This window comes from Rhinichthys klamathensis, unplaced genomic scaffold (genome assembly GCF_029890125.1).
Source record: "Rhinichthys klamathensis goyatoka isolate OS25496 unplaced genomic scaffold, OSU_Roscu_1.1 h1tg000680l_1, whole genome shotgun sequence".
Classification (NCBI taxonomy): Eukaryota; Metazoa; Chordata; class Actinopteri; order Cypriniformes; family Leuciscidae; genus Rhinichthys; species Rhinichthys klamathensis.
Window position 1 is genome coordinate 120434 of NW_026607112.1, and position 122067 is coordinate 242500.

Genomic DNA, 122067 nt, shown 5'->3' on the forward strand with positions numbered 1-122067 from the left:
GATCGCACTTGTTTTTTGTTTTGTTTTTGTAAAACATTGTGAATTTGATATCGTCAGTTTTGGAGACACTTTATCTGAAGAGCCGTAGAGGGTGACGTTGTTCAGGCGTAATAATCTCTTCATTCGATACATAAACTCGTTAGACAATCCTCAGTCATCATTCATATTGCTCTCTCTGCTCGACTATGAGAGGTTTGTGATTCGCGTATGCGTATGCTATGAATGTTTCTCTTCTATGAGATATGTTTGACTCTGCAGGTAAAGTGTCACCAGTGATTTTTCAAAATCTGTGATTTGTTTTTAATTTTTTGGTTTTTTATTTTTATTATTCCTTGCGTCAGGTTGATCTGACTCTGTTCTGCCTTCACATGCCGGACCTCTACACGAGAGTCGGACGAATTATTTCTACTGTAGACACACACGTTCAGGAAGAATATTTGCATTCCATGTACATTTCATAATCCCTGATCTAGACTTGCCTTTAGAAAACCTTCTTACACTCTCAACATGACTGGTTGATGTTTTTGGTTCTGTGTTTTTTGTATTTGATTTGAGCATGAATAAGTTAATTTATTAAAATGTACTTTTAGTACTGTGTTCCGAGTCATTTAATTCATAAAAATAAAAAAAGATCCATTCAAATTAGAGATGCACCGATACTTAATTTAACTTGAAATAATGTCAGTCCTTATTTGTTAAATAATACTTGAAAATTATGTTTAAAATAAAACATTCCATAATATTGTGATATCCAGGAAGTGACATCATCATGGAGGGTTTCTTTAGCATGATGGAACGACAAGTAAATAATTTCATTTCACTTCCTAAATTTGTTGACTAAATTAAAGATAAACCATTAAACCCTGTTACCCAAATATATGTACACTCAGCTAAAGTATTATTAGGACCACCTGTTCAATTTCTCATTAATGCAATTATCTAATCAACCAATCACATGGCAGTTGCTTCAATGCATTTAGGGGTGTGGTCCTGGTCAAGACAATCTCCTGAACTCCAAACTGAATGTCAGAATGGGAAAGAAAGGTGATTTAAGCAATTTTGAGCGTGGCATGGTTGTTGGTGCCAGACGGGTCGGTCTGAGTATTTCACAATCTGCTCAGTTACTCGGATTTTCACGCACAACCATTTCTAGGGTTTACAAAGAATGGTGTGAAAAGGGAAAAACATCCAGTATGCGGCAGTCCTGTGGGCGAAAATGCCTTGTTGATGCTAGAGGTCAGAGGAGAATTGGCCGACTGATTCAAGCTGATAGAAGAGCAACTTTGACTGAAATAACCACTCGTTACAACCGAGGTATGCAGCAAAGCATTTGTGAAGCCACAACACGCACAACCTTGAGGCGGATGGGCTACAACAGCAGAAGACCCCACCGGGTACCACTCATCTCCACTACAAATAGGAAAAAGAGGCTACAATTTGCAAGAGCTCGCCAAAATTGGACAGTTGAAGACTGGAAAAATGTTGCCTGGTCTGATGAGTCTCGATTTCTGTTGAGACATTCAGATGGTAGAGTCAGAATTTGGCGTAAACAGAATGAGAACATGGATCCATCATGCCTTGTTACCACTGTGCAGGCTGGTGGTGGTGGTGTAATGGTGTGGGGGATGTTTTCTTGGCACACTTTAGGCCCCTTAGTGCCAATTGGGCATCGTTTAAATAACACGGCCTACCTGAGCATTGTTTCTGACCATGTCCATCCCTTTATGGCCACCATGTACCCATCCTCTGATGGCTACTTCCAGCAGGATAATGCACCATGTCACAAAGCTCGAATCATTTCAAATTGGTTTCTTGAACATGACAATGAGTTCACTGTACTAAAATGGCCCCCACAGTCACCAGATCTCGACCCAATAGAGCATCTTTGGGATGTGGTGGAACGGGAGCTTCGTGCCCTGGATGTGCATCCCACAAATCTCCATCAACTACAAGATGCTATCCTATCAATATGGGCCAACATTTCTAAAGAATGCTTTCAGCACCTTGTTGAATCAATGCCACGAGTTAAGGCAGTTGTGTCCCAGTGATTATTGTGTCCCCTAGTCTGGACAGTGCTGCATAGTTTGAGAATAATTATAAAGTGCATTGTGTTTTGCACTCACAGCACATGACCTTGATAAAGCAGGGCTTCTGTGTGTAATGTCTCGAGTGACAGCTGACTTGAAGACCCGCAGCCCTCCAGGTCAGTCTCAATCACGCTGATGTGTTTGGAGAGGAACGCAGACCTCAGGGGTCCCGCGGCGGCCCCCCCTCACATTTACGGACATGTTTTAATTGCTGTACGTGCATAAAGCTCCAGAGGAGATTTACATAGCACTGAATGTCTTCAGAATCACGTCCTCCTTCATTAGCATCAGCAGGCTGTGTGTTACTGAGTCTCGACCCTCAGAACCTTCATTTTCCCATCAAATCCCATTCAATTATCTCCCGTTCTATCCACTGGTAACGGTTGCACTCATAAACCCCATGAAGCGTGATGATGAGCCAGGGTTTCAGATCGTGTGACCTTTTGCTGTTTATTATCCCTCGTTGTTGTCATGGTGAACTAAAGAATGTAAAAATACAAATTCTTCAGTCAACAATATCGTTCAGAGATATTGGGTCAGTCCTGTTTATTTGAGTTGCTTATATTTTAAAAAATATAAAAAAAAATTATTGAGCAAGGATGCATTAAACTGGAAAAAGTGACTAAAGGCATTATTGCAACAAAAAAAAAAAGAGAAATTCAAATATATATTGAACTTTCTATTCATTAAAGAATCCTTATAAAAATGTATCCACAAAAATATGAGGCAGCACAATGCTTTCAACATTAATAATAATCATAAATGTTTCTTGAGCAGTAAATCATAATATTAGAATGATTTCTGAAGGATCATGTGACTGCAAGACTGATGCTGAAAATTCAGCTTTGATCACAGGAAAAAATTACATTTTAACATATATTCACATAGAAAACAGTTATTTTAAATTGCAATAATATTTCACAATATTACTGTGTGTTTTTAAATCAAATAAATGCAGCTTTACTGAGCATGAGACTTCTTTCAAAAAAGCCCAGCCAACCCCAAACATTTTCAATGTTACGAAACCAAATCGCTCCAGAATCAGTTGACAACAATTGATTCCCTGGCATTTCGGTATTTATCACAGATCCAAATGTAGGATGTGTTCTTTAAGTTGAGTCCCACACACTCCTATCGTGAAATATCCTGTCAGACTGTCTGTCTGTCTGTGCCCCTTTATAACAAACTGACTAGCCTACATCATTTTCCATACATAGATTATTTTCACAGTTGTGATTCACACCACTGACTTTAAATAAAATGGACCAACACAGTATAATTTATGGCGAGAATTATTTTCTAAATGAATAATCCATCTCCATTAGTGAAGAGTCAGTCTCCTGAATAAAAAGCAGATTGGCTGCTGTGAAGGTAAAGTCATAACGCTTGAATTACACACGCGTCACATGACATCTGCAGCCCCATAATACATCACAATTTGAATGAATATGTATGTATTTGTGTTTGTGTGGGATCCATGAGGTGAGTAACCTTTCGCTGTGGGCCGATTGACGTTGATTCAGACTTTCCACACACTCGCTCGCTGAAATGGCAAATGCTAACACTGAATATTGAAATATAACCTGAGGTGTTATAGTGACCTTAAATGGTCAGATGTCATGTGACTCTTGGACATGCAGTACATGAGTTTAGTTACTGTAGTTAGTTAGTTACCAACCAACCACCGGACACCTTCAGGATTTGTATGTTACCATATATGGTATGTATGTTCGTAATTCATATTTCAAATTCAAATATGCTTGATGAGTAAAGTCTTGTCATATCACTGTTTCTGTGTGCTTGCTTAATTACACGTTGACATCTTTCTCTAAAATAAAACGCTGTTGCCAATACTTTTACAATCCTGTTCATGGGTCAGATGGCTAATAGATCATTATGGCAAATACTGTATCATTACTCCACTTTATTCACAATCAATATCATAGTCAATGTGTTTGTTTTTCCAGTAACACTTTACAAAAAGGTTTCATTTGTTAATGTTAATTGATGGATTAGCTAACGTGAACTGACAGTGAGCAATATATGTTGTAAAGCGTTTATTAATCTTCGTTAATGTCAGTAAAAAATATATATAGTTCATGGTTTGTTCATGTTAGTTCACAGTGCATTGACGTGTCAACAAATAGGCCTACAACGTTTGATTTTAATAATGTATTAACAAATGTTGAAATTAACTAAAATTAGTAAATGCTGTAGAAGTAAATTATTGTAAAGTATTAGAGTTTTTGCCCATAGAATATTACAATTATATAAACATGTTTTCCCTTTTAAATTATAATTTAATAATATATATTAATAGTATTAATAATAATATAATTTAATATTAAAAATGAAAAACAGATTTCCTCTGCTAGAGAAAAATCATGTGGTAAAAAAGACTTATGATGCTACTTTTAAGCTATAACCTTTTTTTCAGAAAATGCATCATTTTGGAAAAATAAAAATAAAATATCAATAAAAGACACATTTAAGACAAAATCCTTTTTAAGTGGAGACATGCAGATTAATTTAATAATAATTATCATCATTTAATAAATAAATAAAAAATTCATTTTCATTTTATATTATTTTTAAGGGTTTTAAATCAGTACTAAGCCATGGAGAGAATTGTCCAGTATGCATAATGCACATATTGTTATATCATATATTGCATAAGCCCATGGTGTACTTTGGTATTAAATTTGGTACTTGATCTATTAATGTGTATGTGTGTGTATATATAATGTTCCCAGTGGTAGGTAGGCTTTCTAATGCATGTCTTTGTTGACAGTGGAACACACAATAATGAAAAATATCCAATTACACTCTAATTCCCAGAGTAAAGTATAATCGCGCCTGAGTCTGACGCTTGCAGGACAGGACAGCACGCAGGGGTGAGTTCAGGCTCTCCCAGCACGACTAACAGATGTTCAGCCCGGGCCCCGTGTTCAGACTGAGCTTCTACAAGGCCGCTAATCAAATGTAAAAAGCACATTAAGAAAAGGGCAGGCTGGGACGCGGGGCTCTGGTGCTGTGCTTCTGCGTTTGACTCCTCTGTTCTCGGTCAAGGTCGAATCGGCTTTAATATCTGCCCGGGACACGTGTGGGGGCTGGAACAGGGTGTTGAAGGGCGGGTGGACCACTGATCTCTCTTAATTCAGAGGTTGCCAAATGTGACGTCCGGGTCTAAGTAAGATGAATGAAGCGTGGTATTGAGTGTGTCCTGTGAAGGGGAGGAATGGGGAAAGCTCGTCCCATCAGCAGCTCTGCGGGATGGGGGAGGATTCCAGGCTCTCAGGGGTGGGGGTCATTCTTTCATGCTGGAGATTTGGGGTTTGGCAGGTAAAACGCAATAGATTTAAGTTGTTGGTGGTTGGCAGTGCATTTATTGGGACCATCAGCCGGGGATATAGTGGATTTGGAGGGTGTAGGGGCAAGGGCAGGTTGTGTTGAATCTGTTGGAGGCGGGCGGCGTTGAAATGGATGTCAGACTCGGCTATCTGGAGAACGAAAATCTAAATCACTCCAGTCAATCACCTTTGCGAGGTAATGGAATAGGACATACAATTTTCCAGCCGTGTGTGTGTGTGTGTGTGTGTGTGTGCACGCATTTACATGCCAAACACGCCCATTCAAATAAATGTATTCACACACAAAGAACCCTTTCAATGGCAAAGACAAAACCCTTACCAAATGTGCTGTAGTGGTCCCGGGGTATGAGTGTGTGTCATGGTATTGTATCATTCATGCCATAGTATTTATATGTGACCCCTGCTGAACTATCCAGAACGGTATACATTCAAATCCAGGTTAGTTTATGATGGTTATTGGAGTCTGGTTGGTTGACTAAAACGTAGTCTTGCTGGTTAAACTGGTGGATCAGCTCTAGTAACATGCTAGTAACAACATAGTACTTCAGCAAATATGTTTCTTCTTCTTCTTTTTTTAAAAAGCTTCGTCATATGGCATCATGAGCGAGAGTGTTGTTCCGGTTATCAGCAGGGAAGATGCAAACATAGGTCTGATATTCATACTAACTGCTGTCAGTTGAACACATTGTTTGGGTGAATAATTCAACGACTTATGGCGCTTTTCCATTACCAGTACCAGCTCGCCTCGACTCGACTCGCCTTGGCTCGACTCGACTCGGCTCGCTTTTCGCTCCGTTTTCCATTGCAGAAAGTACCGCCACAAATAGTACCCGGTCGTCATAGCAACGCCTTTCGTTCCTCGTTGCCCCATCAAGCTCTCGCTGGATCCTCTCTTCGGCAACCAAACAAAGGAATGTCTGCACCTCCTCGTTTGACCACGGCGTATTCTTCCGAGTTGCCATAATAATAGTAGTAAGTTTAGTAACTATCTCTGGCCAAACTATTTAAAAATGGCGGGGTTATTCTGGATACTCCATCTGGCGCGTGCAATGATGACGCAGATTCTCTGTGACCAATCAGCAGTCGGCATTGTTTTCACGTCACATTTTAGTATCGGCTTAGCTCGCCTCAGCTCGCTTAGAACCTCGCCGGAGGTGGTACGAAAAAAAGTACCCGAAAGCAGGTACAGGTACAACTTTTACACAGTGGAAAACCAAACAAAGGCGAGTCGAGTCGAGCCGAGCCGAGCCGAGCCGAGCCGAGCCGAGGCGAGCTGGTACTGTGTAGTGGAAAAGCGCCATTAGAAACATAATGATTTGGTTCATTCCTAAATGGATCAGCAGTTTTGAACAAATCAGTTGAGTGAATATTTCAATGACTCACTCACAATGATTTGCTTCATTCCTAAATGGATCAACATTTTGGAGTTTGACTCATTCCCTAAGACAGTGGCGATATCTGAAATGGCATACTGCTATATATAGGTGAAAAAGTGTACAATTCACAAACAGATGACTTACCCGGTGAGATTCTGAAGTGCACATTCGACGGACACTTTACTATCCCAAGAGACCGCAGGAGAGGATTACTGGAAGTGAAGCAGGAACCTAGGTGTTATTGTATACGTCTGGATTACATTCATACTACACACATTCATACTATATTAAACCTACTTTTGTTAATGGTCACAAAGTCATTACTTATTAAAGAGAAGCCAGTCACTTGTTTTATTCCTAAATGAATCATCAGTTTTGGACGAATCAGTTGAGTGAATGATTCAATGACTCACTGGTGTATTAATGTAAACTGCAGAAAGTCAATGAAATAAATGTAGTATTCCCTATCATCTATCTATGACAAACTCAAGCATCTATCTATCTATTCATCATCTCTCTCTATCTATCTATCTATCTATCTATCTATCTATCTATCTATCTATCTATCTATCTATCTATCTATCCATCTATCTATCTATCTCCATCCATCTATCTATCTATATATTTATCTATCTATCTATGACAAACTCAAGCATCCATCTATCTATCCATCATCTCTCTCTCTCTATCTATCTATCTATCTCCATCCATCCATCCATCTATCTATCTGTCCGTCCGTCCATCCATCTATCTCCATCCATCCATCTATCATCCGTCCGTCCGTCCGTCTGTCTGTCTATCTATCTATCTATCTATGACAAACTCAAGCATCTATCTATCTATCTATCCATCATCTCTATCTATCTATCTCCATCCATCCATCTATCTCTCTGTCTGTCCGTCCGTCCGTCCGTCCGTCCGTCTGTCTATCTATCTCCATCCATCCATCATGTGCTTTTATTTATATTATGTCACAGAGGCCTGTGACGGTGTGAGTGTGTAAATGTAAGTTGTGATCTGTGAGCACTAAGTGATTCAAACACTTTTGAATCAGAACAGAAACAGAACAGAAACTCTTTTAGCAATCCTATAAACACTCTGAAAGTGAATAATTGATTCCGAGTCCAAAACAGTGTTTGTTGTTTGCTGTGATCAGAGGATCTTGCGGTCGTCTTCAGCAGTGATAGGATGTGGATCCCTGCGGTCGGTGGAACACTTTAGATGTGATAATGTGAATAAAAATGATTCTGTGGTGAAGTAAATGCTACAGAACATAAAAACAAATGTAATTTCTACATAAATAAGTTAGTTCAGACAAGAATAATAAAAAAGAAGTACGTTTTATATTAGTACTCAATTAAAGCGTGTTGAAATTAAAGCATAAATATCAACGATATATTAAAACCTACTCAACTCTTCCGATTCTGGTGTTCCCATCATGCACTGGGGCATGAATAATTAAAAAGGTTGATTTTTTGTGTGTGCTGTTTTCCAGCTGAGTTTACACTGTTTTATCATTGCTTTTGTTGTTGGGTTTAGTAACTAGTAACATCTGGAATTCAATTTCTACTCAAAATGACACATTCATACTCAAAAACTATCTATCATTGTGTGTTGATGTACCAAAAATGTGTTAGTGCAAATTGTAGTGAGGATTTTATCAAGTAAATCCTGTAAGTTATTGTTGTTCAGTGCAGGAGTGTCTGCTGACTTGATTTTGTTCAGTAAATGCATCAGAGATTAGACGCCAAACTAGCTTGAGCTTCGTCTCATAGCGTCAGCTCTGTTCGGTGTGTGTATGGGACTGGAAGACATAACCGAGGTCTTTCCATCATCAGTATGCACACACACACAGACACACAGTCACACACGCTCAGGGCTTTTCTCTCTGACGACGGGTCCTGTGCATGCGAGGCCTGGTTGGCTGGCAGGGGTTGCAGTGAAGCTGGTGTGTTAAGCAGACTGTCTCTGTGTGTGTTTACATCCGCCTCAGTTTGACTCCATTCTGCTTTTCATCCTGTCTCTTCTACTATATACACTTCCTTATTCTATTCTTATCGAAAAGGCTACAGTGCTGTACACTATAATGCTTTGTTAGTTAACAAAGTATGCAAAATAGTATTCAGTTTAAAGTGTTGTTAGTCATTTTGCATTTTAATCCAATTTTGCGAGTCAAGAAAATATGTTAAATCAAGTTTAAAGGTAAAACAAAACCGAGAGCATTGCAGTGTGGGATACAGGATAACATGCAGAGATGATTTGCATACTGCGCACAGTAAATTAAGCAATGTTTAGTACCGTGTTTTGTTGCCAACAACACTCAGCAGTGATAATATCTCACTCAGTGCTGCCACCTGCCGTTTGAACACTGAACATGGGGTTTGTGCATGGCGTAAGGATATCAGAAGGGTTCTGCTTTAAACAATATTGTGCCATGAGTGCTTTTAACCTAAAAAAATACTCCAGGATTGTAAGTGTAAAAGTAACACTGTCAGGTAAACATAATGACTATGACTGTAAAGATTCCTGTACATTCTTCTTTTTTGGTATAGATATGGCTGCCAGAAAAACAAAAGACTTGATTGGGCAAGTGCTGAAGTTTGCCCCACACAGACGGTAACCTGAAATTATTTTATGTGATGTTCACAATAATCAAAGAAATGGAAAAACTATCAAGATTTGTGATCATAAAAAAACGTATATGATTTATAAGCCGTTTTACAAAAAAGGAAAAAAAGGAAAGAAAGAAAATCCCCACAAGGACAAGATTTTCGTATATTGCCACTTATACAAAAATCTTGTCCCCACAAAGATGGCAATTTCCGAAATCCTTGTACTTGTGGGTATTTTTAATTTTTTTTTTTGAAAACAGCTTATAAATCATACTAAGTGACGTGTTTGAAAACGCAGAAAGCTATCTGAGCAGTCATCCCCCCCCCTCCCTCACAATTGCGAGTTTACATCTCGCAATTTTCAGAATTGCATGATATAAAGTCAGAATTGCATGATATAAAGTCAGAATTGCATGATATAAAGTCAGAATTGCATGATATAAAGTCAGAATTGCATGATATAAAGTCGCAATTGTGTTATAAAGTCAGAATGGCATGATATAAACTTACAATTCTGAGAAAAAAAAAGTCATAAATTTTTTCCTTACAATTGGACTTTATAACTCGCAATAGCTTTTTTTCCGCCACAGAATAAAACATGTTAAAAGATAATTGCGAAATTTTATCTCAGAATTGCAAGTTTATATCTCGCATTTCTGACTTTATATCTCTCAAAACTGATTTATTCTGTGGCGGAAACAAGCTTCTATAGGTAGGCTATCTTACAATATAGGCCTACATTTTTGCACTTATAACTAGGCCTATACTATAGCCTATATATATATATATATATAAAATACTGGAGGCTACCTGCATGTAATTGCAGCTGTAATTAATTACATCAATAATGACACTGTTGACCTTCCCTTAAACCTTAAACCTGAAAATGTTATGTCTTATGTAAGTAGGCTACACAGGCACCCCATACTGTAAAATGAATTTGACTTTTCTTTTAAGAGAATTTCAGTAGGCTATGTAACAAGTTTAAACACGTGTGTTTGTGTTTACTGTAAATAGAAGAAGCTCTACATTTGGATGGCTATAGCAGGTAGCCTACATTGCAGTTGTATAATGGTTAAATATTATACAATAGCCTAGGCCTACCATATACATAGCCTATTATACAAAGGACAGTATTACATTAGGTTACTATAACAGGCCTAGTGTATAGTGTGTCATAAAATTAAACATCACCTGCCTGTCTCCTAGGAATGATATACGTATACGTGATGACATGATATATACGGGCTGTTGAATGCTTGATTCTGATTGGTTGACGAGTTCTAATGTGTGCAGTTGTTTTCAGAGAAACGCACGGCTAAAGTAGTTCCAGGCAGGTCTTGACCGCATTACAGTTCCATATCACTTCGCCAAATGATTTCAGATATTTCAAAGGGTTTTAAAGCCGACAACAGCAAAAGAACCAATAGGGAACAATAGGATTTCCATGTTTTTTTGCCAAAAAATAGGTTTTAGGCTATTATTTACGAAAAAATACGTATCTCTCTTCCGCTCTCGCACAGAAACGTGTTGTCAGGAGGACTGCTCTGATGATTTTATCAGTAAAATATCTTACTCACTCACTCAAGGGCGTAGGTTTGGTTTTGAGATTGGCGGGGACATTCCCAGAAGCTGAGGAATCAGGAAATGAATAGGATTAATAAGATAATATTAAGGTTTTTAGTCTATATTGACCTTAACAATACATTAATGAATTCTGTAATGTTATGGTAACTGTTAAAGAAAAGAAGGGAGTTTAACAGAGACTCAACTTTACTCGGTTCATAGTGCAATACGGCCTTGTTCCTTGCTTTTTGAAGAAGCCAAACACATGTCTGCATCTGTCATTAAAGAGACAGTTAAGGGGATTGTTCACCCAAAAATAAAAATACTGTCATCATTTACTCTCCCACAAGTTGTTTCAAACCTGTATGAATTTCCTTCTTCTACTGAACACAAAGGAAGATATTTTGAAGAATGTTGGTAACCATACAGTTGTTGGACCCCATTGACTTCCATAGTAAGAAAGAAAATACTATGGAAGTCAAATCAACTGTCTGGTTACCAACATTCTTCAAAATATCTTCCTTTGTGGTCAGCAGAAGAAAGAAACTGGTTTGAAACAACTTAATGATGACAGAATTTTCATTTAAGGAAACTATCCCGTTAACAGAAATGAACTTTTGGCATATTTGTTTCACGTCAATACTGTCCAGTTTGTCCTGTTGGACATGACACACAGCAACTTGTGCCATTGTTCTGAGCCATGTTTTCAGTGTCCTAAGAGCAATGAAACTTATTTCAGCCTCAGACGATGAGACTGGGATGACAAGGGTTTCAACTTGATCAAACAGACCTCTCATTTCAACAGACCAAGCAATTTTGTGTTTTCATGTTTAATGTGGACTTTCCATAGTCATAATGATTTTTATACTGTACAAACTGTGTATTCTATCCCCCCTACACACTAACCCTAGGCTATCACAGATAGCTTTCTGCGTTTTCAAACACGTCACTTAGTATGATTTATAAGCTGTTTTCAAAAAAAAAAATTAAAAATACCCACAAGTACAAGGATTTCGGAAATTGCCATCTTTGTGGGGACAAGATTTTTGTATAAGTGGCAATATACGAAAATCTTGTCCTTGTGGGGATTTTCTTTCTTTCCTTTTTTTCCTTTTTTGTAAAACGGCTTATAAATCATATACGTTTTTTTATGATCACAAATCTTGATAGTTTTTCCATTTCTTTGATTATTGTGAACATCACATAAAATAATTTCAGGTTACCGTCTGTGTGGGGCAAACTTCAGCACTTGCCCAATCAAGTCTTTTGTTTTTCTGGCAGCCCGGTAGAGTAAAAGGCAAAAAGTTACAAGTCAAATTACAACCTCCAAGCTAAGCATAATACTGATGTGAACAATAAAATAACACCTGCCTGTTATGCAGATTGTCAGGTCCTGGAAGGCCTTCTTTGCCTTTCTGCCCCGCAGACCGTCATTGGTTGGCACTCGCCGTAGCATGCGACGGATGGCAGCACCTCTGGTCGAACCTCCAAGGGTTGTCAGGAAAAGTAGCTGTAAAACATATAGAAATACAAATTATACATGTAGGACAAAGTGGAGAGCTTGTACAATCTCATTTTGTTCAGTTATAATGATATTTGAAGTTATGCAATTATAGTGTTTGTCGTAGGGCAGGACTATGGCCACTTAATTACCATGTTGTCCCTCGTCTCCTGAACTCCTCCAGCTCTGTGACTGTTGAGCGGGGCGACTGCAAAGTGTCGTCGACTGGAGCAGAGGGAGGTGACTCGTGAGCAGCTCATCCATCTTCTCAGGGCCGGCTCTAGCCCTTTGGTTGCCCTAGGCGAGATTGAGTTTTCAATCCCCACAGTTGCATTGTACAAATACATTTTATCTGACCATGTAACTTGTAGTAGATAAATTACAATTTCTACCACCATTATTACTAATCTAATGGGCTGCTACAAGGCTAAGGGGGTTTAAGAAAATGTTGTGCATTTTAATTTTCTCTCTGTTAAATTTGCACACTGAATATGGGTTGGAGCTTTTAATTTTGAACTCTCAAAGTGCACCAGATTGATGAATTTAACACCAAAAGTTATGAAAGACATCGTTAAAATAGTCCGAGTGACTACAGTGGCTCAATCTCTTTCATAACTTTTGGGCCGGCCAGTTTCGATCCCTTAAGAAGCCTATGGAGGAGTGATCCAGCTCTCAGATTTAATCAAAAATATCTTAATTTGTGTTCCAAAGATGAACGAAAGTCTTACAGGGTTGGAACAACATGAGGGCGAGTAGTTACTGACCGAATTTTCATTTTTGGGTGAACTAACCCTTTAAGTGAGTCTTCTTACCTCTCATTTCCGTCTCCATGGCTGAGCCACCTCTCTCTGTGTGATGAGTTCTGCTGTTTACTACAACACAAAAGTCAAGTTACTCTCAAGTTCCTTGTCATGAAATTGTATTTAATTGGAAATGGAAAATTCAAAGCCATTGTACCTTCAGGCCGAGCTTGCGTCACAATAGAGACATCCAATATACCGTATACATGATATATATATATACCTACACACATTACAGTTCAAACGCTTGGGGTCAGAACGGATTTGAAAAAGAAAATAAATAAAGACTTATATTCAGCAAAGAAGCATAAAACGGATCAAAATTACAGTAAGTTTCTATTTTAAATAAATGCTGCATGTGATAATAATCAGAAGTATTTATTGACTTCAAATCATCATATTAGAATAATTTCCTAAGGGTCATGTGACACTGAAGACTGAAAATTCAGCTTCAATCACAGGAATAAATTACGTGTTAAAATGTATTAATGAATAGCCTATAGACCTTATGCACCAGAGAAACGAGGCCGCCGCCATCTTTAGAATATTGTCTTTGAACTTCCGGTTTTGCGGTCGCTCTGTATTAAGCTGGTGAAGGTGATTTACTTATTGTAGAGTTAACGAAAATTATCATGAGCATTGTAATGTTTATGATAAGCATTGTAAAGCATATGTCTTAACAAATGGACCTTGGGAATTTTTTTAACGAGCCATTCATTCTACGCAAGTTCGCTGTGAAAATACAGACCGGAATGAGCTCAGTGCTGAAAAGGGGAGGGGCTACATAAGGTCTATAAGAGGCAAAAACAAAACAAACCAAAAAAAAAAAAATAATCACCAACCCCAAACCTTTGAACGGTCCTATATTGATGTGATTCTCTACACCTGTGGTTATATTCCCCTAGATAGGACACCTGTGTGAACTTGAGAACTGCTCACTGTAATATCATAGAGATATAGCAAAAATAGAAGAAACTTGACACCAGCTGATTAAAAGTCAGTGAGCAAAAATAACTCAGAAAAGTGAAGTCAGTTCTGAGAAAAGCACTGAAATGTTGACTGAAGTAGGCTACAAGCTCAGTGAGACCAGCAGTGTCAGATCTATTTTCTCCAAATTAGTCATTTATAGTTCCTGTTTCTGTTAATGCTCTCAGCCATTGGAGTTCATAACAGCCCTCGACTGGCTAATCTCACTCTGACACAGACGTTGTGAATAGGAAATGCATGTGGTCACATTAGTTTGCATGCTGTGATCCTCAGCTCGTTCTGTTGCATGAAAAGCTCTCACTGCAAACTCTCTCCTGTGCACTCGCAGATAGGAAGTGCAGCGCAACATTCAACCAAACTTTGGATCTGGAGGCTCCAAATGCTCAGGCACAGGTGAGTGTGTCTGTAAGTGTGGGAATGATGGGAGGGAAGCTTGTGCGGGAGTGATGAAGTGTCCTGGTGAAGGCTAGTGAGCATCTCTGATGAAAGATAGTGTTTCTTTAGTTTTCTCTGACTGCTCAACCACAGAGGAAACTCGGCGGAGGAAATGTAACTCGCTCGCTGGGGTTTCACACAGCTTCTGAACAAGACCGTGTAAACTGTTGACATGTTGTGTTATCTTACATTTCTCCGCATAAAAACTGAATTTTCAATGCAAATCATGATGTAATGTCAGTTATAACTGTTCTTCTTTGACGGCTAACAAACTGGAGAACAGGATACATTTGAATTTGAACGCAAATATTTAAAATAAAAGGAAAGTCTTAACAAATTAAGCAAATATTTTGAATATTGTAGCGCACTTGTTCGTACAGAGCAATGTAGAAAATATCTCAAAGTTTGGGGTCAGTGGAATTAATTTTTTTTTTTTAAAGAAATTTATACTTTTATTCAGCAAGAATGCAGTAAATTGATACAAAGTAACAGCAAAGACTGAAAAATTGTACATTTCTAATTTAAATATCGTGTTCCTTTTGAACTTTCTCTTCATTAAAATATCCAGATTTTTTTATTGCGGTTTCACACAAATATAAAGCAGCACAACTGTTTTCAACATTGATAAAAGTCATAAATGTTTCTTGAGCATCAAATCATAATATCTGAATGATTTCTGAAGGATTATGTGACACTGAAGACTGGAGTAATGATGCTGGAAATGCAGCTTAGATCACAGGTTATACATTACATTTTAAAGTATTTTACTATAGAAACAAATATTTCAAACAGTAATAATATTTCACAATATTACTGAGTTTACTGTGCATTTTTTATTTTCACAGAACCCACATTTTTGAATGTTATGCTCAGATAGAAAGGACTCAGTATTTCAGAAAATGGTTATGTACAACATCTGAGTGTTTCATTTGTGAAAAGGTTGAGCATTTTTCTCTCACTCCTGATTAATATTGCCACAAATGTGCCTCTGAAGAGATGCATGCGATACTGTAAAGAGCAACAGATCAGATCTGTTACTGTAAAATGAGCATTTTCCCCTTCTTAAAAAAAGCTTGAGCGTGTAAAATGTTGAGTGTTTATTTCTGCTGGTGTCAGGAAGTCATTGGTCTCCGTGTGATGATCACTTGAGAAGCAGATAAGAGCTTATGACAGTCGACGCAGGTTAGATACAGGATTTGCCTCCGGAAACAAATCACACAGATATTAAGAAGGCAAGTTGTTACATTCCTGAAGATGAACATGTGAGTTGTGTTTGCTCATACAAATCTATTGGTCACACGTTGGCAACTTTCCCAGTATTTGCTGTGCTCTTGCTAGTGGACTGAGAGACTGGTAGGAGGTTGTGTTTAGGTTTCTCGTGGTGTTTTTTCAGTAGCACTTCAGCTGTTGCAAGGAAACGGTGCCAGCATCTGTCCGCAGCCACTCTGAGTTTAAAAGACAGAAGCGACACGTCATGATTTTACTGCCTGTGCGAAACACACACACAGTGATGCACACGAGTAATCAGGTCACAGCTGTACAACATCAGTCAAACACACCTCGGTCTTATCGTTCATGAAAATGCATATCGGGTCAAACTGGAGCTTGGTTTGAGTGAAAGCTCATGTGCGAGATCTTTGTAGCGTAACATCTCTTTTGTTATTTTGATAGTGAACACCTGCTGTTTTGTTACTTTCAAATGGCTACCCTTGTGGAAAAGAAGTAGCATACTTTTAAAAAGCGCACTTATTATGAAAGTAATGTACTTTAAAATAATTTACGGTAACACTTTCTATGTTTATAATGAATTATAGCCCCATTTATACTTATTTATAAGTATTGCTAATCTATAAATATTTTTATAAAGACTCGTTAAGACCTACACTGCATTATAAGAACAGTTATAGTCACATTTATATTATTTTTTATAATTATAAGTCATGCATTTGCTTTTTCAGTGTGCATGCTCATAATTATACACTGCTTTATAAACGATCAAATGTAAAATAGATACAGAGACACTTGTTTGCTGTACTTGATTATCAAGTATGTCTTTAATGGTTAATGTTTGCATTAGAATGGTAAAAATATATTGTTGCAGTGTTTTGCTAGTATGTAACATTAAAAAAAGATTAAAAAAAATAAACTGTTTATATTAATGATGGAATATGGTTAAAGTCGAATGTACTGACAAGCGTTTACAGTGAACTAAAATATACTTTAATGCAATTTCTGTTGAAACTTGTGTCATGTATTTAAATAGATTTGTAATTACACATTTGTAACGATGAAGTTACAATTATATTTATTATTCATTTAAAACGTTGTTTTTTTAATAACACACTGCAGTTAAAATTATGATCAAGTACTTGTTAGTAACACATCAAAATAAGATTTTCTTTTATAAGAATTTTTAAAACAATGATTTAAAATGTACTTTAAAGCAAAACTTTGTCATTACTTCAAAATGCATTTTTTTACACTTAAATGGCCCTTTCATTTCATTAATATCTGCAAGTACAGCTTTTAAAAAATAGACTTTTTGTAATACACTACAAGTGAACTTTCAAAACACTTCTTTTCATAAGGGTATTTAAACTACAAAATGGTAAGTTTGAGGTATCAATATGTGTGTGTGTGTGTGTGTGTGTGTGTGTGTGTGTGTGTGTGTGTGTGTGTGTGTGTGTGTGTGTGAATATGTGTTACTTTGTGACTTAACGGAAGTTGGAACAAAAACCATTGAGGATGAGCTATGTGTCTTCAGAAGATGTGACACTTCCTCTACTTACTCATCAGCTTGGTTGTTGTTGAATAATTGTAACTAATGTGTTTTTGTGTTTTTTGTTTTCTCAGTCTTTCAGGTTAAAAGAGACACAAAACACGACGTAAGAGAAACTATGCCTGGACCTCCACCACCCCCTGGTCCCCCTCCAACCTTTTCATTGGTATGAGACCATTGTTCAGATCTACATATGTTGATAAGTATCTTAATATAGTATTTAAAGGCCTGGTTTCACAGACAGGTTTTAGATTAAGCCAGGATTTAGTTCAATAGGTCATTTAACCCTCGTGCACTGTTCGATTTCTGGTACGGCCTTGTTGGAGCGGGTCATATTGACCCTAATTGGATTCAATACAATTCCCCAAAAATCGCCCTATGAAAAAAATAAAATAAAATACAATCAGGTTCAATATCAATATTTTTCACACATTACAAAGAATAAATATCTGAATTTATGATTTATAAAAATGTTTTTAACCACTGTTTTTAAGACAGTTGGCGATTACACATCTATTACAATAATATCTAAGTAATCTTTAAAAGAAGCTTTCAGACTCTAGTTTTCATATTTGGCCCCTTGTTTTCATTAAGAAATGCCAGAGCAATAGATAAATAGCCATAGATTCTTTATTTGCGACACAATTTATTTGTTATTAAAATCAAATAAGATTAAAAACTACTTCCGAATAGGATATATCTACTTCATAAATATTTAGAAAATTATGGAAATATATAGTTCAGATCACTCAAACCATATGGAAATCGAAGACTCATAGTGGAAAAATTTGGTACTGCGGCCAAAAAATCTTACCGAAAGCTCATTTATTGAGATATCAACCTAACAGTTGACACAGGACTTGTTCAGATGTATGGCTTTGATTTTCTTAGATTTAGAAAATCAAACATACTTTGTAAATTATATATATATATATTTAAAAAATATATATATATATTTTACATGTTCATAAACTGGTAACGCTTCCTTTTACAGTACAGTACTTACGTGTACTTACAGTGTACTTACCTAGAAAGTACTGGCTAATATAAGGTAAGTACATGGGTTAGGGGTAGGTTCAGGGTTAGTACCTAGTTATTACCCAGTAATTGTAATTACTATAATAAGTACCTAGTATGTACATGGGTAACAGGACTGTAAAAGGAAGCGTTACCGATAAACTTAAACTTCTATAACTTTTTTAAACATGACTCTATTATAACTGTTTTTATAACTTCTACAATAATCTGTGACATTTCGCCTTTAAAAAGATACCAAATTGGAGTCTTTGCTCGGAAGTATTCAAGATTTATAACAATTTAAGTTGGAAAAGTCATTTTCATGTGAGTGCTCAAAAAATGGGGACTGACAAGTTAAACAGTTTTGTTTTCACAAACTTTCAACAATAAAAAGTTGTTAAACTCAGCAAGACACTTCTACTTCTGGATGATTAAAATCGTATAAAAATGTTACAAGCCCTACACCTCGGCATGTTGAAACTTTGCATGCATGTTCATGACCCTAAATGAGAAAAGTCACAAAATGTCAAGAAAAGAAAAAACAAGTTAACCGGTATTTCTGCCAACTCAAAAATCGAAATGGGTTAAATTGACCCGACATAACACGAGGGTTAACAGCTTTTATGAATGTGCCCCAGAAGAAAATACATACTGGTGTGCATGAGACAAAACAATGGCACTGACATATTTTAAGATATTTCAGTAAAAGTTAAAACGGCATGCATTTTAGTCTTAAGCCTTGTCTGTGAAATCCCCAGTATAGTATATTAGTATAATAATATAGATGACCAAATTCAAGTATTTTCATGATGATTATGTTAATAGTTCATTTGTTTGAAATAGAACAGGATCTCACATAAACCAAATGTTGAAGTGATCAGATATTGGAGTCAGATAGAAGATAGTGTACAGGTTGATCATTTGTAAGGGTCATTTTCTAGGAACAGTGTCATTTGTGCAGTAATATTGAAGGTTTTTAAATCATCTCATTTGACAAAGTTACTGCTGAAGATACTGTATTTTGCCTCCTCAAAGTCCCAGAGCCATAACTACCACATGCTGGACCAAACGTACGAGGACGTTTAGAGATCAGTGGTCAACAGATATGGGCTTTTCAAGGTCTTAAACTGTTCCCTCCCATCTTAAATATGTGGTTATTGAGCGCTGCAGTGATGACGTATTTGTGTTGGCCAACCCGTCAGTTGGATAGATGGATGACTCTATCCGTATAAGCACTCATTGTCACAGTTGTAAACATGACAGCTTTCTTTTTTCCATGAGGGGGTTTGGCATCACGACGGCTTTGTTTCCAGGCAGAACGTGACACACACGTCTCCCGGAAACCCTGTAGAATTCAACCAATCAGAGATGACGACATTGAGGCGCACACCTCTCTGTATTTGGTTGATCATCACTGTGTGGGATCGTTTAAAGGGATAGTTCACCCAAAAATGAAGATTTTGTCATCACACTTCCAAACCTGTATGAATTTCTCACTATAGATTACTATGGAAGTCAATGGCCACTTTAAAAATATCTTCTTTTGTTTTCAATGGAAGAAACTTATACAGTTTTTGAAGAACCTAAGGGTAAGTAAATGATGACAGTATTTCCATTTTTGGGTGAACTATATCCCGTTAAGTTTCTCTTTAGTTCCCGTTTATTGTCCGGTATTGTTTGTGCTGTTTGTGTATGGCACACTGTTTCGTTTGTGTCCTTTGATATTACATTGAGTTTACTTTATATTAATAAATCACGTTTATATTTGGATCTACTTCGTCTACCTTCTTCCTCCTTGGATTAGACTACAATTCCAAAAGTAAGTTTGATTTATATCATTTAAATTGGCACTGGAGAAAGTTTTAAATTGATCAAAATTCTGGATTTATTGTTTATTGTTCAACCGTTGAACATTATAGCTAACAAATAACATTGTATACACTTTTTATGCCAAGAAAAAATAAGCGTGCCAGTTTTTTTTTCCATAAATAAGTTGAAATATTTAGCCTGGTGACGTCAATAGTGAAACAGCAATTAAATACTGATGAAAGATTGTACTTTCTTGTTTCTGTTTAACCATGTGATCACAAATACCCACATGTAATACGGCATTATGTAATTGTGTAGCATACACTGTCTATTCAAAGTTGTAGGTATTCAAGGCTCAATATCTATTTTGAGTTGATGACAATGTGTGTTGTTTATGTAACATCTCTAATTTACATTTACTTTCACTAGGCGAACACAGAAAAGCCGAATCTGAACAGAAATGAGCAGCATGGGAGAAATGCTTTACTATCAGATATCGGCAAGGGGGCTCGCCTGAAGAAAACAACCACCAATGATCGGAGCGGCCCAATTCTGGACAGTGAGTTCAACTTGTTTTGTGCAATATGTTTTGTAATATATATATATTACACTCTTTAAAATCGATTGTTCCATGGAGAACTTTTAAAATCCATGGAACCAACCTTTATTTTAATCAGAATTGGCGATAGACTTTTCTTCCCTTTTGTGATGTATATATGAGTGAAACAGCTTCTCAAACAAGAACAAATGTAGAGCGGGGCTTGATTTTGAGTATAATCTGTGATTCTGAATGCCAGTATCCACACCGGCGCTGCGACTGACAGCCACACACTCTCCTCAAAACATTGTGTTTTGAGGCCGTGCCGAGGTACAACTCACGTAAAGTTGATAATTCCGCGAATAACTGCAATTGCAGATTTCGAACAGAGATGGCGACAAAGAGGAAAAACTGCGGACTGCAGCTTTAAAATCGATGGTTCCATGAAGAACTTTTAAAATCCATGGAACCTTCCATTGCACAAAAAGTTCTTCAAACTAAGAAAAGCAGTTCCTTTAAAGGGATACAACACTTTTTTTGGAAATAGGCTCCTTTTACAACTCCCCCAGCAAGTTAAACTGTTGAGTTTTACCGTTTTTGAATCCATTCAGCCGATCTCCGGTTCTGACGGTACCACTTTTAGCATAGCTTAGCATACATCATTGAAGTGGACAAGACCATTAGCAGTTCTCAAACAAAAATCACCAAAGAGTTTCGATATTTTTCCTATTTAAAACTTGACTCTTCTGTAGTTACATCGTGCACTAAGACCGACGGAAAATGTAAAGTTACGATTTTCTAGGCTGATATGGCTAGGAACTATACTCTCATTCCTGCGTAATAATCAAGAAACTTTACTGCCGTACCATGAGTGCAGCAGGCGTAATGATATGACCTGCGCCTGAAAATAGGCTACCTTCCTACCTAGGAAAAATATCGAAACTCTTTGGTCATTTTTGTTTGAGAAATGCTAATGGTCTTGTCCACTTCAATGATGTATGCTAAGCTATGCTAAAAGTGGTACCGCTAGAACCGGAGATCGGCTGAATGGATTCAAAAACGGTAAAACTCAACAGTTTAACTCTGGGGGAGTTGTAAAATGAGCCTATTTCCAAAAAAAGTGGAGTATCCCTTTAAGAACTGTTCATGGAAAGGTTCTTCAGGGAACCAAAAATGATTCTTTTGTGAAAACCCCTTTTTGGAAGCTTTATTTTTGCGATAGACTTTTCTTCCCTTTTGTGATGTTTATCTGAGTGAAACAGCTTCTCGAACAAGAACAAATGTAGAGCGGGGCTTGATTTTGTCCGTGTGGAATTGATTGGAGGGTTGTGGTTTGCTATTGGTGGGTCTCATGTGAGTGTCAGGTTGGCTTAAACGTCCCAACAACACTCGTCCAGTCAATGTTGTTTATTGATAATGTTTCTAGATATTACTCTCTTGGCCATAGACTATAATACTGATCCAACACTTTCTAAGTGCATGTAGCTGTGGGCTTGCATTGGGGTGATTAGAGACTCCAATTATGAGCAAAACGACGGTTTGGTGCAGAGGGTCTTTGAGGATCGAAAACACTAGGCCAACGCCTGGCCCAGACTTAGGGATCCTTCGAAGGCGTTTAGCTCAGCATCCTCTTGTCAGAACTTATAATATTCTCCTTTTCCCAACTGTGTTCTTAAACAGTGATCTTTTAAAGTGTGAAGATGTCAATCCCTCAAGAGGTTAATGAGCTAATACGAAAGTTCACTTTTGAAGGCAAAGTTGTCATCTAGCAGGGTGTTTTGCATATGAAACTTGATTGGGAAGAGAAAAAGTTGCAAGGTGACCAGTGCCTGTTCTGCATCTGGGTGTTAGTAGCAGTTTGGGGGTAGTTCCACAGAAACGGTTTGCGTGTTGGATGAGGGTTATTGTGGATTATGTATTTCTTTGTTTCTGATCTGTCTCAGGCACTACAGAGGGCACTTGAATTAAAAACAATTATACTGCGGGGCTGTTGAATACTAAAATCTGATTGTGATGCAGTTATTTTCAGGGAAACGCACGGCTAAAGTAGTTCCAGGCAGGTCTTGACCGCATTAAGGCCCCGATATACTCACGGCGTTCTTCGTTTAAGGGAAAAACGACGTTCGAAATACTTGAACAGCAACACACTGTTACCGAACATCTGACGCCGATCACACTGCTGAGAGCGACGCTTAGATGAATATGTTAATACGTTAATAATTTTGATTTCATGATGACTTTAAGAGTGTAGAGCCAAAGACATTCTAACGAATAAATGGATATTTTTAAGTAAATAAAAACAATTAATTTATTTGTAAGTATTATAAGTATTAATTGATATTTTTTATTTACACAGAGCCCAAAGGAGGAGGAGGAGGAGGAGGAGGAGGAGGAGGAGGAGGGGGAGGTGGAGGTGGGGGTGGGGGAGGGGGTGGAGGAGCACTGGGTGGGCTGTTTCAGGGGGGAATGCCAAGACTGAGATCACCAGGAAACAACAACGGTAATCATCTAAAATAAATAATTTTTATTATTATTTAATACTACATTCAAGCCTTAAATTAAACGGTTAAAAATCTAAAAATAAATATAAATATTACATAATAATCCTATTTTTAATTTAATACAAATACTATTATTAATAATACAATTATAATTATTATTTAATAATAATAATATCCTATTTATATTTGATCCTATAATTTTTTGCATTGTGGCAAAATGAAATCAAAATGTTTATACTATACTATATGTATAATATAATAATTATCTTAATAGTCCTATATTTTTTTCCATTGACATAAACTGAAATCAAAATGTTTATACTATACTATACTATACTATACTATACTATACTTTATGTTTATAAAATAGTAATAATCCTAATTTAGTCATTTTATTTTTTTTCCATTGACATAAACTGAAATCAAAATGTTTATACTATACTATACTATACTATACTATACTATACTATACTATACTATACTATACTATACTTGTGTAATATAATAATATTCCTAAATAAGTCCTAATTATTTTTTCCATTGACAAAAACTGAAATCAAAATGTGCTGTACTTAAAACTTGTCTTCATATACTTTGTTTTTTGGTGCTGTTAAAACAGTAAGAGGACCAATGCCTCCCACAACTGGGAGATTCCCAGCGCCCAGCAGCCCAGCAGGAAGCAGACCCCCATTCCCAGTCTCCGGACGACCTTCCCCTGGGAGGGCCGGACCCCCACCTGTACCACCATCGGGACGGTCATCCCAGCACAGCTCTCCCAGCGGCCCGCCACCTCTACCTGGAAACCGGCCGTCAGGTTCCTCACCTTCTGTACAAGCCCCAGGCCAGCCGAGCAGACGTCCAAGCCTTCCTCCCGCCCCGAAGGAGTCCCAGTCTTCTTTCCCTCCACCACCAATGCCTGGATCCGCCCGGCCGCCATTACCCACGATCCCTAGCAGGCCCTTAGATGACCTCCCTCCCCCTCCACCACCCACTGGAGGAAGAAGAGCGTCATTTTCTAGAGATGGCGCACTACCACCGCCACCACCATCAACTGAGTGTAAACCAATGAGTTCTCAGAGGCCTATGGGTAATCCGCCTCCATCCTTACCTCCAGGAAGAGGAGGGGCACCACCCATCCCACCATCCCCGAGGGAGGAGCCCAACACTCGAGGCGGTCAGAGAAACAGCCTTCCGCCGCCTCCTCCACCTGGACGCTCCAGCCCACTGCCTCCACCGCCCAATGAGCGGCCACCTCCATCGGGACGGAGCCCGTCCATACGCGCAGGTATGTGGAAGGTCTTTTCTGTTTCGTAGTTCATTTTTTACCATCACAATATTGAGTCAAATTTCAGGTCAAATGTATTTTATATTTATAAAACGGTTAGTTCCAGTTCTTGATTCTGATTTATCAATAGCTGTGTTTTATTCACGGTAGAACACGGCTATGACCGCCTCACCAAACGGTTTTATGTATCACTACACAACACCACTCTTAGTTACTTAATCATATGTATGTTCTTATTGATATTTTTCATTGAAGCTTATAGAGTAGTAACATTAGAGATCGAATAACCGGGTTTTACAGTAGATATGGCATTTTCCTTCAGGTCAGTCCTATATTCGTAATAAAAAATCTGTTTGAATGTCCGCTGCTATCTGGTCCTTTTAACATTTGGGGTTTTCCCGTGCCCTGACACGCTAGTCATTTCAATATAAGAGTCTTCTCTACTGACTGACTCACTCATAAAGACACTCATGCCACCATCTAATGGCGAATTAGTGTAACTTCTGTTGCTGTTCACGGTCAGGGACTATTTTTTCCAGCGGAAGGAAGGCTTTTAGTGATTTTACTTCGTGAAAGTTGCATTGATACATATTTTTTGGCTTTAATATTTGTATTATGTGTTGGTAACCGTTTTATAAAAGCTCCGCTTCGCCCCCTTCAGCCGTGACTTATTTACGATACAGCACAGCCTCTCGTACCTTATTGCTTACATATGTATGGTTTACATTAGGGTTAGTAAATCTTACATATTGACAATGTTTGTTACTAAAGTCTGACAGGACGGAAAGTGATATTGAGGTCATATGAGAAACCAAAACATGTTTTGCCATGTAGTGACATTATTTAAAATACATCGAGTATGACTAAACTAATATGATGTCTATCTTTAAAAACTGAAGGTGTAAAATAGTTTAAACATACTTCTTTTAAAAAATGTTTGGGGTTGGTAAAATTGTAAAAGTTTTTGAAAAAGTATCTTATGCTCACCAGGGCTACAATTTTCAAAATAAAACATACAGGAAAAAATACTGTTTTCTTGTAATTTACAATTGAATTTATTCTTGCAATAGCAAAGCTGATTTCCGTTTCAGAAGCTTTTACTCCAGTCATCATGGTCAAGAAACATTTCTGATTATTATCAATGTTGAAAACGGTTGTGCTGTTTCATATTTTTGTGGAAACCATGATAATTATTTTCATCATCCTTCGATGAATTGAAAGTTCAAGAAGCATTATTTTAAAATCTCTGTTGATTTGAATAGCAAATAACTGTTACTGTACGCACCGCAACAGACGGTGGATGAAATAAAATGTTGCATGGAGTCAACCAATCAAAATGCGGCATGAACTCGATCAATCAGCATATCCAGCGCCCAAGTCCCACCCCTGAAAGTTCCTGAACTTCGAAAAGGAAGAAGTACTACCTCGCGAGCAGGGACTTTCGGACGGGGACACTTCATTTAGACCCTGCGGTGGAAACACACCGAGTACCAGCCCAAAGTCCCTAGTTCCTGGGGTGAAAACGCGGATTAATATGCGTTAAAATTTTCCCCATTTTTCAAATAAATTAAATGTGAATTTGGTGACGCCTGCATACACACGATTCATGTGTTGTGATGTTTAGAAACAAGACATTGTTTTATTATTTTGTGGCTTTCTCATCATGCGACTGGACCCCCCCTCCAGGTCCTCTTCCACCTCCACCCACAGGAGGAGGAAACAGAGGTGGGATGCCTCAGCCTGTGCCTCCTCCTAATCGTCCCGGTGGATCAGGCAGACCCGCTTTTCCCCCAGACCCTCCCAGAGTGCCCAGCTTTCCTCCCCCGCCCCCCGAAACCATCAACGGCTACCAGTGCCCTCCACCACCTGCCACAGGTACGACCTCTGCGCTCTTAAAGGGACAGTTCACCTGAAAATGAACATTTTCAGGGATAGTTAACCCCAAAAATTCTGTCAATAATTACTCACCTTCATGCTGTCCCAAACCCGTAAGACCTTCATTCATCTTCAGAACACAAATGAAGATCTTTTTAATTAATTTCTGTGAGCTTTCTGTCCCTCCATTGACAGGCTACGCAACTACCACTTTCAAGGCCCAGAAAGATAGTAAAGACATCATTAAAGTAACCCATGAGACTCCAGTGGTTTAACCTCCATTTTATGAAGCGACGCGAGTGCTTTGCTGGTGCAAGAAAACCGAATTTACCACTTTATTTACAAAATATGAATCTCCAACTCTACAACGTCTGCTCTCGCGTCAACACACACAACGTACATGCATGCATCGTGGTGCTCTCGTGAACGCTCATATTTTGTAAATAAAGTGGTAAATTCTTTTTTCTTGCACTAGCAAAGCACTCGCGTCGCTTCATAAAATTGAGGTTAAACCACTGGAGTCACATGGGTTACTTTAATGATGTCTTTACTACCTTTCTGGGCCTTGAAAGTGGTAGTTGCGTAGCCTGTCAATGGAGGGACAGAAAGCTCTCAGATTTCATTAAAAATATCTTCATTTGTGTTTCAAAGATGAATGAAAGTCTAACGAGTTTGGAAAGACATGAGGTTGAGTAATTAATGACAGAATTTTTGGGGTGAACTATCCCTTTAAGACTGCATCTTATATCTGTTTATGAGAAAATGGCAGCATGTATAGGTCAACAATACAAAAGGTAGTGAGTTGAAGAACCTGAAGAGGGACATTTCTGCATTGTCGTCAATAAACAGAATTGAAAATAAAGTAGGTTTTCTGGATATGAGAAAGTATTTTAACAGAAAAAAAACACAGTGTTGAGTTTCAACAAAAAATGTAGGGTTACCGTATTTGGAATTTAAAGGGATACTTCACCCAAAATTTTTAATTCTGTCCTTTCTCGCCCTCATGTCGTTCCAAACCTGCACGACTTTCTTTCTGTCTTCTGTGGAATGTTAAAGGAAATATTTTGAAGAATGTTTAGAAAAAACTGTTTCGGTTCCCTTTGACTTCCATTGTTTGAAAAAAAAAAAAATGCAATTGAAGTCAAAGGGAACTGACACTGAAATATCTTCTTCTGTGTTCTGAAGTCGGTAGGATGTCATTCAGGCTTGAAACGACATGAGGGCGAGTAAATGATGACAGGATTTTCATTTTGGGTGACCTTTCCCTTTAATGTCCATAGATAGACAGCAGATGCAGCATTACGTATGGTTATGAAAATGTGCTATTGAAAATTGCTATTGACTGACTCTGTTTGGCGGTAAATAATCGTATTATTTTCCTCTAGATGAGTGGGGGATGAGGTTCTCCTTTCATGCTCTGTCTGAATTACCTCCACCAGAGCCGTACGTCTCCTTCTCGAAGTCTTACCCCAGCAAGGCCGGGGGCAAAGGTCAGCACTGCAGGGTTTTGTGCAGAATTGTAATGAGAGTTCTCTAAAAGTGTGTGTTGTTGTGAATCTAGTATGATGCTAATGTTCACCCACAATTGTTTTTTGTTTTCCTGCTTTTAGAGTTGACATGTTGAGTTTTGCATATTTTAATTGCATATTTTAATGTCAGAATAATTAGTTTATGTCTATTTGTTTTTCAGGAATCAGAGACAGAGGAGCGCCACCCTTGCCACCGATTCCCAGATGAAATGTTTTGGCATTATTATAGTATGAGATGGATTTTCATCTGCTGAATGAGACTCAGGAACTCATTTTTTTATATACATTTTATTTTTTTCATGCATTTAATTTCTTTTGGGGGAAAAAATGTATGTCCACTATGGCAATTAAAGTGCATTCTGTCAATATCCGGGAAAGTTTGTTTTAATCAGTTTGCAGTTTGAAATTAAGACATGTGTGTGTGTGTGTACAGGTTTAAATTGCATTGAGGTCCAAATGTCCCAACAAGTGTGTGTGTGTAGTTCAGGTATTCCCTACATTGCGGGGACATTTTTGGTCCACATGAGGAAAACAGCTTATAAATCAAAAAAGTGATTGATTTGATAATGTAAAAATGCAGAAAGTTTTGTGTGATGGGTAGATTTAGCGGTCGGTTTATGGGAGAAAATATACAGTTTGAACAGTATAAAAATCATTATTTCTAATGAGAGTCCCTATAAAACATGAAAAACCCAACTTACAAAAATACCTTGTCCTGCAAATTATATTTACATTTATTTATTTAACAGACAAATTTATCTGACTAACATTTGAGAAAAATAGTGAGTAATTTATCATAAAGTACCACAAATTTCAACAGGAATCCAGAAGGTTACGCAGCTAGAAAAGTGAAGTTGCAAAACTGAAGAGGAAAGAGAGAAAAGTAGTTTAACACACAGCAATATCCACATTTGAAGAAGTATAGGGGCATTTTGCCTCTCAATTAAAAATGGTTATTCTCTCCTGAATTTATTTGTTTTTCAAGAAACTTTCCTACAAATAATATATAGGACATATCAATGCAGGAAAAAAGCGTACATTAAAGCCGCTCTGAGCAAGGAAGTGAATATAGCGAAGCGATGCTAACTTCTGTCAAACCAAGCCACTGAAAGTCCCCACACTGCTATCCCTTCAACCACATGTGTGTGTGTGTGTGTGTGTGTGTGTGTGTGTGTGAACTGAACTGGAAGAACTATCTCAGTCTAGTAAAGCTGTAATCTGAGATTGGCTGAAACGACATGTGAACAAGGCTGATTTACAATGAGGTGGATGGAGGAATGACTAGATTTGTCAATAGGTATGACATCAAATCACTGAAAGATGGTCAGAGTTTTGTATTGACACCTGATAGCAAGTAAAACATAAAGCATAAATGTATATTCTGCATTGTTTTCTGATTATGCTGTATTTTTTGTAGGCTATTGCAGTGTTTCTCAAATTCTGAATTCAGCCCAGGGCAACGTAAATGTAGGCCTATATTTATATGGGTTTGCATTTGTATTGCTCGCTTTTTCTACACGCAAACTGGTCAGTGGCTCAAAATAAAGTTCGACTAATAATCCTGAAGTCAAACATTTTGAATTAGCTGTACATTGTGAAATGCTTTATTAAAGAAATGCCTCCCTCTATCGACCATGACAAGAACATCTGGCTTGGTATTTTGTAAAGCTGTCAAGTTAATACTGTAAAAGGTCAATTTTTCCGAACAAATACCAATTGGAATGTGTGAAATGTAAGTCATATTCCCATATAATTGAGAGTTTTCATATATATATTTTTTAATAAAGGAGGTTTCCATATTACATGTGTTGTTTCAAGTTTATGCAAAGCACCACGTGAGAGGTGCCTGTGCGCTTGTGCGCATGCGCACACTATTGACCGATTTCTATTGGCGAGTGTGATGATAACTTCACTGCAGCAGCGGTGTGTGTGAGTGAGATAACAAGACTCATGCTTACAGGACACAGACATAGCAGAGGCGATGCGGAAGAGCAGTTGTGGATCTGAGCAAGTGGATCTGAGATCACTGCTCGATGTCATCTGAAAGAGACAGCAGCATGAGTGAAAGTGTGTTTGTGTGTGTGTGTTTCTCACACACTAGATCGGATTTACAGGAATCAGCTGATCCGGTGAGTCTGTCAACAACTCACTGTACATACAGAACCCAGTACATCTAAAAAGATTCTGGTGTTCATGCCAAATTATATATTGCCTGATACATGATGCGCTATTGTTTACGTTTCAAACTAGTAACGTAACGTTACCAGAAAGTAAGCTGGTACCATGATAGAAAGGACTGTAATATTATTTTGAAGTGAATACATAAATCCATCTGATGCCATCACTGGAAAGTCCTCTCTAGGGCTTGACTAAAGAAATACCCACGTGTATGCTTGTGTAACAAGAAGTTTGATTAGAAACATGTCACAGTGTATTTTTAACCCTGTAAAGCTTTTTTTGTTTTGTTCAATGGAACAGTTTTTTCAACCTTAAGTTTAGAGAAAATATAACATTAGACAAAATATTTTAGAAAATCTAAATAAAAGTTGTGTTGCATCATACGTGTTTTATGTTTTGTATCATATTTGATACATCAGGCACTCATATGGTAAGATATAGTGAGAATATGAAGCTCATCCTCGACGAAGAAAAAAAAACGTTTTATTCATAGGCCAAAACTGAGCAAAAATATGCAATTTGGTGCAGTTTTTATATGGGTAGAAAATTAGGATTCTGATGCTTGCAATAGAAGTCAATGGGATCTTTATATAGGCCTATAGCACAATACTTCCATAAAATGCTTATATTTTAATTGTCATTCTTTAATTCACAATAAAGTCTTAAGATGATATTAAATTCTTAGTTTTTTGATCAAAGCTCTTTAGTTTTAAAACATAATGCAACGCAATAAAATGTTGATGGAGAGATGAACCAATAAGTGTTCCTCAAAATGGATCATATTTGATAATACTTCCATTTTAACATTTAAAAAGAACTAACCTAAGTTTCTTCAGTCCAGTAAATGTTCATCTTAAAATGTTGATAGCAATATAAAAGTCATTGTTATATTAAACATTGTTACTGTATATAAAAATCAGTAAAGATTTCACAGCAAAATGCATGTATCATGACCATAAGGAGGATATTTTTAGAAATATATTAAAGGATTTTTTACTTGCTAAAAAGATTACACTATAAACGGGGACAGAAGGCATGTAGTTTATGGGGGCAAAAGGTTTTTCAAGTTTTATTCAAGGTAGATATGTGTATCAATAATGATACAGTAGACTTTACGGTTACAGGTTTTGACTAGACATTCATATATATTCAGGCCATAAATATTTGTACTGGCCATGAAACATGTAAAAGGCAGTTATGACACCAAAATTTTTGATACCAGTGAAAATTCACAATTTCACTCTATTACAATTTTGATACAAGTTACAGCTAAAACTACTAGCCTAACTAATAGAAATTAAAAAAATATATATATTAAAGACAAGTAAATATTCAGTAATAATTTAAGAACAAATAATCAAATTGCAAGCAAAAGCACAAAGACAGTAGAACATAGATACAAATGAAATAAATAGTGTTTTTCGGGTACTCGTCTGACAGTAGATTTCAGGTACTGAACTAAACTGATTAATCCTTATTAAAGTTACAAAAGTTATTCAGTCAAGAGGTGAGTGAATTTTTCTTTGTTTTGTTGTTGTTTGATTAACATTCAGACAGCAGACAGCAGCAGGAATTTGCTGTCACTTTAAGAGCTGCACGGATCAAATGTACTGATACACACTCGTTTTCTTTCTCAACTGTTTTCGCTCACTTAAGAAAACCGACTATGTTTACGTGGATACTCGGCGAGACGGGCATTTTGACATCATTTTGTGTGAATTTGTCCGTTCAAGCGCAAGAAGACGTGAAAGAGTTCAATTTACTATTTGTGCGCTGTCTGAGACGTGGCTTTGCTGATCGCGCGCTTCGGATGTTTAAACTTCCCACACATGGCATGAGTAACGAATTGCGCTTGAATATTTAAATTCGCAAGAATTAAACCTTCGTGACGACTACGCACTGGCCCTTCAACTTTCATATACTCTCATTCGGCGTTTGATGAGTGTTAATTTTAGGCCCTATATGTACACTCACCTAAAGGATTATTAGGAACACCTGTTCAATTTCTCATTAATGCAATTATCTAATCAACCAATCACATGGCAGTTGCTTCAATGCATTTAGGGGTGTGGTCCTGGTCAAGACAATCTCCTGAACTCCAAACTGATTGTCAGAATGGGAAAGAAAGGTGATTTAAGCAATTTTGAGCGTGGCATGGTTGTTGGTGCCAGACGGGCCGGTCTGAGTATTTCACAATCTGCTCAGTTACTGGGATTTTCACCCACAACCATTTCTAGGGTTTACAAAGAATGGTGTGAAAAGGGAAAAACATCCAGTATGCGGCAGTCCTGTGGGCGAAAATGCCTTGTTGATGCAAGAGGTCAGAGGAGAATGGGCCGACTGATTCAAGCTGATAGAAGAGCAACTTTGACTGAAATAACCACTCGTTACAACCGAGGTATGCAGCAAAGCATTTGTGAAGCCACAACACGCACAACCTTGAGGTGGATGGGCTATAACAGCAGAAGACCCCACCGGGTACCACTCATCTCCACTACAAATAGGAAAAAGAGGCTACAATTTGCAAGAGCTCACCAAAATTGGACAGTTGAAGACTGGAAAAATGTTGCCTGGTCTGATGAGTCTCGATTTCTGTTGAGACATTCAGATGGTAGAGTCAGAATTTGGCGTAAACAGAATGAGAACATGGATCCATCATGCCTTGTTACCACTGTGCAGGCTGGTGGTGGTGGTGTAATGGTGTGGGGGATGTTTTCTTGGCACACTTTAGGCCCCTTAGTGCCAATTGGGCATCGTTTAAATGCCACGGCCTACCTGAGCATTGTTTCTGACCATGTCCATCCCTTTATGGCCACCATGTACCCATCCTCTGATGGCTACTTCCAGCAGGATAATGCACCATGTCACAAAGCTCCAATCATTTCAAATTGGTTTCTTGAACATGACAGTGAGTTCACTGTACTAAAATGGCCCCCACAGTCACCAGATCTCAACCCAATAGAGCATCTTTGGGATGTGGTGGAACGGGAGCTTCTTGCCCTGGATGTGCATCCCACAAATCTCCATCAACTGCAAGATGCTATCCTATCAATATGGGCCAACATTTCTAAAGAATGCTTTCAGCACCTTGTTGAATCAATGCCACGTAGTATTAAGGCAGTTCTGAAGGCGAAAGGGGGTCAAACACAGTATTAGTATGGTGTTCCTAATAATCCTTTAGGTGAGTGTGTATATATATATATATATATTAATCAAACCATTTATACTTATTAGCCTATATGCTATTATAAAGCGTAGTTGACTTGGTAGCATGATACCATGGCACACACATATGGTAATCATTCAGAGCCATTTTATGCAAATACCAGGATATATTCAAATATTCACTGTGCTATATAACGTTCAGTTAGAAACACATATTCCATGCATTAAATATTCACTAGACATGTATGACTGTAATATTTTGTATTCTAATGAAAAGTCATGCAAAATTAATTGTCTTTTGAATAAATGAATGAACTCTTTTTCTTTACTTTTCAGAATGTTTAATTACTTTACAGTTGTTGACCCATTCACACGTCTGTGACGGGCCTGGAGTCAAACTCAGGATGGATGATCTGTCGGTTAATATTTCCATCTTCAGCGGGGATGGATCGGACCCCCCCTCCGTCCCACCCAGCATGTCAATTGACAAACTCCTCCCAGCCCTGCTCGAATGTTTCGGGATAATTCTCTGCGGATACGTCGCAGGCCGTACAAACATCATCCCATCTACACAAGCCAAAGGACTGGGCAGCTTTGTGTCCAAGTTTGCGCTTCCAGCTCTGCTCTTCAAAAACATGGTGCTGCTGGACTTTGGGGACGTAATCTGGCCATTTTTCTTTAGTATTCTGGTGGCAAAAGTGACTGTGTTTTTTTTTGTGTGTGTACTCACACTTTTGGTGGCAAACAGAGAGAGTCGTTTCTCCAAAGCTGGCCTGTTCTCGATATTTGCCACACAGAGTAATGACTTTGCTCTGGGGTACCCTATAGGTGAGTAGAAAAGGACAAGCCCTGAATAAATACATATATACAGTATGTGTTATAAACATGTTACCATAAGGAAACTCATTATGGTTACAGAACAAAAACAAACAAAAAAAACCTCAAACCCACAGATCATGAAAATCTTGATGGTAATATTTCTGACTGTGTATGCACGTTTGTTTTTTTACTTTCATCTGCTCAGAGTTTTAACCATGCATGAAAAGTTCGTAACACAATCCAGATGCTGTACAGCCTGTTAGTTTAGTTTGAGGTTCATTTTCATTGTCTTGAATGCGTTTGCACACAATACTAGTATGATTCACCTCAGCCAGTTGAAATGTCAGTTATTTGAACATTGAAAAAACATTTAGCCTATTTCTAAATCGTTAAGAACTAAAAGGTTAACAAAAAAACACATAAATCAATGTTTACGTTTAAAATCACCTATGGTGAAAAGCAAGATGTTGAAACAACATTGCGTTATGAATCAATTTGAAACAATTTGCAAAAATGAAACAGAATGGTAACACTTTAGTTTAGGGTCCAATTCTCACTATTAACTAGTTGCTTATTAGTGTACATATTACTAGGATATTGGCCGTTTATTAGTACTTATAAAGCACATATTAATGTCTTATTCTGCATGACCATATTCTACATCCCTTAATCCTACCCAATACCTAAACTTAACAACTACCTTACTAACTATTAATTTGCAGCAATTAGGAGTTTATTGAGAGAAAAGTCTTAGTTAATAGTGAGAATTGGACCCTAAACTAAAGCATTGGACTCTAAACTAAACCCTAAACTTCAACCTTCAATCCATGACATTGATTTCCCCGGAAAGAATGTAGAAATGTCGATTTATCAGTTGCTTTATTGGTTTATGTCTTCACAAGCAATAAATACAGAGAATGAGCCCTAAGGCCCGTTCACACCAATAACGAAAACTTTAACAATAACTATAACGATAGCTATTTTAGCATCCAAACCAATGCACAATAACGTTCTCTGCGTGTTGCAGTTTTATCGTCTGCCACTTTAAATGCTCAAGCTCTTTAAAGTCAAGTGGATTCTGATTGGCTGTCAATATTTATTTGTTTTTTGCACCCTGAAACTGATTCCAATAATATCATTCCTGTGTCATGACATCGTTATAGCGGTGTTGTGGCCTTTATACTTACAATATAGTATTGGTTGATGTTGTATAAGGCAAATGTTGTTCAATAGACCTTTAACCCAGAAATTGAGTAAGCAAAGGTCAAATGGAACTGAAAAGTTTTAAAGAATTTACTAAAGATCCCAAAAAGGAAGAGGGAATTTAACTTCTCATTTTAGCCATTGTCAACACTGTTCCAAACCCATATTATCTTTCTTTTCTCACAAGGAGATTTTTTGAAGAATGGCCAAGCCTACTTGAGTAAATGGATGAGTAAATGATGACATTATTTTCAGTGTTAGTAAGCATTTTGTTAATGTTGTTCCTTTGCGTCCTCCACAGTTGAAGCTCTGTATCGCAACACCCATCCTGAGTACCTTCAGTACATCTACCTGGTAGCTCCCGTCTCCCTCATGGTCCTAAACCCGCTAGGCTTTGCATTCTGTGAGGTGCAGAGGTGGAGAAATGGGGAACTTCACCAGCAGAGTAAGCTGCGAGTTCTGGGTCTGGTGGTCCTTCAAGTTGTCAAAAACCCCATTGTCTTTATGGTGGTGATCGGGCTCATTTCTCACTTTCTGCTGGGCCAGAAGATCCCGCCCTTCATGGAGGAGTTTGTAGATGGTCTGGCAAACTCTTTCGGGGGAGCAGCTCTGTTTTATCTGGGTCTGTCCATGGTGGGTCAGCTGAAAAAACTTACCCGCTCTACTGTGGTAGCCCTGATTCTCCTCATCACGGCAAAACTGTAAGTCTACCATGCAATTTGTTAGTGATAAAAGATAGAATATCCTGTCATTATTTGTCATTCCAAAACTGATTTTTATTCTTCTGTGGAACACAAAAGATGTTTAGCAGAATGTCCATGATGCTCTTTTTCCATACAGTGAAACCGAATGGTGTTTTAGACTGTCAAGCTGCGAATTGGACAATAAAGCACCATCAAAATATGATAAAAGTAGTTTTGTTCTAAAGACAAGGCTATGACTTGAGATAGAGCACACAAGTCAAAAAAGGAAACAAGCAAAGTACTTTTTTGTGTGCTCTATTTCAAGTCATAGCCTTGTCTTTAGAACAGACCAGAATTTAAGTAATTATTCCCTGATCTTTCCATTCACATTATTTTTCAATATTGATTCCCGTTTGTGCACATTCAGACCGTCAAGTCATGCGTTACAATATTAATATAAAAAACTATCTAATTACGGGGAACAATGTGTTATGTTACGTTTGCGTTACTCTTTCTCACCTAGCTAAGGCTCGCTCTCTTCGAGGCCTTGCAGGTGTGTTTTTTACTTAGAAGTAGTTTTTTCAGAAGACAGGGAAACCGTACCGTGGAAGAAAACACATATAGGATTACCAAGGGGGAATCACAACACATTGGGCATCTAGCCCAGCACAGAGTCTGACCGAGCAGGTATGCACTCGAGTGCTGGGCCTGGCATCAGACGCCTCTGCCGCATCTGACTGCTGAAGGATGCTCAGAGGAAACTCAATCCAGGGATCGCCAAACGGGATACTCAGTTGGAGAGCCAAGAAGGCGCTCATAATCCTCCTCTTAGAGGGGAATGGGGAAAGCGAGACACAGAGCCAGCCTTCCAGCATATTACCTTTTTATGCCCTACACATGGGAAGAAACTGGCTCCACTCAGAGATTGTAGAATCGAAGGTATTAGGTGTCGCCCAGCCCGCAGCTCTACAGATAAGAGGCGCTGCGTACCAATGCCCAGAAGGAGGCAACACTCTGAGTGCAGGCGAGCAGCACTGCCATGAACTCCAGGCAATTGATTTGCTATCCCAGTCGAGGTCCCGTCTAGGAGCCCAAGCTGCGTGTCCATTGCATACAGCACCCAGCCCGTTCTTAAGGCATCTGTTTTCCACAACAACGTGCCTGGACAGTTGTTCTAAGGGCACCCCAGCTCGTTGGAAGGCAAGATCTGACCTAGGGCTGAAAGTTAGGGGACAGACCGGTGTGATGACCTCAGAACTCGGCTGTGTAGCCAGTGCTGTAGTGGTCTCATATGCATCAATCCGAGCGGTGTGACCTCGGCTGCGAATGCCATCTGTCCCAGGAGCCTCTGAAAATGTTTCAGTGGAACCACTGTTTTGCTCTTGAATGCAATCAGGAAGTTCAGTACTGACTGTGTGCACTCATTGGTGAGACGCGCCGTCATTCTGACTGAGTCTAATAGTCCATACCGAGAAAAGAGATGCTCTGCACAGAGGAGAGCTTGCTCTTTTCCCATCTGTCCCGAAGTCCCCAGATGGTTGACGTGCCTGAGCACCAGGTCCCTGTGTTCGCACAACAGATCTCGAGAATGAGCTAGAATGAGCCAGGTATTGAGATAGTTGGGAATGCGAATGCCCACTTCCCTTTCCCTTAGTAATGGGAGACAGGGACAGACCAAAGGGGAGTACCTTGTACTGATATGCCCAACCCTAATTGGGTAAACCAAAGAAAGGCAGAATCGAGACGTGGAAGTCCTTCAAGTCGATTCCTGCAAACCAATCTTGGGGATGAATGCACGTGAGAATGCGTTTCTGTGTCAACATTTTTATCGGGAACTTGTGAAGGGCCTGGTTATAAACTCGCTGTTCCAAGAACGGCCGTAACCCACCGCCTTTCTCGGTTACGATGATGTAAGGGCTGTAAAACCCCGTCTTCATCTTGGCTGAAGGGACCGGCTCTATTGCGTCCTTTGCCAACAGGACCACAATATTGTGCACAGGAAAGGGACATCTTTGCCTGCCACAGAGGTAAAGAAGACTCCACTGAACTTCTAGGGATGCCTGGTAAACTGAATCACATAGCCGAGTCTGGTTGTCCGCAAGAGCCTGCAAGATAGGATATGCTGGGAAGCGCTAGCCAGACTCCCAGGCTCTGTGTGAGCGGCACCAAGGGGACAACCGACGTACCTACAGAGGGGCGGCAAGGGGGAGCACTGGGGCCCAACCCGGGAAGCGTAACGTCAAAAAATAGAGGCAGTGAGTGTGGTGTGACGCTTATCTTGGTCAAAGGATCCCGCAAAAAGAATGACCGGAGATGCGTCCTCGAATTGTGACCTCGTGGCAAATGTTAAAGTGGGGGCTGATAATGAGGAAGCATAGCATCGCTCACTGCCAGACCGTATGTATGGCCCAGAGATTGAGGAAACTTCTCTTTGTTTAATTTGTAACAAATTGAAAATGTGGGAACCGCTGTCCGTTGAGCCAGCGGCGGAACAGAAAAAAAAAAAAAAACAAGGATTCTCCACCCGGCACTCTTCTGGGGAAAGAAGCTGTCCGTTCACCACCTCCTGGTCAAGAGCAGATCCCCACATCTCTGGGCTGCCCGTATCAGGGCCGCTTCGATGGAGGGTTTAGCGGCCTGAGGGAGGGGCTGTGCCGCCTTCTTGCATGTGACATGTGAGACCGTGATCATCAGATGAAGACATGAAATGACCACATCAAAAGATGTTTTTTGACTGTGCTTGCTCTTTTAGAGAAACCTGCTCTTTGCACTGAAGCACCAAGGGGAATTTTGCTGCTCTTAACCGTGCACTGCTCTTTGAGAATGGAAAAACCCTTTGAATGTGACCTAACTCGCCAATTCCATTGGCCATTTTTCTAAAACTCAGAGGCGATTGGGGCTTCCAAGTAAGACCCCATTTGTCCGTTGACATAACGTTGTAGTGACTGTCTTATCCCAGTACTTATCCCAGTACTTCTGTGATAATTTGAATTATTGTAAGTTCGAAATAATGATACTGTGTGGTTGAAAATGCTGTCTGTGAAACCGTTTCAGACCTGTACATGACAAATGATTTCTCTGGCTCAGCTGCAACACAGATCTGAATGTTCACTGTGATTGTACTTGGCAAAGGTTTAATAGACACATAGCCGAATTGCTGTCATTTAGAAATAAGATTGTGCAGGTGTTTGAATCGAGATCACAATCTTTTAACAATTAATCCTGCAGCTCTAGTATAGATTAGAGATGATTGAATCTTGCTTGCTTTGGTGTTGCCCACCCCTCACAGTCCTCATGCCACCTCCTTGCCAGTATTTACTAGGTCAGTCCCTGCTGTCCTCATGTTGAGAGAAATTGTGAGTAAAGTGCAGAGGCATTGTGTGCACTGTGTAAACATGTTATTGTAGATCTATACTAAATGAGAGCATTTACTTATCTCACTTGCACAAAAACAGATTCAGTATTCATCAAAATGAAAAAACACAATAAAATGAAAACTCAGAATATTAATAAAACCTGCAATAATTAAATATTAAATTACACAAATATACTTTATGTATGTAATCTCACTTTATTAACCAATGTCTTTGCTGCTGAGCTTCGATGATTTAATTTAACCATACTAAGCAAAAATGACTTTAGATAAACATCACATTTGTGTTTTTTTTTTAGAAAGTTGAAATTTCTTCTCCTTATCCACTTTAAAAAGCGTTTTCAAAAAGCTCAGTTTTCGCAGGACAAAAACGCTGAAGATGGAGAGGAAAACTGAGAGAAAAAGATGCGTTTTCATAGAATATACGTATTAGTGTGGACAAGGCGTTCCTGACCCCTAGAGCTGTTCGTGCCATACAAAAGATATCTTAAAAGTACGGCTTATATTACCTATACTGTACAGCTCTTTTTATTGAAAGGTAAAAATTAATGCTTTGTTACTCTTGAATGTTTAAACTGTTCCCGCACATACATGAGTGCTCATGTCTACGTGACTACATCAAAGAGAAGAATTTTAATTTGAATTCATTTAGGCAAATTAATTAAAGTAATATGAAGTAACTCAAATATTAAACATCTGATTATGTGATGCACATTACTTGTAACGTGTAACCCCCAACACTGTTCATGGGACACACGAGAACAATTGAGTCCAAGCCTGACACAAAATGTTGTGAGATGCAAGATTGAAATATGCACAATTGTAAATGAAATGCGAGAGCCAACTTTTGCGTGACATGTCTGTGCATTGGTAATGCATTTAAACCGTCTTCTAGACACTCACTCTGATATTTGTATGGTTTACTAAGGCAAGCAAGCTAATTTAATGTTCATGCCCTTGGGGTATTTGATTATGAATATCTGTAAATATGCAGGTAGCTGCGTGTAACTTGGCAACTTGGTCAAATGGGAATGTTTTCTCAGAGCATCAACAGAGTTGAGTTAACCCATGTGCTTTAAACACACAAGCTTAGCTAGAGGACAGAAACACTGTTTGAAACAACTCCTCTGTTTTACCTGGATATTTACTGAACTCTACCTGTGTGCTTTATTTGATCGATAAGTGAGATACAGTGGCGTAGCAAGTCAGTCCCGGGCCCATATGCAAAATAAAATGGAAGGGCCCTCCCTACCCCGCCCCCCAAGTACGTTAAGACAGTGTTGTGCAAGTTACTTCCAAACTGTAATGCATTATCTATTACTTGTTACTGTTATTTAAAAGTAATTCATAACCTTACAATATTACTGTCTCAGAATTGTAATGCGTTACATTACTCCTGTAGAACTTTTGAGTTACCTTTTCACCAAAATAACTATTCAGAAGTAGAACTTAACGTTCTAAAAACGGCTGTAACGAAATGGGATATGAAACCGAAATCGCGATTGGTGACACATCCACGTCCATGAACCTGCAGAATCGCGACACATCCCTTCCAACTCCCAGCGTTATCCTTACCGTCCAGATCCAATGCTACCACATCTTTAAATTAGGCTACTATTAATATTATTTGAGGTTAACATTATAAAATACGTAGACCTACACCACAAAACTAGTTGAAGATAAATTATTTAAAATTGGGGAATTCCCGCGTTATGGACATGACATTTGCAGTCAAAACTTGAAATATAAATTCTCAGAAAAGCATTAATAGCCTTCCAATATATTGAAACATCTGTTTATCCATGCTACTCCCTCAAAGGAGTCCAGACATTAGAAAAATATCAGTCTACACATTTAATATTTAATATTAGGAAATAGACACGCATTCATGCGTGACAAAAATCTTTAACTTTTAGGAGGCAAAAATATATTTTTTGTAATTCTGTGAATTATACTGCGAAAGGGTTGGCTCTCCACAGAACATATTCATTTTATTTTATTTTTCGTGTTCGCTTTTATGAGGAAAAAACAATGTTACAGACGTGACAGTTCTCCGTTATACGGACGCGAGCGCTCTGAACTGGCACTTAAAGACTGCTTTAAAACTTTCACGGACCTCAAACAGAAAAGCACAAAGCCTTTATTTAAAGTGAATCTCGTTTTGAATTAATTGTATCTTGATTTTAATCAATGTTTCATCAACCAATTGCCTGGATTTAATAAATAATAGTAAGTAAAAGCAGACAATTATAGATAACCACGAGGCGCCAGCGCCTGAACTGGAGTGCGTCTCATAAATATACCGAAACTCAGCGTATAAGCATAGCCTACTCCACAGACCTGAAACATATATCTATATTGAAATGTCAACTTGTAAACTGAGCAAATTCAAAACGAAACTAAACAGATTGCTCTCTGCTTATGAAAGGAAATGTGCATTTCTCTCTGGCTGGCGCATTCACTATCGCGAGTCAGCATCGTCAACTTCATCTTTATTAATAAACGATTAAAATGAATCCTTCTTGCTATATTTGACACATTCATAATCATTGCTTTTGCCGGTTCTTTGTGACAGCTTTTAGGTGCTTCAATTATCGGCTTTAATTATTGCCGCCGCTACCCTTAGGCTTAGCCTATGTTCCAATTGCATCACCACCGCATCAAAAACATGATTGCGTGATAAAAACATGAAAAATACCACCTAAACATAGCCTAACTGTTTAGATAGAAAACACAGAACGAATAGCCTAATGCGCATACGTCCATCTCGCGAATGTTGACTTCATGCCATATTCACCCATTAGCGCTTTTCCACTGGCCAGCGCGAGCACAGAGGCCGAAATAATGACTCACCGCTCCTGTAAAAATAAAACGCTATAGAAATATATCATGACATGCATACAAAAATATATTTATTGTGGCTACACTTTAAAAAAATAATAACCTGGTTTTAATTAAAAGTTCCCCATGGGCGGGCCCCCCTATCGGCCCGGGCCCATTTGCACGTGCATACCCTGCATGCCCAGACGCTACGCCACTGGTGAGATCAAAAGGTCTAATTCTGACATTGCTAGAAATGGTTCCTGTAATCTGAAGGTCCTGTGTTCTTGACGGTTTCATTACATTATGCAGAACTCCTTCTGTTCTCTTTAGGCTGATGATGCCTCTGATCTGTAGAGGGATGGTTGAGGTTTTGGACTGTGGAAACAACAGAAGCTCACTGAACCACACCAGTTTGTCAAACTACGCCTTTCTGTATGGAGTCTTTCCCACTGCCCCTAGTGTGGCCATATACGCAGCGCAGTACAACATGGAGCTGGAGGTGGTATGTACCTCGTGTAGATGTGCTTTTCCACCACTGAACACTTTTTGTAACCCTTTATTTTAAGGTAATAACACTGAGTAATAACAATGAACTACATGTACTTACTATAGAATTAGGGTTAGGATGAGTGTTTGGTTTAGTGTTAGCTACATGTAATTATGCATAATTTATAATTATTACCACAGTAACGTGTAACAAGGACACTGTAAAATGCATTAAACAAAACACATATTAATCAAAGGTTACAGTAAAGATGTTTACATTCTATTTTGGTAACACTTTACAGTAAGGTTTCATTAGTCAACATGAACTAAGAATGAACAATACTTATACAGCATTTATTAATCTTAGTTAAAAGGGTCGTCGGATGCAGAATTCACTTTTATATGGTGTTTGCATATAAATGTGTCTTTGCAGTGTGTGGACACAACCACCATACAATGAAAAAAAAATCCACTCACTCCTTTTCTTTTAATCCACAAAAAGCCTAAACACTCAATAATCAAGCCGTTTGGGTTTCCTGAGCAATATGATGTCATAATGCTCATGCTCCGCCCACGACCGCTGACGGACTGTATTAGCATATTTCCAGTATTTGCATATTTCCCTCATTAGCATATTTCCCGTATTAGCACATTTCCCTCATTAGCATATTCCCGTATTAGCATATTTCCCTCATTAGCATTTTCCCCATATTAGCATATTTCCTCCCTCAGCCATTTGTATACGGTCAGCACTTTACGTGTCTTGTGTCGACTCGCCCCATGGAAGAGAGGGATGGGGGGAGCAGATGCTCATTATCATTTAAAGAGACAGGCACCGAAACGGGTCGCTGTGAACAGAGCTGTATTTGAGGAGGTGAAAAGGGTGTTTTTTACACAACCATTGAGGAATTTTAACCAAAGTATATTACAAACTTAACATGAAGACCCTAAAGAATCATACCAACTTGTGGAAAATGGCCATCCGATGACCCCTTTAATGTGCTGCATTTCAACATTTACTAATACATTAAAAAAATCAAAGGTTGTTGCCATTAGTTAATGAACTAACATGAACAAACAATGAACAGCTGTATTTTTACAAAGATTAGTACATACTGTGACAAATGTATTGCTCATTGTTTGCTCATGTTAGTTATTAACTAATGTTAACAAATGAGACCTTATTGTGAAGTGTAACCTCTATTTTAAATAAACGCTGTTCATTTGAACTTTCTATTGATCAAAAATGTATCTTTTTTTTGAGCATCAAATCATATTAAAGTGATTTCTGAAGGATCATGTGACACTGAAGACTGGAGTAATGATGCTGAACATTCAGCTTCGGTCACAGAAATAAATTACATTTGAAAACATTTTCAAACAGAAAACCTTTCTTTTAAAATGTAATAATATTTTTTTCTTTTACTGTATTTTTGATCAAATGAATGCGAAAACATTAAAAAAGGAATCTCTTACAACCCATTTCCCCATTTTTTTTTTTTTTTTTGCTGAATGTGAATTTTTCATCTTAGTTTATATGTGTGTGATGATATTCTACATTTGTTTCATTACGTACCACTCACCCCACTTGTGGCTTTATGCACAATAGCACACTTACAGTATTTTCCACCTTATTTCATTAGTTTGGTTTCATTTTAAAGGGCTCCTGTAGTTTATCATGATCACATATGAAGTGTGTCCTCCCTCAGGTGACCTCGGGCATGGTGATCGGCACGTTCCTGTCGGCTCCCATCATGTACGTGTCGGCCTGGCTGCTGACCATTCCCTGGATGGACTCGGCGCCGCTGGCGTCAGCACTGCAGAACGTTAGCTTCAACATCAGCATTATCTGCCTTTTTGCTTTGGTGAGTGTCCTCATGCTCACACGCAGATGTGTGTTTTCATTTCTCTTTCTTCATTTCTCCTGCTTCCTCTTAAAAACATAAATTGTTACGGTGTGGTAATATTCTCGTCGTCCCTCATGCTGGTGGTGAGAGCACATGTTTGTGTTGCCTCTGCTAGAATGCAAATGATTATTAAGGGATGAAGGTAAATCCATGTTTTTATCAGTGTTGCTGGATATGTCGTGGAAACCAGAAATTAAATGTGTACATGCTGTGGGAAATCTGTAATTATGTCAGACTAATGTTTTGGGGAGGGTTTTTTTGGACAAGTTGAGACAAAAGATTAGAAAGTAACATTGTGCAATTTTTTGTGTCTGTTTATTTAAAAAATATTTTATTATTTTTTGGAGGGCAAACAATAAAAACGCATCATTAAAAGAAACAAATTCTTGAAAAGAAAAGTAGTCTGTCATAATCTTAGTTGTAAAATCTAATTTATTTATATGTAATATATTTATTTTAACATTTATTTCAAATTTTTTAAAGCACTGAGAAATCTGTAATTATGTCAGACTAATGTTTTTTTTGTTTTTTTGTTTTGGACATTTAGATTAGAAAGTAACATTGTGCAAATTTTATTTTTGTCTGTTTTACTTAAAAAATATTTATTAGATTTTATTTATTTAAAAAAATATTTTATCATTTTTTTGGAGGGCAAACAATAAAAACACATCATTAGAAGAAACAAATTCTTGAAAAGAAAAGTAGTGTGTCATAATCTTATTTATTTACGTATATGTAATATATTTATTTTTAACATTTATTTAGAATTTTTTAAAGCATTGTTTTGTAAAATATATAGTTGATAAATAATAATAAATGAGATTTGTGCACTCAATATATTATTACTTGGTTACACCACATGACAAATATAAAGTTAAATTTAAACTTATTTTTTAAAAGGGCATACAAGTTTTTCAGAACCATATAAAATCAACACAGAGTACATTTATTTGTACATATATTTGTATATTGAATATTTTGACCCTGATTTCAGATAAGATAAACCATCAGAAGTCAAGAATATTTAGGAAAATCTGATAAATCAAATGACATTTAACTCATTCACCTGTACAACAAAATGCTGATAATAAAATAAAGTTTAGTTTTTAGTTTTTTTCCCACATTAAAACATAAGCGGACGTGTGCAAGGACATGCACACATTGAATAAGTACCAGGATGCCAGTAACAGTCTTTACATGCAAAGAAATATTGGGTTAAGGGGCAAAGATCGATGCATGATCATACATGTTGTCGGGTTATTAAGCATAATCGTTGTAAGATGCATGTAAACACTCATTTTCATGTTGTTATCATCATTGAGGTTCTATGTTTGTGTGTCTAGTGTGATTGTGGGTTGGGGTGTTTCCAATCTCAGATGGTGTCATGATCTTCTGTTGACACTTCCTTCCTGTTGCGTTCTCTGTATAGCTTGGGAAAAAAACAAGAAACTGAAGTTTGGTTTAAACTTTATATATGACTATATTCAAGCATACACATGCAAACTTGGATGGATTCTCTGAACCAGTTCAACTGGTTTTGAGAAGTCGTTACTATAATTGCATGTACACAATTCACTGGAACATGTTGCGCTAAAAGTATCCAAAATACTGTGAAAACATGACAAATGTCTGAAACGCTCTGTCCGTGTTGTTCTCGTCACTGCAGGTGTGGAGCGTTGCAGTCATGCTACTGAGCAGAAAGTTTCACAGAGTTCCTCACATGTTCACCATAAACCTCTTTGTGGCGCAGGTGAGCTCACTGAGCAGCTGCTGGCTTTTAGATACTGTACTTTTACAGTCAAAAAATGCATCCTGATGATTTTCCCACCATGCATTCTTCATGCACAACCTTTTCCCGTCCTGTGTTTGCAGTTATTAGCCTGTGTTGGTATGATAGCGTGGAAAATCGTGGCGGCACAGAATAACTTCCTGGGTCAGGTGTTGACCTTTACTCTACTGTACACTTCTCTCTACAGCACCTATATGTGGCCTGGTGAGTCATCAGAGTGTGTATTTAAAATGAAAAAAATATGTCCCAAAACCTTAAAATAATACCTGGTCCATAGAACGGCATTAAAAACGGCCACTCTGTTTACAAGCTTAATTAGCATGTAACTGCTGGAAATGGGGTTTTCAATATTGTAACATGAAATATTCAAATAAAAAATTAATTGTACCCTTTGTAAATGAGTTTTTATATAAAAAATATCTATTAAAAGCAGCGGGTATGCGGAACTATAATGCAACCACTGTAGTTATGCTTATAGGAAGTACAACAAACTGTAATGTAAGCAGCTAAACCTTTCTTACATTATTACTGAAGGAAATCACTGAAATGTGATTGTGTGTGTGAAGGCACCAGAGGTTTGTGCTTGGGTTGAGTGTGTTTGAGTGCTCGTGTGTTGTGTGGTGCAGGTCTGATCGCTCTGTCTCTGCTGCTCATGAGGAGACGTGAGGAGATGAGCTTCAGGCCAGGGCTCACTGTGATCACTGGCTGGGGGTGAGTGGCGCACTCAACACACACACACACACACACACCAGTTGAGGATTACACTACTGAACCTATTTATACTCCATATGTTGAATATTTACTGCAGTATAAACCTTTTAAGAATGAGCTACTATGAGCTCTGAGGTTGTTCAGCTGTAGAATAGGTAGAGTTATAAAAAAAACAAAAACTTGTTTAATTGTGTGTCGAACACTTAAAGTCCCCCTGTGGTGAAAATCCAGCTTTTAATGGTGTTTATATGTCTATGTGGTGTTTTTAATATGCTTTAAGACAAGCCATGTGTAAATTCATAAGTCGACAGCATTGCTGAGTATTTTCTCCTTAAAACTGCAGTGAACCAAAGACAGTCTCAAAAACACGGTTTGAAATCGCTGGTGTTTCTGACGTCACAAACGACCTTGCAACCAATCAGATCAACGTGTCGGAGGGCTTTAGCATATCATTAACAGTGAACTAGCAGGGGAGTCTCCTGAGGAGCCAGGTTATCCCGGTATATTTTTCTGTTGATATGAAAAATCGGGTAGATTTAGCAATATAGCGGTTGAATTATGTATATTACGAACGGGAACATAGTTTGTGTAATATTAGCAACACATTATTAGCTGTTTGATAACATAGTCAAGCAAAAGGCTAATCATATTAATTACCATTATATGTCAGACATTATAAAGTGCGATATCATTGTGCAGCGTTTACCTCAGTAAGTTGGCCGAGTGGATCTCTGAGCTGAGTGAGTGAGTGGAGGCGGGGCTCATTTGCATATTTATAGAACCGCATGTACTAAATGAAGCAAGGGTGTAGAGTTACATTCAAGCTATTTTTAGGCATGAAGAATGTTTTATCACAGGAAAAAAAACATATAAATATGTAATTTTGGTGATCAAAGATGAGTTTTAAGGGATAAAATGATTGAATACAGGGGGACTTTAACAATAAAGGTTCTTTAATGACATTGATGGTTCCAGGAAGAAACTTTAACATCCACTGAAGCTTCTTTGGGGAACCAAAAATGGTTCTTCTGTTGCATCGCTACAAAACCTTTAAAAAAAAAAATCTTTATTTGTATGAGTGTATCCATAATAAAAGAGATTTCCTCTATGAGGCATTGCCAATGACGTAAAGCATTCGTCTTCCTACAGTCTCAAAGTACTTTAATTCAAATATATTGTATTTTATAATCAATGATTTAAGTACACAGTTTTTTTTTCTTTGTGTAATATTGTGTTTCGCCTCGTATCTGGACGGTTTGGTTCTTGGCTTGTAACACTTTATTGAGAAATTTCTGAAAGAATGAGGAAAATACTTCTGAAAACAAGGTTTCTCTGACAACTGAAATCCAGTCTTGTTGAGCTAAAGGCACTGATGTCTGCTGTTTTCTCTCTCAGTTTACCTGTTCTGGCTGTGAGTGTCCTCCTCCTGACAGGGCAAAGAATGCCAGACACCATCGACTCCGCATTCTTTTATGGAAAGACGCAGGTACAGATATGATGAAAGCATTATTCATATTGTGCACAATCCAATCTGGGTTTAAAATGCCATCTTTAGGACTGACCGTCCGTGCTGTTACTTTGCAAATCTGTTTGTTCGGGACTTCCGGTAATATAGTAAGCATTGATTTCTTTACTAATGAAGCACAATACTGTCTTCTCAAGTTCAAACGTGAAAGTTTGCCTCTGATCGTGTCCATTATCAACTCATGAGGTCACAGAAAGTGTTTCCCAACTTTTTTCTTGCCACAGCACCGTTTAGATTAAAAAATCCCACGGCAAAATTGCACAAACTTCGAATGGCGTTATAAAACTGGGTATTATATTAAAGGAAAACTATCAATTAATGTGAAACTTGAGCTTAAGTCAGGGAGGAACACGATAAGGTCATATAAGTAGTTATATAATGTTGTTAATAAATTAACAAATTTACATATCGCCGCTGTCAAGCAGAAACCTTGTTTTTTTAAAATAAAAACTGTCGTCAAAGTTGGTATTGTGGCTTTATACACTCACCTAAAGGATTATTAGGAACACCATACTAATACTGTGTTTGAGCCCCTTTCGCCTTCAGAACTGCCTTAATTCTACGTGGCATTGATTCAACAAGGTGCTGAAAGCATTCTTTAGAAATGTTGGCCCATATTGATAGGATAGCATCTTGCAGTTGATGGAGATTTGTGGGATGCACATCCAGGGCACGAAGCTCCCGTTCCACCACATCCCAAAGATGCTCTATTGGGTTGAGATCTGGTTACTGTGGGGGCCATTTTAGTACAGTGAACTCACTGTCATGTTCAAGAAACCAATTTGAAATGATTCGAGCTTTGTGACATGGTGCATTATCCTGCTGGAAGTAGCCATCAGAGGATGGGTACATGGTGGCCATAAAGGGATTGACATGGTCAGAAACAATGCTCAGGTAGGCCGTGGCATTTAAACGATGCCCAATTGACCCTTCGCTAAGCCCCGCCCTCCTTAGTTACTGTTGCTACGCCTGTCAAGCTTTCGCGGCTGCCACGTCTATTACAGTGTGAATGCACCGGTGTCAGACATTCCCAAGGAGATATTTAGTCATTTTTGGCGAACAAGTGAAATATCTGAGAGAGCAAGACAAAAGGGACAGCAGTATGCATTCGAGGGATATATCCACGACATAATATGCAACCGATTAGAGAATAATTTCATCAAAATTGAAGCTAAAGCCTATAACGTTAGGTCCCAGCGCATTGAGCGCAAGCAGCAGCCGCCTCCTTAGCAGACCATTCAAATGGGAAACACAAATTGAACAGCTATGTTCATGCACAGAAGAGTAAGTGAAATGTGAAAATAATCTAATAATTACAAATCAAACAGCTTATCCATCAATCTAACACCGGGAGAGCCGCGATCGGATTGGGGTAAAGTTACAGGGGTAACGTTAGTAGGCCGTCCGCCGTCGATTAACAAAATGCTGAAACATATTTTAAAGTATGTCAGTGAGCCTCCGTCTTGCCTTTAATCGTCTTATTTTACGTTCAAATATATGCATTATGAACAAAGAACCGCCATTATTTCCAAGCAATAGGCGTTTTAGACATTTAGTTGTGAATGGGTCTCCACACTGCTTGATCCACGCCAGGGATTTCACCCCTTTGGCTTTTAGGTTTCGGGAAGAGAAAAAATGCCATCCCACCGTCCAAACTTTTAGAATACCGGGTATCAGATTTGCACAATCCATACGCTCAACGCGTCGGTATGTTTCCCTCGCTCGAAAGCTTGACAGACCTCCCGCGCCTAGTTACGGTTGCTAAGCCACGATTGGCCAGTGGTGGTTTTCGGGCGTGGCTTAGCGAAGGGTCAATTGGCACTAAGGGGCCTAAAGTGTGCCAAGAAAACATCCCCCACACCATTACACCACCACCACCAGCCTGCACAGTGGTAACAAGGCATGATGGATCCATGTTCTCATTCTGTTTACGCCAAATTCTGACTCTACCATCTGAATGTCTCAACAGAAATCGAGACTCATCAGACCAGGCAACATTTTTCCAGTCTTCAACTGTCCAATTTTGGTGAGCTCTTGCAAATTGTAGCCTCTTTTTCCTATTTGTAGTGGAGATGAGTGGTACCCGGTGGGGTCTTCTGCTGTTGTAGCCCATCCGCCTCAAGGTTGCGCGTGTTGTGGCTTCACAAATGCTTTGCTGCATACCTCGGTTGTAACGAGTGGTTATTTCAGTCAAAGTTGCTCTTCTATCAGCTTGAATCAGTCGGCCCATTCTCCTCTGACCTCTAGCATCAACAAGGCATTTTCGCCCACAGGACTGCCGCATACTGGATGTTTTTCCCTTTTCACACCATTCTTTGTAAACCCTAGAAATGGTTGTGCGTGAAAATCCCAGTAACTGAGCAGATTGTGAAATACTCAGACCGACCCGTCTGGCACCAACAACCATGCCACGCTCAAAATTACTTAAATCACCTTTCTTTCCCATTCTGACATTCAGTTTGGAGTTCAGGAGATTGTCTTGACCAGGACCACACCCCTAAATGCATTGAAGCAACCTGCCATGTGATTGGTTGATTAGATAATTGCATTAATGAGAATTTGAACAGGTGGTCCTAATAATCATTTAGGTGAGTGTATATGGTCAGACACCTGCACATGCCATTATAATATTAACATTTTATGAAAATTAAAATCAAATGGAGTTATGAGGTTTTTGACCAGTGTCATGACAGAGATATGCGTTTTGTCAGTCGTTAGAACAGCCTCATCTGAGGCCGTCAGTGCAAGACGTTTTCAAGGTTATAAAGTTAACTGTAGCTACAGTATATGTGCGCTCGGTTTTCTTGTTGTTGAAATCTCATGATACAAAAGATGAAACGCTATGCACAAGATATTTAAAAGAGGAACGTTATATTGGCTAGAACTAGAACGCAAATACCAGACTAAGACTTTTCTCCGCTCTTCAAACATAAACACAAAAAATTTGCCTTTATAGACATTGTGTCTCTAAAGTAATGTAAACTCTGTACTTATTCAAACATCAGTTCTTTTTTTCTATGTGCATTGCAAACAAGCAGAGATCTCGCTGCGTGCAGCACTTCATTCATGATAGACACGGGCAGTTATGAGGTTTGACTGACAGTTTGAGGAGCCAATCGAGTTACGAGCTTTAGCCACAAGCTCTTTTTAATACTTTTCATTGGTTAATTTTTTTTTTAAACCCACATTAAGTCAAGTCAAGTCATCTTCATTTATACAGCGCTTTTAACAACGTAGATTGTTCCAAAGCTGCTTTACAGTGATAATAGGAAATTAAAGTAACAGATTGTTTTGGCTTTATGGCAGCTCTAGAATAAAGTTATTTTCCAGCTAAAGTTAGTTTTAATTGATTCACTTCCGTCGCAACGATCATTAGTTATTAACTTAGGGTTAACTTAGGGTTAAACTCTTAAGTTCTCTCTACGCAAACTTTAAAAACACGAACCTGTGAGAACGCTGATGGCGTGCACATGCATATTAAGAGTTCATTTTATAGGTATGCGCGTTTGAATATATGTGCGCAGGCATTTAGTCCTTCCCTAAAAAAACAACCCTCAACAAACTACTTGTCTGGCCTTAATATTTATAATACAGAATTTTATTGCTTCGGCGAAGCCAATTAAGTGGGTTAAATGATGACCAATATCTTAAATGACTTAAATCCATTGATTTTTAAAAATAAAATAAGATAAAAATGTCTAAATAAAGAGATACAAGGTTTCCGCCCGACAGCGACGATATATTTTTATTTGTAGCATTCATTTTATTCATTGTTTTCTTTTTTTGGAATTTGATAATTCTCCACGGCACACGTGACGAGGAACAGTGGTTTAGATGTGCAAGACGCTGAATAAACACAGTCTGACACACATGAACAAAAGAAACAAGTCAGAGTTCAACTCCGTTATAACTATAACGATAACTATAACAATAACTATTAGTGTCCACACCAACGTACGATAACGTTCTGTTTATTATAAGCATATGCTGCAGTTCTGTTGTCTGCCACTGTAATGCTCAAGCTCTTTAGAGTTGGGGCGGATTCTGATTGGCTGTCAATGTTTTTATCCTTCATCAGCTGGAGAAAATGTTTTGATTAAAACTAAATGATTCTTCTGTGTAGTTAACGTTATAGCTGTGGTGTGGCCTTCCCAATTCTCATAGAATTAGAACAACTATTAAAACTTTTTATAGTCATTATAGTTATCGCCCTTGGTGTTAAATGCATAGTTCACCCAAATATGCTTGTTTATGGAGGCTGATCACATGAATGTGGAAGACTTTCTTATACTTACGGCTTAAAAACATGTGCACATTATTGTCCTAGAACAATCACATGGCAATGACATCATCTTCCACCTAGATTCTATTGTTTTACTCATAAAGCTCCATTTTGTTGATCTTTCAAAGATTGATTGATGAATATAGGAGTTTTGTGATGATATTATTGAGGTTATCTAGTATTCTCCTAAAAGCTGACAAAACTCTCTGGGAAAATGGACCTGTACTCATCCTAAATGGATAAACCACAATGTGCAAGTCATCATATAATGATTACTAAATTAGAACTAAATTACTAAAATAGAACAAAAAAAACTAAATTAATAACTTTTTACAACAAAAATGAAACATCACTGAACTTACTTAAAGGTGCAAAACGCAAGTCTCTGAGTTTTTGCAGAACTACGCCCCCTCTGGCGACAAGCGAAACTGCAACCAGAGTTGTGCACGCTCATGGACCATTCACGGGAACAATTTACTATTTTTACCGAAAAAGACAATATAGCCAATGCAACGGCGTTCTTCCTTGTTGGTCAATGACATGATCACCTTAGCATGTTAGCAATGGACACAAGGCTAACGTTACCGGTAGGCCATACACAAAAACATAGTTAGCATCTTTTATTGGATATGTTTTATGTTTCATGTTGTACTATTCTTCCGAACACAATTCCTAGTTTATGAAACTGTTCACTAACAATGGTAGTAAAACCAATTCTGATTGTATATGTATCTAGCTTACGCTGAAACATTACACATTTTACGCATCGTCATTTGTTGTCATACATAGATTGGCCGTATCAAACATTAGAGACTGGGCTATATCTTACCGTTTTATCAAGAAAAAAAAGCCAACTGAGGATCCCGTTTGAGACCAAGAGCAGACCGGAGATCTCTCCATTTGTTGAATGCCTTCCCGAGGTTGACTCTCGTCTTACTCCGACGCCTGTCTGACTCCAATTTGGACCTTGGTGGCACTAGACAAAAATGTTCTTTTCTTTACTTTACGTGGAGTTTGCGTTGGGGTTTGGAATGGACTACAAGCCGGTCTCTTTAAATCCATCTTCTACCTTTGACGCACGAGTTGTCTTCGCTGATGCAGAGAATGGCGGCGCCGGCGAATACACAAACCTGCGAGACATGACGTCACGCCCAGTCTCAAATTCGAGCCCGAATCCCTCTTATATATTTTACTGTACAGGATTATAGAGGCAATCTCAGTGCGCAGAGAAGAGCTCATTCAGCCCATCAGGCAGTTGTTTAAGCATGTATAGGATAGAAAAACAGGTATTTTTAACATGAAAAGTTGCGCAATGCACCTTTAAGCTGGACTGTGACGCTATTTCCTTCTGGAAACAAACTTAGTTGCATTATTTTCCTGTCATCTCTGTAAAGCTGCTTTGAAACACTCTGCATTGTAAAAAGCGCTGTATAAATAAATGTGACGTGACTTGACTAATGACTGCATTTTCACTACAGGTCCTGAAACATAGCTGTAATGTAATGTGTTTTGTAGGTGCTGTGCTCATCTGTGGTGTTACTCGTGAGTATCATGCTGTGCGGGATCTCTCTCGCACTGCTCAGCAGACGAACGCGAGACTATCACACACTCGAGCATGGATCAGTCTCTGGCAGTGAGGAGGATGTGAGGCTTCCCTGCGACACAGACACACAGAGCTCTGTTGAGCCGCCCTGTGCTGTAGGCAGCATCAACACAGGTATGACACTGACAACTCCTCCTTTATTTCTAAAACTGTGGGGCCAGATTCATGAAAAAATCCTTTTTAAAGTCAAGTAGATAGGAGAACTCCACAAGTGGGCTGTGCCTCCGAAAGGGGGCGGAGTCTAGTCGCGCAAAGACTTTCTATAGAGGGTATGCGCGTGACGTCACCGTCGGCCAGAGTGAGTGGCAAAAACACTGAGCGGCATTTGTTTTCAGTGTGAATGCCACGAAAAACACACAAAACGCATCTAAAACGGGAAAGAGCTTTGAGATTGAGTCTGAGGTATATTTTTAGAGAATGCCGAAAGATACAGAACAGAGAAACAAATGGATCGCTGCGATTCATAGAAACAACTGGACTCGCGAAGGTGGATTTGCAGTTATCATTTTTGTGTCAATATGCTGATATTTAGTGGTAAAATCATACCCTATATTTTATTGACAACTCCTCAATGAAATATTTACCATCGTATATTCTACATAATTGGATGTTTTTTAAATAAACACTGACAAAAAACTATACAAGTTTTAGGGTTGGACGATATGATGATATATGTAACACTGATATGAGTGATCAGCCGGATTTAGACCTAACGTTACCTATATTAAATTTATATAAAGCGTTCACAGGCAATTTTGCTCTATGTATTTCCCCTGCGTCTAAATCAGGCACATATACATGTCAGGAAACACGATTCCTGCTGCATGTCAATATCCATGGATCACTGAATCTTTGATAAGTTGCAAGTAAACGCTATTTTGAGTCCAACTTGTAGTTTTAACTGATCATTGTTTGTTTTACTCGCGTTTTCGCAGCAGCTCTTTTGCCCCTCGGTCTGGCTAACGTGATCCTGCGGGAAAGTGACGTCAATGCATACCCCCTTTCTGTTTTCTAAATTCCACCCCTGCTATTTGATCACTATATGTAGAACTGTATGTTAAAGTGAAATGCCATATGCAGCAATACATGTTTCAAACAGTAGTATGTTTTCAAACATGACAGTTCAGCAAGTGACACCTGGGTATAATCTCAGAAATAAATACCTTTATCCTGCATTTTTTATCTAATTTTGTATGAACTAAGAGTTAAGCAGTTAAACCATAATGCATTTGCCACACTGGAAATGGAAGTCAAGAACATTGAATTGTGGGATATAGTATTTCACACACTGTGCTCTGGTTGTAAACTGCGCACTTTAGAAATGGAGTGGGTCACCTGGTTATCCCATAAACATACAGATGAAACTCGAAAAATTTGAGTATGGTGCAAAAGTTCATTTATTTCATCAATTCAACTTAAAAGGTGAAACTAATATATTATATAGACTCATTACATGCAAAGTGAGATATTCCAAGCCTTTATTTGTAATAATTTTGATGATTATGGGGTACAGCCTATGAAAACCCCAAAGTCAAAATTAGAATATTGTGAAAAGGTTTTCATAAGCTGTAAGCCATAATCATCAAAATTATAACAAATAAAGGCTTGGAATATCTCACTTTGCATGTAATGAGTCTATATAATATATTAGTTTCACCTTTTAAGTTGAATTGATGAAATAAATGAACTTTTGCACCATACTCAAATTTTTCGAGTTATAGTGAGCACAGAATACTGAGAATGAAAGTAGTAAGTAGTATGCCATTCTGAGCCTACAAAAGCATTGAGTGTAAAATATCTATGGCTCTATGAGAGATGAAGACTGAGGTTGTTGACTAATCTTTATGTGTTTTTTAAGATTGTCAGATGTGTGAGTGCGCAAGTGACCGTGAGCAGAGCATGCCTGATGTGACAAGCCCCAAAGAGGAAGCGTCCATACACACAGGTTCGCTCTTTCTTTCAGTTCCTGTTCACTCAATCTGTCTCGAGATGGATAAGACGTTGCTTTATTGGTCAGAGGTCCTCGTTTGAGACAGTGCTGTAGCTAGACCTCAATAGGACACACAGTAGATGTATGGATAAGATGTGAAATCAATGATACCACACTAATAGACCTGTGCAATAAAACAGAATATTCATTATTGCATGATCTATTTCTTTACTGACTTCTGCATTTAATACAGTTTTTTTATGGAAACTGAATGGAATACATTTCAAAAGGGGAAGAAAAATGAGATCTGCATATCATTTAAATGCTGTTTTCAGGTCAGTGTAGCCAGCAGTGCTCACCCTCAAGCTGTTTGCTGGCTGAAGAGGAACAGAAAGAAGCGGATAGACAGAACACAGATATACAGTCGACGAGACACGTGCTGGTGTGTCTGTTACTGACCGTCTGTCTCCTCGCTGTGAGTACAGGATCACTCATTCACTCATTCACTCATTCAGTGGCTATAACAACTATAAAACAGCTGGGTATTGTGATGTAAAAGGCAAGTCATATCAGAACTTCTGCACCTTAAAGGGTTAGTTCACCCCAAAATGAAAACTCTGTCAGTAATTACTCTCCCTCATGTTGTTCCAACCCCGTAAGACTTTCGTTCATCTTCGCAACACAAATTAAGATATTTTTGATTAAATCTGAGAGCTGGATCACTCCTCCATAGGCTTCTTAAGGGATCGAAACTGGCCGGCCCAAAAGTTATGAAAGACAGCATTAAAATAGTCCGAGTGACTACAGCGGCTCAACCTTAAGTTTATCAAGCGACGAGAATACTTTTTGTGCGCAAAAAAACAAACAAAAATAACGACTTAATTCAACTATTCATTTCCTTCTCTGTGGGCTGCGAGATTTCACGTAGTGTAACAGCGCAGCGCTTCTATGTTGTACGTCACACGCATCACACACATGACCAGCGTCGGCCAATAGCGAGCCTGCGTGTGACGTACAACACAGAAGCGTTGCGCTGTTACACTACGTGAAATCTCAAGGCCAACAGAGAAGGAAATGAATAGTTGAATAAAGTCATTATTTCTGTTTGTTTTTTTGCGCACAAAAAGTACTCTCGTCGCTTGATAAACTTAAGGTTGAGTCACTGTAGTCACTCGGACTATTTTAACGATGCCTTTAATAACTTTTGGGCCGGCCAGTTTCGATCCCTTAAGAAGCCTATGGAGGAGTGATCCAGCTCTCAGATTTAATCACAAATATCTTAATTTGTGTTCCGAAGATGAACGAAAGTCTTACGGGGTTGGAACAACATGAGGCAGAGTAATTACTGACAGAGTTTTCATTTTTGGTGAACTAACCCTTTAATGTAACTGTGCGTTCACACCGCCGCCGGCGAGAGCGTCAAAGTGGCCGGAAGTCATTCATTTTCAATGAGAGCCGGTGGCGAGCTCCGGCAAAGGGTGGCGCGGCGCGGCGCGTCTTGGACGGTGAGAGCGGCGAGGAGAGTTGAAGTCAGGTCAACTTTATGGTAATAAGCAATGACGCAGTTTGGCGGCAACCGGCGGCAACCAATCGGAATGTAGAAGTGCTCCGTTTGAGAGAATTCCAGAGAACGCAGTCCTGTAAACTTTGGTTCCGACCACATTAGTTCCCAAGCAAAATAGAGGAGAGGTTGATCATTTGAATTTGATAAGAAGGCGCGCAACACTATTTATAGACAAGATTTTCATGCTAGAACACTTTTTCAGCGGGAATGCAAATTATAATAGCACTTAACCATGAACACAAAAGCCACATCACACAAATGGCTTTTTAGCGAACATGTCACTATAATTGTTAAGTTCTTTCCATCGATCAATTTTCTGCAAACATAACGATCGGACATGCTTGTTTGCTTTGCGGCCCCTTTAAATACAGTTTTAAAAAAGACCACGCATTCGATCTACGTCAGAGCATCAGAGCGTCCACGAATCTTTCCACGGCGTCGCTGGCAGGGCAGCGAGAGCGAATTTTGCCGCACTCGCCGGCGGCGGTGTGAACGTACGGTAAAAAACACAACCTATGCAATGCCACTGAAAACCTAGGTGACACAAAGTGAAACTGCATTCACACCACTGAATCGAATGCCTAGTTGAAGCAAGGAATATTCTCCAGTCTTCTTTGCAAAAATGGGTAACACTTTATTTTAAGGTGCTTGTAATAAGCAGTAATTAACAGTTAATAAGACACTTATAAGACCTTATAAGATGCATATAAGCATTAACTACTTAATATAAGGGTTAATTAAAGGTCCAGGCCCTGAAGAGATCAGGGAAACTACTCCCTCTTGGGAAGGTCAATTTTTAAGGGACTGGGAGTTTGTGTTACCACTTATGTTTGTTCGGCTGTTCTAAAAGTGCAATGTATTGATACTTGAGAAATGTATTATTTCATTTATTTTATTTATTATCATTAGTTAATGCTTATATGCATATTATATGCATCTCATAAGGTCTTATAAGTGTCTTATTAACTGTTAATTACTGCTTATTACAAGCACCTTAAAATAAAGTGTTACCCAAAAATGTTTCAGATCTGTTAAATTGGATTTTATTTTGACAAAAACTACGTATTTTGAACACTCGATAGAAAATATAAAAGCCAATTATTAACCATACTTACAGGTTGTTTTATTCTGAGGAGCAAGTTAGTCCAAATAAACTGGGTACTGACCCGTCTTTCACTGACAAGCGTTTTGCGAATCCTGCGCTGCAGTTGCCGAGATTTACGAAGCAGTCGTCGGTAGAATGATGGGAACACAACTAAAGGTTGGGATTATTCTGCTGTGGTATTGTTGTAGAAATTAATTTTACCACACATCCTCATTCTTTGGAAGTGAAAATAACTCGAATTTGCCGTCACAGGTCTGATGTAAACCACACGAACCAGCTACAGTGTTTGAGGGTCAAAGTAGACGTTCGCGGGCAGCCAACAAAGACCATAGACGAGTATTATGCAAATGTGTTTCTGCGTTACATAAGCGGGTCACGGAAGTGAGACTGGAATCCCTGACGACTCGTTTCAGAGTCGATTCTTTCTTTTGTTTATCGTACAAACAACTGTGTTACACACTGCATGAAAGCGAATATTCGAAAAAACATAATAGCGGCACTTTAACAGAGCGTTAACACGTTTATAAGACCTCGAGTATGTGATTTCATGTGGTTTCAGTTGTTCCTAAATTTTTTTGTAAATTTAGAATAAAATTTAGAACGAAAGTTATTGATGAATCATGATTTGTTCGTGAAAATATATTCGATTTTTTGTTTACTTCATATATGATACCATATGGATACCACTCTTCTCTTTGGTCTGGGTTTCACTGTTATTTACAGTACAGTTGTAGTGACTCTTCATTCTCTCTCTGTGTGTGTGTGTGTGTGTGTGTGTGTGTGTGTGTGTGTGTGTGTGTGTGTGTGTGTGTGTGTGTGTGTGTGTGTGTGTGTGTGTGTGTGTGTGTGTGTGTGTGTGTGTGTGTGTGTGTGTGTGTGTGTGTGTGTGTGTGTGTGTGTGTGTGTGTGTGTGTGTGTGTGTGTGTGTGTGTGTGCGCGCGCGCGTGGTAGAATCTCTCCAGCTGTCTGTGGTGGCTCTTTAATACAGATCCAGGACAGCTGTATGTGGAGTTGCAGTTCTTCTGTGTCGTGGCCAATTTCGGGCAGGTGAGTGTGTGTGTGATCCTATCACATGTGTTGTGCTGGAGTTAAAATATCCAACGCTTTTCCTGAAACATGCATCTCTTACTGTCTTCCCTCTGTAGGGTCTCATTTCATTCGCATTTTTTGGCCTTGACAAGCATTTAATTATCTCTCCGTTCAAAAAAAGGTAACTCAACTTTTTGCAAAACTCTTCAAGCTTTAAAGGGCTCAAATGATGACGAATCAAATTTTACTTGATCTTTTGACACACTATGAAAGCTTACTGTTATTTTCTGGAATTAAAACTTCCTCCCCATTCCAGACGGAGCATTTATTGAGGCTAAGCTGAAAAAACTGTTTTTTTTTCATATCCACAACTCCAGTCAGGCAGATGAACACATCATGACAGTCAACATTTACACATTAATGATAAAAAAAAAAAAAAAAACAGTACATGTAATTATTTTTCTAACTTTCTTTGATGCCAAAAAGGGACAATTCTTGTAGCCACGTTTCCATTACAGATTTGCGATATTTCGATATTTTCAATAAAAAATGATTGCGAAATGGCGGCGTTTCCATTAACCAATAGCCTGGATGCCAGCCGAACTTAGCCCCGCCCACAACATTTGAGGCTCCGTTGAGAAGCAAGTATGCCCGAATCAAAGCTGTTCGGACCAATCAAATTGTCAGGGCGGGCTTTATACGATGATGGACAGATGATCAACCGTAACGTAATCATCCACGTCACCAAAGAGCGCTTGGGTTGAATTAGTTTACAACAAAGATGGCCGCCGCTGGAGAACTGAGATGTGTAGATTCAGCCATCGCGTCTGTTATAGAAGATGTAGACGGGGCATACATTTTAAAAGAGGAACAGAGAACCGCGATCAAGGCATTTGTCGATCGGAAAGATGTTTTTGCCGTCCTTCCTACGGGATTCGGCAAAAGTTTAATTTATCAGCTGGCTCCGATGGTCGCTAAGAAGATGAGACGCAATGAAAACCCTGTGGTCATTGTTGTTTCTCCTTCGGTCGCACTCACGGGCAACCGAAATGGGCATCACGGCGATGCAACTCGGCGTGCACGACGAGGCGGACATAACCAGCGGTCGTTGCCAGCTCCTTTTCGGAAACCTGGAATTTTGTCCGTTGCTCTGATTGGTTGTAGGTCTATCCAATTGAGTGCAGAGGCATCTTCTTTCCTGGTTCGGTTGAAACACGCCTAATGGCGCAGTGTCAGAGTCACATACTGACTAGAATCTCAGTATGACGACGTCAGGCTAATTAACCGATGTTATGCGACTCATTGCGCAATTACGCAATCTAAAATTACGTTTGAGTCATTCCAAAAATCATAGCAACGGATGTTGATACATCTCAGCCACCGCACTAGCCATTTTTTTTAATCGAAGGAGACGTAGACGTTATATCCAAGGCATTAATATCCAAGCATTAATGGCCTTATACTTGTGAGCGACACATATGAGGTGTTTCTCCCTCATATCTGCTTCAAGGTCTTGATACATTTTTGCATTTCTTTGTTGATAAGAATCCAGTATTCCCGTAATACTTTAGTCTTTTATGAGTTTAGTCTCGTCTTCTGTCCAAACACACCGCGTCATCTTTAAAGAATGATCGACTGTTACGTACGTCAGGTGACCTGTAAATGTGCAAAAACTGTTTCCATTGCAGTTTTGCAAAATATACATTTTTCGAATTGCATGAAAAACCACCTCATGCTGGTGTAAAACTTTATTTTAGTGATATATGGAAGTTTTTGCGAAATTGACGTAGCATCGTTTTGAATGCACAGTTCAGTCGCAAAATATACGTCATAAAAGCCGTCTTTCTGTTTTGTATCTTTAGGTTCAGTGTTAAAAATTAACTCTAAGAGGCTTTTTACATGACACCGATTTCAAATACGAACGTAAAACATTTTATGCGTTTTGGCCGTTCGTTTACACGACAACAGCGTTTTGGATGCCTGGAAACACAAATTTTTTACACCAGTTTCAAAGTGCAAGTTTCTGAAAACGGTCTCCATGTAAAAAACAAAACAATAGGTTACTTGTGTAACCCCAGTTCTCTGATAGCATTAAGTGAGGTGTCTCGCTATGGGATATTCCCCAGAAGCCCTATTACATTACGCCAGCCCCGATTGGCTGTCAGACATGACGTAGTGTCTGGGAGTGGCTACCCCACCCCTCAGTATAAGAGGAGCAACACAACGTCATTACGACATTCAAAACAAGCACACCTCTTCCTCGCTTCACACAGCAAGGAGGGTGATCTGATGAGACACCTCACTTGTACCCCTTTTCCATCAGCAAGAACCAGGTGCTAGTTCAGAGCCAGAGCTATTGCCAGTTCGGAGTTGGTTCGACTGACGAGCTTTCTAAGAACCGGTTTGCCTTTCCACAGACCAGAGAGCCACCACAGAGCCAGATCTTACATCACTGTATACATCTCATGTTGCCCAGCAACACTAGCGCGGCAGCGCCAAACACAAACACATCAGGCTTGTTCGAGATGTATCAGCTTCTCGCAGACCGATCGCCGCATGACATCAAAACACTGCGAAAGCGATCCAAAAGCACAAGGAGTCGTTTACTCTTCAAACACTCCCGCAGCTCCAATCAGCCGCGCCGCTCCGATGCATCTCGAACAACCCATCAACAATGGCGGTTACTAGTATTGATACTCATGGCTTTGCAAACATACATTGGCATCCAAACATGGCGAATCCAACGCATTCGTGCAGCTCGCCGTAACTTGCATAGATGGAGATTACAATCGAGCTACTATTTGCTTGATTAGCTGCTATTTAAAAAATGGTCACTAGTGTCTGTTCGTCTTGTTGGTCACGGTAACCCCGCCCCCAGCCCCTGACGCAAGCGGTTCTTACTTCTAGCCTAGCAATGTTTTGGTGCTACTTAAGAACCACTTTTACTGGTTCGGAGCTGGTGCTCTGGGTGTCGAAAAACAAACAACCGATTTGAAATTAGGCTCTGGCTCCGAACCAGCACCAGCTCTGCCTTGGTGGAAAAGGGGTATAAATGCACTTAATCAGAGAACTGGGGTTACGCAAGTAACATATTGTTCTCTTTCAAGCATACGTTTTGGTGTCTCACTATGGGATATCCTAACTCCCGTATTGCCATATAGCCTGCCTCGAACTCCTACGCTCAATATGGCATGTGCTAAAGTTTGAGCTGTAATATCCAGTTTAGAAAACCTTGCAAATGTATGCGGCGAGGACCAACTCGCCGCTTCGCAAATATCCTGTATCGTGACTCCTTTAAAGAGAGCCCATGAAGTTGACATTCCCCTTGTTGAGTGTGCAAGTGATCCAGCTGGGGACACATGACCCTTACTGGAATATGGGTGATTTAGTTTCTCTGCAGCGCGTTTGCACACATCTGGCAGATCAACACTGAGAAGCTGGGAGGATGTTGCCCCGCCCGCCTCTTCCGTGGATCCGGGTGCGCAGGGGGGAGGAATGCGGAGTCCTCGAAGTCTTCCTCTTCAGAGAGAAGAAAGTCCGATTGCCCCTCTTCCTCGAAATCACGCACGTCCTCTTCCTCGGCCGTGCTGAGCAGACTGGGCCGAGGTACGCACACATCGAGCTGCTCACCCTAGGATAGAGCTGCCGGGGTGGGCAACTCTACAGGAATGGATACCTGTGGAGTAGCAGCTGGCACGGGGCAAGGTGTTATGAGGGGATCCCTGGAGTGCTAGCCTACGACGAAGGCTCTTCAGTGCAGTGGCTCATTGGTTCATGTAGGTTGTCTACAAACCGGAAGGTTAGTGGTTCAATCCCCGGTTCCACCTGACTGAGTGTCAAGGTGTCCATGACCGGCGAGGTGTCCATGAGCAAGACACCTAACCCCAGCTGCTCCCGACGAGATGGATGGCGCCTTGCATGGCTGACACCGCCGTCGGTGTATGAATGAGTGATTGAATGGGTGAATGTGAGGCAATATGTAAAGCGCTTTGGTGGCCATTGGGTCTGTAAAAGCGTTATATAAATGCAGTCCATTTACCATTGATTTATTTCATGGTGAAGCGTGCGCAGTGTTCACATGAATCGCCAATTGAGCATGTTTCAGCCCAGTCCAACCTGTGCTGCGCTCCAGTCCAAAATTGTCACGCCCTTCACTCGCTAACTTCCCTCCGTCTCGTTCACTCGGATGTACGTCATTGCTTACGTTGCACGAGTGCCCACTACTGGCGGAAACGGCAATGGGCTGAATTGGAACGTCTTAAACCCTTGCTCACTTGTAATCAGCTATGGAGTTGATTTATTATTTGTTTAATGCAGCATCCAAATGTATATAGATGTGTTTGGGTTGTTTTAAATTAAAAAAAATCATTATTAATATATCATAGAGTTGTTTGTGGTGGTGGGGATTAGACGAGATATGTGGTGACGTCACAAACAATCATGTTGCATTGTGGTATATGGAGCTGCCTGAAGTGTACATAGGAAATAGACTCGCTCCCTCGGTCAAAATCGAGGGAACAAGTGTCTGTCCATATAAACTTCCCTCGTCCACTTCACGAAAATGGCGGCAGGGATTCCCCCGAGGGGAAGTGCTTAGGGAAGTTTGCAAGTGCTTGTCTAAAAGTGGACTTGAACGCAGCACTGGTGTGTGTCCTTGCATGAAATTTTGTTCCCGCATGAACAAAGTCGCACAGGTTCTCCCTCACTAGCCGGGATAGTCTGCATCGTTGTGTCGAACAATCCTTGCAATCGGCTGTAATGCGACTCGAAGGAGCCAGGCGAAAAGCGGCGTGGTGGCCAATAATTCGTCCAGAAGGTCGTTGGAAAGTTTGTAGGCTTCTGGTGTGAAGCGAGAAGAGGTTTTTGAATGTCGTAATGACGTTGTGTTGCTCCTCTTATACTGAGGGGTGGGGTAGCCACTCCCAGACACTACGTCATGTCTGACAGCCAATTGGGGCTGGCGTAATGTAATAGGGCTTCTGGGGAATATGCGGACGGGGTGTATCCCATAGCGAGACACCGAAACGAATGCTTGAAAGAGAAACACGAATCTGTGAAAACTGTGACGTCATGCACATGCGTATTACGTGTTCAGTCTATAGTGTTTCATCGCCATCTACTGGCCTGGGAGCAGAATACAGCGTTTTTATATAACGTTTACTTATTGTATAATTTTCTATTTTGGTCCGAACCAAGAGAGTGTAAACACAATCAAAAAGCAAAGCGGCTGGAGCGAGTAAAAAGATCCCTAATTTCTGAATAGTGGTTCATTTCAGTTGCTTCGAGATCCTGTCACAATGTAAGGCAGAACTGCAAAGAGGCTGTAATCATGGGATTACAAACTTTATTGACATTTATGTTGTAAGTGTAAGTGTAATAAATTAATTAGCCATTTTGTAGCATTAATAGTCCAATTACTGGTCATTACAGTGTTGAGGTTGCTTCCAAAAACATTCCCAAACAGTGTTTGTGTCTTTTCTTCAATAAATGTTCTGGATGGGGGAAAGAGCTTGTGTTTAAACAGTATAAGAAAAACAATCCTGTTTAATGTGAATATTAGATACATAATTAGGGTAATGATTAGATGTCTTGTGTATGTCGGCAAAGGTTAGCGAGCCTGTGGCGGGGTTGGGGTCAGGAGGTCAGCGGCTCCGTGGCGTCTGAGGAGATCAGACTGACCTGCAGTCAGTTCCTTACATATCATAAGCAGCAGTGCGTCAGAGACATTGTTCACAAGAAAAGGTGAGAGACTCTTCACTGCCATCTCTTGTTTATTTATGCATTCATTCGCTTGTTTGATTTGTTTTTGGTGCATGCACAAAAAGTCATATTTAGTCTTATTTTGATCATGGTTTTCCCATTACAGCATGTTTGTGCATTAAAACATGTTTGCACATTTGCATGAATCTCTCTTGGATTTCCCCCCGCCCCTTTTCTCTTGCTTTCTAATCATCTCTCACTTCCTGTCTGTGTGCCGCTTGCTTTCCGTGCTCTGTGCTGGTGTGTGTGTTTGGGTGACCCGTGCTCTTGCTCTGTGCTGGTGTGTGTGTTTGGGTGACCCGTGCTCTTGCTCTCTGCTGGTGTGTGTGTTTGGGTGCAGTGGGTGACGCGTGCTCTTGCTGCTGTGCAGGTGTGGAGAGAAAAGCACCGCTGAGACGTTCCTGGGCAGTGAGATGGTCTGCTGGCTGCAGAGCGTGGGATTGGCCGCTGACCCGGGCGAGGCTTTAGCGTACGGCTCTCGTCTGCTCGAGGGCCGAGTCATTCAGCACATCAGCCTCGAGTTCGGCTTCCTGGATGAGGCCTTGCACTACCGCTTCACATAGACTCAGACCGCTTCCAAGGCTGCTGATGGATGGACAGTGGTTCATTTTAGGGCACATTTAAAGGGATAGTTCACCTAAGAAAAGAAAATTAGCCCATGGTTTACTCGCCCTCAAGCCATTCTAGGTGTATATGACTTTCTTCTTTCAGACGAATACAATCAGAGTTATTTAAAAAAAAAGTGCTTTATAGTGGCAGCCCTTTCTGTTTTGAAGTCCATAAAAGTGCATCTATCCATCATAAAAGTGCATCTATCCATCATAAAAGTGCATCTATCCATCATAAAATTGCATCTATCCATCATAATAGTGCCTCTCTCCATCATAAAAGTGCATCCATCCATGATAAAAGTGCATCTATCCATGATAAAAGTGCATCTATCCATCATAAAAGTGCATCTATCCATTATAAAAGTGCATCCATCCATGATAAAAGTGCATCTATCCATCATAAAAGTGCATCCATCCATGATAAAAGTGCATCCATCCATGATAAAAGTGCATCTATCCATTATAAAAGTGCATCCATCCATGATAAAAGTGCATCTATCCATGATAAAAGTGCATCTATCCATCATAAAAGTGCATCTATCCATTATAAGTGCATCCATCCATGATAAAAGTGCATCTATCCATCATAAAAGTGCATCCATCCATGATAAAAGTGCATCCATCCATGATAAAAGTGCATCTATCCATTATAAAAGTGCATCCATCCATGATAAAAGTGCATCTATCCATTATAAAAGTGCATCCATCCATGATAAAAGTGCATCTATCCATCATAAAAGTGCATCTATCCATTATAAAAGTGCATCCATCCATGATAAAAGTGCATCTATCCATCATAAAAGTGCATCCATCCATGATAAAAGTGCATCCATCCATGATAAAAGTGCATCTATCCATTATAAAAGTGCATCCATCCATGATAAAAGTGCATCTATCCATGATAAAAGTGCATCCATCCATGATAAAAGTGCATCTATCCATCATAAAAGTGCATCTATCCACCATAAAAGTGCATCTATCCATCATAAAAGTGCATCTATCCATCATAAAAGTGCATCTATCCACCATAAAAGTGCATCTATCCATCATAAAAGTGCATCTATCCATCATAAAAGTGCATCTATCCATCATAAAAGTGCATCTATCCATGATAAAAGTGCATCTATCCATTATAAAAGTGCCTCTCTCCATCATAAAAGTGCATCTATCCACCATAAAAGTGCATCTATCCATCATAAAAGTGCATCTATCCATCATAAAAGTGCATCTATCCATCATAAAAGTGCTCCACACAGCTCCGGGGGGTTAATAAAGGCCATCTGAAGCAAACCGATTAGTTTGTGTAAGAAAAATATCCATATTTAAAACTTTATAAAGTAAAATAACTAGCTTCCGGCCAAACAAACATACGGATTCGACTCAAGTCTAAAGCGCACATTATGCGACGCACTGCTGATATTTACGCTACGGCATGACGCACTAACGCTACTGCTGACGCCACAAGTTGTGTAAGTTGTGCTTTAGGCGTAAGTAGACTGCGTATGGCCGGAAGCTAGAATTTTACTTTATAATGTTTTAAATATTGATATTTTTCTTACACAAACTCATCGCTTCACTTCAGAAGGCCTTTATTAACCCCCCGGAGCAGTGTGGAGCACTTTTATGATGGAGAGATGCACTTTTATCATGGAGAGATGCACTTTTATCATGGAGAGATGCACTTTTATCATGGAGAGAGGCACTTTTATGATGGAGAGAGGCACTTTTATCATGGACAGAGGCACTTTTATCATGGAGAGATGCACTTTTATCATGGAGAGATGCACTTTTATCATGGAGAGATGCACTTTTATCATGGAGAGATGCACTTTTATCATGGAGAGATGCACTTTTATGATGGAGAGAGGCACTTTTATGATGGAGAGAGGCACTTTTATCATGGAGAGATGCACTTTTATCATGGAGAGATGCACTTTTATCATGGAGAGATGCACTTTTATGATGGAGAGAGGCACTTTTATGATGGAGAGAGGCACTTTTATCATGGAGAGATGCACTTTTATCATGGAGAGATGCACTTTTATCATGGAGAGATGCACTTTTATGATGGAGAGAGGCACTTTTATGGACTTCAAAATAGAAACAGCAATTCACTGCCATTATAAAGCTTGGAAGAGCCAGGATTTTTTAATAACTCCGATTGTATTCGTCTGAAAGAAGAATGTCATATACACCTAGGATGGCTTCAGGGTGAGTAAATCATGGGCTAATATTATTTTTTGGGTGAACTATCCCTTTAAGTGAATTATTTGTTCTATTGATACTAATAGCAATAGCCAGATGTGAAAGTAGTTGGCTAGAATGAGGTCTTGAACAATTCACCTACCTCACACAAACAGGATGGCAAAGGGGAGTTTGGAAACGAACTAAACATTTCAGGACTGAACAGGGAGTGCTGAAGAACTGTTAGCTGAGCTGCTTTTATTTCCCCTTGACATTTGAATTTTAGTCTTTTTTTATTTTACAGATTGAACTGACTGACACGTAATCCATAACAGAATTTTAATTTATTTATTTTGCAGTAATTTAATCCGGTTTAATAACAATATTGCAGTTCTGGTGGAGTTATATTTACACCACTCTAAGTTAAGAATGTATCCCATAAACGGTTTTATTTACAATACTGCGCTCATTGACTAATTTTTTTTTTTTTTTTTTTACATTTGGCAGATGTATGTGGCAGAATCACTGGCAGATATGTATTTATTTCCATAGCATGTCTGAGTTGAATATAACCTGTATTGAGATATAGCCCATGTGATAACTAGCCCGCACCAAAAAAATTCTGATATATTCAAATAAATTGAATTCCAAATGATTCATTACCTTGATGAGAAGTGGCTGTGTTTCATTTCAAAGCCTCACGAGGGCGATATATTTTATTTTGTCTCGATTAAACAGGAAAGACCCAACCATAGACAGGTCCCAACCATAGACAGTATAAGAAGGGTCCCAACAAGTGAATTCATTGAAGGAGAATACTGGGATGTCCGTCGAAAGTATTGCGGTCACGGATAATTTTTTTATTTTTTTTTAAACGCTCGTAAGAAAATAGTGCACATACTCGGGAAAAAAAGCAAAATGATCAGATTAGCAAAATAACGTGGTCACGGACCAAAATATAAGCATGAATCAAAAAATTTAAAGCGCATTTAAAAAAATAACAAGCATGAATCAAAACTTTTTATGCGTTTATGTTTGTGTTCTTAAAAGTTGTTTTCCTTGTTTTTATTACTCTGTACTTTGTGCTCTTACATTTTCTGCTCATATTTTACTATTTTGTAAGCTTGTATTTCTTTCCACACTTGCTTTTCCAAATGTTGCAGTTTCATGTAAATTAGGGAGGGCTTAAGCGTCACCATTGGTCCGCTACTTCTTGATTGACAGCTCCTCCTTTAGCCAATCAATCGAAGAGGGGAGTTCACCTCACTCCAATTATATTTTGATCCGTGACTATGTTGTTTGCTATTCTGATAATTGCATTTTTTTTTTATTTTTTTTTTACCAGTTTCAGCAATACTTGTTTTTTATTTTTTGATCCGTGACTAAAATACTTTCGGCGGGAATTGAAATGATCTCATTTACCTGGTCTCCTTTGAACACTGCAGTCTGTGGTCAGCCTGGCACTGAAGCCAGTTCACAAGTCCATGAAATAATAATAAAGACAAGCTCACTGTGATTGTGGAATGGACTTTAATGAGTGTTGATCTTTGTATTATTATTTTGTGTGTTTTTACTTGAATTGAGTGGACAGATACAGTAGTAAGTTCGGCCAACTTCCAGTTCACACATTTCCCAAAGTAAATCCTTTGGAATTAATTATTTAACTGTACGTGTTTGCATATGATATCGGAGATCTTTGACATGCACTCTAAAATGCTAAAAACACACAACTTATTTAACATGTCAGTAATGACAATGTGACTAACTTGTCAATGGTTTTGAGTATATTATTAAAATGATGTCCAAACATACAGGAATTGCCTGAAAGATTGTGCAAATGATCTCTCCATTAGTAGAGGTATGAGGGTGTTTCTTCAACTGTGGGAACTTTTATATCTGACGGGTTGAGATTGAGATTTCAACATATGAAGTTATTAAGGTCACATTAAAACTGTCTTGGGTTTTATTTGTAACCATATGGCTTTACAGGGTTTCTGCAGGTTTTATGAAGGTAAATTTAAGACCAATTAAAGAAAACTTAAGGAATAAATTGAAGGGAACATAAAATAAATCAATATGTTCTCTAAATGTAAATGCCTAGGAAGCACAATAAGTTGTATTAGCAACACTTCAAAGATTGAAAATATAATTTCATACAGATCTCCATAACTTTTTAATTCATTTTACGAAGAAAAACAAACAAACAAAGTTTGAATAGCTCTGCTCCCAAACAGAAGATATCGTTTACTGATCACACTGCAAAAAAGTGCTGTTCTTTTTCAGTAGTATTGTCTTGTTTTCCAGTGCAAATGTCTAAAGATTCCTAAATCAAGATACATTAACTTGAGAAGCAAAACAACTGAAGTTCTGAAAATGACAGTGTAAAAAGTGTGTTTTACTAGGATCTACAGGTCCCAAAAGTGCCTATAGTTGAAGAAACATCCAATAATCCCATTCAAAAAAAAAAAATTCAATTCTAAACTAAGTTTCAGACGTTACTGTAAATTTTAAGCTCCTCAGCTACAGTTTCTGTAAAGAGATGAACCAGCAGTGTTGAATCCTCAATCCCCTCGGTTAGATATTTCTCCATCTCTGCCAACTTCCTCGTCTCCAGATCTCTCATATTCTGTTCAATCTTCTGTCCACTCTCCTGAACAAACAAACAAACATTATGTCTCTTTACATGAGATCTCTATATTAAAAAAGCCATATATTGGACTCTTGCACAACACAATGTATTTTTCATGACAATTTCCCACCATCTCTCCAAAACAAACTGTTTTGGCTACTGTACCTTTAAGATTTCCATGTGAATGGCCTTTGTTATGATTGGCTAACCACTTTACATGTGAATTTATGCTATTTTACAGGTTCCTCGTTTTATTTTGCAAGTCTCCTTCAACAGGTTTACATGCAGCTAAGGTCAAAAAACACTTTAATTTTCTCAAAACATACATAGCAGCATCAGCTCTTTTCTCATTGTGTCTGAAACGGTTTGATAAAGGATTCAGTCTCTCTAAACCCCTCCTTTCTGAGAGTCTACTTGGCTCTGATTGGTCAGATGGCCCAGTCTGTTGTGATTGGTCTACTGCTTACAGCTTGTGTCGGAAACAAAACGCCTAATACAATATCTGGATTTCAGCTCTTGATACACAGTGATATGAATAGTAACGATGGCGTCGGTTTTACCATATCAATTTTAATCAAAGTGGATTTGCAGAAAACAGCTTCTTCTCGACATGAACAACACAAATCAAACTCTTCCAGTCTCAGCTACAACTACAGTTTTTGAGGGTCAAAGTATATGTTGTTCACCAGCAGCCAATGAAGACCATTGACTGGCATTATGCAAATGTGTTACATAGGTTTGTACCAGGAAGTGAGACTGGAATTACTAACGACTCATTTCAGAATCAATTATTTCTCTTAGGAGACAATAACTTTATCGGTCATGTGATTTGATCTTTAAAACTGTGTAGACCTTTGACATTCACAAACAGCTCACCATGGTGCTGTCGATGATGGCGGCGATCCCCTCGTGCTTCAGGAACAGAGGGTGTTTGCGGTTCGGTTTGCTCTGGAAACGGGGTTTCTTCTTCACGGGATCCTCCTCTCCAAAACATGGAGAACATGTGTCCTTCAGCTGCTTTATGTCTAATACAAATATAAACGGCTTAAAGACAGACCTGTGGGGGGACAAAAACGTACAATTTTAAGTATTACAGCTGCATGAAATTGATAAAGGAGTAATTAATTAATCATTACATTTTTGGAGTCAATTTCAATGATAATATTGCAAAAGCCACTAGAATTAGTAATACTATATTAACTACTGGTCAACAGTTTGGAATAATTATGTTTTTTTTTTTTTTTAGTAGTCTCTTCTGCTCACCAAATAAATAAAAATACAGTAAAAACAGTAATATTGTGAAATATTATTACAATTTAAAACAATTGTTTTCTATTTGAATATATTAAAAAATTTAATATATTTGAACCTTCATAACATTATTTATAACGTTTTTTCCTTTGCGGTTTTCAAATACAAACGACAACATCGTCAAAATGATCCCCATTCACATGGATCCATGAAACGACTGAAAATGCTGTATTCTGCTTCCAGGCCAGTAGTTGGCGATGTCACTTCGTAAAGAAACACTACACACCTATAGACTGAACACGTTTTTGAAGTTTACATGGAGATGGTAACGGTATTGCTTTTAAAAGTTTGCCTTTTCAGGCCCCCAATACGCCAAAACGTAGCTAAATGAACGGTTCAAAACACATAATTTTTGTTTTTATATTTGAGGGGGCATTTACACAATGTTTTGAATGGGGATTTTGACAATGTTGTCTGTAAAGAACATTTTTCTAAGACCAGGCGGGATGGTGTTCATGGGAAATTGTGCACATACGTCACTCGCCTGTGCGTGTCTCGTCATTTCCGTAAATAGAGAAAAGTTGCTCCGGCTACTGTGACGCATGTATGGTGCGGGAGTGGTAGAGATTAGTTTTCACAACGAGCGAGAAAGGTTGACATGGAGCCGCTAAATCTCCAACCTCCGGGAAATCATTCATTTTAATCAAACACTGAACAGAGGAAAGTCTGCTGGCAAAAAGAGAACGTGACAGAGCTCGCAATAAAAACAAGAACCAACATTAGCGTGGCTTTTCAGAGAAGCAGAGAACTGAGGGATTTGAAATGTTGTAAAAGCGAAGCGGATATGATGCCGTTTTTATTACTCAGGTGATATAAGGTACAACAGATAAATTGCCATATGTTGCTCTCTAACAGAGTTCATTGTAAAGCATTATCTATTGTGAAAGCTCATTTCATTGTTGTCGTAGTGCTGTGCTGGAATTTATTTTCAAGGAAGTAGCGTGTCTATTAATGGGTAAAGCTACAGTAACGTCTTCAGCTAGTCAGCTTGAGATATTTCTATCTTAACTGTTTAAATCTCTTAAGCCTATAGTGAATGTTTTATGATTAGTAGGATAGCCATTTTCACTAGCACAGTCACCCAGAGCAGAAGCACAACCAAAACAATGTTCTTCCACAAAATGCATGCAGTTTTGTTTTTTTACCCGCTAGAGGGCCAAAAGTTACAAAGTGTACCTTTAATTATTCCAAGCTATTAACTGGTAGTGTACATTAACAAATGGTTAAATATCATTACAAACCATACTATTTTTATAATAATAATTCACAATTTATATGAAAAATCATGTCTAATCTAAAGTAACATATGACATGCGTAAATAATTCAGAAGAAAAACATTAGTCAGAACTGCCCTGTACTATAGCTTTGACTTCTGAATATCAGCTAGCCTGGCGTACCGTTCAGGGTCTGGAGTGGCCGTGAAGAAGTGGACACCAGGTAAATCTGGGTCTTTGGGGACGACTGACACCATACTTCCTGTGGTCATGAACATTCCCTCCATGTTGATCCCGCTTTCCTTATTCCTCAAAATAGCCATCATTGTCTCTGCTGTGATGTGGCCTGTAAGTACAATGTTTTAATGACATAACTGTCTAACAACTTGTCTGTGAGTTTTTAATTCAATAAATAATGTGAATAAATAATCTATAAGTACAATTATAAATAATAATATACAATGATGTACTGTACCAATAAAAAAAAGTTTGGACAAATACATTTTTTCTATATTATTATTATTTTCCACTTTAAATAATAGTAGTCATTAAAAATATGAAAGTCCACAAAATGGTATTCCATAAAAGCAAGCCCGGAGCAAGAGGGGGGCCGGGGCTTGGACATCTCTGTGCCCAGTGGACACAGACGTGACAATGTCATTGGCCGGCGACAGTCTGTGACGTCACTACCAGCATAAGACTGTGAGCATAAAAGGGCACCTGTATTAGGTGTCATCAACTTGCTTTGTCTTCAGGATCCGTTTGTCTGTGTACATGCTATTGTGAATATCATGAAGAAACTCTCTGCCAAGCGTTTTCAGAAAGAGTGTTAATCTGGTGCACTTTGTGCATAACTGAGACACTCACTAATTCAGACTGACATCGGGGAGAACTTTCTCCTCGATGGGCCAGTCTCGCCATCTGAGCTTTTTGGCACATTCGTCAAGATGGTGGTTGTTAAGTTTAGGGAGGCAAAGGCGCAGTCTGCGGTCTTCTGTTAGGTTCAGTAAGGTACTTTTGTTAGTGTGTGTGAGGTGCAATATGAGGTGGAGCTGCCTCCCCACGAATTGGGGTTCCCTAGGTAGGCACCCTCATAGTAGATGCCCTCCACTTATGTGGGTCCATTAAGTAGGCGGCTCACTTAAGAACTTTTCTTTTGATATAAGGTGAAACTGCCTCCCCCTGATAGCGGGTCACTTAAAGGACAAGTTCGGTATTTTACACTTAAAGCCCTGTTTTAAGATCGTTTCTGATGAAATAGAACGGTTAAGATAAAAATTTGGACACATGCTGCTGGCCCGAGAATTTTTGGTTTCTGTGGTTGCACCCCTCCACCTCCACTATGGTTGCATAGGTGCACTGGAACAATCCCTCCTAAAACGCATTAAACTTTAGTTTACAAAGACGTGAAATTCACCGAGTGGTCAGGGGTGTTCACTGATATGCTCACACAAAAATCGCTGCAAAAGATGCTTTCCAGCTGGTTTTATCGTAGTATTTGTCCCAAGTCAAGTCAATGGAGAAACAATCTTAAAACAGGGCTTTAAGTGTAAAATACCAAACTTGTCCTTTAAGCAGGCAACTCCCTTTTGTCCTTGAAGTTGTGGCTGAATCCCCCATGAGTGGGGTTCGTAAGAAGGCGGCTCCTTCATGAATCATTCCTCACCCTAATGACGGGGTCCTTAAGTAGGAAGCTCCCTTGTGTTTAGTGAAGTTGCCTCCCACGAAGCTGGGTCCCTAAGCATGTGGCCCCTTCACGAGTCATTTCAATGTACTACGGTTGAAGCTGCCAGCCCTTGATAAAGGGTTCCTTAAGCAGGCAGATCCTTTAGGTCTTGAAGTTGTAGCTGCCTCCCCAGAGTTGGGGTCCTTAAGCAGAGCCATTTCAAATGTATTAAGGTTGAAGCTTCCTCCCCCAAATGGCGGATTCCTTAAGTAGGCAGCTCCCTTATGTCTTGTGAAGTTGCGGCTGCCTCCCCAGAGGTTTGGTACCAAAGCAGGCGGCCCCTTCACGAGCCCTTCATTGCAATATACTAAGGTTGTCAGTACCTGGTAGAATGAGTTGGACCTTCCCCATTATGGGCACGAAGCAAGGCCCTTGTCACAGCTTTCGAGCACTTACAATCTCAGAGGTAAGGAGAGCTGCCTTCCACCTCTGTGTGGCTTCCCTATAAGAAATAGGTAGCTCTCTTATGATAACCTAGGGGCAGCCACCTCCTTCAAGCCAATTAGTAATGGTTCCCTTTTTTGATATGCTGAAGTTTCAAGGTTGCAGCTGCCTTGTGGTAATGAAGTCATGGCTGCATCCCCCAGTATTGGGGTCCCCTAGGTAGGAGGCTCCATTTATCTGGATGAAACTGCCTCCCTATTTTGGGTTCTTTAACAGGCAGTTGCCCCAGAATGCAAACTTTACCATATTCGCAAGGTCATAGCTGCCTCCCCTAAAATGGGTTATTAGGCAGGCAGCTCCCTTGTGTGTGCCGGAGATCGATAATATGGTTGAGCCTGTGTCTTCTGCTCTCACAAGAGCGCTCGAGATGATCCCCAGACCGCAGGGTCTATCATGGATAGTATCCACGCTACTGAGATATCTTCTCTTGGGTCCTCCACGCTCTGTTCCAGCTCAGGCAGACTTCGGAGACTATAGCACAGCTAACACTTTGCAGCTGTTTATTAGTTTCCTCTATTGGGCGTAGTACACGCTTCCCTTACATGGTTTCTTTATTAGGGTCTCTTTATTAGGGTCTATCCTCCTACTTCAAAGTTGGGGATCACAGTCTTGGGTGAGTATTGGACTCCCCTCACTAAGAGGGTCATTCAGCTGAGTCCTCAGCTCCCCAGAGAACCCATCTCTGGTGCCTGGTGTGAAGTGGTTTTGCCTGAGCTTTGCACCCCTTCTCACTGGTTGAGCATCCTTAAATTCAGAATGTTGGCCTTGCAAGATGCTGACTCTAGGTCAGATGGGGTTGAGCATTTTGTTACTTAAATGTCCCGTGATGTTTAGGAGTTCAACCAGATCCCCCTATATATATATTATATATATTGAGTTTGATGCCCTCCCCTTATGGCAGGTTTCTTAAGTAAGCAGCTTCCTTATGTTTCATGAAGCCGCGGCTGCCTCCCCATAGGTTGGGTCCCTAAGCAGGCGATCCCTTTATTAGTCAATACTAAGGCTGAAGCTGCCCTCTAATAATGTCTGGCGTAGAGGCTGGTTTTACCAGGCCCTTGGGTGGTGGCCGTAGGGAATAGTGTCACTGACAGTTCTGTGTCAGACCCGAGTAACGGGATCTGACTCTGGCATCTAAGTCTGTTGAGGCTTTGTTTGTGCTTGTCACAGCCAATTTGGCAGTCATTCCCTCAGCATGGCGGAGTGGGCATTTTTTCCCCATAGTGTTCTCTGAGGACTCAGTGTTTCTCAACCCTGGTCCTGGAGGTCCCCCAGCACTGCACATTTTGAAAGTCTACTCTTTCTGACACAACTATTTCACTTCCTGGAGTTTCTTCTAATGAGCCACAAGTTGAATTAGGTATGTTTGATTAGGGAGACAAAGAAAATGTGTAGTGTTGGGGGTCCTTTAGGAGCAGGGTTGAGAAACACTGCTCTAGAGGATGCAGTGTCTCGTTCCCCTTTTAAGGGAACCATGGTTACATGCGTAACCTGAGATGTTTTGTAAAAAAAAGGCACTATTATGATTGGGCAACAAAACTAAATTCTAGCAATGGTTTTACGATCCTAAGAGGCACAGACTCACGTAAGTGTGTCCACACCTTTAACTGGTAGTGTATTTTACAATCAACCAATTACACCAGGGGTGCCCAATCCTTCAGGTTGGAGATGAACTTTGCAGGACAGTCAATCGGCAGGAGCAGGATTGGGCACCCCTGAATTACACTGTCATAAATATATGAGTAGATGTGATTATTTAGCACTTTGCATGAATTTGCTGATCATTTTCCACCACCAAACTAATAGTAACCTTCACTCTTCTGCAGAAGTTTGCGTCCCTCACAGTATCGTCCCCCTGCGGCCTCGATTCGGGCTGTGGCTGAGTAGGAGTAAACCTCGGCAAAGCTGAACTGAGCCTTTCCATCCCACCAGCTCTGCTCTTGTGCATACGTCCTCAACTCCGGGTGCTCCCTATCAATCTTAGTAGTAATGGAGTACTGATTGGAGATGTTTCGATAGCCGGCTTTAACAGAGAGAAACAGCGTCAGACCTTTTAAAAGACAATTAATATTCAGCAATATTGTAAGTAATATTAACTGGACTGACACTGTATGTGAACATTTTAACTGAACTGATCTGATCTTTGCAACATCTGCACTGAACTGAACCAATACTGAACTGAATGAGCTAAATAACGATGCTATTGTCTTCTGTAGAGGTGTTTATAAATGGATTAAATTACTTTCATAATTGATGAAATTGATGCAACATTAGCTATGTTTCCATCCACCTATTTTAATGTGCATTTTGGGATATTCCATAAAGAAAACGCTGGATGGAAACAAGATGTGCATAAATTTGTGCAAAAGACGAGGTGGATAATTTTTGTATCTGATAAGCCTTCCGCATAAACTATGATGGAAACACATTTACTGAATAAATCCCTTGATGCGCAATAACAAACTCACATGACTTTGCCTCAGCAGAAGATGTGATTGGATTACTGGACTAACTAGCGGACCAATCACATCACAGCATCTCAGATGTTGGTTTGATCGTTCTGAAATGCCTGAGCCAAAGTCTAACATCAAGATTTGGTAAATCCCCTCCCAGAATCGCCTTACGCAATTGCGTTCACAAATACCAGCATCCGAACGCAAGAGAACATTACCGCGTTTATTGTGTTTTGTCACATTCTCTGAGAAGCAAGTCATTTCTGATGAAGGATAAAAGAGCCACAGTGGCTTCCCCGATTGCAGCAACTTCCATTTTTATAACAGGAAGTGACGATTATCTTCTCTTGAACACATAGAATGAAAACGCTGCTTTATTCGCAAGTGTTTTATGCAATATTTTGCGCACAAGATAAATTCGCAACTTTGCATAGAAACGCAGCTACTGTCACAGTTAATGAGCTAAACTGAAACAACACTGAACTAAACTTGAGCTGAATAATCACACGATTATCTTTTGTAGAGCTGCCTTTATAAAGTGTCATATAAATAAACCTGACTTGACTTTTAAACACTTGAACTAATTTACATTTTTAAGCTGTAATGTCACATGACTCAGTATTTACTCTCCACTCTCTCTGCGGCCCAGTATTTCCCAGCAGTCTCCAGCACCCATGCCTCAGTCCGGTCTGATATGAGGAAGCTGTTATGGTATGTGAATCCACACTCGTCCTCCATACAATTCCCGCCCTGGCCGTATTTTTCCAGCAGCTCTGTTATCACATCTACCGCCCGCTCAGCAGTGTTGGCCCTCTCCAGAGCCAGCCTACATACAAAGTGTTTCAAATCACATTTAAGACCTTTATTAAGAAACTCGCACAAATAAAATAGCAACTAACCCTAAACCAAACCCTAACCGTAACTCCACATGTAGTTAATTAATATTACTCAGTACTTATTTGAGTAAGTACAATGTAACTACGTCACCTTAAAATAAAGTTTAATCTTTTTTTCTATATTATAAGCCTGGCATGTTTGGTTATATGTGCTTTCGTTTGTACAATATGCTTGGTTTTCAATTAAAAAAATTTTTTTTTTTATGTCCCATACATTTATTTTTATTTTTTATTAAGCTACAACTTATTCTGAACTGTAGTAGTTGAATAAATGAGTCAATGCTGAATATGAATTGAAAAATTGCTTCTTGGATCACCTGACGAGATCCATCCCCAGAAGAGCCTCTTCACCCTCCGCACTCTCCTTCCCCCAGACCGCCTCATTCCCGATGCACACCTGATGCTGGTTCGCCCCCATCTCCGCCCCCCACAGCCAGGCGGGGCGACTCAGCACCACTGCATTCGTCTGAGACACCTGCTCTATTTCTATATATGTACACTGATCAGGTGAAAAGAAGAAATAACAAGAGTTTCAGCACTCGGACAATGTTTCTCAAATCCAGCTGGACAAATCTGAGGGAAATATAGCCGATTCAGACCCAGATAGCAAGAACTCTTGGGGCAAACATCTGGCTTAGATTTGGCATGGCTGAGCACATGTGTGCCAAACTTTCCCCATATATGTTTCGCCATGGGGTTGGAGGTAATTTTCTTTTGGATCATCATTTGTTTTGAGGTATATGGCCCAGATGACAGCACACAACTGAGGATCATATGTGGCTTGGCTATGGCACACCATGATACATGCTAACTTATGGTTTTAAACTACATTTTGTTTATAATTGCATGTAACCTGCTATAGTGATGTGCGGCAGGTTTGTGGCCATCCACACTACCACTATGGAAGCTTGTTTACGCCATGGAATAAAACAATTTAAAAGGTAATTAAATCCTTTATCTCACAAGACTCCTTTTTCTCATAAATTGCGAGTTTACATCTCGAAATTCTGACTTTTTTCTCTGAATTGTGTGATATAAACTTGCAATTGTGAGTTATAAAGGCAAAATTGCAAGATATAAATACACAATTGCTTGTTATAAAGGCAGAATAGTGTGATATAAAGTCACAATTGTGTTATAAAGTCAGAATTGCAATATATAAACTCGCAATTCTCACATTTTTTCTCAGAATTACGAGTTTATATTTCACAATTCTGACTTTTTTTCTCAGAATTACAAGTTTATAACTATGAGTTTATATCTCACAATTCTGACTTTTTCTCCCAAGTTACAAAGTCAGAATGGCGAGATATAATTCTGAGAAAAAAAGTCTGAATTGTGAGACTTATTCTTATTATTGTGAGAACTCGTAATTTTAAGCAAATGTCAGGATTGCGAGTTAATATCGCGCAATTCTGGCTTTATTTCTCGCAACTGCAGCTTTTGAGAATAAAAGTCAGAATTGTGAGATAAAAAAAATCACAATTACCTTTTTTATTTGGTGGTGCCAGAAACAAGCTTCCATAGACCTCGGGCTATTCAACTTTGCTATTGGTTGCTTTTCTCTTTTTTTCATTTCTATTGGTGTATTATGTGACTGGCAACTATTTTAATACAGGTTATTTCCATTAATATGTTCCTCTTTGCTCTCTCTTTCCAACAACAGCCTTTGCCCAAACTAACTCTAATTAAAATCACTGTTTTGGATCAGTTCTGGCTACAACATCAGCAAACTCTAATCTGTGTCACACTTCAGAGGTGTATTTGGGCCAGATCTGTGCCGAAGGAAATCTGCTGACTGGGGAACATTTTGAGATACCTCAACTTTGTCTCCTGGGTCATGTTTCTTTGCAGGGTAGTAGACGACCTCTTGAACTTCATCGCAGGGCCTGTCCGAGTTCTTCCCGAAGATGATCCGCTCCTGACCCTCTGTAGATGGAGGCAAAGCCACAAATGTGTCGCAGGAGGTTGGGTACATCCTGAAAGAAACAAAATGTAACATTCCATGTAAATGTATGTATCCAGTGTTCACTGCTGAAGAATCTATGATAGGAGTAATTATGGCAATATCTCAATATTCATGCATAGATTACATGGCAATCAGTAATTCATTAAAAACAAACACTGACCTTGAAGTAATAGGAAATCAGAATGTTTTGCTACTCAAAATATACCACATCATCAGCATGAATGAACTCTTAGTAAGATACAGGCCTTTACATGAAACATTCTTTACCACTAATACGTCGTAGATATTCATAAAGATTATTCACATTTGCAGTAACGCTGGCATTCAGTATGCTTTAAATAATATTTTTACCTTGTCCAACTCAGCGTATATGTCAGGCACGAAGAAAATCACTATTCTGTTCAAAGAGATTAAACATCTGTTTGCTTTCCTTTTCCTTTCTCCATAAACAAAACCGCCAGCAGACTTTGACACAAATCCGTATGCACGGTCATCTGATTTATAATCAACGAAAACAATCCGCACAAGCGCTCTGACAAATGAGTCTGCTCGATCCGCATTGGTGTTTAGTCAGCGGAAAAGTGGGCGTGGCAGCGGCGCTTTGAGGACGCATTGAGTCACGTGGTCGTGCAGTGGCATTTTTGATTGGCTATTTGTTTTCGCTGTTTTGGTTTTAACAGGATCATAAAATAGGCCTAACACAATAAATAAATAAACAAACAAACATGTTATAAAAATATAGTACAGGAGTGCAAATTACATAAATTCAATAATAATATCAAAATTAATAAAAATGAAGTGCATTGTTGTTGTTTTTATTTGACAGTTGTTTAAGAAATATAATGCTGTATTCCTTTCGAAGTACGATGTTTACATGTTTTATGATTTAAACTAAAACCTAAAACCATTAGAAGAAAACTGGATGTTTTTAATAACTTTAAATTATTTACAAATAAAACCAGGGTTGCATTAGAATAAACAATAAATAAATAAAAATAAATAAGATAAATAAAATGAAAAATCTTTTAAAAAGGTCAATAAAAACATTAAAATGTTCACAGATATTAACACACTTTACAGCTTTATTTATTTTTCAAACTATATAGTGTTTACTGTATTGTTGAACATGAAGGCTTCTTTAATTTATGTTTACGAAATTTCGAAGTAACGTTAGCAGCTTATATTATGGAAAATCCCGGATGTGTGTTGTTTTGATGGCGTCATAAAGAAGCGCCGCTGCTGATGTTTTGACGTTGTTCGGCGGAAAACGCTAACTTCGGTTTTTAATAACATTTTGGTCGTTACGCTGGTGTTCAAACATGGGGAAATCTTTTGCTAATTTCATGTGCAAGAAAGATTTTCATCCTGCATCAAAATCCAACATAAAGAAGGTAACGTTAACGTTAAGCGGGAGGTTTTCGCTAGCAAGCTACTATTGCTCTGGACTCTGGAGTCATCATTAGTTCAGATCTTCTGTTTATATATTTACAGAAGTCAACATTTGAAGTGGATCAACAAAGTTGTCCTAAGACAAGAACGGGTATTGTTCAAAATTCATGTATAACTTTGAAGAAAGGTTTTGATACCCTTCAAATGTTGACTACTGTTTATATATCGCACGGCATGTTTGGTTGTTTATGAATAAGCACATGTATTTATTCACAAACACATGATATTTGTGTTAGTTTGCTCATTTAATAATCATATAGAAAACAGAGTCTAGTGTCAGATGTTTCCAGAGGAACACAAACTCCTTTATTTGAATGTTGAGAGACAAACTGGTGTGTCTGAGGTGCTAAACTCTTCATATCTTTGATTGTTCATCAGGTATGGATCGCAGAGCAAAAGTTAACCTTCGAGAAGAAGCAGCAGGAGGATTTGATGCAGGCTTACCTGAAGGAGCAGGACACGTACAACAACAGGTCAGAGAAGTCCAGTCCAAACCAGCAGACAGGACTGGGTCTCAGTCTCTCACACACACACAGTCACGTGTGCATTTACCTGGAAACTGAAATGGTCCTGTTGGATGTTTTATGTTCCAGACTGCTGATGGGAGACGATCGTGTGAAAAATGGCCTTAACTTTATGTACGAAGCGCCTCCTGGAGCATCTAAAGGTCAGAAACGTTTCCACCGGTTGTTGTGGAGTTATTAAAATAATGTAATCGATAACTGATCATTCGCTTGCAAGTCATGACCAAACCTAAAGACATACAAGATTTGAATCAATCAAAATTGTTAGACAATCAAGAAACTGAGAAAGTAAAGTGTAAATAATCATGTTTTTTTTCTTTTCTTTCTTTCGATCATCACCGACTTCCTGCAGAGGAGGAAAAAGAGGTACGTTCATTTCCATGTTAAAGTTTGCCGTTGATTGTTTGTGATTTTGCACTGTCAACCTTTCAAATACAAATAATAAACTTGAGTGTGTTTAACCCTTTAAAGCATATCTTAATATCGCATCATATTTAATGTGCGCATTTCTAAGGCGTCTGAATTATTAATCAACTTTGCTGAAAAACCTGTTGTGCTCAATCCACTACAAGCCTTCTGTCGTCTGACTGACAGTTCATACTTTGTAAAAGTCCTTTATAATTGTATAAACTTCCAACTTCAGCTCGTGCTTCATGTCTTTTTGCTGTGAAATCCTTACTGATATTATATAAAGTAAGAATAACTTTGATATTGTTAGTAATATTTTAAGATTTATCCTACTTAAAAGATTTACCGTTTTCTGGACTAAAGCGACTTCGGCCTAATTGATTTTTTTATTTCATTTTTTTTTTTAGAAAAATTATGTTAAAATCATGAAATGTATGTATCAAATATGATCATCGGGCTTTTCAGGAAGGTTTATTTGTTCATCTCTCAATCATCATTGTTTTGCATTGCATTATATGTTAAGAGCTTTGATCATAAAACTAAGCATTTAAATATCATCTGACCAAGACATATTATTGGCAGATATTGAGTGACAACTGATATTTATTTGCATTTTATGTAAGTAATCTGCTATACTGGTATACAGATCTCATTGATTTATATTACAAGCATCAGAATTTCATCTTACTTTTTGGCCATATAAATATTAGCACCAAATTGCATCATATTCTCCTATATGATCTCCATATTCTCCTATATGATCTCCATATTCTCCTCTATATGATCTCCATATTCTCCTCTATATGATCTCCATATTCTCCTATATGATCTCCATATTCTCCTATATGATCTCCATATTCTCCTATATGATCTCCATATTCTCCTATATGATCTCCATAATCTCCTATATGATCTCCATATTCTCCTATATCTCCATATTCTCCTATATGATCTCCATATTCTCCTATATGATCTCCATAATCTCCTATATGAGCTCCATAATCTCCTATATGATCTCCATAATCTCCTATATGATCTCCATATTCTCCTATATCTCCATATTCTCCTATATGATCTCCATATTCTCCTCTATATGATCTCCATATTCTCCTATATCTCCATATTCTCCTATATGATCTCCATATTCTCCTATATGATCTCCATAATCTCCTATATGATCTCCATATTCTCCTATATCTCCATATTCTCCTATATCTCCATATTCTCCTATATCTCCATATTCTCCTATATCTCCATATTCTCCTATATCTCCATATTCTCCTATATGATCTCCATATTCTCCTATATCTCCATATTCTCCTATATGATCTCCATATTCTCCTATATGATCTCCATAATCTCCTATATGATCTCCATATTCTCCTATATCTCCATATTCTCCTATATCTCCATATTCTCCTATATGATCTCCATATTCTCCTATATCTCCATATTCTCCTATATCTCCATATTCTCCTATATGATCTCCATATTCTCCTATATCTCCATATTCTCCTATATCTCCATATTCTCCTATATGATCTCCATAATCTCCTATATGATCTCCATATTCTCCTATATCTCCATATTCTCCTATATCTCCATATTCTCCTATATCTCCATATTCTCCTATATGATCTCCATATTCTCCTATATGATCTCCATATTCTCCTATATGAGCTCCATAATCTCCTATATGATCTCCATAATCTCCTATATGATCTCCATATTCTCCTATATCTCCATATTCTCCTATATGATCTCCATATTCTCCTATATGATCTCCATAATCTCCTATATGATCTCCATATTCTCCTATATCTCCATATTCTCCTATATCTCCATATTCTCCTATATCTCCATATTCTCCTATATGATCTCCATATTCTCCTATATGATCTCCATATTCTCCTATATGAGCTCCATAATCTCCTATATGATCTCCATAATCTCCTATATGATCTCCATATTCTCCTATATCTCCATATTCTCCTATATGATCTCCATATTCTCCTATATGATCTCCATATTCTCCTATATGATCTCCATATTCTCCTATATGATCTCCATATTCTCCTATATGATCTCCATATTCTCCTATATCTCCATATTCTCCTATTCTCCTATATGATCTCCATATTCTCCTATATCTCCATATTCTCCTATATGATCTCCATATTCTCCTATATGATCTCCATATTCTCCTATATGATCTACATTGTCCTATATGATCTCCATATTCTCCTATATGATCTCCATATTCTCCTATATGATCTACATATTCTCCTATATGATCTACATTCTCCTATATGATCTCCATATTCTCCTATATCTAGAGCTGCACGATTAATTGTTAAAAGATCTCGATCTTGATTCAAAAACCCATGTGATCTCATTCCTAAATGACAACGATACGCCTGTATCTATTAGACCTTTGAATATGATCACAGTGAATATTCAGATCTGTTTTGGCTCTGCCGCTGATCCAAAGAGAGCAGTTGTTGTCATGTATAGGCATGAAACAGATTAATTCAGACTATCACTGAAGTACTGGGATGAACGTTTATAGTTCATTTATACACACTGTCTATGGTAGTAAATGACCTTTTGGAAGTAACTTCAAATAAATATTGTACACTTACATCATTACTCCAGTAGGCGGCGACAAGCGACTGTTAGACATGCATTTGTCATTGAATCATTCGTTTGTTCAAAAACATTGATTCATCCAGTAATTAAACAAGTGCAATCTTTATGAGTGAGTCATTGAATCTATTTAAAAAAAATGTAATTAATTAGAACTGGTTATTTTTTTTTAAATCAGTTTGAGTGAAAAAAAAAATCACTCAAACTGATTTTTAAAAATTAATTATAATATTTCTAATAATTTCTAAAAAATTCTAATAAATTAAATATTTTTTTAAATAGACTGCAGCGTTTAACATGATGTCAGAACCTCTAGTAAATTACATGTTATTTTTTTAATCGTTAATTGAGAACCGTGATCTCTATTTTAAGCAATAAATTGTGATTTTCAATTTATCCAGAATCGTCCAGCTCTATCAAATATGACACTCAACAAAGAAAAAGAGATTTGTTTTCAGATTTTGTGGGTTAAGAAGGCTTATTCTAGCGGCATCTCACAGTTTCAGCTCACGTCACTTAAGTCAAGCTCACGTTTTTCGTCTTTAGGGAGGAGAATCCGAGTACAAGTTTGAGTGGCAGAAAGTAGCTCCTCGTGAAAAGTAAGTTCACTAGCGATAAGTGATGCTTGATCTCGAATGTGCACTTTTATGTATTTCCTACTCGTGTTTTACTCATCAGGTATGCAAAGGATGACATGAATATTCGAGATCAGCCTTTTGGCATTCAGGTGATGTTTCATTTTGTGTTATACACCTTCATAAATGTAGATTAACAATTTTTGCTCATCCCCAAATGTCTGAATGCCGTGAACACGTGGGCACTGTGCTTGTTTTCTTGTTCTTGAATTGTTGTAGGTGCGTAATGTGCGCTGCATTAAGTGTCATAAATGGGGTCATGTGAACACGGATCGTGAGTGTCCCCTCTTCGGTCTGTCGGGGATCAATGCCAGCTCTATGCCCAGTGATGAAGCAGGTATTCTGATCTTTCCTTTCTGTATGATCAGGGCGAGAAAGGTGGTGACAAATCTCAGGGCACCCGCAATTTCAACTGAGGGGATAGTTTCTCCATGCCCTGTGCGGAAAATCCAGCTTTTAATGTTGTTTATATGTCTAGTGGTGTTTTTAATATGCTGTAAGGCAAGCCATGTGTAAATTCATAAGTCGACAGCATTGCTGAGTAAAACTGCAGCGAACCAAAGACAGTCTCAAAAACACGGTTTGAAATTGCTGGTGTTTCTGACGTCACAAACTACCTTGTAACCAATCAGGTCAACGTGTGATCGTCAACCAGTGGATCTCTGAGCTGAGTGAGTGAGTGGAGGCGGGGCTCATTTGCATATTCATAGAACCGCGTATACTAAATGAGGCGAGGGTGTCGAGTTACATTCAAGATATTTTATGGCATGAAGGAAAAAACTTTAAATGTCATTTTGTTGATCAAAGATAAGTTTTAAGGGATAAAATGATTGACTACAGGGGGACTTTAAAAAAAAATTCAACTGAAAATGGATTGAATATAATTGTCGTGTCGGAGGACTTTAGCACATGATTAACTGAGAACTAGCAGAGGAGCCAGATTATCCTGGTTGATATGATATTATCTTTCTGTTGATATGAAAAAATCGGGTACATTTATCAATATAGGGTGAATTATTTATATATATATTAATATGATGTTATGATGAACTATATGCCTTTCTCCACTGACGTTCTGAGTTCAAGCGTTTCTGATGATTGTTAGAAGGCAGTGTTCTCTGACTCTGAGATGACGAACGGGAACATGTTTTGTGTAACATTAGCAACACATTATTAGCTGTTTGATAGCATAGTCAAGCAAAAGGCTAATCACATTAATTACAGTTATGTGTCCGACACTGTATAGAGCGATGCATAAAACGCATTACCATTTTGATACATCGACTTTTTGATTAGCCTGTATGAGTGAGTGGAGGCGGTGCTAATTTGCATATTCATAGAATTATATGTTATACTATACGTATACTAAATGAAGCAAGGGTGTAACGTTACATTCAAGCTTTTTTAAGGCATGAAGAATTTTTTTTTCACAGGAGGACAAAACGTTCAAATATGCCCGAGTTTTGTTTTGTTTTTACTACAGGGGGACTTTACAATAGCTTGAATTTAACTCTAAACCCTTGCTTCATTTAGTATATGCGGATCAATGGTGTTGTCTGATGAATTTGAACCAGCTGGTGTTCAATGGTGTTCAAGGTATAACCGGTCAGTGGCTGCATCCGAAAACATTAGAAATCACATCAGAAGTGGATAACATTGGTTAAAAACGTACATTTAAACACAAACTGACCACCAACCCAACCACAACTGTCAGAAGCCATCTTTATTTTTTAGCTTCACGGTCACAGGATTGTTCAGATGAAGGAATCTCAGGAGACTGGAAGTGAAACTAACATTGAATTTGGACATGCCTTGATGGCTTCTTCCTACCTTGAAATGCTTCCTCCGAAAGTTTTAAGTGTTCAGACACAGGCACAAGTGTGTTGGACCTGAAGACTGCAGAAAGATGGCTCTCCAGGAGTCTTAAAACATATTAAAAACACCACAAAGACATACATTAAGAACTTCTTAGGAAGGTCTTTAATGCAGGTTTCCTCCACCTGTAGATGGTGTACACTTTCAGAACTGTAGGTGGCGACAATGTCCAATAATACACCAAGAGTGTCTGTAATACCTGGACAAAGCTCCTATGGCTTCCCATTCACCTACACTTCTGAATACAGGAGTTTCTGAGCAGGTCACCTGAATTATAAATGCCATGTGACCAATCCTGTCGGCACCACATGCAAATTATGTCAGAACATACACCACCCCAAACCCCAGTTACTAGTCGGCAAACATGTCACGCTGCAAGATTTCAGATTATCTTCTATAATCTAATAAATGATTTATATGATTTTAGTAAAGAATTTGTGTACTAACCCGCCAAGCCTTGACCCTTTGTAATACTTGAAGCATGCGGCATTTGGTCCCGGAAATCTATATAGTGTAATCTATATATCAAATAGTGATGTCTGTGGGAGCTTGTCTCCGCCCTAGAATAAAAGAAAGAGGTAATTTTGACATTTTCTCTCACAATTCTGGCTTTATTTCTCACAATTGTGAGTTATAAAGTCCCAATTGTAAGAAATGTATTTTTCTCCGAATTGCGACTTTGTATGTCAGAATTCAGAGTGACTTTTTAAACTCGTAATTCTGGATTATTTCTCGCAATTGTGAGGAAAAAATTCTGAATTGTGAGATAAAAATCAATTACCATATTTATTTTTTATTCAGTGGCAGAAACAATCATACACAGATCGCAAATTCATTTATTTTAAAGGATAAAAAATATGATGGAATATTTCATACACAAACTACTTATATTGTACCCAATTTCAGAATAAAATCACCATTAAAGGGACCTGTCAGAAATCTGTCATTTACTTATCCTCATGTTGATCAAACCGGTATGACTTTTTGGTCACACTTTGGGTCCAATTCTCATTATTAACTACGGCTTTTGCCTCAAACTCCTACTTACTGCTTAGTAACAGTTAGTAAGGTAGTTAAGTGTAATAAGCAACTAGTTAATAGTGAGAATTGGACCCTAAACCAAAGTCTTACCGACTTTTTTTTTTGTCCTCTGTGGAGCACAAAAAAAGATATTAAGAAGAACATTGGGAACAAAACAACATTGGAGCCCGTAGTATGAACAAAGTTTTGGAACAACATTGAGAGAATGAAAAATCTCCGAATGTTCACTTTTGTGTCTGAGTAACCCCTAAACTTCGAGGTGGTAAAGGTGTGTGTGTTGTGGTCTGTCTCCTGAGAGCTGGCAGCACTACAGTAATATGCATGTTTCTGATAGATCCTACTCTCGTGTTGGTGGGAAATGTATTATTTGTTGTTTTGATTGGATGAAACCTCTGCTTCTGCAGAATAATACTGTACGCTTCACCCAGCCGGGACGCAAGGGAGTTGATTTGGTGTGTCTTTGTGTGTTAACAAAGCCCGTAGTGTGCATCTCTCCGAGGGGGGGAATGATCACACATTATTTGTTCTGAGAGAGTGATTTGTCCTAACAGGTCCGTCGATGCACCCCTCCGAGTTAATGGCAGAGATGCGAAACAGTGGGTTTGCGCTGAAGAAATGTGTCCTTGGGAGGGACGCCACCATGACTGATCCAGCACAGGTAATCTCCTGGACCCTGCCCAAATATGACCCATGATATCCATGTCTGGAGCTCAGCGTGTGATTGCAGAAAAGCGTCCATTTATTGAACGGGCGGCTCACAAGCCGTTCCCGTCGGTTGAAGGGTTAGACTAGAACTGATGAGACCAACAACTACAATTACAAGAGGGTAGAGACATGCTGGATTTCACACTGTGGTTCTGCACAGCTCAAAAGTACCTTTCTGATTGGCCGCTTGTGTATGTATGGTCAGTGAGTGTGTGTGTGTGTTGTGTTTGCTAATGTGTGTTGTGCTTCAGGATTTTGTGGCCAGCGAGGAAGAAGACGACCCTGAGGTGGAGTTCCTGAAATCTCTGTCCACCAAACAGAAACAGAAACTACTCAGGTGTGATTCATTATTTATTACACATACACAACCACCTATATTCATAATAATCCAATTGATCATAATTACTATTAATATTAATTGTTAAAAATAACGACGTTATAATATAAATTTTTGTAATTGTATCAATATTTGCATTTTTTGTGCATCTAAGACTTTAAGTAGCCTGGTTAAAACCAGACCATTCTGAGTTGTAACTGAGTTATGGTCTGGCAAAGCGTCATAGACAAATCATTTCCAGAGGGGCGTCACCAACGGACATCGCGGATAGACCTAAACCCAATCAGAGCGATGAAGGAGATGACGTATGCAGAGCGGCGGAGAAACATCTCCGAGTGTTGTTCTTTGCTCGGTTTTTAACTAAAAGGAAACGTTCAAATGGCTTAAAACAGACGCGATAGCTGATTCTAACGAGTGATGTTCGACGGCGGCATCCATCTTTGTAATGTAGGCTACAAAATCTGCTTCAAAATCCCAGCGCTGTCGTCATCGTGTAAAGCCCGCCCCAACGTTTCTGATTGGTGCCGCGATTTCGACGGATTGGAAATGGCCTTGAATGAGCTCTTTGCCAGACTAACTTTCAGAGCAAATCTAAATTTGACGGAAGTTGTCTGGGTTTTCCCAGGCTAGACATTAAGGGTAATATAACCCTTAATATTGCTTTATAAACTAGTTTAATTTCAGTTTTAATTTTAATTTAGCTGTTTATTGCGAGTAGTGACATCATAAGCCTCTGCCATTTCCGTTACAATAATATGAAAAAGTGTGTGTGTGTTATATATATATATATATATATATATATATATATATATATATATATTTATTATTACACACACACTACACTATATACTACCGGTCGAAAGTTAGGGGTTGGTAAGATTGTTTTTGAGAAACGTCTCTTATGCTCACCAAGGCTGTCTATTCGATCAAAAAATACAGGCTTGTATACTTTTTTAATACTTTTTTACAGACTTTTATATTTTTGCAATTTAAAATATACTCTTTTCTATGTGAATATATATAGTAAAGTGTCATTTATTCCTGTGATCACAGCTGAGTTTTCAGCATCATTACTCCAGTCTTCAGAGTCACATGATCCTTCAGAAATCATTCTAATATGATGATTTGATGATCAAGAAACGTTTATGATTATTATCAGTGTTGAAAACAGTTGTGCTGCTTTAGATTTTAGTGAAAGCCGTGATACTATTTTCAGGCTTCTTCATCGAATAAAAAAGTTCAAAAGAACAGTATATATTTATCTTTTATAACATTATAAATGTCTTTTCTGCCACTTTTGGGCAATGTATTTGCTGAATAAAAGCATTAATAAAAGCACTAATTTCTTAAAAAGAAAAGAAAGATAAATCTACTGACCCCAAACTTTTGAATTATAAGTATAACTCTCATCCCCTTCTCCCTTTTAGAAAACTTGACCGTCTTGAAAAGAAGAAAGAGAAGAAGAAGAAGAGTAAAAAGGAGAAAAAGAAGAGCAAAAAGAAGCAGAAAAAGAAGCCAGCCGAGAGTGAGAGTTCATCCAGCAGCTCCTCGGACAGCAGCAGCGACAGCAGCAGCGACTCTGAGGACAAAAAGAAGAAGAAGAGGAGGAAGAGGACGAGGGACTCGTCCAGTGAGAGAGAACGCACACAGCCCAAACACAGTGAGAGAGGGAGGGAGGACAAAGAGAGAGCACAAGATAGACACAGGAGCAGGAGTAGAGAGAGGAGGAGAGAGAAAAGCCCTCAGCGATGGAGAGATGAGAAGGAGAGAGGTAAGGAGAGGGACAGGAACGCGAGCTGGGAGAAAAGAGACCACGAGAAGGGCAAGAGGGAACGAGAGGGAAACGATAGAGTTGTCAAAAGGAGGAGTGTCAGTCGGGAACGAGGGAGGGGCTCGGACAAACACGGCAGAAGTGATAGCAGGGATGCAGAGAGGAAGAAGTGAGTCGCTGAAAGTCTCACACCATCTCATCTCAGATTAAAGGAAACTTCTTACATAATTGACTCACCCTCGTGTCAGTCCAAAACTCTGACCACTTTTTAAACACTTTAAAGCTTAATCGCTCCAATGACAAAGCAGCACCTGAATAATAGCAGTCCATGTGGCTCTTGTGCTACACACATCTGGTTAAAGGTGTACGATACCTTTTGTGTGAAATTCAAGGCATTATTCTTGTAATTATTCCCCTTTGCTTGAAGTTCTGTTGGTCTGCTGAGAACCAATGACACTTGAGGATATTTGGTATTAGGAGCTGTAGGGAAGTGTTTTTAGGAACTTAATAGACGTCACTGAACCTCTCTTGTACCGAAATGAGACGTTTAATATAGATATATTTTTAATTTCCTTTTCTGTTTGAGTCATGAGAGTTTGGACTGACTTGACGGGTTACTAAATGAGGACAGAATCTGAAATGTTTTGGGTAAATAGTTTCTTTGGGTGGCTTTCCCAATGTTTTTTTTTCTTTCCATTGACCGGCAGCTCTGGGAATTTCTCCAGAAGAGGGCGCCATGAGAATGTAGAAACTCAACCTGTTATACACCAGGAATTAAACTCATTCTTTCAGTGTTTTCAATACATTTGCTGTACTCCTAGTTCAACACATGTTCTCTTTTCTTTAAGCATTTAGCCCTCCTCAAAAGTAATGTTTGTTTGACTCCTTGAGAGATTATATATTCCACACATAATATCCTGAATGATTTATTTTGCAGTCTGTTCATTAAACTATGATTTATGGATTTTGTGGCTCGCTCCTTACCTCAAGTCAGTTTAGAAAGATGTCTGAAATACAGGTATAAAACTTGATGCCAGTTCCAACTCTACAACCTCATCCGTCTGAAAGAAGACTCAAATTAGTTGGTTAAAAGGAATTTGTAGTTTTCCGCTCATTTTAGAGGTCTATTTTGGTAGTTGTGATTGTTATAAATTCAGGGTTGACTGCTTTATTATTATAATTATTGTGTTTAGCAATTAAAAGAATGTTCAACAACTCTCAAATTGGCGAAAGCGAGCTGATATAAATATAACTGAATACAAGTATCCCTCATGTTAGAAGTGGTGGTGTTCAAAACTGAAAATATATTGGTAATATGTGTTCAAAACTGAAAATATATTGGTAATATGACAAAACTGGCAATGAAAATGTCAGAGCGCATGGTTTATACACGTAAGACCAACATGATTTTTTAAATGGCAGAAATATGAGTGTTTCTCTCAACATCACATTAATCGAGCAGATAAAATAACAAACCCTCACTTCATCAAGGCTGGCCATGTGGTAACAAAAAGTCGATTCAATTGCAATTCAATTATTTTGGGTTAGGTTAAAGGAATTTAAACACTGACTATACTTTAGTTGCGTCTTACTGGAAAACATATTAATAACCCGAATGTGACAGTAAAACATTAGCATTGGTATCTATATAATTATTTATAACCATAATCGTTTAATTTGTAAACATGATCTGAGCTTGATGGACATTTTCTGACCAAAAGGGAGATGAAAGAGAAGCACCGCTCCGGCAGCGCGGGAAAATCACATCGTCACGGCTGAGTTTCCCGCGCTGCGGCCGGAGCGGCGCTTCGCTTTGATCACTCTTTTATTACCGCGCGCAAACAAAGCTGACTTTTGCCTCGCGCACAGTCAGAGGGCATTCCAGAAAAACGCGAACAAAAGGCCGTGAGTGACAGCGCTACTGTCCGCAGCCCCAGGCGCATCATTCGCCTCCAAAAGACTGAAAAGCACTTAGATCTTGTCCATGTATAAGCTCCCGTTTGTAAACCTTAATAGAACCATATAATTGTAAAGCGTGCTCGTGAATGCCTTCACGCCCAAATAGCGCTCATTTCCGTAACACAAATTTTGAATTGTGTGCAATAAAATCGTTGCATCCTACATTAACTTTTAAAAGACTGAGAAAGACTATTGGGAGAAAACATTGCCTATTTACGGAAATTGCGTTTGGGTGTTTTTGTCTATTTTTAAAGCCTGGATAGCTATTTGACCACTACATTTTACAGTTTAATGATTTATAAACTATGCATATTTTTTATTCGTTATTTGCAAAATGGTATCCGGTTTTCACGAGGTCGTTAAATGATAATGGACCATTTTCTATTTGTGTGTGGTTTTTTTTTTTCCTGAAAAGGCTGCGGCCACCAGCACACAAAAGGAAATGAAAATAATTTTAGTCTATTGCCTTCTGGTCAATTTACCTTGTAGCACAGAAAGCTAACGAGTTCCCAGGCAGGGCTCGAGCTGTAATTATTCCGCCGGGTTTTGTGGGATCGGACGCTGCACTGGATAAACACAAAGAAGTCGGAGAGCATCCTTGAACCTTTTCAGTACAGGGCCACTGATATTCAAATAACAGCCAGGGACCATTTGACTGCGAGAGCATTTTAAATTCAGCATTTGCATAAGGCCTCTCCCAATTTCCCTCTTTCAAAAGTGGCACCCAGAAAAGGCAAGAAAAAAGAAAGGAAGAAAAAAAAACTGTTCCCATAACACCAAATCAAGAGTAGCGTTTTATAAAAGCTAAACGATGCTTTATGCCTTCAGCCCTCTCTTCGATGGACATTTTCCGTTTGACATGCAAATTTAAGCAGTTAATTTGAGCAATTCAAATAAATATTCAGAGGCCCTTTGTCACTGAATCCCCTCGGAAACTGTGCGATAAAGAGCTGCTGAACAAATGATGTCTCGGAGAGTAATTAGATATTTGATAAGACACGAATCCCTAATCGCCAATACAAGACACATGGGGCTGCGATGTGCTCCAAGTCATAATTAATACTATTTAACAAGATATTCATTTGGACAAAAATGCCTTTCTGGGGAATGAACTATTGATTTATCCCAATGGGACAAAAAAACGAGTCTACATTAGCCTACCGATATTTATTTTCCTCCCCCCAAAAAATGTAAGTATATATTCGTAATAATTAAGCGTATTCTGCACGGTTTCAATTTAGACTATAGCGAAGCCACATTTGGATTCAAATAATTTTGATGAAAACATTTGCATCAGACAACCCAAGCTTTAGATTTTAAATCCCTTTAATTACAAAATGAAAGCCTTATAAGCGTGACTTTATACAATTAAACATTTATATATTTTGAGCAAGGTAAAGGAAAGGTTAAATGAATTTTAAATAGCTGTGTAACATACATACTTGACATCCACAAAGTGCGTCGAAAGGAAAGAAAAAAATCCCTGAATTTCAGGATCCACCACAAAACAATCATAACATTTACAGGAAAAAAAAAAGTAACATGTTATTTTTTGTGGATATATGTACACATTTAGCTCAACCGGCAGCCGTGGTTATTTAGTTCCCTCTTTTTGCCCAACACTGATTCCACAACAAATGTCCACCGTTAAAACACTGAGCCTTGAAGACTTCATCGTCCTGAAAGCTGAAGCGTTCGTCTGTGCGCAGCAGAAACAGCCAGTGTTCATTTGCTCTTTCCAATGCAAGTCTCGCTCGTTTTTCTAAGAAATGGAGAGTTTGTCGCATACTCCAGTCCAGACCCGTTTCCTTTTCTCGAGGAAAATGCGTTTAGTAAGTCGCGCTCAGGACTCGTGGTGCGGAGACTGGTCTTTGACCGTGACCCGCGGGTTTACCCCGTCTAAAATCAGTTCTGGAGACTCAGACCTGGGGGTCTCCAGGTTGCTGGTGTCGGTGTCGCTGTCGCTGCCCTTTTTGCCTCCGCCTCCAGCGGTGTGTGTTTTGATGTGTTTGCTCAAGTGGTCGCTCCTCATGAAGCGCTTGTTGCACACCGGGCACGCAAACCGCTTCTCCCCCGTGTGAGTGCGCAGGTGCCTCTGGAGCTCGTCGGACCTGGTGAACCGTTTCCCACAAAAGAGCCAGTTGCACACAAATGGCCTCTCGCCAGTGTGCCACCTCAGATGCGCTTTGAGGTGAGACGTTTTCCCGTAGACTTTCCCGCAGCCCGGGATGTGACAGCTATGGAGTCCTTTCCTCCGTAGGCTGGCGCCCGCAGGCCCGAGCCGCTCCGCCTCCTGGCAGTTCGGGCAGTCGCATGTGGCCCGTCCGGAGTATCTCCGTGAGGACCGGGACGAGGTCCCTATCCCCGAGCTGGCGCCCGATATCATAGCGTTAGTGGCCGACGCGTCCGTGTAAGTGGGTATCACAGTTTTGAACCCTTCCTGGGTCAACAGGTGTTGGCTGGTCGACAGGAGGTGGGACGCGGTGGGGCTGATGCCAGTGGAGCTGAACGCGGAGTGCGTGAGGCTCGAGAAGTCCGGATTGTAGCCGCTTAGTTGGGAGTGGATAGCTTGTGGGGTTCCGGAGTGAAGCGAACTTTGCAAAGTGCCGGCCGGGTTTTGAACCTCGAGCCACGAGCCCGGGTTCGTGTGCACGTCCCACCACGTGGACGCGCCGTTGGCCACCTCGCCCGAGATGGTGGAGTGAAACCCGGACTTGTACCACGATTCATAAGGGTGCGCCATGCCGACCCGCGGATAAAGAGTCTCTGCTGAGGAGTGAACTTTGGAAATGAAGGCGGACTGTCCCGAGTCCTGCGAGGAAACGCTCGCCGTGTTGGAGAACAAGCTGCTGTATTCTGCGGAGAAGGCGGAGGAGGTTGGCGAGGTCGAGGCCAGGCAGAAAGCGCTGTTGCCCGTGCCGGTGCTGCTCGTTAGTCCGGAGCTGCTTCGGCTTGTGGCGACGGTGAATCCGGGCAGGCTGGAGCCCAAGTTGCAGCTCGACGAGGATCTTTTCCAGGGATGAAATCCGCCTTTGGAAAACGCGCTGGAGTCGGGGAGAGTCGTGAGGGGACTGGTGTTGCCAATTTTGTTGCAGGTTGCAGCCAGCATCGCTAAAGGGGTAGTTCCAAACCTCGGCTCTTCCTGTTTGGATGAAAAGTTGATGTTCTTTACTAGACTATAAAACATAGTTGAAAAGCAAACAAGTCTAAACCATTTGCCAGATAGCCTACAACCAAAACACGAAAATTAGCTGATGCACTTGTGAATATTTCCTACAAGTTTTCAAATAAGTTGTCATGTTTTAAAAAGGTCGTTAACAAAGAATCTCACGTTTAAATTATTGCAGTATTGTTATTTTTATTTTAAAAATAAGCAATGCACTCTTACAAATTTCACTGTTAGCCTATTATTATTCCCCCCCCCCTGAATTAATTCTTTCGCTGAACAGGGTTTTCGAGTTTGCAACTGTTTCATTTTCGCCTCTTCAAATCAGCGCATTGGTTTTCAGATTTCTTTAAAGCACTAGTACTAGTAAATTTAGACAATTAAAAAAAAAATTTAAAAAGGTTCTCTTTAGGCATCATTGTTGTTTTTTTAGAATGTGAATAAAAGTCATTGAAAAGTTTAAAGGCAAGCAAGCAACAATGAAATGTCAATACCAACGGTGAAACTAACAACAAAAATGCATCGAATTAAAATACATGTCAATGTTTACTTACCCCAAGTATAGACGTAGCCATATCCAGGGCCTTTCCTAGACAGCTAGTTGAAGAGAACAATGAGTGAGTGTTCCAGTGTGACTGAGGGACAGCGCGCTGAAGCTTTACTCTCTCTACTCGAGTTGTATAGTGAGCGCGTGCTTTGAAGTACAGCTGGCTGCGATACTCAGCCAATCTTAGCGCGCGACGACTCGCGTCCGACCAATGAGCGACGCCACCATGACAGAAATACTAAAGCTGCACGTCAATCAATGACTGGGGTACTGGTCCCACTGTCAAGCAATAAGCCATCAGCTATTTTTCATCATTTTATATATATATATATAACTATGGCCATCAAGGCGTAGTATCTGCACAGACTTTAGCGCTCAGCTCATATTGGTATTTAATAGGCATCCTCCGATGGTAAGCGTCTCATCTTGATTTTATGCATGATATCTGTTTCGTGTGTTGATGTGCAAACGGATATCCTTAAAATTCACACGTGTAACCGTTCGCAGCTTCCATGTGTGATTTTAGTGATGTGTTTATTTTGTAGGTCGTTTTATTGTGATTTGATGTACGGATGACGATATTTCTGGTTAGCGTTATTATACAGTGACATTACGCTGCATGTTTTGAGTGGATGCGAAGTCATAAGTAGGATATTATGCAATGTCAGTGTCAGTTTATTTTTTTATTTAACAATTGCTGGAAACTTAGGCTATTGGTGAATAAAAATATTAAAAATATTTCGAACTTTCTTATTAGAACAAGTCACTGAAATGCAAGAATACATCTTAGATGAAGAGGACGGAGGTGCACCACTGATCTCACAACAGGTGTGTTTTATTGAGTGTGTGTGTGTGTGTGTGTGAGAGAGAGAGAGAGAGGGGGGGGGGGGGGGGGGGGGGTGGATATGGGGGCGCAGGTTAGAGTTTGGGGTGTTAATGCGCGTGTGCGCGCGCTCACCCTCGCGCTTCCTTTAAATACCTTCAGCGAGCACATGACTCAAAAATCCTTAAAAAGTGGACTCATTTTTTTAAATTACATTTTTTTTATTTATTTCAAATAGAAATGCTCAATTCAACATTCGAGCGCTAAATGACAGCCTAAATAGCCTAAAACTTTTTACAAAAAAACTCAGATAATCAAATAAAGAATTCTAATATTTGTATTTTACCCCCCCCTCAAATTTCTTTTTTTAATATATAAATATCAATGCATTATAGCAGCGTGTTGCGCTGCTTGTTAAAACATTTAAGGGTAATGACATAATGTAACAATGGCCTGCTTTGGAGTGAATCGCCTCCTTTTAAAAGTTAAAGCAATATTCTTGAGAATGGCCCCGCCGAAACGCTGTGCATTACAGTATTCAAAATGACCAAATAATGCTCCATTATAGCGGCTGAACGCTGCCAGTCAGGCTGGATGCAATTTACTCCAAAGCGCTTCGCTTTAAATTCCCTCCTATGGAGAGAGCTAGGGAATATAAAACAATTTATTCAAATCCAAGTGGTGGAGTCTCGAAAATCGCTTGATTTCCGCAATCACTGCAAATTGACGGAGGAACAATTAACACTATTAAACGTCTGTTCAGCATAAACAAATTGGCCTGAGGCGCAGAGAGAGGTTTAGGTTACAGATTTAGATGTGTATGTATGTAATGAAAATGAAATAAAATTGCTGCGTCGAAGCTTTACACTGATGTACATTTCTTTACAGTTCGGGCGAAATGTGCGCAATATGAGACGCGGATGAAAACAGATAATTACTACTCGCAATTAATATATATTCACTTTGAGCAGTTTCTATTAATTGAGGATTGATTACCCCTGACAGCTGTTAAATAGGCAAAGAGTATAAAGACGCATTTTATAATGAAGAGAGAACGGAAATAAACATCAATATTTAAAATTAAAATAGCTTTTTTGTTATTTGCTGAACCCACATTTATTTTTTAGAAGAAGAAAAAAAATTATGTAAGTTAAACCACTCTACCCTAATGCATGATATCATAAAGCTATATTTTTAATTCTGATCACCATAACCGGACCTATTTGAATTAAAAAACACAGTCCGGCTTGTGCCTGGCGACCACTTTTCTGTGGTAATTAGGAGCCTATTACAAGTCATTAGATTGATCAATGTACCTTAAACAATGTGAGTGATTTATTTGGTAAGAACAAAACGCCGTGCATCTATTGTCTTGAGCCTGAGTGACGATATGCATCCATCAAAGCGTTAAACAACACAAGATGAATGATTAATCCGGACCTATTCATTAGAAGGGTCTGGGCCGCTCCAAAACCACTGTATTGGTACACACACACACACACACACAGAGAGAGAGAGAGAGAGAGGGCTTTTCACAGGAGAGAATTTTTGTCGGTTGCCGCTGGGATTAATTTGTCCCCACCCTTAAGAGGAAAAGCGCATTTGTGGATAATTAACTAATCTGGCTCATTTTAAACCCCTCTCTACTACAGGTCCTTCACTTGATCACCCCAAACAGGCTGGTTTCCCCCCCTCGAACAATTCAAAGAGAGTCAAAACAAATATTAACTCACATCTCAGTTGCTTTTTGCAAATAGTGTCACTGCTCGAGGCACCTTGCAGGTCGGTTTCGTGATTAAATCGGCTATCTGTAGAACACCATGTCCTGCGTTTCACTTCATGATTTTGACAGTCAAACACACGCTTGTTGTGTCCGTTGACAGGCTCAAGCATGTTCAATGAGCTCACCGTGGTTATAAGGAATACGTCTTTATCTAATGCGCGCGCAACAGCAGCATAACTGTGTTATTTTTTAATAAACCCGTAAGGGCACGGGGGTTTTTGTGATTGGTGGCGCAAAACAAAGCGTAGTGAGGAGATAATTATTTATGCTTTTCATAAAGCACAACAGTTTCTCCTCAATTATTATTATTTTATTTTTTTTTTAGAAACACGGAAGACAGATGGAATTAGGCTATATAGTGGGGTTTTTGCAAATGTATTCATATAATTCTCTATAATAAATTGGCTAATTCATATAACACATAAATGCCTTTATATTGCTATTGGATATGTGTAAAACAATGGATATTGTTTTTAGGCTGACGTGGAAGCGCAGGTCGCCGCGTAATGTGGGAACATTCAGTTACAAGTAAACCTGCAATTCGCCTGAAAGTCAAATTTCACGACATGACAGCTATTAATATAGAGTTGCTGAAACTGCGCAATTAAACCAATAAAAAAAAGTCGCGAATTAAACACGTGTCAAATCGTTCATAACAGCAGAGCTTCAGTTGAAGTCCAGTGTCAGGTGCATTTTAGGGGCCCGCAGTTATCAGATCTCTCTCTCTCTCTCTCTCTCTCTCTCTCTCTCTCTCTCTCTCTCTCTCTCTCTCTCTACATCATCCAGCGTTATTTCATCTTAGAAACAGGAGGAATACATCATTAGGGTTACAGCCTTTTGTGACCGTTTCAGTGTCCAAACATGCCGATCTTCTCCGTGCACATTATGATTTCATTATTCCTAGTGTTTTTGCTCGTATAGACCAGGCCCTGTGGTGGATCAGTCTGGCGAGCAGGTCATGGCGAGTGATGTCGTGTTTGTGCTTAAGTGGCCGGTGAATGTTATCTGCTATTCTCCGCGTGCCCGATGCTCGTGTCACAATAGAGCAACAGTGACACTGCGCACATTAATGCATGACTACTTCTAAATTTGCATGTGTATGTCATGTGTTTGTCTCTCTCTCTCTCTCTCTCTCTCTCTCTCTCTCTCTCTCTCTCTCTCTCTCTCTCTCTCTCTCTCTCTCTCTCTCTCTCTCTCTCTCTCTCTCTCTCTCTCTCTCTCTCTCTCTCTCTTTATCTAGGCGTTTGTTAACGTTTCCTATTGTTCCGTCTTGGAATATTTAAAATCATCATGCAATTTTCTCCACGTGATTTTATTTCAGTATTTATAAATTCGATTGCATTATCATTATTTCATACTATTATTTTTTATATGTATTGTTTGATTCTTAAAAAAAAATTATAGGCCTAATTTAATTAATTTTTGGTATAGCCTATTCAAGTGTTAGCTATACCTTTATTTTTATTACAGGAAAAGAAAACACACATGGTTATTCTTTAAGCCTCCATAAGCATGTTTAGGTCGTGTTCCCCGTGTTTCTCAGACGCAAATGTGTGTGTCATTGCAGTTGCGATCGCGAGACTCGTTCCCTGTCATGTCTGTGGCGCGCGCAGGATCCAGCTCAGATAAACACTCGCGCCAACAGGTGCTTAGTGAAAAATCCCTCGATTCACGTCGATCCACGGCTCAAACTCTACACGACGAGGCTCTCGTGTGTAATTTGTGGCTCAGAGGGATGGTGTGTGTGTGTGTGAAGAAGCTCTGGTCCACCACTGCTCATCTCTGCTGTGACCGTGTGACTGACGGCTCTGTCCAATTGCGTTTGGACTCGTCGGAGATCTCATGATGCGCGCGACTAATCACACCAATAGAAAGAAAGAAGCTGATTATATTAAATAGATTTAATGTAGCTGTTTACAAAAAACGGTATTAACATAACTACATGGCTCTATCATGATTGTGATAGGCTACTATAAAGCCGGTACAATTAAAATACCATGCATGAAGATGGCAGTGAAACATGTATCTATCTATCTATCTATCTATCTATCTATCTATCTATCTATCTAGGCAAAATATACATACATAACATACTTTATATATCAAGAGTCAAATTAAGTACTGGGTGTGTTTGTGTGTCCTGGTAAACTCTACATAAGGGACAAAATGGCAATATTTCGGATATATCCGAAATCCTTGTGGGACATTTTTTGGTCCCCGTGAGGAAAACAGCTTATAAATCAGATCAAGTGATGTTTTGTGAAAATGTAAAAATGCAGAAAGTTTTGTGTGATGAGTTGGTTTAGGGGTCGGTTAGTGTAAGGAGAGAGAACATACAGATTGTACAGTATAAAAATCATTATGTCTATGGAAAGTCCCCTTAAAACATGAAAACAATGCGTGTGTGTGTGTATACACTGACAGACTGTATGTTGTAATGACAGAGAACATGGCTATCAGAAATAATTTCATCTTGAGCAAGTCCAAGCAGATTTGATGGCCCTTCCAGTGTTTTATTCAGCTGTTTACAGAGAGGTTCCTTCTGTACTTTAGAGGTCACTCTTGAAGTGCCCTTGAATTATATTCTGCCGCCAGATTGGGTGCGTTGTTCTGGCCAGCGAAAGACCTCGCTCGATCCCTGTGTCATCAATCTAGAGCAATTTCAGCCCTATTGGTTCTTGAGTCGTTGTCATTCCCAGCAGCAGGTGAGGTGAGGCACTGGTCCCAGAGCGAAGGACTCTTCATCCCACTCAACATGGGGCCGCAGAAACTATTTACCCCCGAATCCCAAATCCAACAGATCTATTATGGGATTAAAGGCCTTGTTATTAGGCTTTGTGTTGGAATAATAGCGGAGTATCTTTTAAATTCAGATCATCCAATATATATGATTTTTCCTTTGGAAATGAGACGATGTGAGCGTGTTCTTTAATGTTTAGACGGGTCTGATCGAGTCATGACCGTCATGTCAGTGTGTGTGTGCGTGTGTGTGTGTGTGTGTCTATTTTCAGGAAGTCAGCTCGACAAAACCGCACGCGGCATCTCAAGGCTTCCTCTTCCGCATCACTGAGCCAGATAAAAACACTGAATTCAGGCACCGCCGACGCTGCCGTTTGCCCTCGCAACACACACACACACACACACACACACACACACACACACACACACACACACACACACACACACACACACACACACACACACACACACACACACACACACACACCTGCCAGGTATGGGGTTCGTCTGTCTCACACTGTGTGTCTGTCTGTCTGTATCTGCTGAAAGCTTTCTTTCAGCACCAGACATAGTCAATTAAGGTGCAAGAATGAATATATATATATATATATATACTAGTGCTGTCAAATCGATTAATTGCGATTTATCGCATCTAACATAAAAGATATGATGTGTGTGTGTACACATATTTTATGTATATATTTATACACACGCACACATATATATTACACACATATATTATAGAAACACAAACTTTTATGTTAGATTAATCGTGACAAGAAAAACAAGAAAAGAATAGGATTAATCTAACAGTTATTTTGTTATATTGATAGCATTGGGTTTCTTTCAGATATATCTAAATATATATATTTACATTGGCTCTAAAAATGATTTCGACAGTTCATGATAATAAGTACAGGCATGTTCCACTAATGTTTGACAACCAGAAAATGTCCAAATACTTTTTATTTGAACTGTAAATCTGTTTTATAATATGGAACAGAATTTTTTATATATATTTTGCTTGATATGCGTCCTTTTAAGTGCTATATTTATTTTAAAATGAATGCTGCATGGTTTGATATTTTGTATTTAATGCAATGGCATTCATACATTTAAATGCCTTAAATGTCACATTTTATTTTATTTCATTATTGATTTTTTTCGGACCCAGCAGTGGTTGATATTGTGATCCAGATTCTTGTCTTGGTTTTCTCTGATGGTTTTGCTGTCGGGGTGTGTAGGATGTATATAATGTATGGTTTTTTTCTGTCAAGGAGGTGTGTGTGGTATGTAAAGGCTTCCTGTCACGCACTAGTTTTATGTCGGGCATTGAGTCATGAGCGCTAGCGTCTGTCTGGCCAGGTCGGGATGGGACCGCACCTGTTTCTTCTCACACACGTTTACCTCAGCAGCCATGAGCAATGCAATGACTCCCTAAAGTTTTACAGCCACGTCGTCATGGTAATTACTCAATCGCAGCAGTGTGCAGAAATACATCCACGAAACAGCACACACATGCTGGCTTAACATGTTGCTTAACACGAGATCACAAGGGCTGGCATGATTCAGAGAGTGTAGTTTTAGTGAGAAAGATGTTTGCACCATGACAGAGACATTAAACACATCTTTCTTTTGCTAGTCACATTTCAGTCAAGCTATTTCTGTTCTTTAGTTGCCTACACGACAAGCTACTAACAAAAAGTAATTGGGAACTATCAAATGACATAACATTATAAATGTCTTTATTGTCACTTTTGATCAACTTAATGTATCCTTGCTGAATAAAAGTATACTTTTTTTTTATTCTTGACCTCAAATCTTTTGATAGGTATGTTTAGTTAGCTATACTCCCTTTAAAAACGTATAGTTAAAATGAAAAAATAAGTGAAGTAGATGATGTCAGCTGAGCAGTAAAATGTTCCTATACGGAATCAGAAGTTGTAAAAATCTTACGTTTTTGTAGGATTCACATCGTACGATTTTATACGAAATCGCCACCTCGTACAATAGTTGCGTTTTCTCGTGAGATCGAGTTAAAATGTCTGTAAACATTTAGTTTTGTCAGCTTTTAGAGTACAAATGGTCGATACATACATACAATTCAGAGACGTCTATGTGACGTGCGTGTCTTCACCTGAAAGAGCGTTTGCTCATCTGCTATACGTCTCTAAGACGTTTCCTGTCAGATGTTATATAGACATATAGAAGATGTCTTGAAGACGTTTCCTGTCAGAAGTTATATAGACGTATAGAAGATGTCTTGAAGACATTTGCTCTCAGATGTTATATAGACATATAGAAGATGTCTTGAATACGTTTCCTGTCAGATGTTATATAGACATATAGAAGATGTCTTGAAGACGTTTCCTGTCAGAAGTTATATAGACATATAGAAGATGTCTTGAAGACGTTTCCTGACAGATGTTATATAGACATATAGAAGATGTATTGAAGACATTTCCTGTCAGATGTTATATAGCCATCCCAGATAGCACAAGTCTATTTGATGTGATATTTACATCTGTAAGACGTATTTTTAAGAGTGTTTGCTCATCTGCAAGACGTCTATAGGACGTTTCCTGTCAGATGTCAAATAGACGTTTAGAAGATGTCAGTTTAACATGCATTCTAAATCATTACATCTTAAAGACATCTTTTAAACGTCTATTTGACATCTGACAGGAGACGTCCTATAGACGTCTTGCAGATTACCCAGATAGCACAAGTCTATTTGATGTTATATTTACATCTGGAAGACGTATTTTTAAGAGTGTTTGCTCATCTGCAAGACGTCTATAGGACGTTTCCTGTCAGATGTCAAATAGACGTTTAGAAGATGTCAGTTTAACATGCATTCTAAATCATTACATCTTAAAGACATCTTCTAAACGTCTATTTGACATCTGACAGGAAACGTCCTATAGACGTCTTGCAGATGAGCAAACACTCTTAAAAATACGTCTTCCAGATGTAAATATAACATCAAATAGACTTGTGCTATCTGGGTAGCAAACACTCTTAAAAATACGTCTTACAGATGTAAATATCACATCAAATAGACTTGTGCTATCTGGGATATAGAAGATGTCTTGAAGACGTTTCCTGACAGATATTATATAGACATATAGAAGATGTCTTGAAGACGTTTGCTCTCAGATGTTATATAGACATATAGAAGATGTCTTGAAGACGTTTCCTGTCAGATGTTATATAGACATATAGAATATGTCTTGAAGACGTTTGCTCTCAGATGTTATATAGACATAAAGAAGATGTCTTGAAGACGTTTCCTGTCAGATGTTATATAGACATATAGAAGATGTCTTGAAGACGTTTGCTCTCAGATGTTATATAGACATATAGAATATGTCTTGAAGACGTTTCCTGTCAGATGTTATATAGACATATAGAAGATGTCTTGAAGACGTTTCCTGTCAGATGTTATATAGACATATAGAAGATGTCTTGAAGACGTTTCCTGTCAGATGTTATATAGACATATAGAAAATGTCTTGAAGACGTTTCCTGTCAGATGTTATATAGACATATAGAAGATGTCTTGAAGACGTTTCCTGTCAGAAGTTATATAGACATATAGAAGATGTCTTGAAGACGTTTCCTGACAGATGTTATATAGACATATAGAAGATGTATTGAAGTCATTTCCTGTCAGATGTTATATAGCCATCCCAGATAGCACAAGTCTATTTGATGTGATGTTTACATCTGGAAGACGTATTTTTAAGAGTGTTTGCTCATCTGCAATACGTCTATAGGACGTTTCCTCTCAGATATCAAATAGACGTTTAGAAGATGTCAGTTTAACATGCATTCTAAATCATTACATCTTAAAGACATCTTCTAAACGTCTATTTGACATCTGAGAGGAAACGTCCTATAGACGTATTGCAGATGAGCAAACACTCTTAAAAATACGTCTTCCAGATGTAAACATCACATCAAATAGACTTGTGCTATCTGGCGAAGATGTCTTGAAGACGTTTCCTGACAGATGTTATATAGACATATAGAAGATGTCTTGAAGACATTTCCTGTCAGATGTTATGTAGATAAATAGAAGATTTCTTGAAGACTTTTCCTGACAGAGGTTATATAGACATATAGAAGATGTCTTGAAGACGTTTCCTCTCAGATGTTATATAGACATATAGAAGATGTCATATAGAAGATGTCTTGAAGACGTTTCCTGACAGATGTTATATAGACATATAGAAGATGTCTTGAAGACGTTTACTCTCAGATGTTATATAGACATAGAAGATGTCTTGAAGATGTTTCCTGTCAGATGTTATATAGACATATAGAAGATGTCTTGAAGACGTTTCCTGTCAGATGTTATATAACATATAGAAGATGTCTTGAAGACGTTTCCTCTCAGATGTTATATAGACATATAGAAGATGTCTTGAAGACGTTTCCTGACAGATGTTATATAGACATATAGATGATGTCTCTAAGACGTTTCCTGACAGATGTTATATAGACATATAGAAGATGTCTCTAAGACGTTTCCTGACAGATGTTATATAGACATATAGAAGATGTCTTGAAGACGTTTGCTCTCAGATGTTATATAGAAGATGTCTTGAAAGCGTTTCCTGTCAGATGTTATATAGACATATAGAAGATGTCTCTAAGACGTTTCCTGACAGATGTTATATAGACATATAGAAGATGTCTTGAAGACGTTTCCTATCAGATGTTATATAGACATATAGAAGATGTCTTGAAGACGTTTCCTGTCAGATGTTATATAGACATATAGAAGATGTCTTGAAGACGTTTGCTCTCAGATGTTATAGACATTTAGATGCATGTAAAACTGCTTTTTTATTTTGACTAAATTCTAAAGATGTTTATCAAATGTTTGTACACAACAGATGTACGTGATTAAAGACACGGACTAAAAGCCACCAAAACTGCATTTTTGAGTTTAATAGGATCCTGAATGCTAGTCAGAGAGCTGGTCACTAACAACAGCATCATAAATAGAGAATTCCCAGAAGATTCCCAGACTAAAACCATCTCTCCAAAAAGATCAATATCTTTGAAAGGCAACCCTCGATGTTTAAATGCTGAACATGAAAACCGTGTTGTTTAACTGCCAATAATGAAATCCAAGAGGAGAATTCAGCCCGGCTTGGCTTTGATATGCTCTTAACTGCATTTCTTTATCTTCATTAAGAGGCCTGACATTCACAACAGCTTAAAGACAAACTGTTTGTCTCTGCCTTATTATAGCGACTAACTACAAACTGTCATCTGGCGTCGTCGGAGCGGTCCACACTCAATGCTTATCACATGTCATCTCTGCGTGGCAGCACAGAAATTACGCTCCTCTCATGTTTCTTTTGTGCTCTCGACATCGTCTTTGTCTTACACAATTAAGGTGTTACACGGTAGAATAATTTAAATTGCCGGCACTAAAATGGAGACGGGGGCTCTTTTTAAAAATAGCAGAATTTGTTTACTGATTGTATGCAGCTATTGACTTTCCCATTACTGGAGAAGAGCTCAGATTAGTGGATGTGGCGTTTGCCGTGAGAGAGAGAGGCGGATGGGGACAGGGTTACAATACCGAGCATTTATCCTTATTGTTTAGTGGATCTCTACGCTCGACATTACCGCTGGACACGGGAATAAAGGTGTCATGGCCTTTTCTTCCTGATAGATGCTCAACAGCTCTTGTGAGATGAGACAGCCTTACCTTTGGAAACTCTCTGGCTCATGTCGCGTATGAGGTTTTATATATTTTCTTAAATTAATCTCGTGTTCGCCTCAGACTGCAGGTGAAAACTATTATTCCGGAGCCGTGTGTAATGTTTTCCTCGCATGTATCCAACAGGGAGGAATGCAGATGTGCAGTCATGAGTCTATATGCTGTAATGAGTGTGTATGTGAAGCATGTTGTTTCTTGAGGTTAACCGACTCTTCTTTTGACACTGTGGTCCCCAACAAGAAAACACTCGAATAACAATACCACTGTCTGAAAGGAAAACGGTCTTGATTTGAAACCATGTAAATGTGTAATATCATCGGAGGTTTGCAGTTGGAAAGGCTTCTCTCTCTGTTGAGTTTCTCATGTGATCCTGAAGGTGTCTTTACACTGCCAGGATAAGACAGGTCTGAGGCGACTCCAAATTCTCTGTAAAATTCCCCAATTAATCTTGAGGAAGTTACTGTAAACTGTAGCATGTCAAAAGGTGGTTAGCTACATCACAAGCTCTGCTAAAAAAAAAAAAGTATCTACCTTGTTAACAGGGAACGTTCTCTCAAAGTTATGAGCAAATGTTCTTCCAGTAACATTAAACTAGTCCAAAGTGCCCGTGGGAAAATCAGTTTTTAGTAATTGTTGGCTTGGTGTGTTTGAGTGCTCGTTGTTACAATTACACAGCAAAAGTTCAGTGACATTTTTATTTGTGTATGGTTGAAAACAAATACTGACACAATGACATACAATAAACGTGGAAAATTGAACTACACGATTCAGGAAGCAGGTACACAGTGAACTCAGAGAAAACACTACGCGCTAACTACAAATGATGGCCGTGAATCAAATATAATATTCAGAAGTAAACCGTACTGTTTAGCTGACAAAGTGTTTATGTCAGAATGTTTATTTTTAAACCACAACCTTCTAAGTGCTTCTTTTACCGATATATTTAACAATATCTTTTGCATTTCTAATCCAAACAACGCCAAACTTGGCACTGCACTTACTCGTGCCCGTAGCAAAACACACGTCAAGTTTGAAATCCATCGGACTAACGGTTCGAGAGATATGCGAATAACAAACAGACAGACAGACACACACACACACAGACAGACAGAGGTTCCTGTAATTTATAGATAGATAGATGTTCATTCAAAGTTATTTGGTCTTTAAAAATGTTCTTAAAATGTTAGCACAGAAACATTATTATTTATCATGGAACCTTCGTCTCACATTATTTTAGACGTTACTTGTTTCCGAATGTTCAGAGACCATTCAAAAGTCTCCCATAATTGTGCAGAATTATAAAATGGACCGTTCCTTTAACGTTCGCATATCAAAGAAACATTTTAAAAACTGGACGTTTTTGTAAATATACAGAAAAAAAACTAAAAATAACGTTTTCATAACCTAATGGGAGTGTTGGTAGAACATGTTTTTATTACCTAAGTACATCAGAGCATCTTTAAAAAATATAAATCAATCTTAGAAACATATTATCTTGAAGACATGCAGTGCACGTGTTATTTTCCTGTACGAACTGATTCACTAAAATGAATCAACTTCCTAATGAGTGTTTGATTAGAACCTTGAAAAGCTGCACATGCAAAAAAACAATATCACCAAAAATAGAGATGTGGCGTCTTGTCACGCTACATTGCTAATCACAAGCTTGTTACTGGAGAAGCTATGTGAAATCTCGGGGTCCGACCAGCCTTGCATTGAATACATTGGAGTGGATATATTGATGCATGATGGGTAGAATTCAGTCACATTCATCTAGCATTATTTCCTGTGATTGTGATTCCTCTGATGAGATATTTATGTCACCTCTTTGGCGTTAAACAGATTATTTGCTTTTTTGTGGTGTACAAGAGCTTCCTGATGCAGTGTTTTCAGGTCAAATCACCAACCCATGTTTCCATCACTGTACTTCACCACATTTCCTGCAGATCACTGTTACAAGGCTCATATTTTAACTCGTTCTCCGCCATTGATGTACATTTCCGTCTTTCCACTGTTATTCGGTAGGGGGCGCTATTGCACATCTTCTGAAAGAGAATCTCCTGATCAAAACACATATGAAGAAGAAGCAGAAACAAGCGATAGCATAATCAGAAGCATAATAAAATTACACGTTCATTTCAACGCATAAATCAAAACTGCCTAATGTCACTGAATGAAATGTCGACCCAGGACGAGCTACTTAATTGATTTACTCCATCTGTGTTTTGATCATCGTTCAATATCCGATCCAGACGAGATTTTCTCAGCTTTTTGCTCAAAATGTTGCTTTTTTGTATTTTTTATAAAACTTACCCACATTCAAGTTTTGTAAAAAAAAAAAAAAAATGCATGAAACTAGAATAAAACAGGGTTTTTAGTTTGAAAGCAGAGGGTCTGTTCTTTCTTTTAAATCATTGCATGTTTTCAGATAACACGATATTCTGAGGAGCATGAATCTTTTGTGAACATGATCAAAAATGCTGGTGCTGGCTGGCAATTTTTTTCAAAAACGCTTGCGGGAAAGAGTTAATTAGCATACAGTTTGGTTGTTTAATATGTTTTCCCACACATTTTTTGTCTATAATAATGACAGGGTTTCTCTTCGCAAACCACAAATCACGGTTGGATCTTCCATTTAGGCAATAAGCTGAATCAAATATCTGTGTAGTTGTTGGACGCTGGATAAAAACTTTAATTTGGGGAAATGTTGGTAAACAGGATGCAGTAATATGTGTGTGTGACCAGTAGTTTTGTTTAATATGGCTGATGACCTGACCAGCGGGAGGGGAACTGGACATTAATATTGGTTTTGTTTGCTGGCCGCATGTAAATCAGTGAAGCAAGTTTTTTATGTGATTTATAACTGCATCACTCTGCACAGTAACGTCGTTTAAGGCAAGCATCTCACGATTTCTCATACTTAGGATCAGGGGTTTGTGTGACTTGTATAGGTGTGCTACTTCTTAAGTACTAGGAATTACAGTTTTTGCCTGATGGACCATAAAACATCCTATAGTCATCAAGCCATATTTAGAGACAGAGACTTGGGCGTCTAAACAGCCACCTAGCAACCGTCCAGAACACCCTAGCAACCACATATCAATGTCCCCGCCCACTATGCCCTTATATGGTGTTGGCGTCAAGCACCACTCACACATGGCCTCCGAACAATGTGAGGCATCTATACTTATATTCTATTTGTTTCGTCTTGAATATTTAAAAGAATAAATGCTCCTGGAGTTCATTGTAATATTGCTGTATTTTACGGCTCCCTTTATGTTTAACCATATCCAGCTATTTCTTTTTAATCTCTGTCATAAACAAAGCTCATGAATAGAACTGGAAAACCAGCCCATAAAACAGACACTTTTCTTTTATGAATTTATGGCTCACTGTTTTCACTCGCCATTGTTTTCCTTGAACAGATTCCACTGAGTATAAATGGTTCCTCCACCACTTAACCATTAACAATTTCTGTCTTTGTTTTGTAATTATAGAAATGTTTTATCCAGTGTCAGCAGGGACATGTTTCAACATCCAGGGCTCTTCTTTTTATCTCCTGATTATATGGTAGTGGCAACACGCTTTTTCTTGCATCGAGATGAACGTTTGCCAAATGTGTTCTACATGAAACTGTGCTGTTAAACACAAACATTTGCCAGAATGTGTGAACGGGTTGGTTGTCACGTCTTCATATGGAAGGTTGTACACACATTCACACCTTTCAGCAAACCAGAAAATCATCTCTATTGATTTGGAGCTCTGTGTAGAAAACTGGTGATCATGATAGGGTTTAGTTGCGTGTGTTACTAGAGTGTGTATTGATGGTTACCATTGTTTTGTGAAACGTCTTGCGAGATTCATTTTGCAACATTCAAACACTTTTGCAGGTTATTTCAATGCGGAGTCTTATACAATAACCACCCAAATCCATTTTAACGAGGTGGTAGTTCAACCCTAAGCTAGTCCAGCAGTTTTATAATGCATGCTTAACCCTCTGATGCTCTTCAGCCATTTTTGACCGAAATGTTTTACGTTTTGTTTTTTTCTAATTTTCGTACTTTATCAGAATGTTACGGTACTTGGTAAAGGTTTTGGCACTAGCTGTGAAAACACACACACACAAACCAATTCACGGACATGATTAAATAGTCCTGAAAAATAGCCACACCTGCATTGTTCGCGGTCAAAAATTAATTTCATCTAGTGGAAACGTTTGGCACTGCGCCCAAACAAAATCTTACTGAAAGCTCATTTATTTGAGAGCTCAAAACACAGCTTGTTTAGTTTTATGACTTTTATGAGTTTTAGAGTAAAATATGTTTTGGAAAATATTTATCATATAAAAAATTTAAATTAGTATTTTTGTGCAATTAATGTAAAAATGTATAACTTTATGTTTACTTCTTCAACTTCAGCCATAATCTGCCAAGTGACGTTTTTAAAAAGAGATTCAAGATTTATGACCGTTTAAGTTGGACGTTTAATTTTCAGGTCCATTCTCAAAAAGTGAATAAATGTATTATAACGACTGCATAAATATAATTTAGTAGCATGAAATCTCCTAAAAATACAAAATATTAACTAAAAAAACATTATCAAACTAAAATATAGTACAATAATTTAATTGAAATAAAAACAAAATCAGTAATTTTTGACACTCAAACAGCACCATAGAGTTAAATGAGTTCATCCTCATTCATTTAAGCACAAAGACGCCTCCTTTTTGTGTAAAATTGCTGATAGGTTGCTTCTTATTCACAAAAGTCACAGCTAATTGCTAGGCGCGATAAATGCTGTGATGTCATCATATTATTGTGATATTGTATTTAAGAGTGGGTCATGTTGATCCATGCCAGTGTTATAGCTGGGCTCATATCCAGATGTGTGGTGAAGTCGCGTGAACTTTCAGCATTTTAAAGTCTGAATACCTGAGGTGTGGTGATGCTGCACAGTCTCAGTAAAATATGGCAGATCATAATAATTCTCGACTGTGCAAATGACATCCCGCACACTTTCCTTGTTTGCAGGATTCCTTGTGAATCAGGCACTGAAACAACAGCATGTTCACTTTCTTAGTGTTTATTTGGAGTCACACAGAAACTCTACCCTCGCAGTAATGTGAATCTATCAGAATGGGGTTTATTAGACCATTGAAACATAACCTTATTACTGTGTATCATGTAGGAACCATCTGGACAAATCTGAAGTCTTTTTAGAGCATTTTTCTGACATAAGAGGGTGTCAGTCATTCGCTGGGTCTCGCTGTGATAGTCATGGTTGTTTCATGGGTTTAACCGCTGCTGGCTGTAACCAAACAGAGAGTGTTTTATCAGCGAGTGATTGGAGCCAGGCGGCGGTTTGACTGGAATTGCCGGCTCTTGCAGAGACTTTTTGAAGTACGAGGAAATGTTGCTCAACCTTATACCCTGCAGTATGTGCAGAGATATTTTCTAATGATTTCGAAAAGACTTGTGTAAACAGTGGATTTATTTTCACTGCGAGCTTCCAAAAACTATTAGAGAGGAGTTTGGGGATCTGAGCACTGAAAACTGAAGCCTCGTGTTCGGATTGAGCTTCACGGTTCCTCTCCCAGTCAGCCGGGAGAATTGCGGTTTGTCCCTGAGTGTAGAAATCTTCCCATCTCATTTGCCGTAGTCTGGTACACATTATGAGTCTCTTTCCGTGCCGCTGTGTTATTCTTGCTCAAGTCCCGCAGTCAGTGGCCCAAAGCTCCCCTGAGCCTCGCATTTTCACATGGGTTGATCGGCGTTGTTGTGCTTGGCTTCTCGAAACGCACACCTTTTCTAATCGCACCTGCACACGACTACATATCAAATGCAGCTCTGTGGAAATTACCCAGTCTACTGAAGATGAATGTTATGTAGACTTGCCCGTTGAATCGGAGAAATCCCATTTTTGTTTACATAGAGCTGGTATCGAGCCAAACAATGAAAGAGAAAGCTAATGTTCTAGATTCGAAAGACTTGAATTGCTTCCTGGATTATAGTCACACCCTGAGCTGAGTTTAGTGGTCCGTTACCTCAAAATCTTGAATTTCAGCATCTGGCACCTCTGGAGCTGGGCGTATTTCATATTTCATCAAAATATCTCTGGGAGATGCTCTGTGATGTGGTACGAGCGATAACACAGACATCTGTCCTTGCAGGTCACCGGGATTTTTACAAAGTAAGACATATTTTCTTGATCCTGGAACAACATTCCTGTCCGAAAATGTAGTCCTAACCCTATCCCTACACTAACCTAACCCTACCCATAACTTATCCCTAAAATCAGAGGGAAATGATAGGTGGATAACACTGATGGAGAAGCACCTAACCCTGATTGTAAGCCTAAACATAAACTGCAAACTTGTCTCTCGAATCTGATTGGTTGATTGGAATGTTGTTCCAGGATCAACAGAGATATTGATCCAGGAACATGTTGCACTTGGTCAAATCACGTTCACCATCCTGAGCAAGATAACCATCTCTCCACATGCAATAACCAGTGGGCGTCTCTGATGAGGGTCATTCGTGCAGTTTTTTATCTCCCAAGGGCAGTTTGAAAGGAAGGTTAACAAATGCATGGAAACACGTGGTGATGTAACATGTGTTGTCACGCTGCAATCCAGGCTTTCATTGAGTGCTCATCTTCCTGACCGCCTGATTGAACAGTCAGTTCTGATCTAAAACACTCTTCAGCAATTCGAGACATGTGCAACTGTTCGAGAAAACAAAAACCCGACACTGACATAAAATAGTCAGTGTTTTAGTCCGTGTTTGTGGAACGGAATACAAAAAAAAAACTAACTATTGAATGTTTTGGTTGAATTCGTGGTGAATTTATATTGATTTGACCCTCGGCTGTGCATAAGCATATCGTACAAAAATGTACACATGAAATCATACAAAGTCATGCACATTTGCCACCAATTTGGCAAAACATTAAAATTGAGAGGTTCAAAAGCTGTCACTGGGACGGTACCCTTTACAAAGGTTATAATATGTACCATTTATGTACTACTTTCAAAACCAATATGTACCTTTGAGGTAATAATATGCACTCTTTAGGTACAAAGGTGTACCTTTTGAAAGGGTACCGCCCCAGTGACAGCTTTTGTAGCCTACCTTTTTTCTGAGAGTGCAGGAGGAACCTGAGCCATATCTAAGGACCAGAATAGTGGAGCCGTTGTAGTCAAAGGTCAACTAAACCGAGACCAGGACCCCCGTGTGTTGAGACCAAGACAAGACCAAGACCAGCGTGTGTTAAGACCAAGACCAGCATGTGTTGAGACAAAGACGAGACCAAGACCAGCGTGTGTTAAGACCAAGATAAGACCAAGACCAGCGTGTGTTAAGACCAAGACAAGACCAAGACCAGTGTGTGTTAAGACCAAGACAAGACCAAGACCAGCGTGTCTTAAGACCAAGACAAGACCAAGACCAGCGTGTGTTAAGACCAAGACCCGCATGTGTTGAGACCAAGACAAGACCAAGACCAGTGTGTGTTGAGACCAAGACAAGACCAAGACCAGCGTGTGTTAAGACCAAGACAAGACCAAGACCAGTGTGTGTTAAGACCAAGACAAGACCAAGACCAGCGTGTCTTAAGACCAAGACAAGACCAAGACCAGCGTGTGTTAAGACTAGGGATGTCCCGATACCACTTTTTCACTTCCGATACCGATACCGATGCCGCAGCTTTGGCTTTTGCCGATACCGATATTAATCCGATATTTTTATTTTATTCTTAAACTAATAAAAAATATAGCAATTTTTCTCAATTAGCCACCTAAAATATACCTCCTATATAGTCCACAACAACAGTTGATTATGAAAGATTGCCACCCTTTATTCAAACACTACAAAAAAATAAAGAAATATATAAATGAAAGAAAATACAGGTACTTCAGTACTTAAAGCTAGCTAGCTACCAACAGGTTTAAAGTTAAAACAATTTAAACAGCAGCATTCTACATTGTGAAAATACCAGTACAGTTTTTGTTTTTTAAATCAATTAGAATTTCTATAACTGTGTGTTAAACTGATTATCACTCTTGTGTGTGTTAAACACAATCTACCTAATACAGACAGCTTCATTATAAAGATAAACAACAAATCCCCAAAATATATGATCATAATCTATGACAAAAATGCTATTATAAACTAGATTAGTGGATAATACACATTGCTCTTTTTATTGTTGTAAAATACATTCATGAAAAACAAGATAACAAAAATGAAAAAGATAATTATTTTAGATATAGCTAAATCTGCTATAAAATTGAGACATTTTTTAAGTGTATTGCACAGCTATTTAATGAGGCAGCAACATTAATAATTATTAATGTTAATAAGCTTTAATTGCGTCAATGCATTATGATATGAAAGGCTCCAATACAGTGCGGCACAAAGCGCTTATGCGCATCCCGAGCGGAGAATGATGCGCTTGAAGCCACGTGGAGTTCCAGCACGCAGCGCCAGCGCGTCGAGTCCGCTTTGAAAAGTTCAAAGCACAACGGAGATACATATTGATGGACAGTGTATTATACAGTATCTATCTATGCAATCGTTTATTGAGCCTTTTCTTTTAACAGTTTTAAATTTCAGTTACTGTGCGCGTGAAGAACATAGTGCTCTGACTCTAGTGTTGTGATCAAACCGACAGCGTCCGACACCCGGTAGAGAGTAACACGATTGAGTTACAGCAATAAAGTCCAGCAAGATAAAGTTGTTTTATGCGAAAACATAGACCTTTATCTTACAGATCAAGTATAATAGTATTAACATTGAATCATCTTGAAGATAGTTTCATCATTGACTGCAACCGAACGCGACGCGCTGTTTGAATGCTGAATGGAGAATGACTGACAGCCGCGAGAGGGAAAAATTTACGTGATCTTGAATTTAATTACTTAAATATTAATTTATATCTCACATAATAGCTTCAGAACACTTATAATAGAGTGCACGAAAACGTTATGGTACTTTAGAATGTTTTTGTGCATTTTGTGGGGCTTAACAATAACACAGTATACCCACAATATCGGATTTGGATCGGCCTCGTCTGATCGATGTCAGATCGATACCCGATCCCGCAAAAATGGCAGTATCGGAGCGATACCGATCCTGAGTATCGGATCGGGACATCCCTAGTTAAGACCAAGACCCGCATGTGTTGAGACCAAGACAAGACCAAGACCAGTGTGTGTTGAGACCAAGACAAGACCAAGACCAGCGTGTGTTAAGACCAAGACAAGACCAAGACCAGTGTGTGTTAAGACCAAGACAAGACCAAGACAAGCGTGTGTTAAGACCAAGACAAGACCAAGACCAGCGTGTGTTAAGACCAAGACCCGCATGTGTTGAGACCAAGACAAGACCAAAACCAGTGTGTGTTGAGACCAAGACAAGACCAAGACCAGCGTGTGTTAAGACCAAGACAAGACCAAGACCAGTGTGTGTTAAGACCAAGACAAGACCAAGACAAGCGTGTGTTAAGACCAAGACAAGACCAAGACCAGCGTGTGTTAAGACCAAGACAAGACCAAGACCAGCGTGTGTTGAGACCAAGACAAGACCAAGACCAGCGTGTGTTAAGACCAAGACAAGACCAAGACCAGTGTGTGTTAAGACCAAGACAAGACCAAGACAAGTGTGTGTCAAGACCAAGACAAGACCAAGACCAGCGTGTGTTAAGACCAAGACAAGACCAAGACCAGCGTGTGTTGAGACCAAGACAAGACCAAGACCAGCGTGTGCTAAGACTAAGACAAGACTAAGACTTTGTGGGGTTGAGACCAAGACAAGACCAAGACCAAGGCAGGGCGAGACCAAGTTAAGACAAGACCAGACCAGCACTCCTCAAATTTATCAAAAAGATCTGTATCTACTGTCTGAGAAATGTCTTATATTGAATCAATAAATACAGTTAGATTAACCCTCTGGGGACCAGAAACGCGCCCGCGCGTTTTGCCGTTTTTTTTTCACATAGCAGAAAAATAGACTTAAAATACTCTGTTGATTTTGATCGTACATATAAGTGTTATACATCAATCGATCCTGTTAATTGTCTATTATTTTTCTGTATACTCACAATAAAAACAAAGTTTTGTGCTTTTTGTCAAATAAAGAAAAATAAACATGATGCGAGTTTTGCCTTCTCTCTGTCAGTGCAGTCCATTCTGAAACACGTCCGAAAAATTAACTCTAACTCTGCAAATACTTGTCATACAGGCACGAGAGGTTTTTCTTTATGAAGCTTGAATTCTCTTCTTTTTAATGATGTAATTTATATAAAAAACAAATATTCTCAGTTTATGTAATCTGTATGAAAAGAGAGTGCTGTCAGATTTTTTTTCCCCAGCTCATTACACTTCATTACGCGTTAATCTGACACGCCCACGGAGGACGCGCGCTATTCAAACGCAAATGTCGAGGCAAGCCATGACAATGCCCACATCAGCCGTTCCACCGCGGCGGTAAAATGTGTGGTGTATTTGCTGCCTTTTACCGCCAAGAGGCGCTACAATCATAGACTCTGAAAAGTGTTTGTTTATTCTCTCTAATGCGTAATCTGCTGCCGCACCGCACTGATTCAGAGCGTTTGAAAGCTGGTAGCAGATGAATTCAACAAGTGAAACGTAGTTAAAATAATTCATAATCACAATACTGAAATTAGGCTACTGAAATGAAATTGAATAAATAATGAAAAAGTAAAACATTGCAATAAAAACAGTCACAGACGTATAGACGATAGCTCAGTGGTTAACGCAACAACACGAGCTTCGAGGAGCTTCAATCGACTCGGATCGAATCTCAATGTAGCATACATGTTGTTAACCGATGTTGCCCTACAGCGTTTATGTTTAACCTTCTTGATGCTTAAATAGCTAACTGTTTATAACTGTTTACTTATTTAAAGTCAAGAGTTTTGTTTAATTATTATTACAACATAAATTTGCTACATTCCTGGAACCGCAGCCGCTGCACAAACGACAAAAACTGATGAAGGAAGATTGTCAGCCGATTGCATCAGAAAATGAAAATGAAGAAGCACGTCTTTAGTCTGCTAAATTATTGTGTAATGTAAAAGAACACTAAAATTACTTAAGTTTGAAACCAAGTTCGAACATTTCAAGGTTTAAATAAAGTGTCGGGACAGTTTTTTTTATTTAAAACAGGGTTGCATCGGGTTTAGAGTTTATTTCTTTTGCGATGCAAAATAAGAAACACTAGGCTAATCTTATTCTTGCGACATTTTAAATTTGTATTGCCAAAGAAATGACAGCTATATTAAACAATTAAAACAGTAGGCCTACAAAACGAAAATTGTCCAAAGCAACATAATTAAATTAAAACATGCGTTTTTCTTTGCCTCTCTCGCGCTGAATCTCTTTTTAACAAGTTTATTTAGTCTCCCTCGCTCTCCATATGAAAGAGGAACATTAACACCTATGCCTATTGTCCTGCGCGCTCGATACAGCACTGAACTGTCCCTCCAACCCCCCACCGGCTATTGGAGTCTGAGGCTGATTTAACACAAAGAGAAGTCACAATTCACACTTAAATCGCTATTCTAGACAGTGTTGATAATGAAGGAATTAAATGATTTAAGTTACATGTAGCCTAGTGATATTTCTGTCATAAAAGCTTATTACTAAATATTTAATTATTTCAGTAATTGATGAAATAAAACTGGTTTGGGCCAGCTTTTTCCAAGCAAAACTAAATATAATCTGAAAAAACGCATGTTAATTTGTTTTCATGAACAAAATGTTCAACTCAATATTAAAGTCTACAGGGATCTTTGGATCCTTTCAACCAGGCATGCAATTTGTGAATTAAGTTTTTTTATTTTTATTTTTTATTCAAATAAATATCGAACCACGGTGCTTCGTGGTAATGCTGCTAAATTAAATAACATGTATTGAATAATTATGAACTTAAATGAAACAATATCGCAACATTTCGACAAATGCATTATTTGATCTGTTTTTACATTTTAATTCAGGGCGATTTAGCCTGCTACATTTAATTAGAGCGAGATTTTCACCCTTGTCTTGTCATTTTCTCATTGGGAAGCGCTTACAGGCTACATGTTTGAGTACATCCTCTGTACCTCTCGTTTTCATATGGATTACATAATCAGATAACATTTATTAGCCAGAATATTTAGACATTTAAAGGCTTTAGACAGAGCCGATTTCTTATAGTGACTGAGCTGAAGTGGCTTTCGGTTCATTTTTGTGACGCGCAGTTCCCGGAGACAGAGACGACAGATAAACTGTTTTTGTCGTTAGCAAAAGTTCGAATAAAACCCGACTTTAGAAAAATGCATAGGGCCACTCGGCGTGGTCTGCCAAAACACTTAATTATAAACTTCAATATTTCATTCAAAATAATCTCAAAACGCTTTGTGAAATTTTGAAAAGCCGTGCATGCATTAAGGCCACTTGAACTAATGAACAACTGAA

General features: G+C 38.9%; 5 protein-coding genes and 1 long non-coding RNA gene across 7 annotated transcripts; 4 read left to right on the forward strand and 2 right to left on the reverse strand.

Moving 5' to 3' along the window:
• The first annotated feature begins 14613 nt into the window (after window positions 1–14613).
• wipf1a (WAS/WASL interacting protein family, member 1a) lies at window positions 14614–28724 on the forward strand. Its single transcript, XM_056241887.1, has 8 exons — window positions 14614–14693; window positions 17589–17680; window positions 20770–20899; window positions 23235–23378; window positions 23999–24664; window positions 26351–26539; window positions 27925–28029; window positions 28230–28724. Exons 2-8 carry the CDS (start codon window positions 17633–17635, stop codon window positions 28274–28276), a joined length of 1329 nt encoding a protein of 442 aa, XP_056097862.1. The 5' UTR covers window positions 14614–14693; window positions 17589–17632; the 3' UTR covers window positions 28277–28724.
• Window positions 28725–30085: 1361 nt separating this feature from the next.
• gpr155a (G protein-coupled receptor 155a) lies at window positions 30086–66721 on the forward strand. 2 transcript variants are annotated; one of them, XM_056241885.1, is made up of 16 exons: window positions 30086–30197; window positions 33748–34239; window positions 35735–36134; window positions 42643–42814; window positions 44508–44663; window positions 46372–46455; window positions 46578–46698; window positions 47121–47205; window positions 48601–48691; window positions 54528–54729; window positions 56474–56560; window positions 56881–57020; window positions 60166–60261; window positions 60360–60424; window positions 65851–65985; window positions 66374–66721. In XM_056241885.1, the coding sequence occupies exons 2-16, from the start codon at window positions 33816–33818 to the stop codon at window positions 66564–66566; spliced, it is 2451 nt and encodes an 816-aa protein (XP_056097860.1). In that variant the 5' UTR covers window positions 30086–30197; window positions 33748–33815; the 3' UTR covers window positions 66567–66721. The 2 variants fall into 2 exon arrangements, with proteins under 2 accessions (XP_056097860.1, XP_056097861.1); XM_056241886.1 differs by having other exon boundaries at window positions 66344–66432.
• Window positions 66722–71174: 4453 nt separating this feature from the next.
• Window positions 71175–81948, reverse strand: scrn3 (secernin 3). The gene is made up of 8 exons (XM_056241888.1): window positions 81790–81948; window positions 81289–81448; window positions 79787–79968; window positions 79200–79399; window positions 77931–78143; window positions 74137–74299; window positions 72304–72484; window positions 71175–71448 (listed from the first exon to the last, which is right to left on the reverse strand). Exons 2-8 carry the CDS (start codon window positions 81445–81447, stop codon window positions 71287–71289), a joined length of 1260 nt encoding a protein of 419 aa, XP_056097863.1. The 5' UTR covers window position 81448; window positions 81790–81948; the 3' UTR covers window positions 71175–71286.
• A 712-nt stretch (window positions 81949–82660) lies between these two features.
• cir1 (corepressor interacting with RBPJ, CIR1) lies at window positions 82661–93037 on the forward strand. The gene is made up of 11 exons (XM_056241882.1): window positions 82661–82829; window positions 83266–83360; window positions 83481–83554; window positions 83764–83777; window positions 87012–87064; window positions 87144–87192; window positions 87320–87437; window positions 90565–90674; window positions 90973–91058; window positions 92486–92686; window positions 92717–93037. Exons 1-11 carry the CDS (start codon window positions 82758–82760, stop codon window positions 93000–93002), a joined length of 1158 nt encoding a protein of 385 aa, XP_056097857.1. The 5' UTR covers window positions 82661–82757; the 3' UTR covers window positions 93003–93037.
• A 3042-nt stretch (window positions 93038–96079) lies between these two features.
• Window positions 96080–98648, reverse strand: sp9 (sp9 transcription factor). The gene is made up of 2 exons (XM_056241889.1): window positions 98509–98648; window positions 96080–97930 (listed from the first exon to the last, which is right to left on the reverse strand). Exons 1-2 carry the CDS (start codon window positions 98527–98529, stop codon window positions 96632–96634), a joined length of 1320 nt encoding a protein of 439 aa, XP_056097864.1. The 5' UTR covers window positions 98530–98648; the 3' UTR covers window positions 96080–96631.
• Window positions 98649–98728: 80 nt separating this feature from the next.
• On the forward strand, window positions 98729–104243 carry LOC130076699 (uncharacterized). The gene is made up of 3 exons (XR_008805681.1): window positions 98729–98913; window positions 99259–99329; window positions 104119–104243. It is a non-coding gene; the product is annotated as an uncharacterized LOC130076699 (long non-coding RNA).
• Window positions 104244–122067: the final 17824 nt, after the last annotated feature.

Excerpts from the sequence above, each read along its gene's own strand:
- wipf1a (XM_056241887.1), top strand. The coding sequence starts at position 17,633 with ATGCCTGGACCTCCACCACCCCCTGGTCCCCCTCCAACCTTTTCATTG. Across the intron at positions 24,665-26,350 it reads GAGCCCGTCCATACGCGCAG|GTCCTCTTCCACCTCCACCC; the intron begins GTATGTGGAAGG and ends CCCCCCCTCCAG. Across the intron at positions 28,030-28,229 it reads CAGCAAGGCCGGGGGCAAAG|GAATCAGAGACAGAGGAGCG; the intron begins GTCAGCACTGCA and ends TTTGTTTTTCAG.
- gpr155a (XM_056241885.1), top strand. The coding sequence starts at position 33,816 with ATGGATGATCTGTCGGTTAATATTTCCATCTTCAGCGGGGATGGATCG. Across the intron at positions 54,730-56,473 it reads TGTAGGCAGCATCAACACAG|ATTGTCAGATGTGTGAGTGC; the intron begins GTATGACACTGA and ends GTGTTTTTTAAG. Across the intron at positions 56,561-56,880 it reads GGAAGCGTCCATACACACAG|GTCAGTGTAGCCAGCAGTGC; the intron begins GTTCGCTCTTTC and ends TGCTGTTTTCAG.
- scrn3 (XM_056241888.1), bottom strand. The coding sequence starts at position 81,447 with ATGTACCCAACCTCCTGCGACACATTTGTGGCTTTGCCTCCATCTACA. Across the intron at positions 78,144-79,199 it reads GGCCGCAGAGAGAGTGGAGA|CCGGCTATCGAAACATCTCC; the intron begins GTAAATACTGAG and ends TCTCTGTTAAAG. Across the intron at positions 71,449-72,303 it reads CCATCATCGACAGCACCATG|GAGAGTGGACAGAAGATTGA; the intron begins GTGAGCTGTTTG and ends TTGTTTGTTCAG.
- cir1 (XM_056241882.1), top strand. The coding sequence starts at position 82,758 with ATGGGGAAATCTTTTGCTAATTTCATGTGCAAGAAAGATTTTCATCCT. Across the intron at positions 87,193-87,319 it reads ATCAGCCTTTTGGCATTCAG|GTGCGTAATGTGCGCTGCAT; the intron begins GTGATGTTTCAT and ends GAATTGTTGTAG. Across the intron at positions 90,675-90,972 it reads CCATGACTGATCCAGCACAG|GATTTTGTGGCCAGCGAGGA; the intron begins GTAATCTCCTGG and ends GTTGTGCTTCAG.
- sp9 (XM_056241889.1), bottom strand. The coding sequence starts at position 98,529 with ATGGCTACGTCTATACTTGGG. Across the intron at positions 97,931-98,508 it reads TGGCTACGTCTATACTTGGG|GAAGAGCCGAGGTTTGGAAC; the intron begins GTAAGTAAACAT and ends TCATCCAAACAG.